Here is a 144,179-nt window from a genome sequence, read left to right as displayed (position 1 = left end):
CTGCTAATGCAGGGGACACGGGTTTGAGCCCTGGTCTGGGAAGATCCCACATGCTGCGGAGCATCTAGGCCCATGAGCCACAACTACTGAGCTTGCGCATCTGGAGCCTGTGCTCCGCAACAAGAGGCCACGACAGTGAAAGGCCCGCGCACTGCAATGAAGAGTGGCCCCCACTTGCCACAACTGGAGAAAGCCCTCGCACAGAAATGAAGATCCGACACAGCCATAAATAAATAAATTAAAAAAAAAAAAAAAAGCACTTAGATCTGACTTCTGATTTACAGGAATACAGAGGTGAAACAAGCTACCTAAACTACTAGGAAGCAATCAGACTAATCAGAATAGAGAACTTTCTACAGGGTAACTGGTTCCTTCAAGTCAATGACTGTTAAGAAGAGGTTAGGGGTGCATATAATCTGTTGCAGCTACTCAATTCAGTTCAACTAGGGATCTTCCTTATGATGGGGTTACGTCCCAATAAACTATCCTAAGTTGAAAAGATCCTAAGTCAAAATGAATTTAATACACCTAACCCTTTTATTTAATGTATTTTTTTAAGTCTTTATTGAATTTGTTACAATATTGCTTCTGTTTTATGTTTTGGCTTTTTGGCTGCGAGGTACGTGGGATCTTAGTTCCCTGACCAGGGATTGAACCAGCACTCCCTGCATTGGAAGGTGAAGCCTTAACCACTGGACCGCCAGGTAAGTCCCAATACACCTAACCTTCAATGTGCTCAGAACACTTACATTAACCTACAGTTGGGCAAAATCATCTAACACAGCCTATTTTATAATAAAGTGTTGAAAATGTCATGTAACTTATTGACTACTGTACTGAAAGTGAAAAACAAAATGATTGGGCTTCCCTGGTGGCGCAGTGGTTGAGAATCTGCCTGCCAATGCAGGGGACACGGGTTCGAGCCCTGGTCTGGTCTGGGAAGATCCCACATGCCGCAGAGCGGCTGGGCCCGTGAGCCGCAACTACTGAGCCTGCGCCTCTGGAGCCTGTGCTCCGCAACGGGAGAGGCCACGACAGTGAGAGGCCCGCACACCGCGATGAAGAGTGGCCCCTGCTCGCCGCAACTGGAGAAAGCCCTCGCACAGAAACGAAGACCCAACACAGACAAAAATAAATAAATAAATTTATTAAAAAAAAAAAAGATTCTAAGTATATTGGTTGTTTGCCTCTGTGACTGTGTGGCTGACAGATGTGGCTCGCTGCTGTGGCCCAGCATCATGAGAGTATTGTTAGCCCAGGTAAAGATCAAAATTCAAAATTCAAAGTATGGTTTCTACTAAATGCATATAGCTTTTGCACCATCACAGACCTGAAAAATCCTAAGCTGAACCATCATAAGCAGGGGACCAGCGTATGCTATTGTAGAGGGAAAGCAGCCATAGATAATATGTATACCTATGGGTGTGGTTTTGTTCCAATAAAACTTTATTTATAAAACCAGTCAGCTGGTAAATCATAGTTTGATATGACGAAACAACCAACCAAAACAACCATCACCACCACCACCATTTTAAAGAAAAATGTATTCGCAAAAGCACCACTAGCCTGGATTTTAAGACTGTGACTGTTTGAGATGTAAAAAGATATTTGGGTCCCCAACTAAGAAAGCTGTTCAGATAGGCATAATCTCTAATGCCCTCTTCAGATATGGCCAAAGTTAGTAATGGATAGGGAGAACCTCCCAAAGGGCAGAATGAAGAACCACAGATAAAGAACTGCTTCCAGAGAGCCAAATCCAACGGTGTTCCCTGTCCCCTAGGAAAGGGTACCTCCTATTACTGGCCAAGCAATATTTCAGAATTGCTACGGTCCTTCTCCACTATTGTTTGCTGGCTGTGTGAAGCAGTATAGCTTGTCTTTTCAGTTCATAGGTCTCCAGATCAGGAAGAGCTACATCTGAAATAATGTGAAGACTCTTTGAAACTGGTATGACTAGATGACATTGTTAGCTTACTTTCTTTGGGGAGAGGTGCATCTTTTACATGCAGAAGGGAAGTTAATATTTAAGACCAAGGTAGCAGGCTGTGGTAGACTATATTCTTTTCAGCAAATATCCATTTGCTTTCCCCAGCACTTCCCTGCTGTGGGAGTATACTTTCCTGCCCCAGTGATGTTGAGCTTGAGTGGAACCTGGGTGGAAATAATGTATACCTCTTCCAAGTAGAAACGAAATGTGCTTGTGTAATTTGACTTGGCCTCATAAGCCATGAGCATGTGTTTCAGATAGTGGCTGCTCCCTCAGCCTGGGTCCTAGAATGATCAGCCAAACCATGGATCCAACAGAGAATATGTTTGTTATAAGCCACTGAGATTTGAGGTTGTTTTTTAGCATGATTTCCAAGAAAGCTAACTAATACAATTTCTCCCTCAGAGCTGGGCTTTAAGAGGGAGCACACAACAGGACAATAAAATCTTAGGAAAATGCAGAAAGTTTTTCTGAGGATGGTGGTAACCCTTTGAGTTGGGATTCACTAATAAAGCGTGCATCTTTGATTTATTTAATGTTGTATCTTTGGATCAGGAAGGTATTTTCCAGGATGTTTTTCTATGAGAAAAATATAACTTGTTTTATAATTCATGTGGACCATTTCCAAGAATACACTGTGGCAAAAAGAGTAACTACACATAAAATTAAAAAACTACACATAAATTATGATTTGTCAAAACAAATGAAGCAAAACTATAAATATTCCAAAGAAAAGTTTTTAGAATTCAAGTCTCTTTTTTTGTTATTGATCTAAAGAACAGATTTCAAATGCTATTATCCACTGCAGTGCATCTTTTCCAGTTTAAAGTCCTCCTTTTTTTTTTAACGTCATTATGTCTTTTTCAACTAGAGCAATTTTTTAAAAATATTTATTTATTTATTTATTTGGTTGTGCCAGGTCTTAGTTGAGGCAGGCGGGCTCCTTAGTTGCAGCTCACCGGCTCCTTAGTTGTGGCATGCAAATTCTTAGTTGCGGCATGCAAACTGTTAGTTGCGGCATGCATGTGGGATCTAGTTTCCTAAGCAGGGATCCCTTAAAGTCCATCTTAAAAGAATGTTGAAAACACTACATTGTCTATAAAAATTATCAACAGCTCCAAATTAATAAAGAGCTCAAATTAGTTTTCCAAAAATGGAATTGGATTCTATAAAAGGTGGCAAGTTCTATTTTTTAATAAGATAGAATAATATTTATTCTTTTTATTTTTTAACTTATAAAAGTAATGCACGATAAACATAAAAATACAAAAGAAAAAAGTCACAATTTTTCTATAATAACCACAACTGTTAACATTTTGAATATGTTTTTCTTTTTCTTTCTTTTTCATGATTGAGGTGCTTTATTTGGGTGTCTGTCTAAAAATGCAGATGGGGGAGTGAGAGAACTGGGGAAATGGTGGTCAAAGGGTACAAACTTGCAGTTAGAAGATGAATAAATTTTGGAGATATAATGTACAGCACTGTGATTCTAGTTAAAAATACTATATTACAAAAAAAAAAAAAAAAAAAAAAAAAAAAAAAAAATACTATATTACATACTTCAAAGTTACTAAGAGGGTAATCTTAAATATTCTCACCATGATAAAGAAATGATAATTATGTAACATGATGGAGGTGTTAGCTAATGCCATAGTGGTCAAATCAACATGTTGTACATCTTAAACTTACACAATGTTATATATCAATTATATTGCAAATTTTTTTTAAAAAGGCAAAAGAAAATCTCTAGTGAGATAGAACTAAAATGAGATTTATTTGAATAAAATACAATTGACAGTTGAAAAAAATAAAGATGTGGATATGCTTTTCTAACTTTCCAATATTTTGGTTGACAAACAAATACAGAGAAGTATTCCAAATGAGAGTTGGGACTTCCAGGAATGTTGTAAAAAAAAAAAAGTCCACATTCAGTGGAAAGCTGGACTAGATATCTTTTGGGACCCTTCCAAGGCTAAGATTTTCAGATTCTTTTAGATTATGCCAGTCACTTTATCATATTTAAAGCATTAAATTCCATGTAACACTGTTAAGCTAAAAAAAAATTGCAGTATTAGAACAGTTCCAAAAACACTGAAAAGCATTTCACTTGAAATTTGCAATTTAAATGACATTAAAGACAGAAACAAAAAAAATGTCAAAATAGAATTCTTATTGGATCGTGGTGAGATTCTTCTCAAGCTGCAGAACAGTTTCCTTAAGGGCAGGATCCTCTGCCCAGTTGGTTTTACTCCCCAGAATGAGGTTCTGTAATTAAGAAAAAAATTTTTTTAATTAAAGTTCTAAGTACTCTTAAAAATTTAACAAGATTTAAAAAAAATCCTCGGGACTTCCCGAGGCGCAGTGGTTAAGAATCAATGCAGGGGACATGGGTTCGAGCCCTGGTCCGGTAAGATCCCACATGCCACGGAGCGGCTAAGCCCGTGCACCTTAACTACTGAGCCTGTGCTCTAGAACCCGCGAGCCACAACTACTGAGCCCATGTGCCACAACTACTGAAGCCCGCGCACCTAGAACCGGTGCTCTGCAACGAGAAGCCTCCGCAATGAGAAGCCTGCGCACCTCAATGAAGAGTAGGCCCTGCTTGGTCTTCCCTGGTGGCGCAGTGGTTGGGAGTCCGCCTGCCAATGCAGGGGACGCGGGTTCGTGCCCCAGTCCGGGAGGATCCCGCATGCCGCGGGGCGGCTGGGCCCGTGAGCCACGGCTGCTGGGCCTGCGCGTCTGGAGCCTGTGCTCCGCAGCGGGAGGGGCCGCGGCGGTGAGAGGCCCGCGCGCCGCGGCGGGGAGTGGCCCCCGCTTGCCGCAATTGGAGAGGGCCCTCGCACAGAAACGAGGACCCAACGCAGCCAAAAAATAAATAAATTTATAAAAAAAAGAGTAGGCCCTGCTTGCCGCAACTAGAGAAAGCCTGCACACAGCAATGAAGACCCAACACAACCAAAAGATAAATAATAAAACAAATAAATAAAATTTTTAAAAAAGAAGGTAGCTTTAAAATAAATAAATAAATAAATAAAATAAAATAAATCCTTTCACTGATCTTATCAAATATTTACAGAACTAGGTGTGAACATTTACTCTGTGATGATGAGAAAAAATAGTAATGCATTCTTGTATCCCCATTTCTACTTTCAGTAAGACTTCAACCTTGATCTCCATAATGCTAGGGAATATTCACAATGTTTACAACAATTTTTATGCTTTGCCAGTTTTTGTGGATAGTTTTTACCTATTAAGAATACTGGCAGTGTGTCCTAAAGGAAAAAGATTGCAGCTGTGGTTCAGAGTTCATTTTGCACTTCTATGATGAAAAACAATTGAATTGTAAGTAACACGCATTATTTTCACAAGAGGTAAAAGAAGAGCTTAGTTTTTAGCCCTTGTAAAGCTTTAAGACCCTGACAAAGGTGAAGAATATTTTTGCAGTAGACAATGGAGTAATGATTAGAGTTATAATTAATGAAAACTCTGGTCATTATTCTTTTAAAAACTGCAGCTCAATGATACTGAATTACTAAATTACTAATTGAAATACTGTTAAAAGAGATTTTAGAAAATAAGTGTTAAATTGTTATATATAAAAATATGAAAAACCTTGGCCTATATAAGGCACATTTTTGCTATAAGTGAATGAAAGGGATAGTGTATATAAATCCAGTCAAATTTACAAAGGCAGGTGGAGGTAAGCATTCAAACATGACTGAACCACTAAGGGCTCTTTTTCTTTTAGGAACAAAGAGAGCTCCTAAGATTGGGCAAAGCTATATACCGTTCAACACAGCAATAGGTTCATTAAATCAAAATTAACACTAATTTAGAGGATATGAATAAAAACTAAGAAACACAGAATAACAGAAATTTCAAAGCAGTAGTAAGGAACATGTGCCAAAGAAAATTAAAATGATTCTGTACTTATTATGCAATCTTCCACTTGACGTTAGCCTAGGGGATCTGGTTATTCCTAATCAAATCACCCGTTGCTACTAAAAAATAGGAGTAAGACCTGGGAAAGAATTTCTTATGGTGAGATACAAGACCTCATGTTCTATAAGGATATGCTTTACATATGATTGGCAGTTTTAACTGGGTATCTTCATAATTGAAAACTGGTAGTTTTAAGTATTTCATCTCAACAGTTCCAGAGACATTTTATAATTCAAAAAGTAAAGAAAAAAAAAAAAGTAAAGAGGGGGCTTCCCTGGTGGCGCAGTGGTTAGGAATCCGCCTGCCAGTGCATGGGACACAGGTTCGAGCCCTGGTCCGGGAAGATCCCACATGCCGCGGAGCAACTAAGCCCGTGAGCCACAACTACTGTGCCTGTGCTCTACAGCCCGTGAGCCACAACTACTGAGCCTGCAAGCCACAACTACTGAGCCTGTGTGCTGCAACTACGGAGCCCGCAGGCCTAGAGCCCGTGCTCCGCAACAAGAGAAACCCCTGCAATGAGAAGCCTGCGCACCACAACGAAGAGTAGCCCCCATGCACCCCAACTAGAGAAAGGCCCGCGCACAGCAATGAAGACCCAATGTAGCCAAAAATAATAAATAAATAAAATATATAAATTTATTAAAAAAAAAAAAAAGTAAAGAGGGGCTTCCCTGGTGGTCCAGTGGCTAAGACTCCGCGCTCCCAATACAGGGGGCCCGGGATTGATCCCTGGTCAGGGAACTAGATCCCACATGCCACAACTGAGAGTTCGCAGGCCACAACTAAAGATCCCACACGCAGCAATGAAGATCCCAGCACAGCCAAATAAATAAATAAATATATATAAAAAAAAAAAGTAAAGAAAAACCTCCAGGCTAAATGAACACATAAAATTTAAAAACTGACATGATGGGGACTTCCCTGGTGGCGCAGTGGTTAAGAATCCGTCTGCCAATGCACAGGACAAAGGTTCGATCCCTGGTCCGGTAAGATCCCACATGCTGTGGAGGAACTAAGCCTGTGCACCACAACTACTGAGCCTGCACTCTAGAGCTTGCGAGCCACAACTACTGAGCCTGCGTGCCACAACTACTGAAGCTCCTGCGCCTAGAGCCCGTGCTCTGCAACAAGAGAAGACATCGCAATGAGAAGCCCGAGCACCACAACAAAGAGTAGCCTCTGCTCGCCAGAACTAGAGAAAGCCCATGTGCACCAAAGAAGACCCAACACAGCCAAAAAATAAATAAATAAATTTAAAAAATAAAAATAAAAAAAACCCGTGACATGACAATAACTACCAACATTCATTGAGAATTTGCTTCGACCAGACACTATGCTAAACAGATTAACATAAATTATCACCTTTAGTTCTAATAACCACTCTTTCTACACAAGGAAACTAATGCTTAGAAAAGTTAAATAATTTCCTCAAGGTCAGCAACTTTTTTTAAAAAATTAATTTATTTTATTTATTTGTGCGTGGGCTTTTTCTAGTTGCAGCGAGCGGGGGCCACTCTTTGTAGCGGTGCGTGGGCTTCTCATTGTGGTGGCTTCTCTTGTTGCAGAGCATGGGCTCTAGGCGCGTGGGCTTCAGTAGTTGTGGCATGCAGGCTCAGTAGTTGTAGTGCACAGGCTTATTTGCTCCGTGGCATGTGGGATCTTCCCAGACCAGGGATCGAACCGTGTCCCCTGCATTGGCAGGCGGATTCTTAACCACTGTGCCACCAGGGAAGTCCCTCAGCAACTATTAAGTAGCTGGCAGGATCTTAACTCTAGATTCCCATCACCTGCATCCATGTTTTCCCCATTTCCCAACTTGGAGTCTAATGTTCTCCACCGTTATACCATTCTCCCTCCACAGAGCTGCTGAAATCATTTCCATTTATAAATGCCTAAGGTCTAACTATAACAAAAAACCAAAGCCTTAAATGCTAAATAGACATAAATTCAAGATATATGTAAACAGATCGATATTCAGTACTGAATTATTTAGTAAGATCAAAAACTAAATGAAAATAAGCCTGAAAGTAATAGAACCAATCATTTTTTAAAAGTTCTTTACCCCCTTCCTATTTTATAAAAATATTACCTGGAACACATGTTGAATAACTGTAGTAATCTGTATCTCCATCTCCAGGTTTTGTTGTATGGTCTTTATCTTGCCCGAATTTTCCATACTAGCCAAATCATCTTTCTGTTTGTTCTTTTCAGACTGTATTTCTAAAAGCTTCCTTTCTGAAGCTTGTTTTAACTCTATTGGGTTAAAAATAAAACGATATATATGATAACTCCTATAAACAAGAATCTTGAAAACTTATGAAGCAGAACAGTTACTGATTATTTCAGTCAAGAGAAAATTTTTAATAAGCAGCATTTTAGGCTGCAGTTCCATTTTGATCTGAAAATGATTTATCTGGTGCAAAACACCAATATTTTAATTTCATACTTAGTAATGTCCTCTGTGAGATGTTCAAGGTATGTATGTATGACAAAGATACTGTCTACAAATGTTTGCTGTGGCATCATGTCAAAGAGGACTTACTCTGGGTTGCCAAAAAAATAGCAGGAGATATATGTAAGGAAATACTTTCCCCCTCTTTATTTACAAAAATTACAATATCAACAAGATGAATTTTCAAGGAAAGGTAAGATTCCCTTCTCCAGGGATAAATACCATCAACCATTTTTTTTGTTGTTCCCGAAATGCTCTGAGAACTAAACTAGAGATCTTCCTGATAAACCCATCTTAAGTTGAAAATATCCTAAGTCAAAAACGCATTTAGTACACCTAATCTATCAAACATCACAGCTTAGCCTAGCCTACCTTAAACATGCTCAGAACACTTACATTAGCCTGCAAATGGGCAAAATCATCTAACACAAAGCCTGTTTTATAACAATGTGTTAAATATCTCATGTAATTTACTGAATATGGTACTGAAGGTGAAAAACATAATAGTTGTAAGTGTATTGGTTGTTTACCCTTGTGATCACGTGGCTGATAGGAGCTGGGGCTCGATGTTGCTGCCCAGCATCACATGGGAGTATGTTACTAGCCCAGGAAAAGAGCAAAATTCAAAATCTGAATTCAGTTTCTACTAAATGCATATCATCATAAAGTCAAAAAATCATTAAGTCGAAACACCATAAGTTGGGGACAGATAGTATTTGAAAACATAAATGGGTGTATCTCAGGAGCTTGATTCCTTGACAGGAATGCAATGGAGAAAAAGCCAAAGGGTGATTAGATCAGATGACCAGGACTACTTCTAACCCTGAGATTACTTACAAAAAGGCAAATCTACATAATATTTTAAAATAATAAATCATGCCTATACTGTTAAATGAAAAAAGCAGTTTACAACACAGAATAAAATTATACCAATTTTATTTTATAAATAAGAAGCATTGAAGATCGATTATCTCTTGATAAAATTAAAAATTTAACTTTTCCTATGTACGTTTTTCTGTTTCTAAATTCTTTATAGAGAATATGTGTTACTTCTGAAATACATTTCAATAAAACATTTCAATGCAAAAAGCCATCTCATGTTCATTAAGTTAAAAAGCTGTAGAACCATATGTATCAAGTGATCATTTAAAAATTATGTTTAGGGGGTTTCCCTGGTGGCACAGTGGTTAAGAATCCGCCTGCCAATGCAGGGGACACGGGTTCGAGCCCTGTTCTGGGAAGATTCCACATGCCACGGAGCAGCTAAGCCCATGTGCCACAACTACTGAGCCTGCGCTCTAGAACCCGTGAGCCACAACTACTGAGCCCACATGCTGCAACCACTGAAGCCCGCGCGCCTAGAGCCCATGCTTCGCAACAAGAGAAGCCACCGCAATGAGAAGCCGGTGCCCCGCAACTAGAGAAAGCCCGCGCACAGCAACGAAGACCCAACGCAGCCAAAAATAAAATAAAAGAAATAAATTTTAAAAAAAATTATGTTTATATAAATACATTCATATGGGTGTGGAAAAAGGCCTGGAATGATGTACTTCTAACTGCGGTCACATAGGATGGAGGTATGGCTTTCGCATTATACTTTTTTGTATTATTTGATATTCTTTCCCCCACTGAGAATGTCTTAATTTTTGTGATTTAAAGTTCTAAAACAACAAATCAAGCAAAATCCATTTTATATACTACTTTTTAAATTGCTATGTCCAAAGTTTTAAGAAAATTAAAATATTTTTCAGTGATTGAGAGATCTGGCCTTATCAATCTTCATATTAAGTGAAAATGTGTTCTCCAAAAAAAAAAAAAAAGTGTTCTACATACGTAATCTCTTCTTTCTAACATCAAGCAATTTTTCTTCCACGTCCCGAGTTTCCTGTTAATAGAAATAAAAAGATTAAGGCACATAACCTAAGAACACATCGATAATATTTAAATCACTGAATTTTATCTATTCATATTTTCTAGAGCTCCAGTTTTCAATTCCTCTGTTTCCACACAACAAAAGGGAAAGGAAAAGTAGCTTAAATGATAAGTAGATAATTAGTCAGAAATAATGGAATTATGGAAAAGAGAGAAAACTTAAGAACAGTGAATTCCAACCATATCAGTCTCTTTGGGCAATCCTATTTAGTCACATACAGTTACCAGCAAGAATGTTACTGAAATCATGAGAATGCATAAGCAGCTTTATATTCAAAGTTACCTGCTGTGATTTCATTACTAATTTATTTAGACTTAGTATTTGTTTCATGTTATCCATGAGCACACTGAAAAGGAATAAAAAATATGATTTATTAACAGTTAAAAAAACTCAATTAAGAAATCAGTTAACATGTATTTACTTTCATTGTATTCACTGTACACTTCAATAGAAAGTCATTGTTTAACAAAATAAGTCTGGAAAAGTTTGATGTAAACTAAATTTCTGTTTAGAATTAGAGATGCATTTCCCTAGAAAAATTTTTGCTCACAGACAACAAAGAATATCAAATAACATTTCTTTTGTTTTTTTTCTTGGCCGCACTGCATGGCATGTGGGATCTTAGTTCCCCGACCAGGGATCAAACCGGTGCCCCCTGCAGTGGAAGGTCGGAGTCTTAACCACTGGACCGCCAGGGAATTCCCCAGGAACATTTCTAAAAATCTCATATTTAGGGAGAAAAAACCCTAACAGCTTGCTAATGCATAGCTTTTTTTTTGGAAATAGACTTTAGTTTTTAGACAAGTTTTAGTTTTGCAGCAGAACCAAGTGGAAGGGGAGCCCGTGTACACGCTGCCCCCACGCTTGCACAGCCTCCCCCAGCAGAGCGGTCCATTTGTTACAAATGATGAACCTACACTGACGCATCATTATCACCCAGAGGCCATGGTTTACATTAGGGTTAGGGTTCACTCTTGGTTTTGTACATCCTATGAGTTGACAAATGTATAATGACATGTATCTACCATTATCATATCATACAGAATAGTTTCACTGAATAAACTGCTTTTATCCTAATTTCTCCAACAAGTACTTTTTTTTCTTTTTAAATTAGTTAATTTATTTATTTTTGGCTGCATTGGGTCTTTGTTGCTGCGCACGGGCTTTCTCTCTAGTTGCGGTGAGCGGGGGCTTCTCTTGTTGCGGAGCGCGGGCTCCAGGCGTGCGGGCTCAGTAGTTGTGGCTCGCGGGCTCTAGAGTGCAGGCTCAGTAGTTGTGGTGCATGGGCTTAGTTGCTCTGCAGCATGTGGCATCTTCCTGGACCAGGGCTCGAACCCGTGTCCCCTGCATTGGCAGGCGGATTCTCAACCACTGCACCATCAGGTAAGCCCCTCCAACAAGCATTTCTGACTGACTATTACATGGCAAGACTGTGCCAGGCACCAGGAATATAAAATAGAATAAAACATAGTACGTGTTTTCAAAGAGGAAAGAATCTTATGGGGGAAAAAATAAATCCACAACCATCATATGGTTTCATTACAACCAGTAATGGATATGAACCCTTGTAAGAGTTGTGCAAAGGGTGGAACAAGGGAAATCCTTGAGTCTTAAAGGATGTAAAGTACAGTTGAACCTTGAACAATGCGGGTGGGGTGAGTGGTTAGGGACACCAACCATCCCACACAGTCAAGAGCACTGCTATCTCTGCCTCAAAAACAAAGGAATTAAATGACTCACCCAAGGGCAGAAAGCTGAAACAGTTTGGATCAAACCCTAGTTCTTCTGATTCCACATATTGTGACCTCTAACTAAACACAATCTTCCCCCATATTTAGTTAATTTAAAGATCTGTAAAATGAAAATACAGGTACCATATTTATTGAAAAAAAACCCAAACAACCTGCATATAAGTGGACTTGGGCAGTTGAAACCCAGGTTGTTCAAGGGTCAAGTGTAATTATGAAGATTACCTAGATCAAGCAGTTTAGTACGGCTGGAGTAAAAGGGTGGAAAAAAGACTGGACGAGAATAGTGGTTCTCATATTACAGAGTGCCACAATCTCTTGGGAGGCTTGTTAAATGTGGATTGCCAGCTCCCCATCTTCAGAGATTCTGAGTCAGCAGGTTTGGGATGGGACCAGCAATGTGACCATTGTGAAAATACTAATTATCCTGATAATCAGCCAGGCGTGAGAAACACTGTAGAAGGAGTTTACCTGGGAGGCTGAAAAAGGGGACTATTTGCACAGACCTGTGAGAGCTTAACTCATTTTCTGCTAGTTACAGCTATACGTGGTTGTAAACTTTAAGACAGGCTAAAGGCGCTGCCTTAGCCTACCTGGCTTTGTGCTGTCTTTGGTGTCAATGCGATGAATCTATCCTGCACTCCTTTAACTCAAGAATGTTTTAAGCTCTCCTTTCATGGGGGAGCAATATTTAGAGAGCTCAAATTCAGATTTTAGGATTTATGTAATCCTGGAGTTAAATGGAATATGGGAGGAATGGGTATCAGTCTGGGCTAAGACGTCCAGATAGAAAAAGTGCCAGATCCATCTTGGTACTTTTCCGGTGCCAACAGTGGGGGGGTGGTGGTGGTGGTATTTTATCACAAGATTAGAGCTTTGGGAGATAAAATCACAGGTAAGGCCCCGGTGGCCAGGCACTTAGGATCAGATTAGAGATGACCTTGATTGCCAGGCAAATTACTGAACCTATGCAAGCTCATTTCTGCCAATAAAAAAATGAGGAGTATATTTCCTATCTCACTGACTTGTTGTTGGCTTAAATGAGATAGCATTGCTCCTGTTTTACAGTAAATTCCAAATGAAAGTTAACTTTCAAAACCTTCCTTCAGGGGTTTCCCTGGTGGCACAGTGGTTGAGAATCTGCCTGCCAATGCAGGGGACATGGGTTCGAGCCCTGGTCCGGGAGGATCCCACATGCCGCGGAGCAACTAAGCCCGTGTGCCACAACTACTGAGCCTGCGCTCTAGAGCCTGCGAGCCACAACTACTGAGCCCGCGTGTCACAACTACTGAAGCCCATGCGCCTAGAGCATGTGCTCCGCAACAAGAGAAGCCACTGCAATGAGAAGCCCGCATACCGCAACGAAGAGCAGCCCCCTCTCACTGCAACTAGAGAAAGCCCGCGCACAGCAACAAAGACCCAATGCAGACAAAAATAAATAAATAAAACAAATAAATTTATTAAAAACAAAAACAAAAACAACCTTCCTTCAAAATTCTCAGATTGGGGACTTCGCTGGTGGTCCAGTGGTTAAGACTCCACGTTCCCAATGCAGGGGGCCCGGGTTTGATCCCTGGTCAGGGAACTAGATCCCACATGCTGCAACTAAGACCTGGTGCAGCCAAATAAATAAATAAATATTAAAAAAAAAAATCCCAGATTGTATAGGTAAAACCTCCATTGCTTCTTAGGGTCCCGATCTATATGAAACAAGATGTCAACAGGACTATAAAAGTTGTAATGATGAGAAGGGCCCACAGAAATTCTGTCATGTTTCTTATTCCCCAGATAAAGGTGGTCGGCAGTGACAGGTAATTAAAAAAAAAAAAATTCATAGAACTAGTCATTATGCAGATCTCCCTTATTCCCATCCTTACCAAATCCAGAAAAAATAAAATAAAACAAACAAAAAAACATACCTAGTCTTGGTGTTAATTTTCTCCAGGTGTTTTTTAAGTGCACTTGAAAGCTGCATCCTATAGAGGAAAAAAGCTTCCATTATAAAACATGGATAACATTTAGGGTACACTGAAAAAGAAAATTTAAAAATACGACAAGGTAAAGATTGATTTCTCTTTAAATATAACATAAAACAAAAGTAGGTTTTTAAACAGTATCATATGGGAAATACTTTGATAAGTAAGTTACAGAAATATGAAGGAACACCAATATGGATGGGGCTGTTGCATGCGGTTGTGCATATGGCCAGAGAGGGGGGCTGAGCAGACCTGACACCCAGCCTGAACTTGCTCTCCAAGCCGTCCACCTTGGTGCGGGGCTGCGAGGAAGCATTAAGGCACTACAAAATATGATGTACAACACGAGAAACATGTTTAACACTGCTGTAAGTTATATATGCAAGTTGTAAGAGAATAAATCCTAAGAGTTCTCATCACAAGAAAAATTTTTTTTTTGCTATTTCTTTAATTTTGTATCTATATGAGATGATGGATGTTCATTAAACCTACTGTGATAATCATTTCAGGATGCATGTAAGTCAAAACATTATGCTGCACACCTTAAACTTATACAGTGCTGTATGTCAATTATATCTCAATAAAACTGGAAGAAAAAAAAAGGTACTACAGAGATCAACACGGGCCCAAAATGCATAGAGTTAGGGAATACAAAACCATACTTGATGGTGAACTTTAAAATGTGTCTATGTACAAGCAAGCACTGTAATTTATTTTTAAATTCAAATAGTTAATAAATAATAATAAAAAGGCAATCAGTGGCTTCCCTGGTGACGCAGTGGTTAAGAATCCACCTGCCAATGCAGGGGACACAGGTTCGAGCCCTGGTCCGGGAAGATCCCACATGCCACGGAGCAACTAAGCCTGCACGCCACAACTACTGACCCTGCGCTCTAGAGCCCGAGAGCCACAACCACTGAGCCTGCGAGCCACAACTACTGAAGCCCACACACCTAGAGCCTGTGCTCCGCAACAAGAGAAGCCACGGCAATGAGAAACCCATGCACTGCAAAGAAGAGTAGCCCCTGCTCACCACAGCTAGAGAAAGCCTGTGCATGGCAATGAAGACCCAAAGCAGCCAAAAATAAATTTTAAAAAAAAAAAAAAAAAAGGCAATCAGCTCAGCAATATTAGTCATTTCATTAAAGGGGGATATCTTAATAGCTCTGAAGTCACCTTAGTTAAACAATATGATCTATATAATGAGCCAGCATATGAAATGAGGGAAAAAAGTTCACTGCTAGAAGCAATTAAAAGGGCTTTAACTACTTTTCAATTAAATGTAAATAAATTCATCTGGGACGGCCAGAAATACAAGGAAAAAACTGTTAGAGTCATTCACTTAATTGAGATTATTAATTCAGATCGTAAGTCTAGAATAGAGACCACCGTTTGTCTTATTAACAACTGTATGCCAGCTCCAGCACAAAGCTTACAACACAGTAAACACTCAAATATTTGTTGAATGAATTTTAAAATATATATGCAAAGCCTAAAATTAAAAATATATTTAAACTCAATGACAATTCTTTCACTCCATTAAGAGTTACTGGAATAGGGGACTTCCCTGGTGGTCCAGTGGTTAAGAATCCACCTTCCAATGCAGGGGACACGGGTTCGATCCCTGGTCGGGGAACTAAGATCCCATATGCCACGGGACAACTAAGCCCTTGAGCCACAACTACTGAGCACACAAGCCACAACTAGAGAGCCTGCATGCCGCAACTGTTGAGCTCGAGAGCCAAAACTAGAGAAGCCCACGCACCGCAACAAAGATCCCGCGTGCCCCAACTAAGACCCGATGCAGCCGAAAAATAAAATAAAATAAATAAATATATTTTTTAAAAAGTTATTGGAGTAAATGAATCCATATAATCCTTTCAAACACAGAATGAGATTTAACCTCACACTTTTATTGTCTCGATTGACATTTCCTTATTAACGCTATCTTCTGTAACTTCTTCAAATGAAGACATTAACAAATGATGTAACTTTTCTCTCAGGGTTCAAAATTTGTGGGACCGTTATCTAAACATCATTTTGATTGATTACTTCAGACTAGTCAAAATATCCCCTCCACCTTCAGCCATACCCATTTTGCATACTTAAAAGGTAATAATTACCTGTCTAACGCAAGCTTTTTCATTTCAAAAGCAATTTTTGCCTCTTCAATTTCCTTTTCCAGTTCTTCAATTTTACTGCCAAAGAAGCATGAACAAAAGAATCTCAGCAATATCAGAAAAAGTAACTACTGGAATAAAGGTATAAAGTAAATCTTTGAAGAAAGTAAAATTCCTGTTCTCTAAATAAAAGTATTCTACGAGCTCCCCACACCTATGCATTTATAGATTTGGTAAACTGATTCCTGCTATGATACTTTGCTAAGTATCTTGTTAAGGTGTGGAGGATGCCAAAAGTGCTAATACGATCCCTCATGTGCATGTAAGTCTACAGCCCACATCAACAACTTCTCAATACGTGCATGACAAATTACTTGGGAAAAAAAAGGAAAGGAAAAAGAAAGACAATATTGTAAGATGGATAATATTAAATCTGTAAAAACCACAACTAAAATTTTAAAATATGACCTACGCTTCAATTTGCTTTTCCTGCATGATTTGTTCTGGAGTTTTTTCTTCATCTACAAATAAATAAATTTTTGACGTTAGTAGTATTTTATAAGAGCATTCTCCAACAGAAATATAATGTAAGGCACAATTGCAAACCAAATATGCAATTTTTAATGTCATTTCCACACTACAAAAGAAACAAGTAAAATTTATTTTAATATAGCTTATTAAACCCAGTAGATCCAAAATATTATCATTTCAACATGTAATCAATTTCTAATTACTAGTGAAATATTTCACAATCTTTTCTTCTGTGCATATTTTACATTTACAGTCCTTCTCAATGAGGACTAACCACATTTCAAGTGTTCAACAGTCACATGGAGCTAATGGCTAACACGTCGGACAGCACAGTTTTAGAATGATAGAAAAAGAGTAAAAAATGAACAAGATCAATGTAAAAAAAAAAACCCTGTATGTCTATATATTAGCAACAAACAATAGGAAATTAAAATTTTAAAATACAGGGGCTTCCCTGGTGGCGCAATGGTTGAGAATCTGCCTGCCAATGCAGGGGACACGGGTTCGAGCCCTGGTCTGGGAAGATCCCACATGCCGCGGAGCAACTAGGCCCCTGAGCCACAACTACTGAGCCTGCGCGTCTGGAGCCTGTGCTCCACAACAAGAGAGGCCGCCATAGTGAGAGGCCTGCGCACCGCGATGAAGAATGGCCCCCCACTTGCCACAACTAGAGAAAGCCCTCGCACAGAAACGAAGACCCAATACAGCCATAAATAAATAAATAAATAAAATTTAAAAAAAAATACCACATGAGATACCACTATATACTTACTAGAATGGCTAAAATTTAAAAAGACTGACAGGGGACTTCCCTGGTGGTGCAGTGGTTAAGAATCCACCTGCCAATGCAGGGGACACGGGTTTGATCCCTGGTCTGGGAAGATCCCACATGCCACGGAGCAACTAAGCCCGTGAGCCACAACTACTGAGCCCACGTGCCACATCTACTGAAGCCTGCACACCCTAGAGCCTGTGCACTGCAACTACTGAGCCCACACGCTGCAACTACTGAGCCTGTGCTCCACAGTAAGAGAAGCCACTGCAGTGAGAAGCCCACACAGTGCAGTGAAGAGTAGCCCCCGCTCGCTGCAACTAGAGAAACCCACGCACAGCAACGAAGACCCAACACAGCCAAAAAATAAATAAACTAAAAAAAAATGGTGAATTTTGTTACACGAATTAAGTCACAAAAGGAAGATGTCAGAAACAAAAAAAATACATACCATATAAATCCATTTACATCAAATTCTAGAACAGTGCTGTCCAAAGCACTGTTCTCTTCTGTGATAAATGAAATGCTTAATATCTGCACTGTCCAATATGGTAGCCACCAGTCACATTGTGGCTTAAGCATTTGATATGTGATTAATGCAACAAAGAATTTTAAATTTTATTTGATTTTAATTAACTTAACTTTAAAAGGCCACCTGTAGCTAGTGGCGACTGTATTGGACAGCACAACTCTAGAAGACAAATCTATAGCAACAGAAATCAAATTGATGGTTGCTGGGGTCAGGGTGGGGACTGAGTGTCAAGTGGCACGGGGAGGTGTGACAGAAATGTTCTACGTCTTGATTGTGGTGGTAGTTACAGAGATATATACATTTGTCAGAACTCAACAAATTGTACCCTTAAAATAGATGCACTTATTGTAAAAAAAATTTCTTCACGCAATAAAGTCTCAGTAATATATTTTTTAATGGTAAAACACTAATCAATTTTAGACAAATATCTCCTCTCAAAGACTACAACCTAACTACTTATGGTCTGCTTCAAATCTGTCCTCTCCTTTAGTTGTAGAAATTCTAGAGTGTGGACTATTAAATCTACTCAAGTTTTCAGATGTCACAACCCTTTAAAAATATAATTATCTATACAGGGAAAACAAGAACTGCATGAGGAGGCAGGCTCTTTTATCGCTTGGATTTTAGCTCTAAGGTCATCTTCTCGAAGAAGCCATCTCTGATTCCTCTATCTAAAGTAGACACTCCCTCTTATCACACCATTATTTCCTTCATCACATTTACTTCACCTCATGATTATCTCGCATGTTTCTTTGCTTACCTGTTTTGCTACATAGAATTTAAGCTCCATGAGGGTAAAGTCTGCCTTGTTCAACACCATATCTCCATCCCTAGCATCAATTCATTCAACTATGAGTGCAGGAATACTCATAGAGATAATTCTTCAATGGTCCAAATTTTGAATAGCTTTTCCCCTATACCTCATCGTCTAAGATCAAATATACTTTTTTATTATGTGGGCTCTCATGCCAGAAAAAGCATTAGGCATGTCCTACTTCTCATCTCTAAGGTAAACATAATTGGTTTAATACAAGGAACATGGGCTTTGGAAACAAGAACACCATTAATTCCTCCAGGGGAAGGGCAGTGACCTACTAACCATCTTTGAGGTAAGCATTTTTTAAATTGAAGTATAGTTGATTTACAGTGTTGTATCAGTTTCAGGTATACAGCAAAGTGATTCATTATATAAATATATATATATATATATTTTAATATGTAATAGATATTCTTTTTCAGGAGGTAAGCATTATTGACGTAACAAAAGGGACATGGCTTTGGAGGCAAGAAGGCCTGGTTCATATCCTAGTTCCTATAGTTACTAGCTACAGTAAGCAGAAAAGAGGCTGGGGGGCCCATTTTTTTAGGGTTGGGTTTGGTTTGGTTTTTTGCATAATATGACTTTAGAAACCCTGGAATGGAGATGGAAAACACACCAGAAATGCCTTCAGATCTATGGCCTTAAAGATAGCTTGAGCAGAGCTCAAAAATTACCTAAGTTCAAACACGGATTCAGGGAAGTGATTAAGACATCTATGAGGTGCCTTGGCTTTTCCACAATTTTTTTTTAAAAAAAGATTGATTGATTTATTTATTTTGGATGCGCCAGGGCTTAGTTGCGGCACACGGGATCTTTGTTGTGGCACGTGGGTTCTTTCAGTTGTGGCATGCAGGCTTCTTAGTTGCGGCATGCATGTGGGATCTAGTTCCCTGACCAGGGATTGAACCTGGGCCCCCTGCGCTGGGAGCGCAGAGTCTCATCCACTGGACCACCAGGGAAGTCCCTCCACAATTCTTGACTCCACCTAGTGTACTATTTGATTTTACTCTTTAAGCTTATTTCATAGAGAAAGAAAGAGTAGCCAAAATCTATCTTTGTGACCCAAGGGCTTACAATAAATCAGGTGGCTATTAGGTGGTTATTACTTCAGGATGACTAAACCATCATTTTACTACTCTCTTGGTCCCTGAGATTTCTGGATTAATAATTTTAAAAGATAAATTTATAATTTTTCTGTGTTTAGAATTGAAAATTTTCACTTACGTCTTTATGCCTCTTCTGCTTTCATGCCAATAATCCAGTGTTTCTCAAAGTATAGGTGTCAGATCACTTGCTTAACAATCATCTAATCTGCTAATTTAATGTTCAGGTTGTTGATGGTGGTAGCAAGTTGTGTGATTCCCTAAGCCCACAGGGATTTCCCAATTCTCTGATCAACAGAACTTAATTGTCTTGTATTCTTATTTACTTGTTTTATATATATTTCTTGAATTCCTAACTAGTTCCTTAGGGCCAGGGCAAGCCTGCTTTTGCCTTCTTAAAGGGTATAGTACTGCATTATGCTGGCCCTCCCATTCCCTAAATAAATAAATTTTTGTAAAATTGGTGTTTGCCCTGGAGTACTGTTCATCAACAAACTCACAAAACCTTATTTGAAAATGAAAATACTTACTTGCATCAACCATTGATTTATATTCCAAGAGTTGTTGTTTGGTCTGTGCTCTTAGCCTGAAAACAGATAAAGAGAAGAAAGTTATATATTTATTGAGGTTTTACTCATTACTATATGATAAATCAACTCATCTTTTTTGCAAGCTGATGCAACAAAATGAGTATAAATAAATAGCATTAAGGTCTTCCAGTTTGGCCTATTTTATTTAAAAAGGGCATAAAGAATTTAAGGCCTCAGAAAAATACTCAAAATGAAATACAGCAGGAAAACAGCATCTGTGAGGAAAAGTTTAAAATTTGATTTTTAAATTTATTCTTAATGGGTCACACTGAAATGAGGCTTAAAGAAAAGGGCTACACAAAGAAATAGGTCAAAATGAGTCAGGTGGACCTTTGTGAGAGAATAGTGTTTGGTAGCCAGGACCTCTTTTGGGCATTTCTTCCTAAGTGGAATACACAACAGATAAGGGAATAGGGGAAGGTAATACAGGGAAGCTATTCTTTCCAGGAGTTGACGAAGCCCATATATGCATTCAAGAAAGCCATGGGATACTCTAGCTGTGGACAGTGGCTAATATGGCTGTCCAGAATTGACACTGGACTGCAGCAGCATTTTCCTGTATGGCTCCAAGAACTCTGGACAGGGACTGACCAGATCCAATGGCTCATAGATAAAACGAATGGGAATAGTTAAAGGCAAGAGCTCCCACCCGGTGTCTTCTAAACTTCTTCCTCTGATGGATAGATATATTATAAAAGACTGTCGATAACTAAGTTCCCATCACTGTTGCCTATCCCTGTCTACAGGTCCCACAACTCACTCTCAGAGGGTCGGGTACATGGCCCAAAGACTGGGGTGAGACCTTAAGAGAATACAAAGAAGTTCATCAATCACGTGAGGATGGGTGAAAGCATGCTTCCATCTTTGAGAAACCTTTGAAGGAGAGGATGGTGAGTCTTGGGAAATACAACTTTGTTTGACAGAGACTCTTTATAGTAAGCCGACCAGATCAAATCTGCTTGAACCTACAGAGCAGCTCCTGGGCAACGACATCTACAAAATCATGAGACAAAACGTTGATCGTGAGGTTCTGGAGCCCCAGATGCTGCCAAAGTGCCTCCATTAGGCTGGCCTGCTTAAATATGGAATAGTGTGATCTCAGGTTGTCACTGACACCAACGCCAAAGAAATCAAGGGCGATCACTGAATGAAACTGGACGGTCTGACCTTCTTGTACCAATCATAACTGGATGTTGGAAAGCCACAGAGAAACATGACTATCTCGACTTCCAACCATACCCACAGAATCCTAGTAGAAGACGTGCAGTTCCTTGTAGGTGAAAAATTTCCCTGACAATTTCCATGAGTGAAGAGCAGGAGAAAGTGGGGGTGGGAGGGGAGGCAGAATGTGCAGATAAGCCACAAGCAGAGGCATGGCCAATAGCCCCACCTGGACCCACAATTCCCTCATCCTGATTCAGGTAAGACCTGGGCTACAAGATTCCATGTTTGGGGGAAGCTGTTGTGCATTGGTAGGAGGGAATTTTTAAAGTGAGGCTGTGAGGTTTATTATTAGGCAAGGCCTTTCAAAGCAGTGGTAAAGCCGAAATACTTTTACAAAGTTTTTTTTTTTTTTTAAATCACCTAGTTTTGGTTTAGAACAGAAATCTGCAAATTTTTTTCTGTAAAGGATCAGATAGTAAATATTTTAAGCTTTGTGAGTCATATAGTATCTGCTGTAACTACTCAACTCAGCCCCTGAAGCAGGAAAGTTGTGTTCCAATAAAACTTTACTTAAGGGGACTGAAATTTAATTTCATATAATTTTCATCTGTTATTAAATATTCTTGTGATCCCCCCCCCCCCCGCACCAAGCATTTAAACACATGAAAACTATTCTTAGCTTGAGGGGGGCGGGTCACACAAAAACAGAGTAGGATGGATAAGGCCAGGGCCACAGTTGCCCACTGGTGTAAAGACTGATGTCCTTTCTCATCAAATCTTGCCCTAGTAACGTAGAGACGTTGCTTCCTGGTAGAAAATATAACAAATGAAGCTTCTGGATTGAAAAGGGCCATAGCTGTAACAGAAAAGGGCGGAGTCACCTCCCTCCAGTGTATCAGGGCTTCGATGCAACCCACAAAAGGGCTTGAAAATCGGGGCCCCAGGGCATGAGTGGGTAAGAATGGAGGCGTTAATTACAGCTCTGCAGGCTCTAAGGGCCCTCTGCTAAACGCTGACTCCAGAGTATCTCGTTTAATGCCCACAGCAACTCTGCTAGGAAGCTGTCATTTTTCTCTCCTTTGCCAAGATGAAGAAAGGGGCTTAAAGAGCTTAAGTGAATGATGCAGTCACGCAGCCATTAAGCGACCGACGCTGAATTCGAACCCTGGACATTCTAAGCAAAGCGGAGAGCTCTTGGCCACGACGCCCACTTGGTTCCCGCCCAGCCGGCCAGAGGGAACAACCTGAGCAGCAGGGTCATGCGGTCCTCGGGACGCGCCGCCTGGGCGCCGGCGACCTGCGGCGGCTCGCCTTCCCCTCTGGAGTCCGCGGTCTCGGCAGCGGCCTGCTCCTCGGACTGCGTCTCCATCCGCGGCGCGAAGAGCTACCACTTAGGACTGGCACACTCTGCCCTAGAAGGGGCCGCTTTTCCCGCCACTAAATTGACACCGGAAGGGGCCGCAGGGTCATCGCGCGCCGCCCCGCCCCTTCCGGCGCAGGGCCCCTGCCCTTTCCGCCCCGGTCTCTGGTGGCTGCTCTCCCGGCTGCCCTCCCCAGCTCCTGGCACCGCGGCCTAGAGGGGAGAACCCCGACATCACAGGTCTTTCAGCCTTGGAGCTGGGATAGCCGTTTTTGACCCATCTTAGCACTCCCCTTCCATCCGCGGCCTTGGAAGATGGGTGTGCCGGGCAGGCGGGCAGAGATAAACATTGGAGGGTTAGGTAGACTTTTGCTCTGAGCTCATTAGGTCCACGCCCCTCATTTGGCGGAGAAGAGAGTGGCCCAAGTTCAGAGATACCCACTTCCTCCCCACGAGGCAGTGCAGACTTCCAGTTTGAAATTCAGCTGTCAGTAAGATTCGAACTCGTAACAGAGTTGGGTGCCCCCAAGTGTCAGTTTGATGATCCGGCAGATTACAACTGAGCTTTCTTAGCTGAGCAGTGACCGGGCAATGCAGGACATAAATGCCTGACTGGTTTGTAGTTTTTCACTATGGTCAGTCATGTAAGGGGGACAATCTTTGCCGCACAAGCACAAGCAGCTCGGGCCTCTGAACAACAGAGCCGAGCATTCCCTTCTATAGCGAGTTTCCCCGGAGTTATACTTATTCACACAATTCTCCCCTTTCTTCCTATTATCAAAGTAATTCAGCTCCTGGTAAAAGATTCAAAGGCACGGTAGGATGTAAAATGTTAGGTTCACCACTCCTACTGCCAAATTCCTGGAAGAACATTTTGCTTCATCTTTTCTTTACAAAAAAGTGACCCTATTCTTTTTTCACTTAACTGCTTTTATCGGGATGTCTTCCGATATCTCACATCAATCTCATCCTTTTAAGCAGTTGCCTAACAGGTGTCCACTGGCCAAATTTGGGATGAAGACTATGCAGTGGTTCTCCAATCTGAGCATGCATCAGAATCAATGTCCAATAATACAGAATGGATGATAAATTAGATAATTACCATCATCCCCCTCCCAGTGAGATAAGATTACTCAAAGCAAGTATCGTTAATGAACGTTAAAACTAAAAAGAGAACAGCACCTTTGCATCAAAACTCATCTGGTGGTTACCACCTTACCCAGATGATCAAATGTGGTATCACCAGTAGTGTTTAACAATCTGATACGTGACTCCAATGATGCATAAGTTGTGCAAATCACCAATATTCTTGCCAAAATGCATAACCTGAACTTAACTATGAAGAAACAATCAGACAAGAAATCTGGAATAAAGGACATTCTACAAGAAAAATGGCCTAGACAATTCATGTTAAAAAGCAGGGCAATTGGGACTTCCCTGGTGGCACAGTGGTTGAGAATCTTCCTGCCTGCCAGTGCAGGGGACACGGGTTCGAGCCCTGGTCTGGGAAGGATCCCACATGCCGCGGAGCAACTAAGCCCATGCGCCACAACTACTGAGCCTGTGCTCTAGAGCCTGCGAGCCACAACTACTGAGCCCACGCGCCACAACTACCAAAGCCTGCACACCTAGAGCCCGTGCTCTGCAACAAGAGAAGCCACCGCAAAAAGCCCACGCGCAGCAACAAAGACCCAATGCAGCCAAAAATAAATAAATAAATAAATTAAAAAAAAAAAAAAAGCAGGGCAATTGTTCTGTATGGAAAAACAAATGAAACTTGGAGCTCTGGATTGGAAAAATGTAAGACATTTTTGGAATGATTGTGGAAATTTTATTATGTACTGTATATTACATATGGAGTTGTTAACTTTCTTAGTGTGATAAAAAGATTGTGGGGACTTCCGTGGTGGTCCAGTGGTTAAGACTTCACCTCCAATGCAGGGGGTGCAGGTTCGATCCCTGGTCGGGGAGCTAAGATCCGACATGCCTCGTGGCCAAAAAAACCAAAACGTAAAACAGAAGCAATATTGTAACAAATTCAATAAAGACTTTAAAAATGGTCCAAATCAAAATTAAGGGTCTTAATTCTTAGGACATAGATTTATGATGGAAGTATTTTAAGGGGACATTATATTGACACCTGAAATTTACTTTCAAGTGGCTCTCAAAAATAGGAATTTATGTGCACAAGTGCACACACGTGTGTATATGACCGCCATACATTTTTTTTTCTCTGTAGCCTTAATATTTGCCTACGTAAATCACTAAAATTTTGTTTCCTATTAGGAAATAAAATCCATGGAATATTTACATAAGTCAATCAAGTACTTATCCACATAGAAAAGTTTCGAAAGGCTTTTTACAGACCTTATTTCCAATGAAATAAAAAATCACCAACATATAGATGTCTGACAAAAAAAATAAACTACTGGGACTTCCCTGGTGGCGCAGTGGTTAAGAATCCGCCTGCCAATGCAGGGGACACGGGTTCGATCCCTGGTCCGGGAAGATCCCACATGCCGTGGAGGAACTGAGCCCGAGTGCCACAACTACTGAGCCCACGTGCCGCAACTACTGAAGCCCGTGCACCTAGAGCCTGTGCTCTGCAATGAGAAGCCCCCGCTGTCCACAACTAGAGCAAGTCCGTGCACAGCAACAAAGACCCAACGCAGCAAAAATAAATAAACTACTTAGAAAATAAGCAGTAAAATAATCTCCAGATCAAAAAGGATCACAAAAGAAATAACCAGATATTGACGAAAGAGGACTTTAGAAACCAGCTATCACAGAGGAAAATGTATATACAAAGGGTCTTATTACTAAAAATATATTAAGTATTTAACCTGAACTAGAAAATAACCAAAAGAAAAACAGATGGTGAGAATTAACATAAAAGCTAAAACTACCAAATAAAGGTAGTAGAAATGATACCTTTTTATCATTGTTTCAAAACACCAGTAAAAGACCCCCTAGACAAGCCTGATTAGAAAACACAAGTATTCAACATCAGGAATGAGAAGATATAAGTATAATACAAAAGAGATTGAATAAGATCATATACCTCTACAGCTATAATTTAGAAAATCCAGAATGGATGATTTTCTAAGGTGGTGGTGGTGGGGAATTCCTAAAAAACACCAAAAAAACATGGAAAGCTACCATTATAAGCAGCAATAGGCCAGGTGACTTTACAGATTAATTTCGCTAGTTTTCAATAAATGAATAGATTTTAAATTTCTCTTCCTGCTGAGAGTTTTTAATAGTCAAGGCTGGGGAATTTTATTTACTCTTTCAGCTTATGACATCATTGGGGTGTTTCTGGTGTTTTTTTAAAGACTAACAGCTAAAAATACTGAAGAGATGTCCAATCCAGGAATAAGATGGGGATCTACCAATTATCAATGTTATTTTGGAGATTCTAAAACAATAACCTAAAAATCATATAGTTGAAAAAATAAAATTTGGGGATTTAAGGCCTAGAAAAGCACTAAAATCAAGTAAGAACACTGATGTCAACTGGGTAACAAAAATAGAACTAGCAATAAAAAACAGAAGTGGGAAATAGGGCCTATTCACAATAGTGACAAAAAAAGCATAAACCCAGCAATAAACTTGGCAAGAAAAGTACAGCAATTACGTAATTAAATTCTAACATTGCAATGAAAGGCATGCAACAAGTCTTTGATGGAGAAAAATGTTTCTGGATGGGAAGACAATGTCAGTCCATCCAGAGCTAGTACATAACATTCTATATATATGTATATAATATACAGTCAAAATCTCAAAGGAGCTTTTCAGTTACTGGACATAATTTTAAGGTTCATGTGTTTGAAATTGCCCCCACATATTTGGGAAACAGTGGTAGCCTCATCATACCAGATAAACTTAATGTAAAACTATATTAATCACAGGAAAAAAACAAGTAGATCAGGGAACAATAAAAACTGATGTTTCAATTGTACAAGGAAGATTTTAAATATATAGTACTGGCTGGCACAAATGGGCATCCATCTGGAAGTTAAGAATCCTATCTTGGGCTTCCCTGGTGGCGCAGTGGTTGAGAATCTGCCTGCCAATGCAGGGGACACGGGTTCGAGCCCTGGTCTGGGAAGATCCCACATGCCACGGAGCAACTGGGCCTGTGAACCACAACTACTGAGCCTGCGCCTCTGGAGCCTGTGCTCCGCAACAAGAGAGGCCGCGATAGTGAGAGGCCCGCACACCGCGATGAAGAGTGGCCCCCGCTTGCCACAACTAGAGAAAGCCCTCGCACAGAAACGAAGACCCAACTCAGCCAAAAATAAATATAAAAATAAATAAATAAATTTAAAAAATAAAAGAAATAAAAGGCTTCCAATTGGAAAGGAAGAATACTGAGGGCTTGTAGACCTAAACAGGAAAAATTCAGAAATTTAAGAGATGGTAATGGTTTGGGGATGGAGTTGACCTTAACACCAAAAATCCAAAAGCAACTACAGAAAAAATAGTTTTGATAATATAAAAATTTAAAGTGTCTGCATGGCAAAAGATATAGCATAAACAGATTTAGGGCAAACGACAAAACTGGGAAAGCCTTACAAATTGATAAATAAGCGGACAACAAAAATTGATTCAACCACTCATGAGAAGTATAAATTAAAACAGCAAACAAAATAGGATATTTTTTGCCAAACTCACAGAAATTAAAGAGAATGATTACCTTCAGTTCTGGCAAGGATGCAGAGAAAGCCAGAACTTTTGTACATTTATTGCTGATGACATTGAGAAAGTCAGCTGGCTGTACCTGCCAGAACTTAGAACACACTCTTTGGAGAACCCAGTGTACATAAAGAAAAGCATGGGATATAATGACATTTAAACAGCATTGTCTGTAGGAGGAAAGACAAAAAGCAATCTGAACATAAACAGGGGAATGGTTAATCACATTATAGTATATCCATACTATGGACTATAATGCCCAAATACAGGTAAGGCTTGTCCATGTTGAAAGAATTGCTAAGTATATAGAATAATCTCATTTTTTTAATACCCCCCCCATAACAATTTACATGCAGGTCTACATTCATAGAAGGCATGAATGGATACATCCCAAACTCCATCCTTCGGGTAGGTGGGATTGAGGCGTAGGAGAGTAAGAGGGGATGGGTAAATAAACGTTTTTAGATACTTTCTTATTTGTTTTGAGGATTGTTTTATTTTCTTAACCAATAAAGAAAAAGCAAACTAGGTTTTGAATATAAATTAAAATTCTTATTTTTCCAAGTGAAAAAGTTGATACTAGTTTAAATTGTTAATTTAAGAAAGTGGTACGAGTAGATTACTTAGAATTATAGCAGCAACCACCAGAGGAAATAGAAATCTGGGGAACTGGGAATGAGGTGGTACTTTTCCTTACATAGAACTAGGCAGCCAATTCTCTTAAGATGACTGGGCTTACATACAGTATGACATAAAGTAAGTAAGGATTGTAAATGCCTTCAAGAGCTTAGTAATTTATCTGAAGTAAAGCCAGGTACATAAAACAAGAACCAATTGTGTATATTAATTGGGTCCCCAGGTAACTGAAAGCAGTTTTTTTACTATTCCCCCACTGTACCTTTAAAACAACTTTTATCCTCAAGTGGGAAGTAGCCACATTCAAATGAGTTAAGGTTTAAGTAAAAAGGACTACAACTTTATTAAAAGTAAATAAATGTAACATATAATATGTACAGATGGCACATGGTGCCAATTTTATTTGCAGATTTTATAGTATTCCAAAGTTCACAAGTTACACCTTTGCCACAGCCTTGGCTAAATCTTGAACTAGTGCAGAATTCAGCTGTGCTAGAGTGCTGATCTTAGCATGCTTAGACGTAGCATACTTGTTCTTGATAGTCTGGAAGAGAAAAGCATAGTAATTAATGAAGGAAAAGAGGAAAACATCATAAGAACCAACGATACACATATACACTTAAAAATCAACTCCTTAAAAGCAAGCTATGAATTTACAGGCATAAAATCTTAATGACTGAAAAAAAAAAAAAATCTTAATGACTGGACTTCCCTGGTGGCACAGTGGTTAGGAGTCCGCCTGCCAATGCAGGGGACAAGGGTTCGAGCCCTGGTCCGAGAAGATCCCACATGCCGCGGAGCAACTAAGCCCCTGAGCCACAACTACTGAGCCTGAGCTCTAGACCCCGAGAGCCACAACTACTGAGCCTGAGTGCCACAACTACTGAAGCCTGTGCACCTAAAGCCTGTGTTCCATGACAAAAGAAGCCACCTCAATAAGAAGCCCGCGCACCGCAATGAAGAGAAAGCCCAAGCTCAGCAACGAAGACCCAACGCAGCTAAAAATAAATAAATAAATAAATTTATATATATATATATATATATATATATATAAAACACAAAATCTTAATGATTTTTCACTTTTCCCAACATCCTACAGTACCATTGACTCACCATATGCTTTGTAAGCCCACGATTCACCATGATTATATTCTTAGCCAGGTGTTGCATAACAAGAAGAAGGGATTCTTCAGTGTATGACAGGTAATGCTGTAGAGTTGGTGTCTAAGACAACAAAAGTTAATGTTGAAAATGCTCATCACCAATGATTTTCATAAAATTTCTAGATGTTATTCAAAACTAGGGTAGGGAAGTAGATACTGTACGACTGATTATAATCAAACTTTAAGACAAGCTTAAGACCCCTTCTTCCCCAAATACCCTTCTTTCATGGCTTCTAGGATCCTGTGCTCCAACCTAATTACACTTTTGTAATTGCTGACTTGCCCACCCCAAAGCTAGACTCCCAGTTCTTTGGAGCTGACTTTCTCATTCATAATTCTATTTCTAGGGTCTAGAGTACCACACGGCATATAGGAGAAATACTTGTTGAATCAACGAATACGAATGAACTTCTAGTATGTCATTTGGCCTGCTTGAGCTTCTCCATCTATAAGGAGTAGCAGCTGCTCTGCCTTTCTCAAAGGGGTATAGATAGATGAGATTAGGCAATGAAATGGAAGCATTCTATGGAGATATCACAAACAAGATATTTTAAATCATTCCCTCAGTAGATGCCATATTTAAGAACCATTTGAACTGTCCTTTAATGACAGCAGTTCTGTATGCAGTAAATATTATAATTTAAAAGCTCAGGGTAACCTCAATTTGTGGGACAGTGCTTACCCATTCACCATTATCAAGAATTTTCAGTGCTAAACAAAAAGCTCCCACTGCAATCTGAGAAGGAGGAAAGTGCACCATATCGTAGTCCAACATAGTTAGTTCCATCAGATATTTGGCCAAAGTATGTAGCTCAACATCAACCTGGAATAAAACCCACAGGTTCTGTCAGAGAATTCTGCATTGGCAGTAACTGGTATGCCCATAACTAACTACAGATATTTGCCTACAAACTCTCAAATGCAATTGCCCATGAAAGGCTTTAATAATAATATTAACATACAGACTGATTGGAAATAAATAACATCTTTATCCCTTCCTCACGTAGTTAGGTATAAATACAAGGCACTTGAATTAGATCTCACTGGCCAGCAGTATTCCCTAATGTACCATACCAAAGGTTTCAAGAAATCTGTACCTCTCCAATCTTAGATGCTCTCCGAAGGAAATGCAGGGGTAGAGGGCGACCCAGACTGAAATTTAAAGCTCTTAGAATCTTCATTTCCATCTGTCTGATTTGGTACTTAGTGTAAGTGTTGTCAGTCACAAAGGCAAAGTCACCAATTTCTGGAGGGTACATTTCCTCATATTTGCTTGCAATAAACATGGCAGTGACACCAACCAGCTGCAGCATCTTCTTGGGCACACAATTATCCTGCAATGGGAATTTCAACTGGATCAATAAATAATAGGTATTTGAAAAAGGAGGCACAGAATTGTGAAGGAGTGGTGGGAAAGACACACACTCTCACAACGGAATCTCAATTAATGACACCCCATGCCTCAAGACAGATTTTAGCTGAAAAAGTCTGTTTCTTATGACTCAGCTAGGACCCTGGAAGGGAGAACCCTCAGTTGGTGAATTATGCTCACCTGCATGAACCGATCAATAATGGAAACAGTCATGTACATGGTCTCCTGGAGTAACCTGAATTTCATTTGAACCTGCACTAGCCAGTCAATGAGGATGGCTCTCATGTTTCCAGTGACTTCACGACCCAGTAGGTATTTTGGTCTGACTGCTTGCTCTTCCTGCAAAAGAAACGCTGATTATCCTAAGAAGCAAGACTCCACATGACATTTCCGACCAGAAATAGTCACCTCAAAATAGCTCTGGAACATTTAGAATCTCTAATGGTTCTTAACTCAGTTATTCATTTGGTCACTGCAAACAGCTCTATCACTGAGAAACAAAGAAAGCAAACATTAAACAGGACAGTGTGACAGGTTTTCATATTGGCAAATCTTACTATGTCCAATTCACCATCACTACTACTGGCCCACACCCTTTCCCCACTTCTTCCCAAATAAGGATACCATACTATCTATCACCTCAGATCTTTTCACTTAAGACTCTAAACCCACAACCTGAGCTTTATGAAGTAGAAAAAATAGCAGCAGCTCCCAGATCAGCTGGAACCAATATGCTACCACTCCTACTCCAGGGTTTAAACCCCCAAAACACCATAGGTAACAAAAGTCGACCATCAAAATCCAGCACACACATCTGCTAAACCCACTCCTCCAAAGTTAGAACACAAACTTTAAAGACAAGGGAGAAAAGAAATCCACAGCAGAAGGCTGGTCCTGGCAAGGAAGTCTTCTTACAGGACAATCCTGTAGAAAATGGAGATGCCCAAAAGAACCAGGCAAGAGCCTGAAGATGTTAATGATGCCACTAGAACACAATGCATTATAAACAAGCAACTGGGTAAATTTGGTAACTGTATAGCTTATGTTGTTAACATACAGAATGCTTCCTTGTCTGGGGGGGAAAAGGGCAAAGGACACTAATAGAAAGTTTCAGAAATGGGATGAAATGGAAGAAAACCAAAACCTTTAGTTTTTGAGTATACTCCTCTGGGACACAAAGAACAATTTCCCTGATATCACATGCTCATAAGCAACATTGACCCAAAATGCCTTTTTTTGGCTATAGTTCTTCAGCATCTTCTCCATTACCATGTACCTCCTGCCTGTTACACTCCTTAAACCCAGAATTTAGGACTCACTCACTCCTAACTGTAATGAATATAAAATACCTTTCAATCTGTGGACTTTCCTTTAGGAAAAGCCATGGTAGTATCCACTCTCACTTTGAATTTTCCCTGTTCAAAATAGCAAATAGAGACTTCATTGGGAATTTCCTGGCGGTCCAGTGGTTAGGACTTTCACTGCCAGGCCCGGGGTTCAATCCCTGGTCAGGGAAATAAGATCCCACAAGCCATGCATGCAACCCAAAAAAAAAAAAAAAAAGATTTCATTGGCTTACTTTGGGCCTTTTTATTTTTGGTATTCCACGAAGAATTTCAAAGTGGAAACTACTGTTAAGAAATGCTGCTCATACCTTGCTTAAATAGTTGTGAACTGTTAATGGAAAATCTCTTTAATAAAGCTAGATGCAGTTTAGAAAAAACAAAGGTTTAATATTACTGACCTCAAGTTGTCTCAGATAAGCATAGATATCTTTTACATATTCACTACAAAGGTTTGGATCTGCTCCATCTTCTGCATCCACATCATTCACTGCAAGAATTACATCAGAGAAAGCCTGGCACAGATATTCTTCTGCAGGGGCACAGCCAGATGTTTCCATGGGGCTTGGAGAGGGAGTATCAACCTTGAAACAGAATAGACTTTTTGAAATAATAGCAAAGAGGAGCATACAATCTGGAAATGAAGGTCAGATTATTGGTACCAATTCAAGAGACTATGTGCTGAATAGACATACAATTCATTTACCTTTTCAAATTTATTCAATTTGGGGCTTCCCTGGTGGCGCAGTGGTTGGGAATCTGCCTGCCAATGCAGGGGACACGGGTTCGAGCCCTGGCCTGGGAGGATCCCACATGCCGCGAAACAACTAAGCCCGTGCACCACAACTACTGAGCCTGCGCGTCTGGAGCCTGTGCTCCGCAATGAGAGGCCACGATAGTGAGAGGCCTGCGCACGGCGATGAAGAGTGGCCCCCACTCGCCGCAACTGGAGAAAGCCCTCACACAGAAACGAAGACCCAACACAGCCAAAAATAAATAAATAAATTTATTTAAAAAAAAATTTATTCAATTTGTCTTCAGGAAGTGAATAATATGAAAGGTGAAATGCCAACTTAGACTGAATCAATTTAGAGTCAGTAGAATGCTAACAGGTAAAACAGAGAGGAAGCAAGTTCACATCTAGACTTTCCTCCAAAGGAAACTGATAAGTAACGCATTTGCTTAGCAATGTCATGTAAAGTTAATCCAAGTGAATGACAAGTTAGTCTTTAGTAACATGGCCTGCTTCCCACTGCACAGGAGAGCACAAGTTCTGTCCCGACTACTAAGGATTTTATTTATTTATTTTTGGCTGTGTTGGGTCTTTGTTGCTGCACGCGGGCTTTCTCTAGTTGCGGCGAGTGGGGTCTCCTCTTCATTGAGGTGCGCAGGCTTCTCATTGCGGTGGCTTCTCTTGTTGTGGAGCATGGGCTCTAGGCACACGGGCTTCAGTAGCTGTCGCACGCAGGTTCAGTAGTTGTGGCTCGCGGGCTCTAGAGCGCAGGCTCAGTATTTGTGGCACACAGGCCTAGTCGCTCTGTGGCATGTGGGATCTTCCCGGACCAGGGCTCGAACCCGTGTCCCCTGCATTGGCAGGCGGATTCTTAACCACTGCACCACCAGGGAAGCCCCCAAACTACTAAAGATTAACTGACTTTGTTATCATGAACCATTTTCTTCAAGCTCCAGTTACCCCGTTGTCCAAACATTTATTGAGCACTTTCTTAAGTCAAGCTCTATGCTAGGCACTGGCTTTATGGTGTCCTCAAGGGGTTTTGAATTTAGAAGAAATAAGTAAATGAAGTAAAGAGATTGATTCTAGGAACAAATCCTAGAGGTGTGGGAAGTTAGGGTAGGGTTGGGAAAGTTAGGGAAAGCTTTAGGTGTTGATGATTTGAGCTGTTTTGAAGGATGAGAAGGTTATCAGTTAAAAGAAAGGGTGGGAAAGTGAAGGCAAGAATCAGTATGGGACTTTGACAGAAAGCTCAGGTCTTTTGGTATGGCCATTTAAAGACTGCACATGCTACAGGTTTCTGTGGTATGTCCAGAAGGACAATACTAAAGCCATAGCCTCACATCCCCTTCCCTTACATATAGAGAGCTAGGCTGAATGACTTTAACCGATCATTTTCCCAACCAGCTTTAATGAAGTTTTAAAAATTAGAACTTAAGAATGCAGTTCATTGCTGGTCAGGCAACTAGATCCCACATGCATGCTGCAACTAAGAGTTCGCATGCCACAACTAAGGAGCCCAAGTGCCGCAACTAAGGAGCCAGCAAGCCACAACTAAGACCTGGCACAACCAAATAAATAAATATTGAAGAAAAAAAAAAGAATGCAGTTCATTGCAGTTTCAGAAAAGCAGCCTCTTCTAGATGGTGTATTTTTTCTTCAAAAGAGTAGATACATTTACATACCTGATATTTAATAAAATGTTCTTGGTTTTTGAGGCTAAGTGTTAACTCATCTTCTTACCTTCTCTGAAGAGCTCCATTTTCTGCATTACATCCTTATATAAATTCCAATGTTACAGACTTATTATTAATTATTTGGTGGCCACATTATGGAGTAAAAAAAAAAAAAAAAAAAAGGACTCAAGAGAACAATCTGTGTTTCAGTCAATAAATTCTGGCCAGAGATGGCTTGTACCCAAAGACAGCAAAATCTTTAGTCCAGGCAGCTACTACTCAGTATGGTAAACAAAGGAGGGGTAGTATAACAAAGCAATTAAAAGCATAGATTCTGAAGCCAGATAGCCTGGGTTTGAATCCAATTATGTGCCACTGATGAGATATGACTCTAGAAAAGATACTTAATACTTCTCTATGCCATTATCTAAAAGTAGAGGTAATAATACCAGCGCACTAAGAGAGGATAAGATTATGTGAGCTAATCCATGTAAAGTGCTTAGCAGAGCCTACCTCCTGCTAAGCACTCTATAAATGTTACTATTTTTCTTATTTAGTCAAATGCTATGCCATGCATTAGTAAAATGAAGGGAAAAGAAACAATCAACAGGCTCTAAAATATTACAGTTAAGTTTACCAAAATAGGCTCAGGGGGAAGTTTCTCTTCTTTAACAGGCTCGGTTTCCGGCTCTGGCTCCGGCTCCGGCACAGGAGCTTTTTCCAGAGGTTTTGGTAGTTTTTTAGCAATAACTTTTCCAGCAGCTAAAGTTTTTGCTTCCTGTGGATGAAAAGGAGAGAATGGAATGTTTCTCCATCACGGGTCACAGTTGGAAGGCAGACTCTTACAGAGTAGTTGAATCAGGAAGACAGTTACCTTTTTCAGGGGCAATTTGGCCTGTGGCTGTTCACTGACTTTGTTACCGATGTCTCCAAGAGCTGTTCTTGGCCTCAGCCCGGGCTTAGAGGCTGCAACAGCGGCCACAGGCACGCGCTTTGCGCCTGCCATACTGACCTTCGCCTTATTTTCAGCATTAATTTTCGTGTTCTGTAAAAAGCAAGACCACTTTGAGAGCTGGCTCAGCCAAGTTAGAGTAAATCAAGGGTTAAAGCGGGGGCAAAACAGAGGCTCTCAGGAGGAATGCCGACTGTAAATGGGTTCCCAGGGGAAACCTGCGTTCCAGGGTCTACGCTAAAGCTGTAACAAGCCAGATTCCTCCCAGAACCTCTTCCTTCACCTATTGAGGGATTGCCTGCTCAGTCCCCGCCTGACCTAAAATACCATGAATTTACATTTGAAAGGAAATCCAAAAAGCCTTCAATTGCAGGCACCTTTCCGGTGGGGAGGGGGTTATGCAGTCGGTGGGAGCTCGCTCAGGGGTCCTCCGTCACCTTTTACAAAAGGTTTCGCGTCTACCCTCCATCTGTCCCCTCCCCCAGCCACTTTATCCAAGCCCCATCCACTTCTTTCTCACCTTCCTCTCTCCGTCTGTCCGCACCCCAAACTCTCCCACCATTTTAGGGGCCCAGCGACCGCCATTCTCCCCCCAAATCTGTCCCGGTCCACTCTTGCCAGAGGAACTCCAGCAGGCGAAGATAGGGAGAGGAGACGCAGCGAGCCAGGAGAGCCGCGTTTGTTCACCGTCCCTAGCAGCTCACCCTGGTGATCCGGAGCGCCATGGCTTCCTCTGCACCAGGCAGCAGCTCAGTGGGGAGAAGCAGAGCACGGGAGCCCCAGACCAGCCGGGGACCTTGAACCCACCGCAGGCCAGCAGCCGTTCCTCCGCAGCACGCCGGGAGGAATCGGGCCCCGCTTGAGGTTTAAACCCCGCACCGCTCCCTCCCTATTGGCTTGTTCGTGGCACTCGCTCGCTTCCCATTGGCGGCGGCCGGTTCCTCCTAGAATGCGTTTCCAGGGCGATCCCGCGAAGAAGTTCGGGCGGGGGTGGGGCCAGACAGTCACGTGGTCTGGCTCGGCGCCTGCGCCCTCGAGCAGCTACTGTTGCCACCTGGAGAGGGGTGATCACCGCCCACCTGGAGAGGCGTGATCACCGCCCACCTGGAGAGGCGAACCTGTGCGCCGTCATAGTTAGCAGCGGGGCCTTGGAAAAGAGAGTGGAGCCGCTGGTTTGACGTGAGAGGAAGTTATGGCTTTAGTCCTACTTATTGTTAAACACACTTTCCTCTTCTGCAGTGGCATGTAGCAGGAAAGGCTTTTGTATATACATTCTTTCATTTGATCATTCTGGCAGCACTCTGGGTTGGAGAAACTGAAGCTCAGAGAGGCTTTGGGTGACTTTCTCAGGATCACAAATTTGTAACAGGGGACTAAACTTAGATTTCTTTAGATCCATGACGTTTCCACAACGCTAATTGTCTCTTAAGAATATTGCCAGCCTCTTAACGTGCCAGATTACTTCAATCAAATTTTTTCCCAAAGCCAATCTTTTTGTTTTACTTTTAATTTGAAAATAATTTCAAACTTAGAAAAGTTGCAAACAAAAATATTACAAGGAACACACGTATACCCTTTACCCAGATTCAAATATCCTTAACCTTTTACCCCATTTGCTTTATCATTTACTTAATCTCTTTCTTATATACAGATCTATCCATGTATAACTGTATTTTTTTCATGAAATATTGGAGGGTAAGTTACGTTATCATGGCCCCTTATCCCTCAATTCTTCAGTGTGTATTTCCTAAGTAAAAGGGATGTTCTTTTAACATAATCACACTACAGTTATCAACTTCATAAATTTACTTTATCACAACATTGTATTCAACCTAGTTTGTATTCCAGTTTTGTCAGTTGACCTAATAATGTCCTTCCTATCATTTTCTTTTCTCCAGTACAGGATCCACCTAGAGTCAATGTTGCATGTAGCCTCCTTTAGTCTGGAACAGTTCCTGCAACTTTTCTTTGTCTTTTATAACACTGATGGTTTTGAAGAATACAGTACTCCATGCCACTTTTTAGAAAATAGAACTTTCTTATTTTTGCGTTTGTCTAATTGTTCCTTGTGATTTACATCGAGGTTATGCACTCTTGGCTGTTATGCCATGTAGGTAACATCATATTCTTCTTAGGGGATCAACTCTGCAGACACATGGTGTTCACCTGTTCCCCATAAGTGAGATTAATTTTGATAACTTGGCCAAGCTGCTACCTGCTTTCTCCACTGAACATTTAGTTGTTTGTTTCTGACAACGAATAAAGTGTCCGTGGGGAGACACTTTAAGACTGTGCTTCTCATCAAATTTCCCCCTGGATTTCACCTCTCCTCACAGCAGCACTTGCTTAGGAACTGTTGACACTGTTGTCCCAATGCCATGGGCTCTCTCTAACTAGCTGAAGCTGATAAAAAGCCATACACTTTGAATGACCCTAGGATGCCAGGCCTTTAGCAGACCTAAGTGAAGACCACTTCCTGACCATTGCTCAGTGGAACTTCTTTTAACATAGTAGTTCTCAACTGGGGAACATTTTGTCCCAAGGGTGGGGAGGCATTTGGCATTTCTGGTTGTCACAACTGGGAAGGTGCTACTGGCATCTAGTGGGTAGAGACCAGAGATGTTTCTAAACATCCTACAGTTCACAAGACAGCCCCTACACCCCCTAAACACACACACACACACATACACACATCATTATCCAGCCCCAAATGTCAATACTCTGGTAGTGCTAAGCTTGAGAAATCTTGCCAACTATGTACATACCTATAACTCATTTCTTCTTCTTTTTTTTTAATATTTATTTATTTGGCTGTGCCAGGTCTTAGTTGTGGCATGTGGGATTTAGTTCCCTGACCAGGGATTGAACCTGGGCCCCCTGCATTGGGAGCATGGAGTCTTAGCCACTGGACCACCAGGGAAGTCCCCCTATGACTTTCCCCCTATGATTTCTATTCAGAATGTTAACTTTTGATGCGTAATTAACACAAGTTTCGTGGCTCATCTCCTTTCTTTATAACACTTAGAAACTTGACTTCTCTTCTCGCTGAACTACTCAATGTTCTCAACCCTGGCCTGGTTAGTAGTGCCAACTACATACCAGGTGATGTTCTAGGTGCTAGGAATACAGCTCTGAACAAAACAGATGCGATCCCTGCTCTCATTAAGCATATATTCCAATAGGACAGAGACTAAATAAGTAAATAAGTAAGTAAAGTAGGAAAAATATCAGATAGTACTAAGTGCTAGGCAGAGAATAAAAAGAAAGTGATGCAAATAGAGTGATTTGGTAGCTGACTTATACTTGGTGGTCAGGGACAGTCTGAGAAGTTGACATTTAAGCTGAGGTTTAAATGACAAGAAGGAAAGCATTCCAGATAAAGGAAATAGTCTGTGACAACCCAATGATAGTGTTGACCTAAAATAAATAGACTTCCAGTTATTTCTCCAGCAAAAATGGGTTTATTCAGGATCAACAAAGAATTGCAATTTGAGATCTTTACCCTGGGCAAGCCATGCAAGTCCCATGCCACAAGGAGAGGACTCTTATAGAGAGGGGAAAAAGCAGTTGGGAGGGCTATAGTAAACAGAGTCCTTTGGAGGAATTGAGAATTTGAAATATGGTGGCTTTTTATTGGCTGAGCTCTTGCCAGGTAAGAAGAGGAAGTCTCTCTTTTTCTTGCTGGGCTCTGCCAAAGTCACAGGGCATGAAAGCTCCCTTTTCTGACCCCCCATTCTATTTTAATTGAGCTTTCTGTTTATTAATTTTTGTAATAGGAATGAGCTTGTCATGTTCAGAAAAGCTGGTGTGGCTAGAGTATGGGGGGAGGAGGAGAGTAGAGATGAGATTAAAGAAATTGGAAAGGGTAAAATTACACAAGGCCTTGTAAACCAAGCTATGATAAGTACAGTGGAAGGCTTTGGAGGGTTTTAAGTCAAGGTGTGGCATAATCTATCTTTCTGAAAGATTACTGTAGTCACTGTGGAGAGAATACACGTAGGTGGGGAGGAGACAGAGGGGGAAGCAGGAGGAGAAGAGAAGCAGGGGAGCCATTAAGAAGCTACTGTAGCAGGTCAGGCAAAAGATGATGGCTTTGATGGTACTAGTAGTGGTAGACAGAATGGGATAGATTCTGGATATATTTTGGAGGTAGACTTGCTGGGTCTTAATGGTTTACATGCTTGGAGTGAGAGAAAAGGGGTCAAGGATGACTCAGGTTTTGACTTGAGTAAATGAAACAGAACACTAATAGATGAGCAGCTTTTAGGGAGTAGCAGGACATTTGGAATGCCTAGAGATATACAAGAGGAGAGGTCTACTAGGCTGAGGCCAGGGTGGGAGCTAAAGCCTCCTTTGCTGAGATAGTATTTAAACTCTGATGCAGATGAGGTCATCTAGAGAAGGAATGTAAAGAAGAGTAGATGCCCAGGAGCAAGCCCCAGGGCCCTCCATTTTAAAGACTGAACAGAGAGGGAGAGGCCCTCTCTGTTAGGAAGTTAGGAAAATTGGACAAGAACACCAAAGAGGTAGGAGACCAAACAGTGGTGTCTCAGAAAAGAGAAGGCAGTGTTTCTCAGAGGGAGTAGTGGTTTAACATGGCAGATTAAATAGACATACTTATCTTTGTTTCTTCTTGAAGGCAGTAAAGGGATTTTTTTTTAATGCATAAACTCTCAAAGATGGGTGAGGAGACAATAATGACACCATTTTAGAAGTAGGAAACACATTGAAGAGTATTAATGGAAATACCAGACCAAGAAAGTTGGAATCTAAGCTGGCAATGGAAAGTAAAGGAGAAAACTGATTCATGCTGTAGACACCAGCAGTCTTGGGTATTGGAGGCACCAGGAGTCTATGAAACTGGTGGTGTAGGTAGAGCTGAAAACAGGATTGCTTGATTTCCTCCTGCACTTAGGAGTGCAGTGAGAGTGCAGCATCTTCTTGGTCCTGGCAGATGATTCGAGGTTTATGTTCCTGAGAGGCTGAACTAATGGAACTCTGGATTTCAGACACCAGGCAAGCTGAGCGGGGATGAAGTGAAATTCTTCATCCCAATGGTGAGACCCAGTTCCCTCTTCCACTCAGTCCCCTAAAATGCAGGCAGCTGGACTTATAACCTCCTAAGTGAGATAAAAGCATGCCTCTCTGAGAAATGGACCAGCCCAAGAGAAAAGTCTTAAAAATACAGACAGTTAGGAAGGGTTACCAATGAAATGGATGGGTCCATGTTTAAAGTGACACTCACCGCCAAAACAATCTTGAGGGAAAAAAAACGGAACTGGAGGAATCAGACTCGCTGACTTCAGACTATAGGACAAAGCTACAGTAATCAAGACAATACGGTACTGGCACAAAAACAGAAATATAGATCAATGGTACAGGATAGAAATCACAGAGATAAACCCATGCACCTATGGTCAACTAATCTATGACAAAAGAGGCAAGGATATACAATGGAGAAAAGACAGTCTCTTCAATAAGTGGTGCTGGGGAAACTGGGCAGCTACATGCAAAAGAATGAAATTAGAACACTCCCTAACACCATACACAAAAATAAAATGGATTAAAGACCTAAATGTAAGACCGGACACTATAAAACTCTTAGAGGAAAACATAGGAAGAACACTCTTTGACATAAATCACAGCAAGATCTTTTTTGACCCACCTCCTAGAGTAATGGAAATAAAAACAAAAATAAACAAATGGGACCTAATGAAACTTAAAAGCTTTTGCACAGCAAAGGAAACCATAAAGAAGACAAAAAGACAACCCTCAGAATGGGAGAAAATATTTGCAACGAAGCAACGGACAAAGGATTAATCTCCAAAATATATAAACAGCTCATGCAGCTCAATATTAAAAAAACAAACAACCCAATCCAAAAATGGGCAGAAGACCTAAATAGACATTTCTCCAAAGAAGACATACAGATGGCCAAGAAGCACATGAAAAGCTGCTCAACATCACTAATTATTAGAGAAATGCAAATCAAAACTACAATGTGGTATCAACTCACATCAGTCAGAATGACCATCATCAGAAAATCTACAAACAACAAATGCTGGAGAGGGTGCGGAGAAAAGGGAAACCTCTTGCACTGTTGATGGGAATGTAAATTGATATAGCCACCATGGAGAGCAGTAAGGAGGTTCCTTAAAAAACTAAAAGTAGAATTACCATATGACCCAGCAATCCCACTACTGGGCATATACCCAGAGAAAACCATAGTTCAAAAAGACACATGCACCCCAATGTTCATTGCAACACTATTTACAATAGCCAGGTCATGGAAGCAACCTAGATGCCCATTAACAGATGAATGGATAAAGAAGATGTGGTACATATATACAGTGGAATATTACTCAGCCATAAAAAGGAACGAAATTGGGTCATTTGTAGAGATGTGGACCTAGATACTAACACAGATAACCACTGTGGTGGCACAGTGGTTAAGAATCTGCCTGCCAATGCAGGGGACATGGTTTCGAGCCCTTGCCTGGGAAGATCCCACATGGTTCGGAGCAACTAAGCCCATGTTCCTCAACAAGAGAAGACACCGCAATGAGAAGCCCGCGTACCACAACGAAGATTAGCCCCTGCTCACTGCAGGTAGAGAAAGCCCTCACGAAGCAACAAAGAACAGACAATTCAAGGAGAAGAAAGCTAAAAAATAAACATAAAAGTTATTTATATCATCAGAGAAAGAAAAGGTAATAAAGCATCCACAAGCAAGTTTTAGAAAGAGATCTGGGAAATTAAAAATATGATAACAAACATTAAATATGCAATAGCAGGTTTGTAAAAGAAAATCAAGAAAATTTCCCAGAAAAAAAGGACAAAAAAGACAAAGAGATGAACTATAGAAAAGAAGAAATTTAGAGGATTATTCCACAAGGTCTGACATACAACAAATAGCAGAGTTCTAGAAAAAAAGACAAGAGAAAATGCAAAGAGAAAATTATTAAAGAAATAATACAAGAAAACTTCCCAGGACTAAAGGACATGAGTTTTATAAATCCATGTCTGAGTGCCTTACACAATAAGTGAACCAAGGACTCATCTCATGGCACACTGTGCTGGCATATAACATTTAGAATAAAGGGAAGACCCTAAAAGGAAACAAAATCAGATAGCATACAAAGGATCCAGAATCAGAATGGAATGAGACTTTCAACAACAATGTTGAAAGCTACAAGATTCTGTGGAAAAATGATTTTCAATCCATAATTCTGTACCCAGCCAAACCATGAAACAATCATGAGGTAGAATAAAGGCATTTTTAGATTTGAAAATTCTAAAATTATCTCCCATGTACCCTTCCTTAGGAAGTTATTGGAGTGTGTATTCTCCTAACAAAGACGGAAATTTAAAAAGAGGAAGGGGAATTCCCTAGCGTCCAGTGGTTAGGACTCTGTGCTTCCACTGCAAGGGGCATAGATTCGATCCCTGGATTCCTGGTTGGGGAAGTAAGATCCCACATGCTGTGCTGTGCAGCCAAAAAAAAAAAAAAAAAGGAAGATTTGGGATCAAAAAAACAGTAGTTCCAACACAGGAGAAAGGCAAAAGGAATTCCCAAGACTTTAGGTGACCCTAGGCTGGCACTTTTTAGTTGGCCTGAGGAGCAGCCACGTTGGAATAGAATGATAAGGAAGGTGGGTTCTAAGTGGGACATCTCCAAGCAAAAAAATGAAATTGATAACTTACTTGAGGTATTTGAATGTACTGAGAAGAGATTTACACTTCTGGTGGAGTTGGAGATTAATGAGCGATAGGTACAGAAAAACTACGCAAATCAAAATAAGCAAGGCACTATTAAATCTGGAACAAACTAGCTGTTAAAAGAAAAATTGGAAATCTAATCATAATATGGTACTTAGGGCACTTTGGTAAATCATATGGTCATAAAATAATTAAAACACTGAATACTGATTTAACCCCAAATTAGGGTTCAGTTATATTGGAACGGTGGGGAGAGAGAGGGGGGTTGTGTTTGAGTGTGCATATGTGCTGATGGTATAAAAGAGCTAAACCCTCATCTTCCATTGTTAGAAGTTAGTGGGTAATGTTTAAAACTGTATAACAGCTACCAAAAAAATAGCAATAGAAGAACTTTATTGAGAATTATGACTGTAAACAGCAAATCACACAGTTAAAAGAATAGAAAATGATTCTTTTTAGAGAGCAGGAATGGGAGACAGGGGTGTGTTGATTTTGTTATAAGTTTAAAAGAACCATTTGACTTTTTAAAACAATACACGTGTGTAACTGAAAAAAAAATTAAGTTTAAAGACAGAGAGTGGTTGATTATATTGACTGAAAATCAGGGACATTCACACTAAAATGTTGATAGAAACAGGAGTTGAAAAAGATGACAGTATACATAAGAACACCATAAAATAACTTCCTCAGTTGCATACATTGACTGTATACATTTATAGAGCTGATGTATATTTTAACCCCTTACCACTGTCCCTTAAATTGTTGATAGCACTGGGGGAGTTTTGCCGTTTCTTTTTATTTAATTTTATTTTTTTTTAGGTTTTAGGTTTTAGATGCTATATTTAATAGTCAAGGAGGTTATACAATAAAGAGTTAGTCCACCTCCACAAAGGAAAATATATTAAAAGGTTCTTGGGTTTCTTTCAAAAATATTCTATGCACATATAAGAGTACATACTCTTTTTTTTTTTTGGCCATGCCACGTGGCACGTGGGATATTAGTTCCCTGACCAGGGACCGAACCCGTGCCCCCTGAAGTGGAAGCACGGAGTCCTAACCACTGGACTGCCAGGGACTTCCCATATAAGAGTACGTAGATTTTAAAGCTTCAAGATGCTTCTGCTCCTACTCCTACCCCACAGTGGGTGTGTGGGCATGGAGAACACAAAAATTGGTTTACAGAGGTAAGGGTATTAAAGAATTGGTATTTGAGGGCTTCCCTGGTGGCACAGTGGTTAAGAATCCACCTGCCAATGCAGGGGACACAGGTTCGAGCCTTGGTCTGGGAAGATCCCACATGCCGCAGAGCAATTAAGTCTGTGGACCACAACTACTGAGCCTGCGCTCTAGAGCCCGCGAGCGACAACTACTGAGCCTGTGTGCCACAACTACTGAAGCCCGCCTGCCTAGAGTCCATGCTTCGTAACAAGTGAAGCCACCGCAATGAGAAGCCTGCACACCGCAACGAAGAGTAGCCCCCACTCGCCGCAACTAGAGAAAGCCCGCGCACAGCAACAAAGACCCAACGCAGCCAAAAAAAAAAAAAAAAAAAAAAGGAATTGGTATTTGAGAAGGTAGTGAAAAATTGTTTTTATTATATTTAGAATGTGATCTGTATATATTTATTTATTTTTAAAATTTATTTATTTTTGGCTGCATTGGGTCTTTGTTGCTGTGTACGGGCTTTCTCTCTAGTTGTGGCGAGCAGGGGCTACTCTGTTGTGGTGCACGGGCTTCTGATTGTGGTGGCTTCTCTTTGTTGCGGAGCACGGACTCTAGGCGCACGGGCTCAGTAGTTGTGGCTCGCGGGCTCTAGAACGCAGGCTCAGTAGTTGTGGTGCACGGGCTTAGCTGCTCTGGAGCATGTGGGATCTTCCCGGACCAGGGATCGAACCCGTGTCCCCTGCAATGGCAGGTGGCTTCTCAACCATTGTGCCACTAGAGAAGTCTGTCTGTATATATTTAAACTTTTCTTGAATTGGCCCTCATGCAAAAACATCTTATCGCTGAGGCTCTATTTATTGTGATGAAACAAAATTTACATTTTAAGGGCTTCCCTGGTGGCGCAGTGGTTGAGAATCTGCCTGCTAATGCAGGGGACACGGGTTCGAGCCCTGGTCTGGGAAGATCCCACATGCCGCGGAGCAGCTGGGCCCGTGAGCCACGGCTACTGAGCCTGCGCGTCTGGAGCCTGTGCCCAGCAACGGGAGGGGCCGCGATAGTGAAAGGCCCGCGCACCGCGATGAAGAGCGGTCCCCGCACCGCGATGAAGAGTGGCCCCCACTTGCCGTAACCAGAGAAAGCCCTCGCACGAACTGAAGACCCAACACAGCCAAAAATAAATAAATAAATAAATAAAGTAACTATAAAATTAAAAAAAAAAAAAAAAAAAAAAAATTTACATTTTAAGGCAGGGCAAGAAAATTTAAACATAAAATTCTCCCTTCCTGTCTGTTTGGGTCTCCTCCCTCCCTCCCAAATGTGCAGTGTACATATGCATTACACATTAACTAGAACTTCTTAAAGATAGGAGTGTCTGCTCAACTGTAAAGATCAATTTTCTTCCTTTCTTCTGACCCTAGCAGTGTACTTTCAAAAAAGAACAGTGTTCTTTCCCAACTCTGTAGGGGGTCATGGTGACTTGCTGCTCACTTTGTAGGAGCTTACCTGGACTATGTATCTTTGGTGAACTTTATGTAGAATATCAGTATGTCATTTTGATGTATGATCTTTTGTCTCGAAAATATATATGATTGTGGCTTCGACTTCTAACTGCAGAACAGTTCTCAGAGCTTTCTGAGAGTCTGTCTCCCAGGTTATGATCCTTAGTTTAGCTCGAATAAAATTCCCTTTTTTCTTCTTGACTGTTAATTGAATTTTTGTTGACAATTGTGATTAATTATAGCAGTCCAGCAAGGGAAATATGTTTGGTTTTTTTTTTCCTACAGACACTACTCTGGGAATAAGTTATGCCCCATGAGGTGAAGTATTTCACAACTAGATGTCTTACACATTTGAGAAATCTACTGTAAAGCCTAACTTCAGACCTCCTAGGACCTTCAGTTTGCTGAGTTAAGTGATAGTAAGAAGATGGAGACAAATAAAAGGGAATGAAGAAGAAGGGCAAGTAATAAAAGAGGTCCAAGAAAAAAGTGATGGAGGATGAGAGGGCCATATACTGGTCCTAGAAATTGAAGAAAGGATTCTCTTCCACAAATCACTCCTGCTGTATCTGTCCTTACTTGGTTTGCAGAGTAATTAGTCTTTGCACAGTGAGTAGTCTTTCTAGAAGGCTGAGTAGCCTGAGATTCTAAGACTGGGGCTGAGTAACATGGGGTACAGTACAGAGCAAAATTAAAAGCACAGTTTAATAGTCTTTTGTTGGTGCCCAGCTGTACTTTACAGTTGTCTGTTTGGTGGGGTCAGAAGTGGAAGCAGATGAAAGGTGCTGCTGACCCCCCCAGAACTCCCTGGTGCTCCTAGCTGATAAGCCTGAAGTTCAGAGTTTAAGCAGATTTAATTTTTCATGTAGCCAAGATATGGACAAGTCAAACTTCAAAATCATAGCGAAGTGCACTGATTTTTCCCGATTATTGAAAATGTATGTCCCCTCCTCTGTAAAGGTTTTTGTAATCTTCCAAGAGAAAGAGTTCTCTTCTTCCTCGGAACTCAGAGGAATATTACATTTACCTTTCTCTCAGCGTGTCTCTCTTTCCTGCTTGTACATATTTTTATATGCTCAGTAGCTATTGCCTTCTTGTGAGGGCAGAGACCATATCAGACCTCTTTGTATCATCCACCCGGCTTCGTACACTTTAGGCATTTAATGCATCTGTTGCCTTTAACAAAAATGGTTCCCACAGATTAATTTAGGACTATTGCCTTGGGACAGTGATTAGGACGCTGCACTTTCACTGCAGGGGGCGCAGAACTAAGATCCCGCAGGCCACGCGTTGCGGCCAAAAAAAAAAAAAAAAAGGACTATTGCCTTGATTGCATAGGACTGCAAGGGCTTGGTCACCTTATATTCACTGGATCTAAACCCTATCATTTTAAGTCAGAGAATAAGCGACTGGCCTTTAGACCACAGCTATGGGGGAGAGTCTGACTCCTAGGCCAGCCAGTGTCCAGCCCACTATATCAATTGCAGTCTTTCATATTAGGCATTCCTATCCTGCTCCTATGGAAAATCAAGGCAACCAACAATAGGAAACTCTACTTGAAATAAGGCATTTGAAGAGTATAAGTCACTGTAACTTACCTGATGACTTTTACAGAGCTAGACGATGAACCCCCATATGATTACCTAACAGGTCTGTGGTTAACTTTTCCTTCCTTCCCCCCTCCCTTCCTTCCTTCCCCCCTCCCTTCCTTCCTTCCTTCCTCCTTCTCTCCCTCCCTCCTTCCCTCCCTCCCTCCTTCCCTCCCTCCCTCCTTCCCTCCCTCTCTTTATTTTGGTTGTGCCGGGTCTTAGTGTGGCAGGCAGGCTCCTTAGTTGAGGCTCCAGGGCTCCTTTGTTGTGGCATGCAAACTCTTAGTTGCGGCATGCATGTGGGATCTAGTTCCCTCACCAGGGATGGAACCTGGGCCCCCTCCATTGGGAGCGCGGAGTCTTAAGCACTGCGCCACCAGGGAAGCCCCATGTGGTTAACCTGTAACCTGGTATTCAAATATCCTCAATGCCCTGCTCCTAACCTTCGTAATCATAGGCCTACTAACTCCACACCCATACCCGAAAGCCATGATTGTGCAAAACTGTGAACTACTGATGGGTATACACACTTTACTCCAGAGGAAATTAATCCCCTTGCCTTCTATTTCCAACCCCACTGGTCTCTTCGATCTATCAAATGCCACCTCCTTTGTGAAGCCTCACCCTCTTCCCGTCAACTAAAAGTAACTTCTCCATTTTCTGAACTTTGCCACTCCCTTACGGCACCAAATCTCTCTAATCTTGAATTATAGTTACATACATCTTACCTTCCCTACTGTAATAAGCATAGTGAAGGCAGAGTTTGTGTCTGATTTTTTTACCTTAAACAGCGAGCTTATGGGTAAGAGGCAATGAACATGCTGCTTAGTCTACCCAAGTCCCCATCCTCTCTCATGTAGGCTTGCGCAAAAGCCTTCTAACTCTTCCTTGGATTCCACTAGGCTCTTCAGTCCCTTACTCAAAGCCCTTCACAGACTTTCCATGTCCTCACTACACCATCTGCCTAATTTTGCTGCTATCACACTGGCCTTCTCGCTTTTCTTCTATCATGCTAACCACCTCCTGCCTCAAATGCCTTACATTTGATGTTCTTTCAGGATAGAATGGTGGCTATTAATAGAATACGGGACTTCCCTGGTGGCTCAGTGGTTAAGAATCCTCCTGCCGACGCAGGAGACACGGGTTCGAGCCCTGGTCCAGGAAGATCCCACTTGCCGCAGAGCAACTAAGCCCGTGTGCCACAACTACTGAGCTTGCGCTCTAGAGCCCGCGAGCCACAACTACTGAGCCCACGTGCCACAACTACTGAGCCCACGTGCCACAACTACTGAAGCCCACGTGCCTAGTGCCCATGCTCCGCAACAAGAGAAGCCACCGCAGTGAGAAGCCCACGCACCGCAACGAAGAGTAGCCCCTGCTCGCCACAACTAGAGAAAGCCCGCGTGCAGCAACAAAGGCCCAACGCAGCCAAAAATAAAATAAATAAATAAATTAAAAAAAATAAATTTATAAAAAAAAATAGAATACAGTCTAAGATACTATGTACCATTTGCTTCCTTACTCAAATCAGGTTGTCTTCCCCCATAGAGATCCTTTTTGGCCACTCTCTAGCACCCCTGTTAAGGGTGAAACCAGAGTGCCTGGTTTGGACAGTTGGCTTTACCACTTACTGGGTGTATGATCTGGGGGCAAGTTAGCCTTTTTCTTCCTCAGTTTCCTCATCAGTAAAATGGGGATAATAATTACACATATTGATTGCTTAGAACACTGCCCACCTGGTACATAGCAAGGGTTCAATAAGTTATTGCTTTTTCCTCATAGTGCTCAAAATTATCTGACATTTTTACATATTAGTCTGTCTCCTACACTTGAAAGTAAGCTCCTTTAGGGCAGGACTGTTTTATCGGTGATTTTATCCCTAGCTCCTAGAGCAGTGTCTTGCTATAAAGAACTTCAATGAATTTTGTTGAGAATGAATGGATTTATTCAATGTTTAAAAAACCATAAATAAACTACTGAATTGTATTATTTTCTTAAACAGGCTTTCCATAACTATGTGAATATTAACATTGACAGATCTATGTACTGTACTTTGTTGCAGAGGAAACCTCCTTGGCCTTTAAATTCAAGTGGAAAATAGCCACAAAGAGGAATAATGTATCTGAAAAAAATCTAGTCCACTATACTGTGTTATTGAACTAGATCAGTTATAGCTAACTTATTATGTGATAACACCAGAGTACTAGGCGAAAAAAGTGGATAATTGTGTGCCTACCACACAGTAGCTTCGAATAATTACTAGCAAATTATAAAAGCACTTGAAAAAGAAAATGCAGAAATTATACTTAAGATTTTGGCAATTGTATACACCTGTGTAACCACCACTGTGCTCTAGATATAGAACACTTCCATCACTCCAAACAGATCTCCCTGCCCTTCTTTTTCCCTAACAAACTCCCAGTCTTTGCAAGGCAAACATGTGGCAGGCAAAAAACGACCCCCTAGAAAGATGTCCTTGTCCTAATGCCCAGAACCTGTGACTATGAACATACCTGTGACTATGTTACACGGCAAAAGGGACTTTGAGATAGGGGATTATCTGGTACCTGGGTGGGCCCAATGTAACCACAAGAGTCCAGAAGACAGAAGAGTGAGTCAGAGAAAGGTGCTACAGTGGAAGAAGAGGCAGGAGAGATTTGAAGTATAAGAAGCACATGACCTACTCTTGTTGGCTTTGAGGATGGAGGAAAGGGGCCATAAGCCAAAAAATGCAGGTGGTCTCTAGAAGCTGGGAATACCAGCAAAGAAACAGGGACCTCAGTCACAACCATTAGGACTGAATTCAGCCAACAACTTGAATGAGCAAGGAAATGGATTCTGAGAGCCTCCAGAAAGAAATGCAGCCCGGTGGCAACTTGATTTTAGCCCAGTGAGTCCCATACTGGACTTCTGACCTACAGAACTGTAAGATAATAAGTTTGTGTTAAGCCCTAAGTTTATGGTAATTTGTTATGACAGCAATTGAAAATTAATGCTCTACTGAAAATTTCTATGCTCTATGACTATAGAGTAGTCTTCTCTGTTTTTGTACTTTATATACATGGAACCATATAGTAGACCTCTTTTGTGGCTGTCTTCTTTCAATTATATGTATACACACACACACACACACACACACACACACACACACACACACACACATTTTTTTTGTCGCACCCTGCGGCATGTAGGATCTTAGTTCCCCGACCAGGGATCGAATCCGTGCCCCCTGCATTGGGAGCGCAGAATGTTCACCACTGGACTGTCAGGGAAGCCCCTCACTTATAATGTTTTTGAGATTCATTTATATTGCTTGTAACAGTAATTTTTAAAAAACTGCTGAGTAAGTAGTCCATTGTAAATACACCATAACTTACTTATCCATTCTCTTGATGATGGACATTTGGATTCTTTCCGGTTTTGGGGTCTCATGAAGATGTACATTCTTGTACCACTTTTCTTATAGACATGTTTCCATTTCTCTTGGGTAAATACCCAGGAGTAGAACTGCTGGGTCACAGGAGAGCTGTAAGCTTAATGTTAAAAGAAATTGCCAAACGGTTCTCCAAATTGGCTGCGTCATTTCATATTCCTACTGGCAGTGTGTGGGTTCCAGTTGTTCCGTATCCGTGAATTTGAGCAGATTGTATTCTCATTTTATGTATGAGGAAAAAAAAGATACCCAGAGAGGCTGATTTGCCTAAAGTCATATGGTTTGTATGAGCCAGAACCAGTACCCTGGTGCTCTCCATACTGGAGTTTCCCTACTTTCCATCTGCACTCCCTCACCCTTCAGTGTTGCGTTCTCTCTCATCTTGAGAGCTGTCCATCACATTAGTTTAATTTTCTTGCTATTTTTATGCCTTCCAAGGGAAATGACGATTAAAAAAATGATGTAATATTTATTGTACCTATCTACTTAAAATTTTTTAATGTATAAAAATTACATTAAAACATCAATATGCAATTATTTTCCCACCACTCAAAAATTTTAATATGTATTGAAGATTCTGGACCAGAAAATGTGTAAAGAGAAGACAAGGAATATCAAAATAACTTATAACAAATTTCTAAATCCTCTCACATTTTAAAATTTGTAAGACAAAAATATGATTTACAATACATGTTTGCCATTATGGTATAGATAAGAAAATAGTATCCATAGTAAAATTAATTCATCCTACTTATCAAAATTCCTAGTATAAGAGTGAAAATACTCAGATGCTTATAAATAGGTATTCAAAAGTTTCTCTTGGTCAACATTCTTTGGTGTTCATAAAACTGCATATATTATGATGTATCTATTTATCATATAGTCTTTTCAGACTATACATTCAGTTTAAATTGGAAATGAAAAAATATAGGTATTACTATAGAAAGTAGTTATAGAGTAAGTATTGTGATTTCATAGTGCCCAAGGGTTTATGAACAAGATTTACTTATTAAACTTTAAAATAACCACCTAATTCTTTGATATTTCTTCTATATCTGCATGTTCCAGAAATTAAAAAAAAAGAAAAAGTTACATCTATAGGCAGAAAATTAACTCTGAGTTCACAATTATTTATGACTCTCTCCACTGGCTGTTCCACAACATATGAAAAGATGAAAAGCCTAGCACTGCTTGGATACCAGCTTAATAAGCAACTTGGAATGCCAGATGCATAACAAGAAATGGAATATTCTACTTTAGAGGAAGAAGACAGAGTGAATAACATGAACACAACTTAGTCTAAGTTCTTTACCCTAATAAAGTAATTATGCATTTGCAAATATTACCAAAAGTAAAAAAATTTATTTTACAGAGTGGTTGGCTTTTGTAATACATCAAAAACTGTCATGTTATCCTTCACTATTCTCACTGCTGCCTCATATCAGTGGTTGAAGTTTCTCCCAAATAATTTAGTTTAAAGTGGCAATACAGGTTTTACTTAATGGATTTAAGTTATAATTAGAAACCAGTTTTATATACAGAAAATCCATAAATATAGAACTTTTATTCCTATTTTATCCTAGGGCTATGCAAAAAATTGACTAAAAATTTTTCATTTGGGTCTTTGTAATAAACATGTAAATACATTATTTACAATGGAGATGCTTTCTTACAGAAAGTAAACACACAGAAGTTATTTTGGTCTTCACTAGAATCCATCATTATATGTTCACTTTTGAAGATGATATGATACATCATGTTCACTTAAATTTTAAGTTTCCTGTTTTACACATAACTTAAACAATTATTTTACTTGTATAATTAACGCTTCATTCTGTATTTAAATTTCCTTTAAGAAAGATTCCTTGATCCAGCTGTAGGGAGCTTTAAAATTTTTTTCAAATACCACAAAATTTTTCTGTACAATTATGTGCAATTTTCTTCCTTCTGGCGATATTATAAATACCCGGTCATTTCATCTTCATTGTTCATACCCCAGGGGTAATTCCCAAGTTATCTCACATGATGTAAGTACCATCTTTGTAGTATTTCATGGACTCCATTTGTTTTGTCATAGCCAGAACATCATGAAATCCAGTACTTAGGCCAGACATATGTTGAAAGTATGCTTCTTTTTCCACTTGAATTGTTAAATTGTTTACTCCAGCATCTTTAAGTATTCCTGTAACCTGTTATAAAAATCCATACATTTAAAAGCATTTAGATTAATGCATTTAGTGCACTTGGATTAAATAATAGATATCACATTTTTTTAAATAGCCACAGATAGTCAATGATAAGTCCTTAAAGTAATGTTTATTATTTAGCTGGTCAAATATTACATAGGATCTTTTAGAAGGCCAGTAAATCACTGACCTGACATTCAAAGTAGAAAAGGAAAAAGCTACTGTTTCTAATTCGGTAGGTCTAGAATAGGGATACAGGAACTGTTTTGATCCTTATCTCCAACCATGACACATACCTGCCAACTTTATTATTATTATTATTATTATTAACTTAGGACTATATTTATAATAACTTATTTCTTGACCATCTATTGGGAACCAAGGTGGATTACAAATGAATTTTTTTTTTTACATTAACTTAAGCTTGTCCTCCACATACTAAAACTTGACTTTATTTTTTACCATTTTTGGATATAAAACAAATCTAGATGTAAAAAAATAACTTATCCTTGGACAGCTGTAAGAATGATATTTTTAAACAATTAAATGACTACTGAGCTGTATAACTTACAATGTGTGCAATTACCTCAACTGAAATTATTTTAAAAACTTAAGATTATTACCTGCTGTACTATTCTTTGTTCCAGCACATCAGATGTCACCTGTATATGAATTGTTCCTGCCACAATACTGGCAGAATGACGCCAAAAATGTGGGTCTCGGTATGATATTAATCCTTCAATTTTCTGTAGCTGTCAAATAAAAGGAGAGGTGATATAAATGGATTTGAAGGCTAATTTACTGAACATAAAGCAGTCTTTTTAGTCCAGAAACCATTATTAAGCTGATTAAAAAAAAAAAGTAATAAGCAGACCCCAGAAATGAGAAAGGAATGGGAGGGACAACTAACTTCAAGTAAAGGTGTCTAAAATATTTTGACCTGGCAGTGATACCAGGGAAGGAAGTTTGGAATAGGAAGTGAACAGGGTTACACAGGTGCCTTTACACCCATTTTCACCGATATAAGATGTACTTTGCCTAGTCTAAACATTGGATATGTTCAATAAACCATGTTGTTTCCTTTATATTGATACAAACATTCCAGTATTGTTATATTTGAGATAACACATGAAAAAGATATCCTTCATGTTCAACAATGGAGGGCTAGTTAAATAAATTATAGACTATCCACACAATGTAACACTACCCTGTCATTAAAAATGTATTAGAATATTTATCAACATGACATAATTAAGTGGGGAAAAATTTACAAAGCAGTACAAAACATTTTTTTGGCCATTTTTATTTTAAAAATATTTTCATACAGAAAAATGACTCTTGAAAGTGTTTCTGGGCTTCCCTGGTGGGGCAGTGGTTAGGAATCCGCCTGCCAATGCAGGGGACATGGGTTCAAGCCCTGGTCCAGGAAGATGCCACATGCCACGGAGCAACTGGGCCTGTGCGCCACAACTACTGAGCCTGCACTCTAGAGCCTGTGAGCCACAACTACTGAGCCCACATGCCACAACTACTGAGGCCCACATGCCTAGAGCCCGTGCTCCACAACAAGAGAAGCCACCGCAATGAGAAGCCCACGCACCGCAATGAGGAGTAGCCCCTGCTCACCACAACTAGAGAAAGCCCGTGCGCAGCAAATAAGACCCAATGCAGCCAAACAAACAAACAAAACAATAAATAAATAAATAGATAAATTTAAAAAAAAAAGTGTTTCTTTCCAAGTGGTGAAATTATGTGATTATTATTTTTTTATTTTTTTCTACTTTGAAGCTTTCTGTAATGGATATGTATTATTTTTGAAATAAAAAACTTTCTTTTTTAGTAGGATGTATTAGTCGCCAATTATGAGAAAGTGAGAAAACTTTACTAATTTTATTTATGAAACCAGTGGGTTAAGATGCTATACCTTAAGTATTCAAGATGCCAACTGTTCATCAGCAGATCCTAATTATTTAATATGATATGTCAGGGACTTCCCTGATGGCGCAGTGGTTAAGAATACGCCTGCCAATGCAGGGGACAGAGGTTCAAGCCCTGGTCTGGGAAGATCCTACATGCTGTGGAGCAACTAAGTCTATGTGCCACAACTACTGAGCCCACGTGCCACAACTACTGAAGCCCGTGTGCCTAGAGCCCGTGCTCTGCAACCAGAGAAGCCACCGTAATGAAAAGCCCGCGCACCGCAACGAAGAGTAGCCCCCACTCACCGCAACTAGAGAAAGCCCGCGCACAGCAACGAAGACCCAATGCAGCCAATAAATAAATAAACAAATAAACAAACAAACAAACAAATAAATAAGATATGGCAAACCACAAGCTGAAATACATTCTATTTTGTGTTTGGTTTTTCTATGAATTGCCTGTTTATATTATCAGTCCATTTTTCTACAAGACTGTCATTTTCATTTCTTATTAGGTCAACTTATTTAATTTCAAATGCTATTTTAAAAGGAAGAAGACTAGTAAAGAAATTATACACAGTACCTTTTCTAAGGCAATATGTAGTTCTTTTTCATATTCTGGTGGCAGTCTCAGAAGGAGAACCTGACAGGCATCTTTAATCAGTGGGACAACACTGAGAAATATTAATATAGCGATAAAAAGAGAACAGAGGGGATCAGCAATGAACCATCCAAACTGCTCTATAAGAATGGTGGATACGATCACACCAATACTGCCAAGTGTGTCTGCCAAAACATGTAGAAATACACCTACAAGTAAGATACATAAAATATTAAAAATTAAAGCACATTTAATTTAGTTCTTTTATTCATTCTACAAATATTACGAGGTACCTATTATTCACCAGGTACTCTGCTAGGGGCTGGTACTTCAAAATGACTAAACATGGTCACTTCCATCAAGGAATTCATGGCATAGTGGTGAAGTAAGGATGTGGGCAACTATTACCAGTGTGGTGAATTTTATGATGGTGTCTGAGAAAGCTTCCTAGAAATCATATACATGAGCCAAGTTTTGACATTACCTAAATTATTTCTACTGAAATATCAGAATAGGGAATTCTCTGGCGGTCCAGAGGTTAGGACTCCGCACTTTCACTGCTGAGGGTGAGGGTTCAATCCCTGGTTGGGGAACTAAGATCCCACAAGCCGTGCGGCGTGGCCAAAAAAATAAATAAAAAAATAAAACATCAGAATAAATATCTCAACATAAATGATACTTCCCCATATTTTTTTTCAGTACAATAAAACTTCTCAGTTCTTTTATAGTGAAAGTGCGTAATGCACAGTTTCCCTTGCAACTAATATTTACTCAAGTGTCACTATGAAAAAGACTCTATAATTACAATAATTTATTTAAAAAAATTGACATTTATGAACAGTTGTGAGCATTTTCTGTAACAGATGATTTTAGATCTCTTTTTAGTTACAGGTTGGTTTTTTAAAATAAAATTGTACCAAGAACCCAATACTAAATACAAATAACCAATGACAATTCAGAACACAGTTGAAAGGTAGGACAGTATCTGGCAAGGACTCACCCCTCATGTTAGCATTCATGCCTCTGCCTGCAGATCCGTGGCTGTGACCGTGCCCATGGTCACTGTGTCCATGCACATGGTGTGAATGGCTGTGATCAGATGAGTGACAGCTTCCTTGAGAAGCTCCATGGGTATGGTTATGGGCATGGCTAAAGGCACAGATACCAATAAGGTTTACTATCAGCCCTCCAACTGAGACTGGCTAGCAAAAAAGAAAAAAGAAAACCTTTAAATTTGTAATTAAAAAAATAAACTTGTTATTTAAAAGTTATTATGTAGCTATATATGTTTTTTGGTTTATAGTTTTGAAAATATTCATAGTAAAACCTCATTAAATTCAATAAGAAAATTTTAAAAGTGTGAATTTTAGAATATTTTAGAAGATGCATTTAACTTTCAAATACCAAAGTGTTGACAAGTAAAAGGATTTAGATTTGCTTTAACTAAATGATTAAGAATAAAAATGTACTTGATTCAGGGTTTATTAATAAATGATGCTAAAGTTTTGTTTTGTTTATTTAAATAAAGAGTTTGAAAGTACTGCTTACTAGAGCAAGTATACACTGTACCTGAAATCTCATTTATATTACTAGGTAAATATCAATACTTTAAAAGGCAATGATTGTAATTTACTAATGAGTGGATTCCAAATAAACACACTCTTACTGTTTCTTAACTACAGTAAAATTTCCCAAAGTAAAAAAAGTACAGTGGAAAAGCATTTTTTAAAAAACAAAGTAAATGAGATTATCTTGATTTAATGGTGCCACAATAACACCCCAAAGGATCCTTACCCTTGATTATCCCCTCTTACAAAATGATTTTGAATAGTAGCTCTAGTTCAGGGCACTACTTAATTTACATACATCTACAATTTCTCCTTTAGAGAAATCCATTTGTTTTATTTTTAATTATTTTTAATTAAAAAAATTTTTAAACATCTTTACTGGAGTATAATTGCTTTACAATGGTGTGTTTGTTTCTGCTTTATAACAAAGTGAATCAGCTATACGTATACATATATCCCCATATCTCCTCCCTCTTGCGTCTCCCTCCCACCCTCCCTATCCCACCCCTCTAGGTGGTCACAAAGCACCAAACTGATCTCCCTGTGCTCTGTGGCTGCTTCCCACTAGCTATCTATTTTACATTTGGTAGTGTATATATGTCCATGCCACTCTCTCACTTTGTCTCAGCTTACCCTTCCCCCTCCCCGTGTCCTCAAGTCCATTCTCTACGTCTGCGTCTTTATTCCTGTCCTGCCCCTAGGTTCATCGGAACCATTTTTTTTGTTTGTTTGTTTTTAAGATTCCATATATATGTGTTAGCATACGGTATTTGTTTTTCTCTTTCTAACTTACTTCACTCTGTATGACAGACTCTAGGTCCATCCACCTCACTACAAAAAACTCAATTTCATTTCTTTTTATGGCTGAGTAATATCCCATTGTATATATGTGCCACATCTTCTTTATCCATTCATCTGTTGATGGACACTTAGGTTGCTTCCATGTCCTGGCTATTGTAAATAGAGCTGCAATGAACACTGTGGTACATGAGTCTTTTTGAATTATGGTTTTCTCAGGGTATATGCCCAGTAGTGGGATTGCTGGGTCATATGGTAGTTCTATTTTTAGTTTTTTAAGGAACATCTATACTGTTCTCCATAGTGGCTGTATCAATTTACATTCCCACCAACAGTGCAAGAGGGTTCCCTTTTCTCCACACCCACTCCAGCATTTATTGTTCGTAGATTTTTTGATGATGGCCATTCTGACCCGTGCGAGGTGATACCTCATTGCACTTCTGATTTGCATTTCTCTAATGATTAGTGATGTTGAGCATCCTTTCATGTGTTTGTTGGCAATCTGTATGTCTTCTTTGGAGAAATGTCTAGTTAGGTCTTCTGCCCATTTTTGGATTGGGTTGTTTGTGTTTTTGATATTGAGCGACATATCTTAATTGTGGAAGAATGACAAACTAAACAACAGTTATAAGTCAATGTTGCTAAAAGAAGGTTGCACAAGATACAATGGGAATATTCAGAAAGGGAAATCTAACACACTTTAAGGTGGGAAGAGAGGGACTAAGGGAAAGTATCCCACCAAAGGCAACTTTAGAAGCAAAGCCTAAAAGGGCAGAAGTGAGGGAAGGGCGTGAGAACTATAAGAAACAGCACATGTAAAGATCTGGAGGTACAGGGAAAACATTTAAAGTTGCCATAGCAGTAATTTAATCTAGAGTAAAGCCTCTGAACATTTCCTCAGGTATTCAAAAACACATCTTCAAACAAAAACGTTTAATTAGGCAGAAAAAAAACTGTTCTAGAATGTTATCTAATATTTGACTACTAGCGTGTTAGAGAAAAGTGTATTAATTAATTTTGAAGAGTCAGCAGTGTACATGTAAATAGCAAGATAGGAAGTTATGTTGATTTAAATTAAAAAATAAATAAATAAAACCTTCCTAGGTCAATAACTACAAGTAGTTAAACTTTAGCAGGGAAAAAGCTGTATGAGTTTGAGTAGAAATTCAAATAGGAAAATGAAAAGACTTACTGTTAACATGTGTGTGTCTAATTCCGGAGGATCAATTAATCTAGCCACTGATTCCATAAACACAAAAAAAGCTATTACCACTAGAAAAAGCCCATTAATAAATCCAGAGAGAATTTCTATTCGGCCATACCTAAAAATGTAGAATATATTTTTAGAAAAGGGAAATGACAAATATTTTTAAAGTATAAACATTATTATGTTACAAATGAGGAAATGATTTTCAATGACAGATTTTCAATTACACAAATAGTAAGACTAGAAAATTACCAAGATTTTAAATATCATACTAATGCTGGAAGGTTTTTTCCATACATATATGTTTGTTGAAATTTTATATATTTATCAAAGTCCTTCTTCAACGTCCCTTCTTACACAAAGCCTGTCCTAATTTCTTAGCAAGAAGTTATTTCTCTCTTCTTTAAGCCTTTGGCGTTCTCTGTATCTCCGTCACAGCACATAGATTCGGCTTTGTATCAAAAGTTTTTGTAATTTTGGCTCATCCATCTTTCAAAATATAAACAGCTGAAAGTAAGAGCTGAATTTATTAACCTATTTACAATAGTTCTTATCAAAATATCTTGCACAAATCAGGGATTCTAATATTCGCTGAACTGAATGATGACTTAGTGAAAGGATACTGCATGCAGAGCCACTTCAAATTTTGAATTCTCTTTCTAACTGCAAAGATGTGAATGCCCATGAACATTCCATTACCTCAAAGAAACACCGTTGGCCAAATAGCTCACTATTTAACTGATTTTTTGCTATCTACCTATGAGAGGGATTTGTCAGGGAGTATATAGTCTTAAGCTTACTGCCATTCAGTATTTATCAAATGCTTGGTTTAGTTTCTCTTATCTACTTTAAATTAAAGAAAAATGAAGCTCTGAAAAATTAAATTTGTATTAAAAGTAGTAAAACTTTATTCTATAAGATGGAATTTGCTACAAGCCTTGACAGTTAGTGTACCTACCCATAGGAGAAAATCCGAGTTGCTTTCCACCTACTCATCAGGGCTGCAAAAAGTCCCATGACCAAAGCAGAGCAGTCAAAGAGCATGTGAAATCCATCTGAGATCAGACCCAGACTATTGGTCAACACGCCATAGAATAATTCCACAAAGGTAAAAAGCTAAAACATGTTTAAAAAAACAATAGGAGTATGTTGGGAAATACTGTTTCAAGAGAGATTTATCAGAATTTAATCATAAGGATTTTAACCCTTAGTTATTACCCAAACCTTACTTGAAGATATTATACACTTGTCTCTTTCATTATTTAACTGGTTCTCATACAAGAAACCTCATTTCATATAAACTATAAGAAATCAAGCTAAATCAGATATGTCTATCTTATAAACTATTTAAAAGGAGATAGTTTTATTTATATGTCTGTAGAACTAAATAAACTAGACTATAAAATGTTAGCAATCTGGTGGGTAGTGAGATCTTATAAGGAGTAGATAAAAATCTTTTTTTCTTTTTGGCTGTGCCGTGTGGCTTGTGGGATCTTAGTTCCCCGACCAGGGACTGAACCTGGGCCCCTGGCAGCGAGAGCAAGGAGTTCTAACCACTGGACCGCCAGGGAATTCCTGATAAAAATCTTTATAAACTACTATATCTACTAATTTGAAATAGCACACTAAACCAACGTTTCTAAAATACTTCAAAAAATTGTTTAAGTAGTGTGAATATGATCCTGTAATCTTTCTAATACTTAGAGAAAATATAATTTTAGCCCATATCTAATTACTAAAATTATTTGGGAATTACTAAAATTATACCAGAACTGTCAAAATTAAAAGATTAAGCTTTTAAGATATGCCACTAATATTTAAAACTCTTACCAGATTCAAGCACAAGAAGTAAAAGATCTGCCTAGAGTCATTCTCCTCAAGAATTTGTTTTAGTGATTCCTTAATAAACCTAGGGATTGACTGGGAGCTATGCTGAAAAGCGTCACCCATGAAGTTATAAAGAGGTGTTCCTTCAGGAGAATATCCAATTAGGGTACCTTTCTGTCCTCTCTTAGAAGGAGATGATAAGATGTTGGCAGCTAAAAATGGAAGAAAAAAAAAAAAGGAACATTACAGAAGTTAAAAAAATTTAAGCCACCAAAACCTAGCACAGTATCTATCAGCATTAAATGTATGAAGCATTGAACAAATTCCCAAATTTAGTAAATGACTGAACATCAGAATCCATAAGATGAAATTTGCTAAGGGGAAAAATGCTTACACAAAATGAAGAATATAGCGCTCACTACCACTCCTCCAGAAAGGACGTGTTCTGTGCTCTCCTGGTGTGCTGCTTTGTTCATGGCCCGAAGCTGGTCTGTTATTGGATGCGTCCAAAAATTTCCAAAAAGTAGAGCACTAATAAAAATGGGAAAGGATCCATATCGGGCACATTTGGAAACTTCCATTTTGACTGAACAAATGGAATCGACATAGAAATCCAGGATCATGACAAAAAAAATAACTGTTGTGAAAGGCATAATGAGAGAAAACCAAGACTCGACTTTACTCTAGAAATTAAAAAAAAAAATTTGTTAATACCATATGGGTATAAAGTTCACATCTTATATTTTAGTTAATTGCTTTATGTATAAACAAATATTCCCATGATTCAATATGATTTGTAAAATGCCAAAATATAAGAGTTATAAGATATTGGCACATTTTCCTAGTATTCCCCAAAGTATTAAAAAAAGAAGCATTATTGTTTAATAATTTTATAAATACTTGGTGATACACAATCCTTGGGTTTGTGGGTAGGTATTAAATTATTATTAATATTATTAGTAGTATTTAACTGATTCCTATGGGCCACAGGAATGGGAGGGATATATAAATGTAATAGTACTTGAAAATTTAAAGCTACTTGCAACATCAAATTGAAATAAAATACAATGTACTGAACTAAAATCTATAAATAACAGCAATTTATTTTACTTATTACCAGTAAATTCCTGCTCTTACCTCAGTTGTCACAGAAAGAACAATGACCCATGGGCATAAGAGAAGCACAGAAACAAGATGGGATAAAGCTTGAAGACGTTTGGTTCCACCAACATCTATAGAGAGTTTTCTGGAAGCTGTATGAAAACCAACTTTACAACACAAAGCCAGTACTAGCAATAATACTCCACCCTATGAGTAAAAGTAGATAAGTCTCATTAGAAACACACAGTTCAACACTCAAGCCTTAAATACATAATATTTAAAGAAACGGAGCTAGCATGTTTTTTCCATAACCCAAATTACTGAACTACTTAAATGGCTGGCAGTACTGTAAATTACTGATAACTTATTTTAAATGTACTTTTAAAGTCACAGTTGCTGTAACTTTTCAGAATCTCTTGATCACCTTAGGAACAAAGAAAAGAACATACCTTGTGATCTGCCACACCTAAGAAGGCAATGGCTGTGTAAAGCATGTGAGTTAGAGCACTGTCATGATGTCCTTCAGCTAAGTGAGTTGGAGTGAAGGAAAAAAATTCCAAATATTAACTCTTTGAATCCTGAAGTCCTCCTGGAATTTTAGCTACATTATTTTGGGTTGACTATACACTAATCTGAGGGCAAACCTGACTATCCTCAACAATATGTTTCCCTTAAAAACAAAAGAAAATAATTAAAAATTTAATTTTGGGACATGATTTATAAATTAGAAATGGCCTATATATATTTCTTTTGTTGTCTCCAAAACAATTATAATAGTGCTTAAGGCACAGTTGTTAAATTTTAGTACTTAACCTCCAAAAGACATATGCATGCATACTCTAAAGAGGACAAAGGGACAAGAGCAAGGAACCTCCTTAGATAACTCCTATCCAATGGAATTGGATATGACATGTAAAAATCAGTCCTAAATCTGTTTCTAAGCCATTGACCACATAAGCCTCGCAAAGCAAGCAGCAAGCAAAAGAGGGTACAGTGGGCAACAATTGTCTAACAATCAACCTGAAGTTTTGCAAAGTCATGCTGTCCTCTTTCACTGTAACAAAGTAAACTGACATTAGTTAACTAATAGGTTTTACAGCAGTATCAGTAACCAAAGAATCAAAACTGGTGTTCTGAGTCCTGCTAAATGGAGTGGGCAACGGTATGTAGATAGGAAAGAACAGTGCATGACTGCAGAGGAAAATGAGTAGATATATTTGATTGGAAAGTTGGGTTTATATAAGAGACGAGTGGGGGCTGAGTTGGAAATAATAATTTAGAGCAAGAGAGCGAATACCAGGTTAAGGAATTTGAACTTCTTCTTTCAGGCAAGATGCCAAAGGTTTTTCATTTAATCTCAAAAAAGTTTATATTTAATAATTGCCACTGACTTCTAAAAGGAGCATTTAAATTGTTAAATTACAAGAGAGCAAATAGATTGATTTTGTTGAGTGGTAAATCACCTATTTTTTTTTAATAGCATCAGGACATTCTAAAATATTCTTTCATTGTCCCTAAATTTCTGAAAACTTAGGGTGCTGTAAAAGATATTGAGATGCTATAAAACATTTAATCTAGAATGAATTTATTCGTTATTTGAATACTGATTTAGAATACCTACATCAATCTATGAAAGTTTCATTCATGATTGATCAGTATAATTCAGTCACTCCTTCATTTCCCATTGTGCCAGACTAAAAAACTCCGATCTTTTGCAAAAGGATACGGTGTTCAGCCATTTTAGCCATGAGATCATCATTGTCGAAAAGCAATAGGCAGATCACAGCAATAATGAAAAAAGCAGCCCCTCTTGTCTGAAAATGAAGAGAATAACAGCAAGAATAGCTTTCTCAAGTGTTGATTTTTAAGACCATGACTATACAAATGCTAAAGAAAATATTTTTCAGATAAATATTTAAAGAAAAAATAACATCTGACATTAAAGTCCTTATACTGTACAATATAAATTTACAGTATTAACAGTAAAATACAAAAGTAAAGAGCTCTAACAAATTCTGTAGGATATTTTTAGGGCACTTGACAATTTGACAATTTCAATTGTCTCCTTGCTAGTACCGATAGGCATGTTACCATGTACAAACCATTAAATGTTCACAGAACTAATCTTCCTAAATGTTACTTTGCTTCTGTTTGAAAAGCCCAAGTAACTAAGGAATAATTAGTAGTGACCTAATTTATTCTACAACGTGCAAGTAATAGAGAAGACAGCTGATTTACAATAATGTCAGTAACCTAGTTACCACTCTTCTAGGGAAAAAGAACTAAGAGGGCATGTTAAGAAAATTAGCAAAGTCATCTCTAATAGCTAGGAAACGTATTAAAAGCTGAATACACTTCTTATGTTCTCATTCCAGGGAAAGGATTTTGACAAGAGAAAATTATAGAAAGGACATACTATCCAGGTTTATGCAAATACTTCAGAATTTTTGGTAAAGAAGCAATCTAAATAGCATTATTATACATTCTCTATTTACAAATTTACAGGTGTAATACCAGATACTTCGATAAAATAACAATTTTAAATGAAAAATGAGGATCCTATTTTATTCATTATATGACTACCACTACATTTGATAAATGCTCTATTAGTGTGGTAGGTATTTTGACAAAAGTTAGTATACATAAACCACACAATTTAAAATTTCATAATTTTCATTGAATCAGAACGTGGTAACATTAACAATACCCAAATATGGAGAATATAACTTAATCTTTTCTTAGCAAAGAGGGCAACTGAGAATTTTGTTATGCTTCAGAGTCAGACTAAGAAAAAAAAAAAATCACAGTCCTGGTGAGATGCCCAGATTCATTATTGACACTAACGACAGGATATGTAAGATCCATACTCTCATTTCTGATTAGTGCAGTAAAATGTTTGTTTAATGTTTTAAAGTCATTTGTATTTCTTTTGTGAGTTGTCTTTTCCTCTCCTTTGCTCATTTCTATTGAGGATCTTCAGCATTTTTTTAAACTATTTGAGTGATTATATTTAAAAAAAAAAAAGTAAAACTTCTATCTGTGACAATTTGTTATTGTTGTTAGTTTGTTGTTTGCACAATGATTTCTGTTACAACACAGATGCTTGTAATCATTATGCAGTCAAACGTACTTGGTTTCCCCTTTGTGATTTTTTTCTACTGGTTTTATGCCCAGAAAGTTCTTCTCTGTCCGTAGATTAATTATCCATCTATATTTTATTCTATGCTTTTACAAATATCTTTTTTTTTTAACCATAAAAATCTTCAATCCACTTGACATTTATTTTGGAGTACTCTGTGAGTGAGGGGAAAAGATTAAATAGTGGCATATACTTTAATACCCAAGGATCCAATTTGAAATCTACAGGCTGGGTAGACTCTGCTCTACTTGGCATGTTACTTTGTTCACTTTATTTTATTCATCTGCCTCCATTATTTAGCCTGAAAGCCAGAACAGGAACTATTAAACCTTATTTGCCTTTATTTCTCCTTTCCTCTGTAACGGGCACAATGCGTCATGCATAGGAAGCATTTAATTTGGTAAATAAAAGTATTGTAGCTGTAAGTTATAACTGCACATTGGTGATGCATTTACTAAAAAGAGATTAATACTTAAATTATGGAAGATGAATAGGGTCGCCTAGTTGGCAAAACATTCATCAGACTTTAAATATAACAAGTTCTTAGGGACATATTTTCCAAAAATGATGTATAGGAGTTAAGAATGAGATAGGGGAGGGATCAGGTATAGCATGAAGGAGATGTCTGTGGTGATCAATCAGTCCTGCATCTTGACTGTGGTGATGGTTACACAAATCTACACACACACACATATACACACGAGTGTATGTAAAACTGGTGAAATCTGAATAAGGTCTATGGATTGTACCAATGTCAATTTCCTGGTTTTGATAGTATAAGAGCTGGGTAAGAAGTTACTATTGAAACTGAGTGAAGGGCACAAGCACCTCTCTGTACTATATGTGCAGCTTCCTAGGAATATATAATGATTTCAAAATAAAAAGTAAAAAACGTTTGTGAGAAAAATTTATAATTAGCAGAAAAAGCCTCTGCATTCTTTTAAATGGTAAAGGATACTATTTTACTGCCTTAGATAGTATTTTACACGTACACGTTCAATTTTCAAGTAACGAATAATGGAAAATTCTACCTTTGCTGGTCCTCCTCCAGAACTAGTGAACAAAACACTGAGCAGTGAGATGACAACAATATCACTGTGCTCGAATAGCAGCAAAGTCCTACAAAAATAAAACATTATCATTCATGGATTATATCTGATCTTTATCAGGAAGCATGAATTCAACTAGAGTAAGGGAGAAGAAAATAAATCTTTCCCCTTGATTTTCATAAAACATTATGGGAAAAATAAACATGTACAGCTGTTTTGGAAACTATTCTGGCATTATCTGCCTCAGGAAGGCTGAAGCTACAAATATCTAATAATACCATTTGTAGGATTATATCATACAGGTTTCTTGTACATGTACCAGGAAACACTTATAAGACACCAGCATTGTTTGCAATAGCCCCAAACTAGAAACAACCTAAATTCCCACTGATGAGAGAATGGATAATATAATTTAGAGTATATCCATTCAAAGGACTATTATACAGTGGTAAAAATGAATGAAATTCTATGAATATATTAAGAAATACAGAATTGTATACTTTAAAAATGCTACAAACTGAATGTATGTGTCTCCTTCTCTCCCCCATTCATATGTTAAACTCAATCACCAACTTGACGGTATCAGGAGGTAAAGAACACCTTTGAGAGGTGCTTAGGTTATGAGGGTGAAACCCTCATGAATGGGATTATTGCCTTTATAAAAGAGACCACAGAGAGCTCCCTCGCCCTTCTGCTATGTGAGGTTACAGTGAAGAGACAAGACGGCTGTCTATGAACCAGGAAGCAGTCTCTCACCACACACTGAATCTGCTTGGCCTTGATCTTGGCCTTCCTAGCCTCCAGAACCATGAGAAACAAATTTGTATTTTTTAAAAGTCCCCCAGCCCATGGTGTTTTTATTATAGCAGTCCCAATGGACTAAGACAAAAAGAGTGAATTTTATGGTATGTGAATTACATTTCAAAAAACTAACACAAAAGTGAATTAACTATATATATATATGTGTATATATATATATATGTGTATATATATATATACACACACACACACACACACACACTCACACACACACATACATACATACACACACATAGCTCTACATGCATCAAAATGGGCAAATCTCAAACATAACACTGAATGGAAAAAGTATGCTGCACAAAAATACATGCAATGTAATTCTATTCATATAAAGTAAAAAACTTGCAAAAAAGAAATGTGTACATATATGGTAAAACTATAAAGAAAACCAAGAGAATGAAAATCAAAATTTAAGATGCTGGTTACATCCAATCGTAGGGGGAGAGGGGGATACACAGGGCAACAAAGGAACTGGTAAGGTTTTATTTGGGGGATACATGAATGTTCATATTTATTTATATTTATTCTTTTATATGTATGAATATTAAAAAAATTAAAAACATTATTGCCAGCTAAAGGGAGCTTATAGGATCTACATGGGAACAGATTTTCAGCTGCTCATTAGAAAAATTTTCATTTTTCCTCCTTATTCAAAAATCTGTAATGAGAACACAGCAGTGATTATTTTAGTTCTGTTAATATTTGGGAGATTACAATTAAAAAAAATATATATCAGCAGAATGATACTAACTTAAAATAAGACAGGCTATGAAACACCAAAGGAGTCTTTCTAATCAAGAAACTGAATGACAATTTTAGTAAAAGAATGAGAAGGGAAGTGTTGGCAGAGGAGCTGGTGGTAGTGAGTGGTTGTAAGGGCAGAAGTAGATGACTAAATAAGGAGCCAAGGAAGAATTTAACAACTTTCCCCCTTCCTTCCCTAGCCTAACACACAGGGACAGTGATTTAGTAACAAACAGACCAAAAGATCACTTCATGAATAAGAAATTACCACTCAATCATATTCAAGCATAAACTGAAAAGGTTTTCCCCAAGCTGAGAAATCCCAGCCAGCTTTCCCACCATGCCAGGAAGCTGCTGCTGTCACGGACAGGGATATGACACTGGAATTATATACACCCCTCCTTTGACAAAGCACAGGGTAAACAAGCCAAAGGGAGCCAAACCCAGAGCTATTCTGCTGTCTGGGAGAGGAGAAAAGACTTTTCACAAAGCATTTCCCACTGATCACTTTCTACTGTCCACTCCATCATCCTCAGTGAGATTCTTCAGAACACCCTTCATCTTATTCCTTACTTCTTGTCCCATATTCCGCCCCCCCCCATCAATGGCAAGGCACTTTTGCTTATAATTTTGAGATAGAGAAATATTAAAAGAAGACTTATGCACGGTTGCACCTGTTATAATTCCTATTAAATTAAGTGGCCCTAAAGAATTTTCCCCCCCGAACCGACCAATTTACATAAAAAGATCTATAGAGACTTAAGGGAATATGAAATGAGAGTTAAACTTATCTTTAATGATTGGCACACTATTCCCAAGACATCTGTTTATAACCATATCTTTCAAGCATCTTCTGTGGGTAGTAAAGGACTTTCAGAGTTGGGGGGAGGGGGAAGCATTTTTTAAAGATTTTGCTTTCCTCCTTATTGGTTGATTTTATTTACTATTTCAGACTTTTCATTTCTAAAACCAGCTGCTAAAAGGGATCACCAATGAATAAAAAGTCACGTATGCTAAAAGTTTTCTGAAACTGTTTGGACTCTAACTAGTAAAATATCTATGACAGATCATGAACAATACGTTAATGGCATCCACCAAAGAACGAGTCCACCAACTAAACAGGTCCTCAATATATATATACTCAGTGAGCTGTAACCAATGCTATAGAAGTGAAAGAAGCATTTGTACATAACTGACAAACATCTGACATAAAACATAATGGCACAAAACTAATATTCAAAATGAAGAAACATAAACATTCAAAATATGCATTTCTATTTACCTTAGTGGTCCACAAAGAGTGAGGCCAAAAAACCACAAAAGTGAAATGATACACCCAGCAACTGCATGTTTAAATATTTTGATCCACTAAAAATGGAAACAAAAAATTAAAAATTTCAGTCATATGTTTTGCCAAATATCTCAAAATCTTAAAAACACATAGGGAAAGATAATGGTAACACAAATATTTTAAAGGCCAAATAGTTACATATTTTAAAATTAAATAGAAATTATTAAGATCCCTTGACTAAATCTAGATTTGCAAGATAGTATGCTGTTTTTCATTTTCCATATTCTTGTCTGTTGCTAGATCCTGAAATCTTTTTCTATAGCGTACAATTTTTTCTGTTTTTTACACTAGTTCTCACTAGTTTGCTAGGAACACTTAATGTTGTAGTTTTTAAATTCTTCTCCAGCAGGGATATTCAGCCCTTCAATTATTTGAAAAGAGAGGGAAAAAAGTTAAGATGGGGTTTAAAATATTAATCCTGTTTTAAAAAATGTTCTTGGTCTCTAAAACAGAGGTACTTAAATTCGTCTAATAAAAAATCATGGCACAGGTTTCTAAGTTGTGGCATAAAGCAAATATGTAGTAGGGTGTAACTACTGTCCAAAGAGGTGATAATATGAGATGATGCAGAATGAAGGACATTTCTGGTATGCATCCTGAACCTCAGATGCTTAAAGGCAATAATAACGATGAAGAGGGTGACAGCTGATATGTACTGCATACTCACTATAGGCCACACACTATTTTAAGAACTTCACATGTATTAATTCATTTATTCCTTATAGCTCCTTTAGGAAGGCATTATTATCTCCATTTTACAGGTCGGAAAATGAAGGTAGAGAAATTAAGTAACTTGCTTAAAGTAAGGTTTGTAATTACAACAGCCATGAATTTGTCTGACTCCAGAGGCCTTGTTTGTAACCCCTATGCTTTATCTGCTTCCCAGTGACATTTATCCTAGGCTTGTGGGCATGTCTACATGTCTGATTTGTAAATCTTTTCAGCATATGGATCCTGTATTAAAAAAATAATTATATGCATGCTTGAAACATTTTCTACCCTCGTTTACATTTTTAAACACTTCATTATCTTAGCACTTTAGCATTTACTCTTGAAGCCTCGGTTCTGAAATGATAAGTCAAGGGCAAGTTAACTCTGGAAATGTTCTGCTGAGCACTTAAAATCATTCAGTAAGTAACCCCGATCAAGGAAAGAACACTGCCTCCTGGTCCACTGCTAGGACAAAAGGATTCTGCAAAAGACTTACCTGGCGTTTGGTAATACTTTTCCCAGAAGAAAAAGGCTTTTGAAACAAAACCATAAAAAATGCAGTCCTGTGAATATTGAAACATTAATATATTAGTATTAATTAATCTTATATACAAGGTGTGGTTTTAAGTAAAGACACTTAAACAAATATACTAGAATTTGAAGGGTATGTTAACCTCTAAAGAATATACTAGAGAACAATACTTATTTTAATAAGGCTTCCACTACAATATTTTGGGAACTCTTCTTTCTTCTGTATCTGCCTTCAGAACCAGTTTACAAGCCACAAAAGAAGTCTCAATTTTTTTTTGTACTTTACCAAAGAAAATAATTCCTATCTTCTCTAAAATTTAGTAATAACAAATCTTGAAATAGAAATGAAGAAAGTACTAATCATATATCCCTACCTTTCATATTCCCAAAATAGTTATATAAAAATATATTCAAGTGGTGCTAAAAATTTCCTAGTCAAGAATCACTTTCCATAATTACTAAAATTGCCAGGAGTCTAACAGATTCTTTTCTTTTTTTTTTTTGTCTGAGTTGGGTCTTTGTTGCTGTGCATGAGTTTTCTCTAGCTGCGGCGAGTGGGGGCTACTCTTCATTGCAGTGCACGGGTTCTCATTGCAGTGGCTTCTCTTGTTGCAGCAAGTGGGCTTCAGCAGTTGTAGCGTGCAGGCTCTAGAGCACAGGCTCAGTAGTTGTGGCGCATGGGCTTAGTTGCTCGCAGCATGTGGGATCTTCCATGGACCAGGGATCGAACCCGTGTCCCCTGCATTGGCAGGCGGATTCTTAACCACTGCGCCACCAGGGAAGTCCCTAACGGATACTTATTAATACAGAGGTTGGTCACTATCAATCTCAAGATCCAGAGAATCTTTACTTAGAGAGAATTTCTTACTAGATGCAGAATAGTGTAAAATTTATATTGTAAGAGGACCCTATACCATGAAGGGACATGTAGTGAACACAGCCCAGCAAGGTTTAACTTGGAAAATAAGGAACATCTGTGCCAAGACAAGTCTCAGGAGATATTTTATGCCTGCTGGCAGGTTAGACTATGCCAGTACGATGGTCTGGGAATCCCTAGGGCCCCTGAGGCCCTTTTAGGGAGCTGTGAGATCAAACTATTTTTTTCTTAAACATTTTAAAAAATTATTTAAAAAATATTTATTTTTATTTGGTTGCGCTGGGTCTTAGTTGTGGCTCATGGGCTCCTTAGTTGTGGCATGCATACTCTTAGTTGTGGCATGCATGTGGGATCTAGTTCCCTGACCAGGGATCGAACCCGGGCACCCTGCATTGGGAGCTCGGAGTCTTAACCACTGTACCACCGAGAAGTCCTGAGGTCAAACTATTTTTACAGAAGTATTAGGATATTATTTGCCCTTTTCACTCTTATTCTCTCAGGGGTGTATATTAGAGCTTTTCAGAGGCTAGTTCATGTGAGATACTGCAACAGACTGAATACTGACTCAGATATGGGGATCCAGCTGGATTCTATTAAGCCAGACATTAAATTTGCAAAAACCTCATTAACACAAGCTAAAGCAAAAGCTGATGTCTTGGCAAGCTAATAGAGTATGACAATCCTTTTTTTTTTAAAATCCAGTCTCTTGGTACCTCTAACCTTAGGTATTCTATCTTTAAAAAACAATTATCAAGTACTTGTCAGGAGGAATAAAATGCACAAAATATTCTATGTAAAATATCCTAAAGATACTTAGTTAAAACAGGATTTTCAAAGAAATTAAAACACATTAAGGAAAAAAAGAACCAGACACACTCACCCAAGTTTTAATATAAAAATAAACTGAACAATGTGAACTACTTTTAGGAGGTCATATGATTCAAAAAGCCCCACAGCCTTCAAAAATTTAGTGACACATAGTAATACGATATATTTCGTTAACCTGAAAAATAAAAACAGAAACAAGTTTCAGTATCACTGAAATCACAAGGAACTCTGTAATCCTTTTTTTTCTTATTATACAAGTAATAGGGGTCATTATGAAAACCATAAATATAAACAAAAAATGAAACAAACAAAAACTCAACTCACCCCTCCACGTGATAACTATAAACACTTTAGTATATATACTTTCAGATTTTTTGCAATATACATGGACGTATTATGCATAGATACAGTCTATTAAAGAAAAAAAGGCCGAACTAAAAATAAAAATGTTCTTGATTGAGTTGCCTCAACTATTTTCTAATGTGCTTTTTAAACAATTACTCCAAACAAATAAAGAGAATAAAAACAGAAACCAAACTATCTGTCATGAAACGAGACCATAATATAGGAAGGGAGGGGGGAATGGTGAATGCCTTCGGTTTACCTCTCCTCTGCTTCGCTAAGTGACTGCAGTGAGTCATAGTTGAAGTGACCTGACCTACAGAGTCCTGAGAAGGCTCAGGACTCTGAAGCACCTCAGAAGGGGTGTGGAGAGCTGCAAAGAGGAGGATCATGAGGAAGTCTGCCAGGTAGTTAGGTCCCCAGAATCCCACCCAGCACAGCCAGGCAACCATCCCTCCTAAATCATGACAGGACAAGAGCTTAGCCTTTGGAGAGGTCTAGACATAAGGCAAAGGGGAAAGGAGGGATGAAGTGTTGGACTAAAATCATGGAGGTTAAAAGGAAGTTTCCCTTCTTAACCCCACCCCACCTGCCTTCCCTCATTTAACTCTAACATCCTAACTGCCAGGCTTCAATCTCCCAGCAGGAGAGCCCTTCTTTGGAGAAGTCCACCAGGGGACAAGGCCCATACAGGTCTTCTAACTAGCTTTTTAGGCCTTACTCCAATAAGAATGGCCAAATATGGATAATCAATCCTTTACGATAAGCCTATAATGAGAGACCAAACAAACTAAAACAGCAAAGAAATTTAAAAGATACAGAGATCATAGGGAATAGCAGAAAACAACAAAGAACTATAAATAATATTCTTGGATAAGAAACAAAAGTTCATACATGAAAAAATGAGGCTGCCATAAAAAGAAACAAAAAAGAAGCTCCTGAAAGAGCAGTCAGAAAACAGTGAAGAAATTATCTCAGTTTTCTAGCTTAGTAGTCTTCTTTGGTCATATACCTCTAATAGTAAAAAAAAATTTTGCACCTGAAACCGATTATTTGTACATTACAAACATGTACTACTCTCCTGATATTATGTTATAAAACATACACAAATTAGAAATGAAAAAGAATGAGATAAAAAGGTGAGAACTTCTAATATCCCCCCCCAACAGATCATCTTTGCAAGTCATTCAGGAGACTACTTTCTAAGTTTATATCTAACAGGTGTTAATACATTAAAAAGGAGATATAAGGGATGTCCAAAGCCAGCACACCAGCAGGAATGAGAAGTCTCTATGGGAGAAAAATACAAAAAAGCAAACACAGAAGTTTAAGGGAAACCTAAGTCATTCAAATAGCAGAGTTAAAACAATTTGATATGCAATGATATCAATGTATGTAGGATGGTATAAAAATCAATGAGTGTGAATCATTAAGTCCCATGGCACTGAATCAACAAACAGCAATCTGCTTAAGAAGGCATGAAAATATATATTTTTGGAAGATTTTGATGCAACTATGAAAATAAATTTCAGTCCTTGGATGAATCTCAGCAATTCCAACATCTTCACTGTCCGATGGCTCATTTTCTGTTTTAGTCCAAATAATATCATAGTATATTAAAGAAAATCAGATTTGGAACAAAGTGGTTTTTCTTTTCATGAACATAATCTGGGGGGCTTTTTAACAGTGCAATCTGGGAGTTTTAACAATGTGACAATTAATCACCAAGAAGCTAATAAAAATGTTATTGTGGAATAAAGTAAGTCAAATCCTAAAGCACAGAAGTTCCTACTTACTCCACCTGTAGAATAGTATAAACACTGAAATTTCTGTTTAAAAGATCAAGCAGATTTTCTGGGGTGATAAAAACCGTCCTACAGCTTGATTATGCTGAAAGTTACATGGGTATGCATTTGTGAAAAATGAAAACTGGTACCTTTAAAATCTATGCATTTTACGGTAGGTAATTTTATCTCAATGAAAAAAGGAGTATTGGAAAAAATAAATAAAATTAAAATTATGGCTATGATAAAAAAAAAATCGAGTGTATTTTGTTTCTGGGTTGTTTGCAGACTGGCTGAAAACACACAGTACAACATGAAAAATCTACCAAATTTCTAGTAATTGTCTAGGTATTTACTAGAAAGTAAATGTATATATGCTAGAAGAAACAGAACACTAATATTTAAAAGCTGAAAAACACCTTAGAGATTCTCTAGTCCAATTCCTCTCATGTCACAGATTGGGAAGTTGAAGTCCACAGAGTTAGCTAGGGTCAAGTCCACGTCTCTTAAGTATGCTCTTTTAATATGTCACACAGAAAACCAAAGTTCGTCCAAAAGGCTTTGAGGATTCCCATCTTCTAAACTGTTCCCAATTATACATTCACAGTGGCCCACATATAGGGTAAAATCATCTTTAAATATGAAAAACAAAATGCATATTAAAACCTAAGATTAATGTCGATTTTGGCCCATTTAAGCTAGAGAATAAAGTCAGATAAACTTAAGTAAATTAACTATATTAATGTTAATTAAATACTCCAGTCATGGTAGCAATTTATAATTAGCAAATAAAAATACTACTCTTGAGCTAGAAATCTTTTGTTTATTCAGTTCTTAACCCAGGGACTTGCATAATACGTGCTCAGCAAATGTTTACTAAATGAAAGAATGTGAATTCTACAATTACACTTGTGTGATACAGTAATATCTACCACAATAATGTAGATAGTGCAGTAGTACAGTACATAACTGGCAGTCAAGCTTCTGGCAATTTAAACTATCATCAACCCAGTTATGAATTCAGAATGAAAGATATCAAGTAGAGAGAGGAAAGCTCAAAACCTCAAGTGCTTCACTCCTTAAGTTCTTAACTAGGTGTAAAACTAAGGCAGCAGGATAGAAGCAAGGACACAAAAAACAACACTGTCAACAAGACAGGGAGGGAGAAAACAAAGACCAGGAAAAACTGACAAAGGGACATTAAAAATCACAGCAATCTGGGAATTCTTGAGGTCAGCAAAGAGCCTTGTATACCCTCATGGGGCTATTAAGCCATTCTTCAATATTCCCTGCTCACTTACTATGTGCCAGATGTCATCTGTGGCTAATGAGACCTGTCTGTCAGGGTGGTTTCAGGTACTACAGTCTTCTCTCTTCCTGATAAAAGGGCCTGATGCAGCTGGAACTAGTTCTGCATTCTTTCTGACTTCAAAGGAGGACTTTTATCTAAAATTTATCTTAAAAATGTTATCAACATGTTAACATTCTCTAAAAAATGTCATCCATTTTATAATAAGCCTGAATATGAGAGCCACACTTGGGATGGCAGAGAGCAAAGACCAAGAATCTGGTCCCAGATGGTACTGCTGAGGGGCTGAACAAATACCAGCAAACTCTGGTTTCTTTTATGTGAGAAGAATATATCCGTATGTGCTTAAAGCTCTCTTACTTTGGTTTCTCACAACTAAATGCATTTCTAGGTGTTATCCAAGAAACTAAATGTGTATTAGAGGCCCTGCCCTCAAGGAGTTTGAGGTCTAAGGAAGACAGGCAAGAAACAAGTATTTATGTGACCCAAGTAAGTAGCAGAGATCTAAAGGAATAGATGTGGAAGTAACTAATTGTAACTAGGGAAGCAAAAGTCATCTTCAGAGTCTGAGATGTCTCAGTGTATATTAAAGACTAAGTAGAAAAAACAAACAACCCAATCAAAAAACGGGCAGAAGACCTAAATAGACATTTCTCCAAAGAAGACATACAGATGGCCAAGAGGCACATGTTATTGCTAATTATCAGAGAAATGCAAATCAAAACTACATGAGGTATCACCTCACACCAGTCAGAATGGCCATCATCAAAAAGTCTACAAATAATAAATGCTGGAGAGGGTATGGTGGGGACGTAAATTGGTGCAGCCACTACGGAGAACAGTAGGGAGGTTCCTTAAAAAACTAGAGTTGCTGGGGAATTCCCTGGTGGTCCATTGGTTAAGATTCCAGGCTTTCACTGCTGGGGGACCAGGTTCGATCCCTGGTCAGGGAACTAAGATCCTGCAGGCCACACAGTGTGGCCAAGTAAATAAATAAATTAAAATGTAAAAAACAAACAAAGTTGCCATATGATCCAGCAATCCCATTCCTGGGTATATATCCAGAAAAGACGAAAACTCTGATTGAAAAGATATGTCCACCCCAATGTCCACAGCAGCACTATTTACAATAGCCAAGACAAGGAAGCAAGCTGTGTCCATCGACAGATGAATGGATAAAGAAGATGTGGTACACACACACACACACACATATACACACAATGGAGTATTACTCAGCCATAAAAAAGAATGAAGTAATGCCATTTGCAGCAACATGGATGGACCTAGAGATTATCATACTAAGTGAAGTAAGTCAGACAAAGACAAATACCATATGATATCACCTATACATGGAATCTAAAAAAAGATACAAATGAACTTATTTACAAAGCAGAAACAGACTCACAGACATAGAAAACAAACTTATGGTTACCAAAGGGGAAAGGGGGGGGTGGGAGGGATAAATTAGGAGTTTGGGATTAATAGATACATGCTACTATATACAAAATAGATAATCAACAGGGACCTACTGTATAGCACAGGGAACTGTATTCAATATCTTATAATAATCTATAATGGAAAAGAATCTGAAAAGAATATATATATATATATATATATATATATATATACATATATACATATAACTGAATCACTTTGCTGTACACCTGAAACTAACACAACATTGTAAACCAACTATACTTCAATTTAAAAAAAAGAAAAAGACTAAATAGAATTATGAAGCAAGGAAAGGGAGGGGGAATTTCAAAGTACGGAGAGCAGCAATATGCAGAACGCTAGTACTGGGAAGGACCTTTGAAGAAAAGCTCAGTTCACCAGATTACGCTCATAATGATGAGAAGTCATCAAGAAAACGGTAAACTATATTTAATATACTTGTTTTAAAAAGATGGGGCAATATGTAAAATTATTTCTAAATAATTTTTGTTTAAAGTATTAACAAAACTTAAAAATTTGGCACTTTAATGGCAAGATTCAGTCATACGGAACATTAAGTATAATACTTCTTGACAATATTACTATTATGAAATTTCTGACACTTTATTCCCTTTTTAATTTTTAAAAAACAGATTACGAAAGTAATTCCTGAGTAGTTGGTTGTTATCAAAGTTTTAAAGAAAACCATTCCCAATTTCCTCCTCATAGGTGACCAACTGGGGACATCCTTCCACACCTTTTCCTTTGCAACTCCATGTATGGACAAGCACTTATTTTAGATACACTCACGTATTCACCATTGTACATATATATTTTGAAATTGTTATGTGACTTTTCATGTAATATATAGTGAAGATCTTTTATCATTATTAATTAGGAAAATTATTTTAACATTTAGCTAAAAGGTGAATACTTTGATTTTTAAAGTGTCAATTAATGAAGTCTTCCTGTTGGGCTAAAGACAAAACACTAGCTAAGGCCAAATAACCATATACTAATAAGTACACAATCCTAGTTCATGTTGTGGAGGAAAACATACTAAGGGGGAAAGCTCAGGTGTGAGGAAGGGAGGCTCTTAAATGGGGGCAGTGGCCCCTGAGCCACTCACTGACCCTTTGGGCAACTTAGCGGGATCCAATCCACTTCCCCTTAGTACCTGAGATGGCTTATATATCATTATCTGCCATTAACTAGTCTCATCAAAAGTATCACTGGTATTTTCTGTGAAGGGTTAGAAAAATCTCTGGTTCTTTAAATCTGAAATTACTGAAATTTGAGTTTGGGTTCAAACCTGTTTCTTGGGCTTTGCCCACTGTAGCAGCTCACAGTTCTCCAGTTAAAAAAAAACAAATTCAGTGTATGTAATTCAAGCTTGATACATTCAATAAATATTTAAGTGTCAACTGTGTAGAAGGCGCTATAAATGAAGTTTGAGGTAACTGACTCCCAGATTAGTTACTAGGTGTGTGACCTTGGGAAAATTACTTTTCTATGTCCCAGTTACCTGATCTGAGACAAGGATGCAACTAATGAGTCTGTAGTGCTGTTGTAAGGATTAAGTGAGATGCTGCATGCAAAGTACCTGGAACATAGGAAGTACGTAATAAATGCTGGCTGTCACCCTCTGCCCTTTCCTGCAAAGAGGACTTATTGAAGCCAACATAGAAACATTTACAACAATTCATATTTGTGAATTCAGGAATAAAAATATCCACAATTAAAGGATCTGTTAATTAGCTTTTGTTGCAGATTATAACCATACTTTGATTTTTAGTCTACATAAAGGAAAACTCTTGCAACCTGGAATCTATTCAAAATTCAACCAGTCCTGAGTTGAATTTGACTCTGCAATTAACTACAATAGGAGCGCAGCTCTGCTAAGCAAATAATGAAAATAAGATGGCAAAGGACTGTTGACCACATCTAAGATAATGAGCTCTTGAGTAAATAAAAATTTTGTATTACTTATTTAAAAATAATTTCAAGTTACAGAAAAGGTGCAAGAATAGTACACTCTTCACCTAGATTTTCTAATTGTTACATACTACCTTATTTGCCTTATTATCTCTCTCTAAAGACAAACTTTTTTTTATCTGAACTATTAAAGAGTAAGTTACATACATCATGCTCCTTGACCCCTAACTACTTGTATTCCTAAGCCCATTTCCTTTTATGAAATCAGTAGAGTTATCAACTACAGGAAATTTAAAATGGATATACTTTTATCTAATCTATGGTCCACATACCAGTTTTGTCAACTGACCTAGTACTATCCTTTACAGCATTTTCCTCACTATTAAATCTACACCAGAATCACCTATTGCATTTAGTTGTCACGTCTCAGTAAATAATACCTGACAGGCATTGTTTTTTACAAAATGAGTTGCTCAAAACAGACTAGAAAATTAAACTTGTAACTACAAAAAATGCAGCTGATTTAACTTCTGTTCCAGCATTTCACACAAAAATAGTTATGTTAGAAATGCTATTTCTACAGTTCCAAAGAATTTACCGAAACAACCATGTCTCAAAGGAGGTATCCAAGAACAAAAAACACTGAACTAATCTCATTAACCTTATTAAATATAAAGGCAATGAAAACCAGTTCCAACCAAACTGTTGCGCCGTATTTTATACATCTTGCGACACTACCTCAGAAATTAGGACAGGTCATGAAGGACACAATGGAAAGTGATCACTGTAGTTACTTACCTCTTGGGGGTTCGTGGGAACATTGCGGGGAGGGGGGTAATGGGGACTGTTTCCTTTTTATTCTACGAATTTCTGTACTGTTTGAATTTTTTGACAATGAGCACACATTTCTTACTTAATAAATAAAACAAAATAAGCGAAGAAAGGAAAAGAAAAACTAGATGGCGGGCTGGATTCTTGTTTTGCGGGGTTAACCTGAACATCAAAGTTCATCTGTTTGTACTTTGGTTTCTTCGCCTGAAGAGATGATGGTGACCCTTCCTCTAACTTACGCAGGCAGACATCAGAAAGGTTAAGCATCACCAAACTACTATTTCAGGGAGAAAGAGCTAACAGAAATGCTTCTCATAGGTCAGAAAAACCTCTCACGTGAACTGGCCGGCAGTTCTAAGCTTAACGGTCTGCCCTGAAAACCAGAAACTCAAGCAGAACCTTCCCGGATCTTAGAGCATTCATTCTGCAGCGGGGAACGGCGGAGCCAATGAAAGCTGTAGCGGGAGGGAGTACGGAACCGAGGAGGGCGTTCCGGGCTGTCAGCCGGACGGGAGGGACGCCGGGCCCCGCGCGCACCCGGGAGGGTCCGGGCAGCGGACGGGGAACGTGTGTCCGGAGCGGCCGGGCAGGCGTGGGGAGAGAGCGGCTCCGGAGGCGGGAGCCCGATCGGTCCCTTACCGAGCGCTGGGCACGTCCACCGGCCCGAGGCCGCCGCTGCCGCCGCCGGGGCCGGCTAGCACGTCCCCGCCGTATTTCTCCTCCATCCCGGGGATCAGGAGCCGCCGCCGCTGCCCCCGCTGCGGGGTCTCCTCATGTCTCGCCGCTGCCGCGGAACACCGGGCGCAGGCGCGTCACTCCCCCATGCCAGCGGCCCCGTCGGGTCCCCGAGACCGGCCCGCTGCCGCTGTCCCCAGCTCCGGCTCACAAGCACACGCGCGTCGGTACTAGGCCGCGGACAGTTCCGGCGCCGCCGGGTTTCCCGGAGGCTCACCGGATCGGACGGGGCCAGGCCACGTCATCGGGCCCAGCAGCCCTCACTCTCGTGGGAGTGCCCGGCCCTGCGCCTGCGCACAGTGCAACACTCGCCGTCCCCTTCCCTTCCTAAGGCTCTTCCTACCGCTGGGCTACGGATGGAATCCTCGCCCCCTATCAGCTCCTCCCATTGACGAGGCCTGAGCACATACCTGTCCCTGCAGCGCCACCTATGGGCTGTCAGGAATACAGCGGGTTCTTCTGGAGCGGAGGTAGGGGACATAGAAAATGCACAACTTGTGATTAAGTAGAATAGAATTTCTTTTAAATTCTGGCTCCTAAACTGTGCTACTTAATCCTTGCACATCAGTAAACCTAGGCAGGTAGGACCAGGCTTTATTAGAGTTATTTGTCTGTTGCTAGAAAGTTAAGAAGGTGGGCTCCTGTGTCTGTGTTGGTTTGAATCCCAAATCTGCCATTTACTAATTGTGTCACTTGGCCTTTCTGTACCTCAGTTTTCTTATCTGCAAAGTAAGAATAGTAATATCTATATCATAGGGTTGTTGGGAGGATTGTATGTGTTAATATGTGGAAAGTGTCTATAACAGTGAATGATACATAGTAATCAATAAATGTTAGCTATTATTATTATTTATAGGGAAATTTGAGGACTGGGATATGGAGATGAAAATGGGGTTTTGAACAGTGTAAATTATGATGAGTTTACAATACTCCACTTAATTCGAATGTACATAAAGACTCTTGGTAACATATAAGAGAATGAGGAGTCATAGTCTCTTCCTGCTGGGACTTCATAATCTACTGTGGAAAATATTTAGCAATTTGAGAGCAAGACCTAGTTGGCAACATTACACGTTAAAGGCACAAATGCTAAGGTTTCCCAAATAAGGTGTGATATGGGTATAACCAGAAAAGACTCACTGATAGAAGCTGATCTGGAACTTGGATACGGTTTTGGATATGGGAGAAAAGCATTGTGGGAAGATGTATCCTATGTGTAGAACACAGAGGAAGGCATGAACTTTAAAAGCTAAAGATACGTATTCTCCCGTTTGAGGCAAAGAAGAGAGCAAAGATACAATACTCCATCAGTATGTTGGGGTTTTAAATTCAGGTTGTTTGTTTATTGAATTTGTACAGAAATGTCCATATCTTTTGCCTGCATTCGGTGATAATCATTGACTTAGAGTGGAGTAGATCAGGTAAAGCCTAACAAAAAGTGACATTCTTGCTTCACTTTCTTGAAGTGACTTTTTTGTAGCATTTTTTTTTTTTTGGTAGCAATTTCTTTGCAGAATTGCTATTTTCTAACCCAAATGGCAGTGGTAACAACTAACTATTATGTTTTTCTAGAGCTAATTCCATTCCTTTGGAGTTCAGAGAACTAGGTAAAATGACATGTATACATTGAGATTAATTTTTATCCCCAGTGGAGCTTGAATTCAGTTGATATTTGATTTGGTTAGAATTAGGACATTTTTCTTTTAGGCTAATATGTTTCCTGTTTTTCTGCAGTGGAAGGAAAAGTGTCTCTGTTTTCTTTCTTCCTACTCACTTCTCAACCCAGTCCAACCTGGCTTCTACTTTCTTATTTATTTATTTATTTATTTATTTATTTATTTATTTATTTATGGCTGTGTTGGGTCTTCGTTTCTGTGCGAGGGCTTTCTCTAGTTGCGGCAAGCGGGGGCCACTCTTCATTGTGGTGCGCGGGCCCCTCACTATCGCGACCTCTCTTGTTGGGAGCACAGGCTCCAGACACGCAGGCTCAGTAGTTGTGGCTCACGGGCCTAGTTGCTCCGCGGCATGTGGGATCTTCCCAGACCAGGGCTCGAACCCGTGTCCCCTGCATTGGCAGGCAGATTCTCAACCACTGCGCCACCAGGGAAACCCCTGGCTTCTACTTTCATCATTCTTCTGAAGCAGCTCTCTTGTGGATATTTTTTTTTTTTTTTTTTTTTTTATTTATTTATTTATTTATTTATTTATTTATTTATTTATTTATTTATTTTTGGCTGTGCTGGGTCTTTGGTTCGTGCGAGGGCTTTCTCCAGTTGCGGCAAGTGGGGGCCACTCTTCATCGCGGTGCGGGGACCGCTCTTCATCGCGGTGCACGGGCCTTTCACTATCGCGGCCCCTCCCGTCGCGGGGCACAGGCTCCAGAAGCGCAGGCTCAGCAGCCGTGGCTCACGGGCCCAGCCGCTCCGCGGCATGTGGGATCCTCCCAGACCAGGGCTCGAACCCGTGTCCCCTGCACTAGCAGGCAGATTCTCAACCACTGCGCCACCAGGGAAGCCCTCTTGTGGATATTTTTGAGCTACATATTACCTTTTCTCTCTATAGCTTTCAACATAGTTGATCTCTCCCTCCTTCTTGAAACATTCTCTTTCCTTGGTTTCCAGAACCCCACATTTGGTTGTCAGAGGAAGCTCAAGTTCTTTATGTCCAAAACTCATGATCTTTCCGCTAAACCTGATCCTCTTTTAATGTTTCTTACTTCATTGGATGACACCATTTATTCAGTTTAGCAAACCAAAACGCAGGTGTCAACCTTAACACCTCCCCTTCCTTATGGTCTATATCCAGTCCATCACCAAGTTGTGTCATTTTTTACCTTCTCAATATTTCTTGAATCAATCCAAAATTTTCCATCCTCATCTCCACTATCTAGTTTAGATGACCATCATGTTTTGTTTAGACAACTACAGTAACCTCCTTACTAGTCTTTCCAAGTTCTCTCTTTCCCTTCTCTACAATCTGTTTTCCACATTCTGCCACAGTAACAGTAGTCTATTCCAGTTGCCAATCTTATCGTGCACTGCCTGCCCCACCCCACTCTACTCTCCAGCCTTCCAGTGGCTTTCCATTACTCTTACAACAAACGCAAATCATTAACATGGCCAACAGCATCCTGTATGGGCTTGCCCTAACCTATCTTTTCAGCTTCATCTCATATCAAACTGCCTCCTGCTCTCTGGATTCCAGTCATCCTTTTCTCCCTTCAATTACGCTGTTTCTCTTCTAATACAAGACTTTTCTCAGGCTAGTTTTCATGTGTAGAATGCATACCATCTCAACCTTTGCTTGTTAAGATCCTACTCACTCTTTTTGTTTCAGGTTGAGTTCTCTAGGAAGCAGACTCTGAGATGGAGTTTAATGTGCAAGATATTTATCAAGGAGTGCTTTGGGGACTAACAACTGTAAAAGGGAGGGAAAGGAAACATAACTGGGCAGAAGGAGAAGTCGAGAAATGGTGCAGTCCAACAAAAGCCGCAGTAAACCTCATGGAGACATTGGGAGCTAAAATGGTCCTCGAGGAATATCTTACATTTTTCTTCCCTAATACAATCTTTTATAGGTCCAGGATTCATCCAAGATCATGTATTGCATTTAATTGCCATGTCTCATTAGTTTTCTTTTATCTGGAACAGCTCATGGTCTCTCCTTTTTTTCATGACCTTGACGTTTTTGAAGTGAATGGGACAATTACTTTGCAGAATGTCTGTCAGTTTGTGTTTGTCTGATGTTTCCTCATGATTGGATTTTAGGTATGCATTTTCGGCAAGAATAACACAGAAGTGATTCTATATTCCTCTCAGTGCATCACATCAGAAGGCACGTGATGCTGACTGCTCTCATTAACTGGTAAAGTGAACTTCTATCATTTGATAAGAAGACATCTGCCAGATTTTTCAATGTAATGTTAATGAATAAGTATTTTGTCTGGAGATACTTTGAGACCATGTCAAGATTCTGTTTCTGATCACACTTTCACTCATTTGTATTAGTATCCATTTTTGCTCCTTGACCAAAACAATTATTACTATAAAGTTTTTCAAATGCTAATCATCCCTTCCATCATCTCTTCTACATTTATTAGTTGACCCTCTACTGTCAGGTAAAACTTTCCTGTCCCCCCCCCCCCACCCTACCATTTATCTATCTATCTATCTATCTATCTATCTATCTATCTATCTATCTATCTATCTATCTATCTTAGTATGAGCTCATGGGTTCCTATTTTATTAAACGGATTATAATCAACTGCTGTCACTCTTTTGATGCTAAAATTGTCCCATATTTAGCCAGTGGGAACCATTTGGCTGGTTCCTGTGCCATTTTGACATATTCCTATCATTCTTTCAGAATTTCCATACTTTCTGGTATGTTCCGGGTTTATTATATACTTTCCCTGCCTTAGCTCTGGAATTAGCCATTTCTCCAAGGAGCTCTGGTTCCTTTTGAGGAGAATGGTATTTAGAAACCAAGGTCTATAGATGCAACTAGAGATTATCATACTAAGTGAAGTAAGTCAGAAAGAGAAAGACAAATGTCATATGATATCACTTATATGTGGAATCTAAAATATGATACAAATGAACTTCTCTATGAAATAGAAACAGAATCACAGACATAGAGAATAGACTGGTAGTTGCCAAGGGGGAGGGGGGAGGGAGAGGGATGGTTTGGGAGTTTAGGATTAGCAGATGCAAACTGGTATATACAGAATGGATAAACAACAAGGTCCTACTGTACAGCACAAGAAACTTACGATGATAAACCATAATGGAAAAGAATATGAAAAAGAATGCATATATGTATACATGTATAACTGAGTCACTTTGCTGTGCAGCAGTAATTAACACAACATTGTAAATTAACTATACTTAAATAAAACAAAAACAAAAACCAAGATCTAGGTGTTGGATATCACATTGCTGCTGGTGTACTCATTGCTTCTTTGACTTCTCAGTGGACAGAGTTAGGAATTATATATGCTCAGCTAGGTGTGTGTGTGTGTGTGTGTGTGTATACATAGGTATATCTTTCTATTTATTATCTATCAGAAACCAAAAGTTCATACTGATACCTTCAAGTACAATCCAATCTTAGATGTTTTATCCTAGACTTTGCCCTTTCTATGTTTGTATCTCTCTTCCCTGGGGTGAAAAATCTGGCTCCCAAAAAAGGTTAGGTAAATTGTCCAAAATTATATAATTTGTAAGGCAAGGCTCCCCACTAACTGGGCAAAGTGCACCTCAGTGTCAGCTGTTTTGCTCCTCTCTTCCTGATTGGGTGAGTGATGCCTGTTCCAATGATGTAAGAGAACCCGATGGGGAGGGCCTGTTTTGTAAGCCACCTCCAGGAATCTGGATCAGAGAATATGGTGGAAATTGTCATGAGTAGCAACTTAGTGCCTTCTTCCTTCCTTGTAATGAATACTTGTTGAGTGCTTACCATGAGCTAGGTCCAATTCTAGGTAATTGCTGGGTTTCCCAGAAGCAAACTCTGAGATGAGGATCTGTGTGAAAGTAAGTGTTCCCAGGAAAAACTGGTAGGAGTGTGGGAAAGTGGGACAGGAAAGAAAGGTGAGCAGGGATGTGATATCAGGTTCACTCCCACTGGGGAGCTTGGATTCTGTGAAAGTCCCACCTCAGAGGGTCCTGATCCGGGGTAAGGTGTCTTAGTTCATCTGGGCTGCTACAACAAAAATACTGTAAACTCAGTGACTTATAAACAACAGATATTTATTTCTCACAGTTCTGGAGGCTGGGAAGTCCAAGGTCAAGTGCTGGCAGATTTGGTGTCTGGTGAGAGCCTACTTCCTAGTTTTTAGACAGTGCCTTTTCGCTGTGTCCTCACATGGTGGAAGGGGTGAATAGCTCTCTGGGGTCGTTTTTTTTAAGGGTATTAATCCATATCATGACCTAATAATCTCCCTAAGGCCCACCTCTTAATACCAACACATTGGGGTTTAGGATTTCAACGTGTGAATTTTGAGGGAGTCACAAATATTCAGACCATAGTATAAGGCTATTTTGGGAGCAGTTCTTCAACAAAGAGACGAAAGTGCTGGCTGGCTACTAGGAGTGCTCCTGGCATGTGTAAAAATGCGAAAAGGGTCAAGGGGATATGGGCAAAGGACTTACTGATGATAATGTCCACTACAAGACTACATATATTTTGATCATTTCCTACATTATATGTTCTACCTTCCCAAGGTTGAAACCAAAAAGCTCACATTCCCAGACTTCCTTGCAGCTGGGCATGCAGCCTGAGGCATGTGACCTGGGTTTCACTAGTCAGACATATCCAGGTGTGACATGACTTCAGCTGAGGAGCAGGAAGTTGGGACATTGATTTTTCTACTCTGGAAAAGGATCCAGTACTTTGGAAATAGCAGTGGCAGAGCTTCAGTGGTCCATTTCTGGGGGTCATTGGTGATAAGTGGCACTGGCAGTGGTGTTTTGGGCAGAGTGGCCTTCATGGCATGGTTGGACCTTGTTTTTGGCTGCCTAGCTTCAGAGCCTGGCTCTGTGGTCCTCTAAGAGATTCTTTGATGTACCCAATGCCCCTTAATAAATTCCTGCCTGGGCTTCCCTGGTGGCGCAGGGGTTGAGAATCTGCCTGCCAATGCAGGGCACACGGGTTCGAGCCCTCATCTGGGAAGATCCCACATGCTGTGGAGCGGCTGGGCCCGTGAGCCACAATTACTGAGCCTGAGCATCTGCAGCCTGTGCTCCGCAACAGGAGAGCCTGCGATAGTGAGAGGCCCGCGCACCGCGATGAAGAGTGGCCCCCACTTGCCACAACTAGAGAAAGCCCTCGCACAGAAACAAAGACCCAACACAGCCATAAAGAAATAAATAAATAAATAAATTAATTAATTAAAAAAAAATTCCTGCCTGAACTAGTCAGAGTGGAGGTTGCTGTTTGTAATTAAATCACTGAATGGTACAGGTGATATGGCAGCAAACCTTCAGTAGCAATAAGCAGCTAAAAGATTTTGTAATTGCATATTTTTTCAGACCGAGGGGCAGTATGATGCTCATGAAAATCAACTCTTAAAATGTTGCACCATAGTGGAGAAAGCTACCCCAACCTCATCAGATGACTTCACTTGATGCCAAACATATTCTTATCCTCTATTTGAAAGTAGAAAAAGAAAACAAGACAATGTTCAGTAACTCCTTATCCATCCTGACCAAGTAGGAAGCAAAATGGAGGTGTGTATACCCTGGAATTCTCAGGGAGATACTGGGCTTCACAATACAACTGCAAAGCTATAAAGGGAGATGAATAGTTTTAAAGGTTTGAGCTCTTAGCAGTTAGAGACTCTAATGTGTGTAATTTCTTTAGCAGACATTAAACGTGGGCAGTTAAAAATGCAAAACACTAATTACCTACAGGATGATCAGGAGAATGCAAATGAGGAGATGGAGGGAAATAATTGATAGACATTTTCAACTAGCAGATCAGAATTTTGCAGTGGATCTTGAAGTTTCATTATAATTGCGCCCCAAGTTTTTCAAGAATTTATCTTGCCATTCATCCATTCATATACCCAGTAATCAAAAAGGAAATATTCACTGAAAGCCTACTATGTGCCACTACCAATTATATCCCAGAGTGGAGGAAAACACGTTGTTACCCTTCTTCTCAAACTGATTAGAAATTTAACTGGTAGCAACACACTGTGGAAAACAAAAAAAGAAACTTGTTGGAAGACAATTCTTTATGGGTCTCTTGTGTTTCTCCATGTCTTCTGAGCAGAAGCATTGATAGCTTTTGCTCTAGACTGTGTTTTCAAAGATGTTTGTACAGCAAACAGCCTTGGAAGATAGAGATAATACCTCCCTCTGGAACAGAGGGAAGATTTGTTTGCTGTTCAGGATAATAAAGATAATGCCTCCCTCTAGGACAAAGGTTGGGCAGGTTTGCTAGCAGCTTCTTTAAAAGATTGGGGTTTCCTAAACCCTCAGCTGCATGCTTAGTATCCACCTAGGCTGCCATGCCTCACCCCCATGGGATTTGGGGGTGGAAGAGGCAAGGCAAAGTGATGCAAACTTGAGGTTCATGCTGCCTGCATTTTTGCATACCCCCAAAGAAAAATAAAAGGGCAGAGATTTCAGACAACTTTATGAGTTAAAAATTATATATCATTGCTATTTAATTAATTTATTTTTTAAAAATATTTATTTATTTATTTGTTTAGTTGCACCGGGTCTTAGTTGCGGTAGGCGGACTCCTTAGTTGCAGCACGTGGGCTCCTTAGTTGTGGCATGTGAGCTCTTAGTTGTGGTGTGCACGTGGGATCTAGTTCCCTGACCAGGGATGGAACCCGGGCCCCCTGCATTGGGAGCATGGAGTCTTATCCACTGTGCCACCAGGGAAGTCCCTCATTGCTATTTTAGTTAAAACAAAAAAATTTTTTCACCGTTGAGTTTGAACATCTGTTGACATATTTCTTGGTTTTTCTGCCTCATTTTCAAGTGTGTGGAAATTGTTTTTCGATCTTTCTAATTTTTCTCTTAAGGGAATTGTCTTTTGCTGATATTAAAAAATAAATTTATAAACAGGATATTAAGGAAATTCCTTTGACTCTAATTCCAGCTTTGCGTTCCTTGCCTGGATCATGTTCAGGTATAGTTTCTACACTGTTCTCTGTATTCTCTGAACCACCACTTGTTGCCGCCCACATTAGTCTTTCACCTTAACTTATTCATGATGGCTGGGTGGTTGGCCAGTGAAAACTAGACAGGGAAGAAGTCAGAAAGGTCAAACTCCTGCAAGATTGGCTGGAGAAGGGTCATCTGTTGTCAGGTAGGGCTGGATTGTTGTGCTGACATATTCTGGTAGAATCACTGTGATAGATCACCATCTTGTCACACCATCCCCCTATTCAGGGACCTTCAGTGACTCCCGTGTTCCCAGACTACATAAAGTTTCGACCTCTCTCCTCTCTCCTTAATTTGGTTCTATCCTTCCCTTCCTATCCAGCCTCATCACTGTCTGTTCTGTAGCACTGCACCCGGGCTTAAAGGCACTTCAAGATGCCAAATCCTTCAGTGGCTCCTTATGTGGAGTCAGGGTTGCACATTAGATTGGAAATGTGTTAAAGTATGGTTAGATTTGTACTTTAATCCATTTTTAGGACTTCACTAATAGTGAAAGAAATGCAAATTAAAACAGAAAATATGCTGTGGTGGGCACAGACGTGTGTGTCCCAGATCCCACTTCAAGGTGGGACTTGTCCAGCTGTCAGCTCACAATCCTCAGCTCTCAACTCCTCCTGGACATGCCTCAGCTTCCTAGGGTGGCCTGCAACGGATGGCTGATTGAGGCGAGGTTACAGCGCCTGGCTCTTTTGTCTCAGTGCTCTGCAACTCTGATAGATCATATATAATCCAGAGCACATCCTGGGGTTGAGGCTCCGTGGAGCCTGGATTGAAGTTCCACTTTTCTCTCTGCCTAGTCCTGCTTCCCTCCCACTCCCGTAGGTGTTGATTCCTCATAAGTATCTTGCATGCAAATTCCAAATCAGTGTCTGCACCTGGAGAACCCAACCTGCATAATCAGATCCTTTTTAAAATGTTCAAATCATTAAACATTAAAAAAATGGACAAATCTGATTTAGAAGGAGACACACTGGAATGTTGACAATAATCTCTGGGCAGAAGGAATTTGATTTTAATTTTTTTGTTTGAACTTTTAAACATTTTCTTAATTTTTCATAATGAATTGCATTTCATTCGTTCAATATTAATTACTTTTATAACTTGAAAAGTAGTACTCTAAAATTATATTCATAATGGTATTATTCATAGTAAAGGAAAAACTAGGTACCACTCTTATCAAAGCACAAAGTGCACAGCAGGCAGGGGCTGTTGAGTTCTTTTAGTCTCAGTACCTCAGTTAACATATGAGAAGATTGAGGACACGTGAGACAGGTAACCTGCCCAGACAGGGTCATATAAAGAGTAACCGGCAGAATAAAAATAACGCTATTTGCAGCAACGTGGATGGACCTAGAGATTATCATACTAAGTGAAGTAAGCCAGACAGAGGAAGACAAAAATCATATGATATCGCTTATATGTGGAATTAAAAAAAAAAAGATATCAATGAACTTATATACAAAACAGAAATAGACCCACAGACACAGAAAACAAACTTATGGTTACCAAAGGGGAGAGTGTGGGAGGGATAAATTAGGAGTTTGGGATTAACATATACACACTACTATATATAAAATAGATAACCAACAGGACCTACTGTATAGCACAGGGAACTATACTCAATATTTTGTAATAACCTATAAGGAAAAAGAATCTGAAAAAGAATATATATATGTATGTATGTGTATATATATATATATATATATATATATATATATATATAACTGAATCACTTTGCTGTACACCTGAAACTAACACAACATTGTAAATCAACTATACTTCAATAAAAAAATAAAATAAAATTCTATACACACACACACAAAAAAGTAACCGGCAGAGATGGGAAGAGAAGGATTGGGATGACTGGCCTTCATTCTAGGGTCTTTTCCTATGGCCTCTTCTATCATGAATGCCTATCATAAGGGAAGAGTTAAGTTGATTTTGGCGTAGTAATTTTGGTGCGTTATTACACAGTCATTTAAAAAGATAAATATGCAGACAGTGAAGAAATATGGACCAGTATGAAATAATGACAGGTTTTTTAAAGGTAGACTATGATGATACCAATCCTGACTACAATTGTCTTTTTAAAATATTTACGTAGGGACTTCCCTGGTGATGCAGTGGTTGAGAATCTGCTTGCCAATGTAGGGGACACGGGTTTGAGCCCTGGTCCGGGAAGATCCCACATGCCGCAGAGCAACTAAGCCTGTGCGCCACAACTATTGAGCCTGCACTCTAGAGCCCGTGAGCCACAACTACTGAGCCCACGTGCCACAACTTCTGAAGCCCACGCACCTAGAGCCCAAGTTCTGCGACAAGAGAAGCCACCGCAATGAGAAGCCCGCGCACTGCAATGAAGAGTAGCCCCCGCTTGCTGCAACTAGAGAAAACCCTCGTGCAATAACTAAGACCCAACAACAAAGACCCAATGCAGCCAAAAATAAATAAATAAATAAATAAATTTATTTTAAAAAATTTACATAGATATACTTATTTCATGTGTTTATTATAATCAATGTTTATACCATAATGTTCTACTTTTAAAAAGTATTTAAAATTATTTTTGTCCTTTCCAACTTTTTATTATAAAAATTTACATACAGACAGCAAAGTTGAAAGAATTTTACAACGAATACCCACATGTCTGAGACCTAGGTTCTGCTATTAACTTACACTATGCTTGTTTTGTCACGTGTTTGTTCACCTACCCATTTGCTCTATTATATTTTTAGCTGCATTTCAAGGTCAATTGCAGACATCAACACACTTCTCCTAAATACTTCAGCATGTATATTATTAACTTAAGTTCAATATTTGCTTACCAATTTTGTCTTTTGATATAAAATTTATGAACAATGAAATGCACACGTATTAATGGTACATTTGCTAAGTTTTGACAAATACGTATGTGTTTGTAACCCAAACCGCTATCAAGATACGGCCTATTACCATCACCCCACAAAGTTCCTTCATGTCCCTTCTCAAACAGTCTGCACCGCCACCTAACAGAGGAAACAACTACTTTCTTTTTTTTCCACCATAGAGTAGATTAGTAGCTCTATTCTAGAACTTCACATAAATGGAATCCTGCAACGTGTTCTCTTTTGAGTAAGGCTTCTTCACTCAGCATAATGTTTTTAAGATTCATCATGGTTGCCACATATATCGGTAGCCTATTATTTTTTCTTGTTGTGTGTTTTGGTACTTTTCAGTGTATGAATTAACAAAGTTTATTCATTCTCTTATTGATGGATATCTGGGTTGTTCCAGTATTGGTACATTATGAATAAAACTGCTTGGAACATTCTTGTACAAGTCTTTGTGTAGACAGGTGTCTTCTTTTTTCTCGGGAGTAGAATTGCTGAGTCACAGAGTAGGTGTATGTTCCGGTTTACTAAGAACATTCCGCACTTTATTCCAAAGTAGCTGTATCGTTTTACAGGCCTACCAGCAATGTATGAGTTCTGGTTGCTCCACATCCTCACCGTGTTTGGTGGTATTAATCATTCAATTTTAAGCCTTTCTGATAGGTGTATAGTGATATCTCATTTAATTTACATTTCCCTGAAGACTAATAAGAAGTTGAGCACTTTTTCATATGCTTATTGGCCATTTCTCTGTCTTCTTTTGAGAAGTGTCTGAGTATTTCACCCAATTTTTTTTTTAAAATTATTTATTTATTTATTTATTTATTTATTTATTTATTTATTTATTTATTTTTGGCTGTGCTGGGTCTTCGGTTCGTGCGAGGGCTTTCTCTAGTTGCGGCAAGTGGGGGCCACTCTTCATCGCGGTGCGGGGACCGCTCTTCATCGCGGTGCGCGGGCCTTTCACTATCGCGGCCCCTCCCGTTGCGGGGCACAGGCTCCAGACGCGCAGGCTCAGCAGCTGTGGCTCACGGGCCCAGCTGCTCCGTGGCATGTGGGATCTTCCCAGACCAGGGCTCGAACCCGTGTCTCCTGCATTAGCAGGCAGATTCTCAACCACTGCGCCACCAGGGAAGCCCTTCACCCAATTTTTGATTGGGCAATTTGTATTTTTAAACTGAGTTGTAGGATTTGTTTTATTCTGTACATACCATTCCTTTGTCAACAAATGTTTTGCAGTATTTTCTTCCAGCGAAGAAGATAAGACTTAAAAAAAAAAACCCAATCCCAATACTAACACCCGGATGTTTATAAATTATTATTATTATTATTTTAATTTTTATTTATTTTATTTTATTTTATTTATTATTTATGGCTGTGTTGGGTCTTTGTTTCTTTGTGAGGGCTTTCTCTAGTTGTGGCAAGCGGGGGCCACTCTTCATCGCGGTGCGTGGGCCTCTCACTATCGCGGCCTCTCCTGTTGCGGAGCACAGGCTCCAGACGTGCAAGCTCAGTAATTGTGGCTGATGGGCCCCGCTGCTCCGCGGCATGTGGGATCTTCCCAGACCAGGGGTCGAACCCGTGTCTCCTGCATTGCCAGGCAGATTCTCAACCACTGCGCCACCAGGGAAACCCTATAAATTATTTTGATAGAAAAACAAAAAAAAATAGCTGAGCTTTAAGTGGAGAGTCATTCAGAGGATCTCAGCTCTGATACCTCGTGGGATTGCTAATCCTAAGCAGGTTTCCCCACTATGTGATAAATTCTCTCAGGGCAGAGTCAATATCTTAGCTATTTTTTTTTTTTTTTCCATTGGTACCTGGTAAGGTAATTTAAAGCCAGAAATTTCTGAGTGAATACTTTTTCGTGGGTTGAAATCCAGTGGTGTTTTTGTTATCTGAAGAACAGGAATGGGATCTTTTGTCTTTAGTCACAGTTTCAATATAGACGATGGTATCAGCTCTTGGTCATTATTGATTTGCTGTGGTTTGTTTGCTGTTGAGCCGTCTTCAATCAGGAGTGAAAGACAGGTGCCATACATTTAAAAAGAATTATTTCAGAAGAGACTTGTCCTTTCTTGAACTCCTTAAACTCCCTTTCTCTCACTCTCTGTGTGTATTCTGCTTTCTCTCTACAGGGTAAGCAGTTTGAAAGCAAGGGTGTATCTCATTTGCATCTCCAGCTCCTCCCCAAACTGACATCAGGGTGCCTTGCACATAGCAGAACAATAAGCACCTACTGAATGGTGAATAGATACATAAAGAAAAAAGAAAAATCAAAACCAGACTTCCCTGGTGACGCAGTGGTTAAGAATCCACCTGCCAATGCAGGGGACCCGGGTTTGAGCCCTGGTCTGGGAAGATCCCACATGCTGCTGAGCAACTAGGCCCGTGAGCCACAACTACTGAGCCTGTGCTCTAGAGCCGCGTGCCACAACTACTGAAGCCTGCGCGCCTAGAGCCCGTGCTCTGCAACAAGAGAAGCCACCGCAACGAGAAGCCCGAGCACTACAATGAAGAGAAGCCCCCGCTCAGCAACAAAGACCCAACACAGCCATAAATAAATAAATAAATAAATAATAAATACATAAATAAATAAATAGAAAAATCAAAACCCAAACACACAATGTATCAAGCTGACACAAAAGAAAGATTAAGGAGGGACTTGCCTATGGTTTGCACATCACAAATTGCAATTCCTCTGCTATTTCCAAACAAATTCATTTTGCTGGGTAAAAAAAAAAAAACTATTAATGAGCTATAAACTTACATAGTTTCCTTATTCAGTGAGGTGTTATTCGAACACGACTGAGAGGTGAAGGCTCACTCCGAAGTGCCTTTTGGTCACAATATTCTGCAGTAGAGACCAGCTTCAAACACTTGTTGTAGTTGTTCTTTTTTTTTAAAACTTTATTTATTTTTTATTTATGGCTGTGTTGGGTCTTCTCTGCTGCGCGCGGGCTTTCTCCAGTTGTGGCGAGCGGGGCCTACTCTTCTTTGAGGTGCTTGGGCTTTTCACTGTGGTGGCTTCTCTTGTTGCGGAGCACGGGCTCTAGGCGCACAGGCTTCAGTAGCTGTGGCACATGGGCTTAGTTGCTCCACGGCATGTGGGATCTTCCCGGACCAGGGCTCAAACCTGTGTCCCCTGCATTGGCAGACGGATTCTTAACCACTGCGCCACCAGGGAAGACCCTGTATTTGTTCTAAAACTGTCCTATAAATATTTGTGAGTGGACTTTTTTTTTTTTTTTAATTATTTATTTATTTATTTATTTATGGCTGTGTTGGGTCTTTGTTTCTGTGCGAGGGCTTTCTCTAGTTGTGGCAAGCGGGGGCCACTCTTCATCGCGGTGCGCGGGCCTCTCACTATCGCGGCCTCTCTTGTTGCGGAGCACAGGCTCCAGACGCGCAGGCTCAGTAATTGTGGCTCACGGGCCCAGCTGCTCCGCGGCATGTGGGATCCTCCCAGACCAGGGCTCGAACCCATGCCCCTGCATCGGCAGGCAGACTCTCAACCACTGCGCCACCAGGGAAGCCCCTGTATTTGTTCTTATCAATAGAAAACTTGTAGTTATCATTTTTGGAATTTTTGCGCTCTCAGGCTATCGTACTTTCCAAAGTTACATTGGATTTTCTTGAAACTGTACAAGAGGCAGTGGCAAACTGTACTGCATTATCTACTTTATTATTTATTTATTTTTTAAAAACATATTTTTATTGATTTTGGTTATGCTGGGTCTTAGTTGCAGTAGGCAGGCTCCTTCGTTGTGGAATGTGAACTCTTAGTTGCGGCATGCATGTGAGATCTAGTTCCCTGACCGGGGATTAAACCCCGGCCCCCTGCATTGGGAGAGCCGTGCCTTAACCACTGCACCACCAGAAAAGTCCCTGTATCATCTATTTTAAAGGAAAGTCAGTGATGGCATAAGTAACCTGAGCCTGAAATACTTCTGCCTGGGAGAGTACTCATTCTCCCCGGGAAGCTGAGATAGGTCATCTTATCTGGTTGCAATTGTTTTGTAGGATCTCTGTCACTCATTTTAGTCCATTTAATAGACATTTGTTAAGCACCGTGTGTTTGTGTGGCCCTGTGATAAATACTACCCTTAAAAAAGGGAGATGAGAAATTTTTGAAACCGCTAGAGGACGATATAACACAACACAATCCACGGTTAATTTAGGCAGTGAGTGCTGCAAAAAAGCTAGAAAAAGGAAGGGAGGTCCCTGCAACCTGGAATGACTAGGGAAAGAGGTAGGTTTGTTGCCTTATCTTCTGGGGTTCTCCTGTCAAGGAAAAACAGTACAAACTATTCTTCACAGCACCCACTTTACAGGTTGGTTAAATGTGACCTTTTCTAAAACTTGTATATATCTGGCTTTTTCCTGCCTCTAGCAGATCTGCTGAACACCTCCTCTTCAGATGTACTTACCTGACTGCGTGCAGCTGGGTTTTGAGAACACAGAGCCTAGTTTGTTTTTATCATAATATACTTTGGTTTTACTGTGAGTCATTTGTAACTAATTCTTTCAACTTAATTATTTTTTTGAATGTGCTTTTCTGCTTTTGCACCTTTTACTCTTTTGTTTCTATCACAGTATGATTGGAATGGAGACGCTGGAATTTCTGTAGTTTTCTTTTTTTATTAATTTTTATTGGAGTATAGTCGATTTACAATGTTGTGTTAGTTTCAGGTGTACAGCAAAGTGAATCAGTTATACATTTACACATCTCCACTCTTTTTTTAGATTCTTTTCCCATATAGGCCATTACAGAGTACCGAGTAGAGTTCTTTGCGCTATTGTAGTTTTCTTTTGATGTGTCTTTATATTCAAAAGGGAACCCAAACATTTATCTTGGTTTTTACGTTATTAAAATGATTTAGCTGAGTCCTTGGTTATTATAAGTTAAAATGACCTGGTTTTGTATCTCCAGGGTAAAACATTGAAGGTGTGGCACATAGGAGGCATTCAATGAATGCGGTAGAACCTCACTTAGAAAAAGAGTGGACCCTCCACCCGTGCGCCCTTTCCCAATAAAGTCTCTTGCTTTGTCAGAAAAAAAAGAAAAAAAGAAAAAGGAGTGGACAGGGAAAATGTCAGAGAGTGTGCTTGCCTATCCACAAGCCATATTAAAAGTTTTCTGTCCAAAGTCTATTGCTGAGGAAACTGGCAGTGGTAAGGCCCTTATTTATAGGTGGCCATGTTCTAAATCATATCACTTATCTCCCTACCTACAGCTGAAGGGCATCTTTTTCCAGGACCATCAACCTATAGCTACAGCAGGGACTTTCAAAGTGTTATCTCTAGATCAGAAGCATCAGAATCACCTGGGGATCTGTTAGAAATGCAAATTATTGGATCCCACTAGAGATTTAGAGATCTACTGAATCAGAAAACTCTGGGGGTGGTGCTGAGCAATCTGTGTTTTAATAAACCTTCTTGGTGATTTCATACCCACATTTGAGAACCACTGGGCTAGAGACCTATAAGGTGGCCTATAGTTGTTAGCTAAACCAAGCAAGTTTTGTCTCTCAAGAATCTGTGCTGGCAATAAAGGGAAGGAGACAAGCAATTGGTAACAGAAGCAGACCTGGGTTCCCCCCAGCCATGGAGGGCAGTACATAGATGCCAAGAGGACGTAGAACCGTGAACTAGCAGAAGTCATGAGTAATGTAAGCCACGAGGTAGAGGAAAGATATTCAGAGTGAGGTGGTTGGATGACAGCAGTTAAGCTGGACAAACGGAGAAAGAGAGTTGCTGAGTCACCGTAAGGTTGGAGAGTCAGTGAACACAGCTGCCCAGGAGTCAGCCTGGCAACCTGGGGCCCTCGTCACTGCTGCTGCATTGGTGCCTTTTAGTTCTGAGAACTGCCTCCCATGCCCTGTAGCACCTGCTGTCCTGCTCGACTGGGCCCCACGATGCCTGGCCATTGTAGCCCAGATTCCTGTTTTTCTTAATCCCGTGTGTAACATGCAGTAAATCCCCTAGCACTCGAAGTTGCCTTGACACCAAAAAACCTAACACACACAGGCATTCTGGCACTCTTTGTATGTTTTAACTTTATGCACAATTCATAAGTCAAGTCCTTCTTTTTTTTTTTTTAAATAAATTTATTTATTTATTTTTGGCTGTGTTGGGTCTTTGTTGCTGCGCGGGGGCTTCCTCTAGTTGCAGCTAGAGGGGGCTACTCTTCTTTGTGGTGCAGGCTTCTCACTGCGGTGGCTTCTCTCATTGTGGAGCATGGGCTCTAGGTGCGTGGGCTTCAGTAGTTGTGGCACGTGGGCTCAGTAGTTGTGGCTCACGGGCTGTAGAGCACAGGCTCAGTAGTTGTGGCACATGGGCTTAGTTGCTCTGCGGCATGTGGGATCTTCCCAGACCAGGGATCGAACCCGTGTCCCCTGCATTGGCAGGCGGATTCTCAACCACTGGGCCACCAGAGAAGCCCAGTCAAATCCTTCCTGTGATGGGTGTGAACATGGAAATGTTTCTGTAAATGGAAGTGAAGCAAGCTGAATCTTGGCTTCTCATAGAAACAAAAGTAAAATAGGGAGGTGATACTCTTACTTTGGGGCTTGATTTCTTTTTAGAGAAGTGACCCAAAGAAATGTATTTGTACAGTATTAAGCTTTCCAAATTGTTTATAAATTGACCAAGGAGGCCAACACAATAAAATACTATATAAAATTACACTTCACATGATATAATCTCATAGAACCCTAGTCAAAGTTCTTATCTTCATACTTCTAGCCTTATTTTTACTATAAACCTCAGAGGCAAACACCAGAACAGTCACAAGTTGGGGAAATCTTTGTAGGCCTTTTTGAGTAGACTTTTAGAGAGACCTAACAACCCTCCATGTGCCCTAATGAAAAACTAATTCTGGAGCATCTGTTAAGCTGTTGTTTGTTTTAATTTTCACTGCAGATTTTCTTGAAGCAAGTATAGGCTCAAGTTGTTGATTTTTTTTTTTTTTGGCCTTTGAAACTGAGACATTTTATGTTTCCTTGAGCAGCTCTTTCATCAGCTTTAGAAGCTTCTCCCTCATCCTGGTGTGACGCAAGCCACAGCTATATTTATTTATTTATTTATTTAACCAAAAAAATGGATTTATTCAGAAGCAGAAAAGAATTGCAATTCAGGACACACAGCTATGGTGAACCACGTGCAAGTCCCCTAAAGCAAAGGAGAGGGAACTCTCTTATAGAGGAGAGGGAAAGTTGGGAGGGGCTGTTATAAACAAAAAGCCCAAACTGGGAGTTTGAAGTATAGTGGCTTTTCCTTGGCTGAGTTGTGACAGACTCTCATTGGCTCAGCACCACAGCTATATTTAAAATGCCTGAATTACGCAAGGAGACGCTGGTTTGTTTCATCCTTAGGGTCTCCCAGCACACAGTTTTAACACAGCATTAATGAATTTGGCTCAAATGGGGGCTCAAAGTCTGAATTTGAATCTGAATCCACAAAGTTTAAATTCTTCGCTTTTCAACACACTCTGTAATTTGCCTCATAGCAGTAGATTACAAGGATCACTAGAGCACTCCTCTTTTGTAAGCCACTTAAGGGTTTAAGTATGTACTATGAACATAGTAAGAAATTTAAAACAAACGTGTATGCCCCAATGCATAGTACTCCTTTGAAAGTTTTCCATTTTGTGATATGGAGGTGGAATGGGTACTCACTTGCACAAATGATGTTGGCAACGCTAAGAATATTTTTGAAACCATAGAAATGATTTAGTTGGAGGACTAACTAGCCAGGTGCTACCCTTCCTTTTGTGAGACAAGCAATTCAACGATGTTTCTGTAAGTGCTTACTAATTGCTCTAAATAGGAAATAAATTATTTCTGTTCTCTCTAGAGAAGGAGAGAAAGATCAAGTCTAAAAAGTTGGTATAAGAATTAGGGCACTTGGAAAATGTTGTGAGCTACTACATCATATTCTTTGGTTCAGATCAAATTAGTAGAAAGGACACTTGAGAAAACAAACAAAACAACCGAAGTCAATCAGATATTGAGGGCCTGAGCCTATAAAGGACCAAGGCAGTTAGGACACATACTTGGAATAAGGGGCAAGGATGCCATTACCATTGAAAAGTTAGTCACTAAAAGAATGAGTATGTGTGTTTTTTTTTTTTTTTTTTGCATTTGGTGATCACATATCTTTTTTATTAATTGAAATATATTTGGTGTACAATATTATATAATTTACAGGTATACAATATAGTGATTATTTTTAAAGGTTATACTACATTTATAGTTATTATAAAATATTGGGTATATTTCTCGTGTTGTAGCTTATTTTATACATAATAGTTTGTACCTCTTAATCCCCTACCCCATCCCTTATATGTGGAATCTAAAAAATACAACAAACTAGTGAAGATAACAAAAAATAAGTATGGATTTTTTTTTTTCCCACTCAACTCACAATTTTTTATCAGCTAGACTAGACCCAACATTAAAAAAGGCAGTCTGGGTTTTTGGTTGGACTAACAGCATTTAACCTTCCCCCTCCCCCATCAGTGGGTTGGAAGAGGCCAGTTATGCCAAAAGTTAGTGGATTTGACAGTTTTATAGATTCCAAATGTTAAGTTTCCTGGAATTGAGATGTGAATGTAGGAGCAGAGTTTTCTGAATCTATGGAGTTGATGGAGATATTCCTTGGTGAGGAGCAGAAATTACCCATGGACTTTATAAATCTGAAGCAGATAAAAGAAATAAAGAAACCAAACTTTATAGTTTTGATGAGTGACAAAATTTGTCAGGAAGAGCTAGATGTTAAGTAATTAGCTTTTAAGAAGCAGAGCATAAATCTTTAGCTGTGGAAATGGGAAGAGGATCAGAGACAATCATACTGCGATACTGGCCTAAACTTGTACTGAAAAAATAAGGTTTTTGTTTTGTTTTTCTCATTTTTTAAATCAAGGGAGATAAAACTTGTAGAGCCCCACACTCCCAGGAGCCCTGAGGTAAAGGGTACACATAATGAGGCAGGACACTTGGGATGAGAAGGAGCAGTTGCTTTGGTGTATGACTTGTTTTGCTGTCCTAGAATGACGAATATGGTGAAGAGAAGTGTCACAGCTGAGATACGAATAAGGCAGAAGGCCGGAGCTAAGAAGGGTGACAAACTAATGCACACAAAGGCTCATGCGTCACTAGAACTATTGTACCTAGGTGTTCTGAACCTATGAGTTCAGGTTTCTGATTTTTTAAAATTCAGAAACATTCTAGTTATTACTTGTTACCATATACAATAGTATAAGCCCAGGAGAATCGGGTAGTAGCCATTGCTGAGTCTCATCTTATGCCACAGTGCCACCTCTAGGACTCTTATGGGAACTACATGCAGAAGTTACCAAAATCTGTTGGAATCCTGTCTACACAGGATTAGAATCACAGGATTTCAGAGGTGATGGGACTTAAAGGTCATTGGAGGCAAGTTCTACCCAAAGCTTGAATCAAAAAAAAAAAAAAGAAAGAATATATATATTTTTTGGCCACACAGTGCAGCTTGGGGGATCTTAGTTCCCCAACCAGGGATTGAACCCAGGCCCTTGACAGTGAGAGCACAGAGTCCTAACCACTGGACTGCCAGGGAGTTCCCACTTTTACAATATATTTGATTAGCGGTTGTCTAAATTCTGCTTGAACCTCTTCAGAGAATGGAAACACACTCTCATGAAGCAGCTCATTCTATTCATGTGTTCACATACTTCTACTTCCCACTCTGGGCTTCACCACTCCCTTCTGCAGTACTGGGCCTCCTGGTCCTAGGCCTTTCCAGGGCTCTTAGAGCTGAACTGGCTTCATTCTCATCGGCATCCCTCTTTGCAAGCACTTTGGTGGTGGGTTTTGCCAAACCAGTTACTATTGGCTTTCCATCTTTCAAATTATTGCTTACATCTCCTCTTCTCTATTTCTCCTCTCTAATTCTCTTTGTTTTTGTGATTTTTAATTTTATTATAAATTATCTGTTGTCATTTTGGTAGCTTCTGGAAGAGAGAAGAAATAAAAGCAAGAAGTAAAACCCACTGTGTTTAATTGGAAGCCTAGTCATGTTTTTCTGATTCTGTTCTTATGCATCCAAAAATGTAAGTGTAGGGTTTTGCATTTATTCCAATTAGGATTTTTATTGTTAAATTTGGTTTGTTATAGGCTTTGGGTCCACGCTCTTCCATTCAAGATATTTGGCTACCTCTCCAGCTGTCGAAGAAGAAGAAAAGCAAGTCAGCTGTACACTCAGCTATTACTCAATGAGCAGGTCCAGGCTGAAGACAGAATTCCGTGGCAACACAGACTCTGGGCTGATACTGATTCATAATTAGCATCTGTCTTTGTGATCTCTGGGCCACATTCCTCCATCTTGTTCACAAGGTGAGGGTCTCTGTCAAATGCTGAGCTCAAATGATGAAGCAGAGTGTCGACAGCTTTCTCTGATCTACTAATCTGGCAGAGTATGGATAAGAAAGGAAGTGCTGTGAACTTATTAAATCTTGACTTGCCCTTCCTGACTCCTAGGCATGTTTAAGTGCTCTCCGTCCCTCTTTCTGTGTTCAGAATTGTGTTTGATAACCTGTCTGAGAATTGTGTCATCCATCCCTGACCCAGTTTCTAAGATTCTTTTGAGATAACAAACAGTAGCTCATTTTATCGCCAAGTTCTTCCAGTAGTAGGCTGGGATGTAGTTTGTCAGGACCAGAAGGTTTACACTGAGGCAGTGAATCCAGGTGCTGTCTTAGACTCTCCTTACCAGTTTGGATTTTTAGGTCTCTCAACTGAATGCTTGTTCTACTATTTTTTGTCCGATAATCTTTCTCCTTGTCAGAGATGGAAGATGGAAAATAGAAGAAATGTTCCATGAACTATGTATCTGCCCCTATTATCATTCCTTTACTTGCCTTGTTCTTACAACTCCTGTATAATCTCAAAAGGTCACCTGTAACACTTGAAAGTTTATAGTAGGGCACTCGGGTTTACAAAGAACTGAGTTATTCAACATTTCTGATCTTTATTAAATGGCTTTTTATTGGGTTGGCATTATTGTAATCTATGCTTTGTAGGGTTTAGAGTGGAGATTTTAGCTTAGCAACTCGTGATTTAAACTCACATTCAGGAAGAAAGAAAAATGTTTCAAAATTCCTTATAGCTTTTTCTTAAATTATCTGCCTTTCCTACACATGGGATAGAATCTGAAGTTGTTTGGCTGGGCAAAGGGGGGTTGAATTTCTTCATTGTGCCCCTTTAGATCTATTTTCCACCTTTCTCCATACTGGTCCCTGCCCTGTGAGGTTGTCCTGCATGGATTACATCAAAGACTATGTTTTCTGGCTTTCTTCAGGAGATGGGAGGGAGGGAGAGAGGTACATGGGGTCAGGGCATTCATTTCCTTCCCGTGAGGTTGCCAGAGGCCACTGTGTCCCTCAGCAGAATGTCGTTGCTCTTGTCTAGGTGGCCCGCTCTGTACAACTCTCTCTCTTTCTGAAATGGAGCAGGACCCTGTGGGGCCCTCCTGGTACAAATCCTTTCCAAGTCCTCCTGTTTCTTCTTTGTAGGAAATAGGCTTCATTCAACTTTCTTGACCTTCCTTGAGTTCCAAAGGGCGGATTCAAACTTGCTTATCAGGGAAGGGAATGCAGAAACAAAGAAGGAACAATCAAGAAACAATAGTGCAGCCTTGGGGCAGCATTCTAGTTCCTCCTCAAAGAAGATACATAAACAATACCTTTGAGGTCTGCAGGAACTAAGGCTGCCACTCAGGTGGAGGATGGCAACTTCACGCTAAGCACAAGATTCCTGGAACACCGCCCTATTACCTCACCACCAACCAATCAGAAGAAAGTCTGCACACAGTGGAAGACTCTGACCCCTCCCCAAATGATTGACTTCTCTTTCTCCCTTTACAAAATTTCTTGGTCAAGCAGAATCTTCTGAGTTGGTTTTTGGACGTGAATCCACCTTCTCTGCAGGTTGCTGGCCTCCTGAATAAAGTGACCTTTCCTTTTCTTTCCAACCAACACTTGGCTTTCAAGTGTTGAGCAGCTGAACCTGAGTTTGGTAACATTTCTAGCTTCAGGCAAGCTCTCCTTCCTGTTATCCCTTTGGGGATTGTGGCAGCTCTACTGCTACTGTCTCTTATGGCTCCCCTATGAGACAGGAAAGAAGAGGGCAGGGCATAACCATTAAAAGAATGACACAGCTGTTGAGGATATTATAAAAACTGGTTAGAACCAACTAGGCCCAAGAGAGTGGAAAATTCCACTTCCCATAGACCTTGAGCCTCATTATACGCTCATTGTAATACATCAGCTAAATGACAAATCCACAGCCACCTGTTCTCCTTGCTTGGCCTTTGCAACAAACCTTTCTCTGCTCCAAACTCTGATTTCTTTTCTCTTTTCCATCCTATTTCTTTCTTCCTTTCTTTTTTTTTGAGCTCCATGAAAACTACTTAAAGTACTTGTAAATATACTTGGTTCACCAGAAATAACTAGTTCTCATTTGCATGATATCATTACCTACAAGTGAATAGAAACTAATGTATAGTCATTGTAAAAAACACAGATAATCCATAAGTAGAAAAAATCTCCCATAGTTTCACTCCCTGTTATTAATACATTGATATATTTCTACCTAGTACATTTTCTGAGCATAGGTATATATCTATCTTCTTCTTTCCTTCCATCCTTCCCTCCCACCCTTCCTTCTCTCTTTTTAATTTAATTTAATTTAATTTATTTATTTTTGGCTCTGTTGGGTCTCCCTTGCTGCGCTTGGGATTTCTCTAGTTGCGGTGAGCGGGGGCTACTCTTCGTTGCAGTGCGTGGGCTTTTCATTGCAGTGGCTTCCCTTGTTGTGGAGCACGGGCTCTAGGCGCACGGGCTTCAGTAGCTGTAGCACGCGGGCTCAGTAGTTGTGGCTCGTGGGCCCTAGAGCACAGGCTCAGTAGTTGTGGCACATGGGCTTAGTTGCTCCGCAGCATGTGGTATCTTCCCAGACCAGGGCTCGAACCTGTGTCCCCTGCATTGGCAGGTGGATTCTTAACCACTGTGCCACCAGGAAAGCCCCCCTTCCTCCTCCCTTGCTGATCTTTTTTTTTTAATTTTTATTTATTTATTTATTTATTTATGGCTGTGTTGGGTCTTCGTTTCTGCGCGAGGGCCCTCCCCAGCTGCGGCAAGCGGGGGCCACTCTTCATCGCGGTGCGCGGGCCCCTCACTATCGTGGCCTCTCTTGTTGTGGAGCATAGGCTCCAGACGCGCAGGCTCAGCAATTGTGGCTCACGGGCCCAGTTGCTCCACGGCATGTGGGATCCTCCCAGACCAGGGCTCGAACCCGTGTCCCCCGCACCGGCAGGCAGACTCTCAACCACTGCGCCACCAGGGAAGCCCCTGATCTCTTTTTAAAAAATTTTTTAGAAAATTATTTAATTATTTTTTATTGAAGTATAGTTTTTTGGTTTTTTTTAAAATTTGGTCGTGCAGTGTAGCTTGTGGGATCCCGACCGGGGATCGAACCTGGGCTGCAGCAGTGAGAGTGCTGAGTCCTAACCACTGGACCACCAGGGAATTCTCAGAAGTATAGTTGATTTACAATATTGTGTTAATATCTGCTGTACACCAAAGTGACTCAGTTATACACACATATACATTCTTTTATATATTCTTTTCCATGATGGTTTATCACAGGATATTGAATAGAGTTCCCTGTGCTATACAGTAGGACCTAGCTGTTTATCCATTCTATATGTAAGAGTTTTTGCATCTACTAACCTAAACTCTCAGTCCATCCCTCCCCCACCCCCTCCCCCTTGGCAACCACAAGTCCATTCTCTGTGTCTGTGAGTCTGTTTCTGTTTCATAGATAGGTTCATTTGTTCCATCCTATTTCTGCTTGTCCCATAGTCTACCAAAATTTTTTAACAAACCCTTATGTCCTGCATCATTTAGGTAATAACTATTTCCTCCCACCTCTCATAGAGAAAGTGTAATCCTTTAATTCACATTTGAAATCCCACCCTCTTTTTCCTCTGCAGCTTTAAGGCCCACATCCCTTCTCTCTTGTCTCAGCCCATCATTTTTGGATGTGTATCCCCACCATGCTCTCTGCATGTCCAGGGAGAGTCTGTGATTTGTTAAAATGTCTTAGATTGGATTGGCTGCCTTCGTTCTAAGATTGAGAGGACAAACATGGTTTATTCAAGAGTAAAACGTTCTTTGAAGCCAGGGACATGAAGAGCCTTTGCAACATTCTTTTCAGAGTGGCTGGGTGGTTATCCCAAGCCCACGGAAATGAAGAAGGAAAGGAAAAGAGTCTTCCACCAGCTGAGATGGTGTTGGGAGCTCTGCTCCTTATCACATCAGCACACTCTCGTCCAGCTGAACTTTTCTGAAGACAGATTTCACAACATTTGCCACCTTATAACTCAACACGTGTGTTATTTCCTGTCAGTTTAACTTCTCCAAACTTTTGTTTAACAATAACCAGAAATTCTCAGAAATAGGAGGATACTGCAATGCTGCTCTTCCTTATCACCACCCTGTCATCTCCCTGGAGTTCCTGAAACAATACAAATGATAGCTCTTAGCAAAGGCCAGAAGTCAGGATGGGGCAGGGGGCCCTCCCTGCATGGCCCCTCCATTTCTTTGTCAGCCCTCATGAGTCTATTATTTGACATTGTTAATGTATCCATCCCTCTTTGTGAGTGACATTTCCTAATTTTTTTTTTTTTCCAACAGAGCTTGTTCTGTACCCAGTGACAGCTAAAAAAAAAAATGAAGTTGCCTGGCTGACAACCGCTGGGTTAGCTGGGCCAAGGAAAGAAGAGGTGGTATCCTTGGAAGAAGGCAGCCCTTTCCCACCTCCTGGATCTCTAAGTGTAAACATATATCTTATTTTCTTTTTGAACTTGGAGGTCACTCTCTTGAGATAAGCAAAAAGAGATCCTCATTTGTTTGCCAAGCTCATGACTCTGCCTGAATTCTTGTAAATGACAACTTTGTTTATTAACAGAATAATGTATTTGAGAGTTAAAGTCTCATTTTATCCAACTTTCTGATTTTGTAGATTAGGAAAGAGACCCAGAGACATTAATAGATTTCCCCAATAACAATAACATTATTTTATATCACATAGCTCAAAAGTACTATTGCCTCCATTTTACCAAAGAGGAAAGGGATGATCAGAGAGATGAGGTGACTGGTCCAGGGCAGCACAGAGGGTTGGTAACAGAGGCTGGACTTGAAGCCGAGTCTCCTGATTCCCTCTGTGATGCTCTTTGATGGACACCATGCAGCCTCTGGGCACGGGAGGGGACTTTGGAAATAGCTAGGTCTGCTGTCCAGAGCCCTGCTTTATTTTCCTGTTTATACTTGGTGATCCAGAACACTACTAAAAAAGTATATGCATTAAAAAAAGTTAAATTGCATTTATTTGTTCTTTATTGGTAAAGCACATGGTATAAAATTCAAAGGGCACAAAAGGGCATACGGTGAGAAAAGGTCTCCCTCATGCTCCTGTCCCCCAGCCATCTAGTTTCCCTCCCCAATCTCATTTGTGTCCATCAGATATGTGCTACGCCTGGATAAGCAAATATATATGTGTGTAAATATTAATTATATATATAATTTTTACAAAAAATGGAATTATATTCTACCCTGCTCTCCACCTTGCATTTTAAAAAATTTGAAGGGGAAGGGCAACATGGGGGTAGGGGAGTAAGAGGTACAAACTATTAGGTATAAAATAAGTGACAAGGATATATTGTACAACATGGGGAATATAGCCAATATTTTATAATAACTATAAATGGAGTATAACCTTTAAAAATTGTGAATCACTATATTGTACACCTGTGACTTGTATAATATTGTACAGCAACTATATTTCCATTAAAAAAAAAGAATAAGCAGATTCTGGGATTAAAGATATTCAATATGGTGTTATCCAATAAACCCAATGCAAAGAATTGTAAAAAAAATTTTGTTTTAATTTATTAAAAAATCTGATAAATTTTGGATATTAATCCTTATCAGTGCACATAGAGCTGCCTCCTTCTTTTTAGTGGCTGCAAGTATTCTGTTGAATGGCTATGCTATAATTTACTTATCTAGTCCTCTCTTGATGGACATCAAGGTGGTTTCCATTCTTAGGCTATTGCTATGAAGAATACAGTATATATGTTTTTTAAAAAAAATTAATTAATTAATTAATTTATTTTTGGCTGTGTTGGGTCTTCGTTTCTGTGCAAGGGCTTTCTGTAGTTGCAGCAAGCGGGGGCCACTCTTCATCGGGGTGCGTGGGCCTCTCACTGTCGCGGCCTCTCTTGTTGCGGAGCACAGGCTCCAGATGTGCAGGCTCAGTAGTTGTGGCTCACAGGCCTAGTTGCTCCGCGGCATGTGGGATCTTCCCAGACCAGGGCTCGAACCCGTGTGCCCTGCACTGGCAGGCAGATTCTCAACCACTGCGCCACCAGGGAAGCCCCAGTATATATGTTTTTGTTTTTTGTTCAAGGGTACCTATAAGGGCTTGGCAATCTATAACCTGCGGGCCAAATTCAATGTGCCATTTGTTTTTTTAAATAAAGTTTTATTGCAACACAGCCATGCCCACTTGTTTACATAATGTCTGTTGGCTGCTTTCAAACTACAGCAGCAGAGCTGAGTAATTGCAGCAGTGATACCTGGCCTGGAGGCCTAAACTACTTACTACTTGTTCCTGTAAAGAAAAAGTTTGCTTGCCTCTATTAGATAAATTCCTGTTGGTGACATTGCTGGGTCAAGGGTTTTGCATTCACACTTGATAGCTCATAGCCCAGTTCTCTTTGTAAAGGTTGTACTGGTTTATTCTCCCACTGGCAGCACGTTTTCCCATGTTCACACCAAGGTATCGATAGGTCATTGAACTTTTTCATCTTTGTCAATCTGGTAGGTAGAAAACAATATTCCCTTGATTTGTTTTGCATTTCTCTGATTTTGAGTGAAACCAAGCATCTTTTCACGGTTGGAGGTGAGGGGAGCCTCTGAGGGAAAGAAAAACAAACGTGAATTAAATTATCAGTCTTAATTCTTAGATGTGAGCAACAGAACTTACCCCATTGAACGAACCCAGCAGAGACCCTACTGCCACTGCCCACCTGGGGATCTTCAGGGCTCTCTTCCATTCTGATCAGAACTAGCATTTTGAGCAGCGCCTGCTTCCTTGCGTTGCTCTATTCTGGGTTTACCATCCTGCACACTATGAGCAGCTGCTGGGCGGGAAGAGTGAGTTCTGGTTTCTGTCCTGGGGAAGGGGAATTTACCTTGGGGGAAATTCCTACGCCTGGGAAGGCTGTTTGAAAGGTGAGGGTCAGCCTCAAATAAACGCCCCCAAGTGCTACCCTGGGAAGGGGGAGGGGAACCACCTTTCAATGGGAGGGCAGAGAGGAACCGCTTCTCTTCCCCCTGGGGGATTAGGCTGTGCTGTCTTTGGGAACAGGTTCCTTGGTGGGGTGGTGTGTGAGAGCACGGGGATCCAGCAGTTTCTTACCAGATTCCAGAGAAGCATCTACTCCTCTTGCTGGTGGGGAGGTAAGCACTGAGGTCCAAAGATTCGCGGGTCCAAGTGACGCATTTGCGGGGCCTGTTTTTTCTCCTGTTTAGAACGGAGAGTGTTCCTTGATCTGGTGCTAGAGGCTGGTGCTGTGGGGGTGGGGGTGGGGTTGAGAGATGCAAGGGTTAGGAGCTAACGGAGTCTCTACAGTTTGTCAAATTGAAATATAAATTGCTTTGAGAATAAAGCTTTCTTCCAAAAAGATAGCAAGGTTCTAAAGTTTTGTGGCTAATGAAGTCGAAGAAAGACTCCTCAGCAACTAATTAGATACGGCTCTTCCTCAACTTACAATGGGGTTATGTTGAAAATATCGTTTGTTGAAAATGCATTTTCAACAGCACAGCTTAGCCTAGCCTACCTCAAAGGTGCTCAGAACACTTAACATTAGCCTGTAGTCGGGCAAAATCTTCTAATCTGTCTTATAATAAAGTGTTAAATATCTCATGTAATTTATTGAATACTGCACTGAAAGTGAAGAACAGAATGGGCTTATGGGTACAGCATGGTTGTAAGTGTACTGATCGTGATCAGGGGCTGACTGGGCACTGAGCTTGCTGCCGCTGCCCAGCATCACTAGAGAGCATCGGGCCGTATATCTCTAGCCCCGGAAAAGATCAAAATTCAAAACTTCCAATACAGTTTCTACTGAATGGTGTATCTCTTGCTCACCATGGTAAAGTTGAAAAATCCTAAGTCGTGGACCGTTTGTGCTTAAAAATGTGGTAAGTCAGTAACTACATTTAAACATGTAAAAATTAGATTTTTAAGTTCTCAGAGAGGAACTATTGGAAATGACTGTGCTAGAAGTATGCTAAATTAATTATGGTAAATCCATTGAATGGATTAGTATGTGGCTGTTAAAAGAATCCATGTATACAGATCCATGTATACAGGTATGGAATGTCTTTCAAAAAAATCGATATGGAAAAAAAAATCCATATGAGACTTCCCTGGTGGTCCAGTGGTTAACACTCCATGCTCCCAATGCAGGGGGACCGGGTTTGATCCCTGGTCAGGGAACTAGATCCCACACACTGCAACGAAGATCCTGAGTGCGCAGCCAAATAAACAAACAAACAAATAAATATATATATATATTTTTTAAAAAAGCAAAAAATCGATAAATATAAAAGTCAAGGTAAGGGATGGTGAATGAGTGCTTTGAGTCAGGATTTCTGAAAGCAGAGACAGACAGGGATTCCTGGGCTTTTAGGGGGGATTGCTCCCAGGGGCACGAGGGGTGGGGTAGTGCAGGGGAAAAAGCTAAGGGGATGGTCTTTTTTTTAAAAAAAATAAACAAACAAACAAATAAATAAATTTATTTTTGGCTGCATTGGGTCTTTGTTGCTGTGCACGGGTTTTCTCTAGTTGCAGCGAGCAGGGGCTACTCTTCGTTGCGGTGCGCAGGCTTCTCTGCTGAACTGAATGAATAAGCATTTTCAGAACTCTAATGAAAAACTGATGAACTCATAAAAGTGCTAACAAAAGATCAAGCTAAAAAATAATTAATTACATGGGACTGAGTGAACTGATGAGGATGAGTATAATTTTTGTGACTTTCTGTCTGAATTAAAAAAAAAATCCCACAAGGACTCAGAGGCAAAGAACATACAAATCAATTTTCACTGCAAAGTAAAGGAGCTGTTACAGTGGAGGATTACTGGACTGAATGTCAATATTATGACATAGTATGAGTGTGTTTCATGTTTGGTAATTGCAATCATTGTTGCTTTTGTTGTGGTCATCCATGTACAATGCTTGGTGTCAGTCTATTTATCTCTTGTAAAAATAAAATACAGTGTGTGTGTGTGTAAAAAAAATAAACAAACAAACAAATAAATAAATTTATTTTTGGCTGCATTGGGTCTTTGTTGCTGTGCACGGGTTTTCTCTAGTTGCGGCGAGCAGGGGCTACTCTTCGTTGCAGTGCGCAGGCTTCTCATTGTGGTGGCTTCTCTTGTTGCGGAGCATGGGCTCTAGGCAAGCGGGCTTCAGTAGTTGTGGCACATAGGCTCAGTAGTTGTGGCTCGTGGGCTCTAGAGCACAGGCTCAGTAGTTGTGGCGCACGGGCTTAGTTGCTCCGCGGCATGTGGGATCTTCCCGGACCAGGGCTCGAACCCATGTTCCCTGCATTGGCAGGTGGATTCTTAACCACTGCACCACCAGGGAAGCCCTAAGGGGATGGTCTTAATGGATATCATCTTTAGCCTGATCCCACGTGGAGCTCTGGAGCTTGGATTGCACTAGGAGTCAGCCAACCATTGGTACCCCGGTGTTGGCTGGGCATGCCACAGTGTGGGTGTGGGGAGGACGATTCCCTGTAGAAGGGGGCAGCTGTGAACCATTAACCGCCAACACTCACAGCAGCCGGAAAATGGATGCACTGGCTGTACAGGGGATCTGGGCAGAGCTCCAGCAGCACCCACTGCAGAAGGCCCAATGCCATTTGTGGGAAAGGATAGATACGGACATGTACATGATTGCACATGCACAAGAACCGTAAGAGCAGAGGCTCTTATCCTACAGCCCAGGGATCCCTAAGGCCTTCCTGGGTAGAATCATATTTCAATGTAATTGGTTTCCTTTGTAATCCTCTGTACTTCATTTTACCTACTTTCAAACATTATTCTGAGAAGGGCATCCATAGTCTTCAGCAGAGAGCTAAGGGGTCCATGGTACACACACAAATAAAGAGATTCAGGAAGGGGGCAACAGTATTTGCCTTCTTGAGGTGACAGAGAGGCAGATACTAGGGAGCTGGGGTCAGGAATGGAAGAGAGATTTCCCATTCCTTGTATCCCTTTTTGTATTGATACTATTGGAATTTTTGCTGTGTGTGTGTATTATATTTTAATAAGACAAGAGGAAACAGAAAATGTATTTTAAAAAGTTACCTACCACTCCAAAGAATTGGGGAAGAAAAGAGGAAGAGCAGATATGGGGGAAAGTATCCTTCAAATGAACCCAATTTATTCTGGGTTCTCTTTTTACTCTCATTTCCTGGGTTGTTTTTTCTGTTTTATACCATTTCTCTGATTGCTTGCTTTCCTCTTCAAAAAGTCCTTCCTTTATCTCTAATGCCTGCATTTGATCTTGAGCTGTTTTTGTGCACTTGATGGAAACTTGCATAGTTATCCTTTACTAATTTTTGCCCAACTCCTAATCAAATGACAACTAAAATGTAAAATCATTTCTTAGCATCTACGCATATATTTACAAAAGAGACTAGTCTGCACAATATTTTCATGGGTCAAAAGCATGCTTTTAGATGAAAATATTTCTGTAAGGAGAAAAAATTGGGGGATTGTTTCAAACTCAAGATTCTTTGAGGTTTTCAATCAGGACAGATTTAAGGCCATTAGATGTCTCCTTTTCACAATACATTTCCCAAATCTCAAGATTTACTAAATTCTGCCTCTCAGGATTTTAAAATGAATGTGCACTCTCCACCACTTTTGTTGCCGAGGGAGCTCACATCTGCCCTGGAAAACCTTCCCGTGGAGCATGTTGGCAGAGATAAATGACTGAGAGTATAAGGGATTCTGTAATAATAGTGCAATTTGGCTAAAGGGTGACATCATCTTTTTACTGTCATATCTGCCATTCTAAGTAGCAGTAAGATCAGCCTAGCTAGAGAATGAATTACAAGGAGAGAACACTGGCAAAGTGGGATAAAACATAAAAAGTGGAAAATAAAATTAAAAAGAAGGTAGCTTTGAATATATTCAGTCCATAGATATTTTCTTCTTATGTAAGGTTTTGATTTAATTACCACATCATAATTTGCCATCATTTTGGATTATGTGGAAAGATGCAAAGCTTCTTTCCTAATGGCTGGTTTGCTGTGTATACATGGGTACCACCAGAGTATAAAGAGGGACACTGGAATTGATTTTAGTCTTTAAAGGGCACATTTAAATCCTGGTAGATAAAATGCCTTTATCAGTTCAATCCGCTCACTGTGAGTCCACATGCCTCACTGGTAACACTTGAAGGAGGGTTTGCTGGGTTTTATTTGGATACCGAGAGAAGAATGTCACCATCCTTCATGCTGGTGAACCCCAGACACAGATTTCTTCTGGGGAGAAGCAGTATGTGATTGTGTATTGGTTCTTTGGGGGACAGGGTCAGTATTAACTCATTGCTTTTTTTTTCCTGTTTAATAAACAGCTTTATTGAGCTAGAATTCACATACCAAAATATTGTTTCTATTCGCTAATTTTTAAAATCTCCCTGTCATCTAATATCTTCTCGTCTTCTAATATCTCTCTGTCTTCTTATGTTCACAGGCATCAGATGAATTTCTGCAAAGGCATTTATGATGGCTTTGAGGAATAAATATTGCAGATGGATCAAATCAAAGAATCAAATTTCAAAGCTGGATTAAGAGTCATGGAAAAAAAGGAGAAGCAGAAATGAGGGAAAAAGAGAAGTACCAAAGTAAAATGAGCAGTTGATTATTGAAAAGAAAATCTTCTGCTGTTTGAATAAAGACCAAAGGGCTTTCATTGTCAGTTTCCCACATGGCTGTGTCTTTTTTGAGCAGCACGTCCCAAGATCAAGAAACCAGAAAGAACTTAGACTTTAACTAATTAGCAGTAATGAAAATTTACTAAACATCAGCAACAAATTTACTAGGCAATTTCATTTCCAAAGCGTGTTGGCATATATCACAGGTAAAATGTTTTCAGAAACATCATTTTTGACATAGGATCTTATTTGCAGAAGCTATTTTCATGGCCTAGGGAACAAACGGTTCATTGAAACAGAACTTTGCTGATCTGGTTTCAAAGAATTCTATGATATGAAAAATTCTGTGGAACAGATGGGATCAGAAGTCCCTGAACAGAGAACAGGCATATTTGGTAATGGAAATGTTCTTTTGGTATAGCATTATGTTTTATGTTCAAAAGTATTAGTATGCGAGGAACTCAGGCAGGAGCAGAAAAGAACAATTAGGAATAATACTTTATAGGTGAATAGGCTTTATGCTTCCCAAAATACTCAGACCCCACCAAAGCCCAGTAGCAGGTACTATCCTCCTTTTACTGGTGAAAAACATGCTTCTAAGAAAGATGTATTAGGGACTTCCCTGGTGGCGCAGTGGTTAAGAATCTGCCTGCCAACGCAGGGGACATGGGTTTGAGCCCTGGTCCAGGAAGATCCCACATGCCACGGAGCAACTAAGCCCGTGAGCCACAACTACTGAGCCTGAATGCCACAACTACTGAAGACCATGCTCCTAGAGCCCGTGCTCTGCAACAAGAGAAGCCACTGCAATGAGAAGCCCACACACCGCAACGAAGAGTAGCCCCCGCTCACCACAACTAGAGAAAGCCCGTGTGTAGCAATGAAGACCCAATGTAGCCAAAAATAAATAAATAAAGTTAAAAAAAAGAAGGATGTGTTATAAGTGACAGAAAATCCAACTTAAACTGGCTTAAACAGTAAAAGGTATGTCTTTTTGTGTGTGTGTGTGTGTGTGTGTGTGTGTGTGTGTGAGTGTGTTTTGGCTCACAGAATTGAAAAGTCCAGTAAAGCAACTATACTCCAATAAAAATTAATAAAAAAAAAGAAAGAGAAGTCCAGAACAGGAACTAGATTTTAGTGTGTCATGAAAGAGATGTTCAGTTGATACCATCCAATTTACCAACATTGGTATACCAACATACCAATGTTCAGTTGATGACATCCAATGTCAAGGGTCCAATTTCTCTCGACAGTTCCCAGTTCTTTTTCTCTAATATGCTGTTTTCTTCTCAGATGTGGTTTCCCTGTGAGGTGGCAAGATGGCTGTTAACAGCTCTAAGCTTATACTCTCAGCTCTCTAAATCCAGTTGGCCAAAAGAGAGTTTCTCTTTCTCACAGTCCCAGTAAAAGTCTAGACATTGTGTCTCACTGGCTCTGATTGCATCACATGTCCATTCCTTAGCCAGTCACTGTGGCCATGTAATAGGGAAGAACAGATCTGACTCCACATTGGTTCGGTTTCTTTTACTTTAACCTTTGTATTCTATTGCTTTTGCTACTAGTTAAGAATGTTGCCTATAGCCTAAAATATACAGGATAACCCATTCTCAAGGCTCTGACCTTTAAAGGTATAACTCTCTTCCATTCATACACAGATAAAAAGTTGCAGAACAGAGAATAATATTTGTCTTGTTGTCACTAATCATTAGAGAAATGCAAATCAAAACTACAATGAGGTATCACCTCACACTGGTAAGAATGGCCATCATGAAAAAGTCTGCAAACAATAAATGCTGGAGAGGGTGTGGAGAAAAGGGAACCCTCTTGCACTGTTGGTGGGAATGTAAATTGATACAGCCACTATGGAGAACAGTATGGAGGTTCCTTAAAAAACTAAAAATAGAACTACCGTATGACCCAGCAATCCCACTACTGGGCATATATCCTGAGAAAACCATAGTTCAAAAAGAGTCAGGTACCACAGTGTTCATTGCAGCACTATTTACAGTTGCCAGGACATGGAAGCAACCTAAGTGTCCATTGACAGACGAATGGATAAAGAAGATGTGGCACATATATACAATGGAATATTACTCAGCCATAAAAATAAACGAAATTGAGTTATTGGTAGTGAGGTGGATGGACCTAGAGTCTGTCATACAGAGTGAAGTAAGTCAGAAAGAGAAAAACAAATACCATATGCTAACACATATGTATGGAATCTAAAAAAAAAAAATGGTTCTGATGAACCTAGAGGCAGGACAGGAATAAAGATGGACTTGAGAATGGACTTGAGGACACGGGGAGGGGGAAGGGTAAGCTGGGACGAAGTGAGAGAGCAGCATTGACATATATACACTACCAAATGTAAAACAGATAGCTAGTGGGAAGCAGCCACATAGCACAGGGAGATCAGCTTGGTGTTTTGTGACCACCTAGAGTGGTGGGATAGGGAGGGTGGGAGGGAGACACAAGAGGGAGGAGATATGGGGATATATGTATACGTATAACTGATTCACTTTGTTATACAGCAGAAACTAACACACCATTGTAAAGCAACTATATAGTATAAAAGAAGCCTGAATTCTAACTCAGGTGTGATGGTTCTTTGGAACGCTACTCCACTGTGTTCTCGGTCTGCTGGCTTTCCAAACAAAGTGGCTATTCCTTGTCCCAACAACTCGTCTCTTGATTTATTGGCCTGTTGTGTGGCGAGCAGTATGGGCTTGGACTCAGTGACAGCCAGAAGGATATGGTCCTCGGATTAGCCAGCCTCGAGACAATAACTCATGGACTTAATTCATGGGGAGGGGGCAGAGATGGCTCTCCACAGGTGAAGGGGGGCATTCCCTTTCCTCTCCTCATTTTATTGAGATATAATTTATATGTAACAATTACCAAGTTTTGTGTCTCCTGTGCAGTCTGTTAAACAGCTTCAAAGAGACATCATTCACATCATTTTCTCTGAGAATGGTGCCCCTTAGAGTTGTGCAACTTAGAGAGCAGGCTGATTTAATGTTAATCTGATATTGACATGATTTTTTTTTGTTTTGCAACCAGAGTCTAGACTTTTTGAGGGTAAGGGTTATATTTTGATACATTTTGTGTCCTTATACACAGTGTTTAACGTGCTGATTTTCCCTTAATCAAAACTCAGGAAATACTTAATTGAGTTATTGAAATAGCTTTCCTGGTGAGATTATTAAATTAACTTGTACACTGTTATGGGAGCAGCTGGAAACTGTTTCCTTATCCATCACAACGAGGGACTGGAGAGGAGGATGGAGAATCCATTTTTAAAAAATAAATCTATTTATTTATTTTATTCTTGGAGGCATTGGGTCTTCGTTGCTGCGCGCGGGCTTTGTCTAGTTGTGATGAGCGGGGGCTACCCTTCGTTGCGGTGCGCGGGCTTCTCTTTGTGGTGGCTTCTCTTGTTGCGGAGCACGGGCTCTAGGCGTGTGGGTCTCAGTAGCTGTGGCTCGCGGGCTCCAGAGCGCAGGCTTAGCAGTTGTGGCGCACGGGCTTAGCTGCTCCGCGACATGTGCGATCCTCCCGGCCCAGGGCTCGAACCTGTGTCCCCTGCATTGGCAGGCGGATTCTTAACCACTGTGCCACCAGGGAAGCCCTGGAGAATCCATTTTTATAAAGCTCTCCAGGTGGTTCTCTTCAGAGCATTTAAAAATTTTTGTCTCAGTATTTCAGCATGTGAATATCAGGAAGCAGGTTGACTGACATAAAACTCTTCAATGTACCACAAATAGCCAGGAAGTGATATTAAAGTCAAGGCCCATTAGAAATCTCTGTAGAATACAATACAACTATACAAACTCAAAAAGAACAAAATCAATAAGAATTAAAATGGAAGAGAAAGACTTTGGTTAAATCATTATGTTTAGGTTAGGTAACCGAGATTCGCTGCATGAAAAATGGCTCCAGAACTGAGCGGCTTAAAATGACAATCATTTATTATCTCTACTTGTATGGGTTGCCTGGGCTAAGCTGGGTGTTTTCTCAGCTCCACATGATGTAACAGCAGTCATTCATGCAGCTGCATTCACCTGAGAGCTTGGCTGGGGCTGGAACATCTGAGATGGCCTCTTGTGGTTGAAAGCCTCTCTCCTTGTGCTGTCTCATCATTCAGTAGTCTAGCCCTAACTTCATTACAGCATGATGCCTGGCTTCTCAGAGAAGGAAGCAGAAGCTGCCAGTTCTCTTAACTGGGCTTAGATGTCCCAGAATGTTACTTCTGCTACATTTATTGGACAAGTGACAGGGCCAGCCCAGATTCTAGGGAGAGGAGGAGGGGAAACGGACTCCACCCCTCAATGTAAGGAGTGGGTACAGGGAGGGGAGACATTGTTGGTGGCTGTATTTGGGTACCGTCTACCATACATACTCATAGTCACGTCTGGCATACACAGTAAGGGGTGGATATACCTTTGGGACATCTAAACTTAAGTCTAAAAACAACTACAGGGAATTCCCTGGTGGTCCAGTGGTTAGGGCTCAGAGCTTTCCCTACCATGGGCCTGGGTTCGATCCCTGGTTGGGGAACTAAGATCCCGCAAGCCGCACAGCATGGCCAAAAATAAATAAATAAATAAATAAATAAATAAATAAAAATAGGGGCTTCCCTGGTGGCGCAGTGGTTGAGAGTCTGTCTGCCAATGCAGGGGACACGGGTTTGAGCCCTGGTCTGGGAAGATCCCACATGCCGCGGAGCAACTAAGCCCGTGAGCCACAATTACTGAGCCTGTGCGTCTGGAGCTTGTGCTCCGCAACGAGAGGCCGCGAATAGTGAGAGGTCCGCGCACCGCGATGAAGAGTGGCCCCTGCTTGCCGCAACTAGAGAAAGCCCTTGCACAGAAACGAAGACCCAACACAGCCAAAAATAAATAAATAAATAAATAAACAAATAAATAAATGGATCATCACGTTTAAAAAAAAAATAAAATGAATAAATTAAAAAAAAAATAAAAACAACTACAGGATCCATACAAGAGAATATTATTCAGCAATAAAGAGGAATGGAATACTGATACATGCTACAACATGGATAAAAACCTCAAAAACATCATGTTAAATGAAAGAAGCCAGACACAAAGACCACATATTGTATGATTATATACGTATGGATGATTCCATTTATATGAAATGTCCAGAAAAGGCAACTCTAAGGAGACAAAAAGTAGATCAGTGGTTGACTGGGGCTGGAGGTGAGAATGGGGATTAATTATCAATGGGCATGAGAAGTCTTACTGGGGTGATAAAAATGCTCTAAAACTAGATTATGATGAGGGTTACACAATTCAGTAACTTTACTAAAAATCATTGAATTGTACACTTAGGGGGAGTGAATCTCATGATATATAAATTATATTTCAATAAAATTGTTGAGGAAATCCAGGATGGTGGCCTTTAATTCAAGAGACATATTCCTGAAGGCTTTGCACAATTCAAATCTTCACAATTCAAGGCTAATTTTCCCACAGGAATAAGTATACAGTGGAGGGAATGTATTTTCAAAGTGTGAACCCTCACACATATTGAGGCCTAGTTTTGCTCTGAACTGCTTTTTGTTTTCTTGGTCTTCTCTCTTTTACACAATTCTCTCTTCTAAATTCACAATAGGGCATATTGAGGTTGGTATCTCGACTGCCTCCATAGCTTTTAAAAAAATTTTATTTATTTATTTTCGGCTGCATTGGGTCTTCGTTGTGGTGCGTGGGCTTCTCATTGCGGTGGCTTCTCTTGTTGTGGAGCACGGGCTCTAGGCACGCGGGCTTCAGTAGTTGTGGCTCGTGGGCTCTAGAGCGCAGGCTCAGTAGTTGTGGCGCACAGGCTGAGTTGCTCTGCGGCACGTGGGACCTTCCTGGACCAGGGCTCGAACCCGTGTCCCCTGCATTGGCAGGTGGATTCTTAACCACTGGGCCACCAGGGAAGCCCCCTCCATAGCTTTTTATCACATCTAACTTCTAGTCCCAAGCTACTGATTTTCCAGTGTGGTTTTCAGTAGTAGAGCAATCACTTAAATGAACCCCTGGATGACACTGTTATTCCAAAGATTTTAATCTTAACAACTGTCAAATTTAAAATGAGATCACAATGGCTACTGAAAACACTGGTGGAAGTTTAGATGTACATGCATAATAGTGCCAGGTGGTCAAAGAGGGCAGGTATTTCTGACAAGCAGTTAAAGTGACACCTTCCTATGGCATTAATAAAAGCACAGTGTGCAAGTCACCCAGCCTGCCCATCTTGAAATTTTGCACGTTTTGACAAATTTTTACATTTAAGGAGATTCATATTGTTTTTAATTTTGCTCACAAAGGAAGACTTTATTATTGTTTGTGTATCTGCACTATTTGAAATAATTCAAATCCACATGAGATGCAAATACACCGTTACAGAGCTGGTGACAGTGAGATCTTGCCAGCCTGGCCTTCCCCTTCCCCCCATTATTGGGATGGGAAAACCTCAACATTCAGCATGTGCATTCCAGGTGGCTCAAGAGCCCTTAGTATTTGCTTCTATTCAATTTGTAAGGAGTTTGTGTTCTATGAATGTGCCTTAAGTTTCAGGATAGACTCAATAATCCTAAATACCAAGTGAAATTCTGTCTGATCCATTCAGCCTCTGGAACTTGTTGGAAACTTCAAAATTGGCCTGGGTTTCCTACAAGGATTTATGAATCTGGGCTGAATTTGAGGTTCATAAAAACACCCAGCCAGAGTTGCTTTTGTCTGGGATTTCAAAAGAAGTGTTTTGCTCATTTCTTTATATACACATCAAGCAAACTGTCACTGTCTGCTGGATTTATGTCTTGCTCTTTTAAAATGAGTGAACTACCTATTTTAGGTCTTCATTTCTTCATTGATGTTATGGGTTGAATTGTGTCCCTCTCCCCCACTCCATAATTATATGTTGAAATTCTGACCCCCAGAACTTCAGAATGTGACCTTATTTGGAGATAGGGTTTTACAGGGATAATCAAGTTAAAATGAGGTCATTAGAGTGGGTCCTAATTCAATATGACTTGTGGCCTTATAAAAAGGGGAAATTTGGACACAGAGATATGCACACAAGGAGAACACCATGTGAACATCAAGGCAGAGGTCAGGGCAATATGTGTACAAGACAAGGAACGCCAAAGATTGCCTGCAAATTACCAGAAGCCAGGGAGAGGGCTAAGACAGGTTCTTCCTCATAGCTGGCAGGAGGAACCAACCCTGCTGACCCCCTTAATCTCTGTATGGTCAGGCCACTCAAGATGGCTGTTCTCTTGCTCTCTGTACATCCCCTGCCTGACCAGTGCCTGCTTCACCTATATCTTAAGCTCAGGACTGACTTTCCTATGTACTTGCCCCAGGCCCCAGCTGGTGATTGTTCTCATCAAAGGGGCCGTGAGGCGGAGCCCCTCTGCTGGTTTCCCTGGTAACTAATGAGCTCCACCTGACATCAATTCCCCTATAACTGGAAATCCCCCACCCCCAAGCAAAGCCTGCCGCCATGTCCGGCCTGCTGTCTGCTGCACACGGTGAGGTGTTGCTCCAGGACCTCGCTTCAGCCATGTAAGATTCCCTCTGTCAATTAAACCACTGATGTCTCTGTTGCTGACTCCGGGCTCTTTCTTCGGTCTTGAAGCTGGGCAAGCACAGGCCTCGTAGGATTGCGGGGTGCAGCCCAACAATGGGCGGAGCAACCTGGAGACCGAGGGAACTCCCGTGAGCGCCGAGATGTCGGGAAATACAGGGCGGAAAATAGAAAGGTGCAGGGGCCGTCCACTAGCCCTGGGCCCCGAAAGTTGCGCGGGAAATCCCTCGCTGGCTGTGTACTAGAATGCGGGGCTCTGTGGTGGCCGTCCTTGCTGAATGGGGGCTGCCAAGAGATCTGGAGACCAGTGGCCTCTAATGGCTCCTGTATCAAAGTGAGGCTTTTGTAATTGGTTCAGCTAGCTCTCTCGAAGGAATTGGTATTTCTCTTGTGCCTTTGATGAGGGTCTGTGGTAGCTGGGTTCCAAAACCAAGCATCTCGACAGAACCAGGCAGAAGTTGTGAACCATTTGTGAACTCGTCTTGGAAATACATAGTGTCACCTCCTCTGTTAGTCATAAGGCCTCCCAGATTCAAGGGAAGGAACCCAGACCCCCCCATATCTTGGTGTAAGGAGAGTTAAAAATCACATCGAAGATATGTAGGATGGGACTTACTGTTATGACTAAATAACACCTTTTTCCAAGGTCTTTGAAATAAAGCTCTCTATATGTGATTGCTCTCAGTTTGCTTTTATAGCCCTTTTGAAAAAATGTACTTAAAAAAATATAACTGCACCCCTCTTTTCTTTAATCTAGATTTAAAAGTGTAGCTTATTTGATGTATTTTACCCCTAGTGAATAGTTGCTGAAAGAATGAACTAATCCTGGTTTCACCACCAACTGTATGACTTTGGACAAGTGATCTTTCTTGATTTACGTTTCCTCATCTGTAATAACAGAGCCTACTTTTGTTGGGATGTTGTGAGAATTAAATACATTAATGCAAGTAAAACAATTAGTATGATGCCTGGTTCATGGTGAGCTCTCCATAAACAATAACTGCTACTGTTGTCATTATTGTGGTCAAGGCATAAGTGGCCTATATAATTTTTTTTCCACAGCAGATACAAGGGGTGTCTTGATCTAGGGCTTTGATGAAAAAAAAAAAAAAAAACAAAAACTCATTATCACATTATTTTAAAATTTCAAGTAACCTTAAAGGAGGATGTGGGAAAATAAAAAGCTGATTAAAAAAGGTGGTAGAATGAATTTAAATGGATTTGAAGAATAGTATGTTGAATTGGTGTCAATGAGGTTTTTGAAAAACCAAAATGGAAAGGAAGGCCAGTGAATCTTAAATTGAGAAAATGGGGCTTTGGAAGAGTTGATTTTATTTTGAAATCCCCAGTGGTATCACCTAGGACCCCCATTTCCATTCTTCTACCTCCTCTCTCTTGGAGATTCAGGTGAACTCAGCTCAGACACATCCAGCACCCTTCCTGTGACTCTTTCTTTGCATTTCCTGGTTCTTATAAGGCTGGGATCCCCAGTCTCCACTCGCATGTCTTTTCCAGGGCCATCTATATTTTATCTTCTATATTTTCTTGGAGCAAAACATTGCCTTTTCCAGGTTTTAAAAGAAATGGAATCCCACAGAAGACATTTATCACGATTCTTAGAGGTCTATTAGAGACTGTAACTGTGCGGGAAAGTTTCACATCGTGAAGCATTTAAGACCCTGTTCTTTTGCTTCCTCGTCAACCCCTCACTCTTTATTACCTGCAAGTCTGAACTCCAGCTTCCAGACCCTCCCAGACTTGATGAGCCCCCTAGGAGGCATGGTCCAATTTACCAGCTATAGAGAATAAGAAATATTAAAAAAAAATTAAACTGAGAGAGAATTTGGGAGAAACAAAGCAAGATCTTCACATGTATGAAATTTAATGCTGTTTTAACTGGGGAAATGCAGTTTGACTGGAGGATACGCTGTATATACACTAGTATTCCATTTCATCTTGAGACAAGCCTGCTGAAGTGAGTACTATTATTATGTCCCATTTTATAGATGAGGGGACTGAGGTACAAAGAAGTAAAGCAGCCAAAGTTATTTGAAGCTGTGGTGTCTAACTACAGAAACTTCACCTTTAACTATTATTCTGTTCTATGTTATTGATAACTCTATGGGGTCTTTCCCACTATTGGGCTAAGAGATTTTCAGACTTGAATTGTTTTAAGAAAGAGTTGTACGTATTCTATGATCTTCAGGAGTCTTTTTCACCTTTTGGGGGAGGTACCTATGAGCCCCTTTATTGAGAAATTAGTTCTCTCCCAATGTTGCCTTTTCAAAGTGCTTTTCAGATACTTACTTAAAAATATTTTAATAGAGAAATCACCAATGTGTAAGAGTTATAAATGAATCAGTATACCATAAAAGATGTTCATTAGGAAGATAAGACCTCCCTAGTTTTTTTGCAATTATTTTATCACATTTCTGATTAATGATTTCATTTGGGCCATTTCAGTGTTCATTGGTCTTCATTTGTTAGTGTTGATTATAGGATGCCATGCCTCATTGGAATCTGACTCTTTTTGACCAACAAATGCATATGAAAATCAATAGAAATGTCATTAGCATCCCAATATCAGGAGAGATAATATAACCATTTCTCATGCATTCAGTTTATTAAAATTTGATAAAGTGTGAAATATGTAGGACAAGTCATGATGTTTTAATCTTTCACCAAGGTAACAATTGAAAGCTGATTGATTCCATTCAGTAATTATAAAATCAGAATGATGGAAGATTGTAATCAAGTAGGATTCATTCTCCTACTTTGTCACTCCTCCATGCAAGACAAAATTCTCATTTGCATCATCTCTTTTATCTGAAAAGAAATCAAACTTCTATTTGCTTCACTAAATCCAGGAGATAGATAATAGCCTTTCCTGACTTTGAAGGGGATGGCGAGGTGGCTGCTGCGTACTAATAGCAGAGAAGAAGGGATGGTCCTTCTTTAAGACTAGATTGTCCCAATGAGAAGGGCCAACTCTGATGGGATCTAAATATTCAAACTATTGCATCCTTCCAACTTTTGCATGACCAACTGAGTGAGGTAGGGCCTTTTCTATTATGGTTCTGCTCTTCCTAGCTTCCTTAAGACAATCCTGGGGGAATGTAGCTGGCCAAACATGTTAGGATCTCAGTCAATTCACTTGGCTTATAGAGTGCCGGAGGTTGGAGAGTGGGGCCTTTCTTTGTTCTAAAAGGCCTGGCAAGAATCCTAATTTCCTTGTCTTTGAAGATATGGGAGGATTACCATTAGCCCATGGTTCTATAGTTGTTCGGCTGGGTGTAAAGAGTGGGGAAGAGAAGAACAGTGGGGAGGAAAAGGCAGGTAATTGGATCCACGCTGCTAGGACTGAAACCTAGAGAACATGACTGAGAGAATCAGCAGATACCTACAATTTTAATGGCTCACATCCATCATCTCTTGGGCTTGGTTGGTGGCTTTGAAGATGGAGTTTGCCAAGTAGAACATATCTAGCTGTCATTGATTCATAATCTAGAACATGCCATCAGCTAACCTGGGAACAGTAAACTCGTACTGGAAAAAGAATTCCTCAGTGAAGTCTTTCTTCACTGTATATGACTCCTCTCTGCCCCCAATTAGATCAGGTCCCTAATCTATATGTTGTTAAAGAACCCTGTGCTTTTCCTTCATAATACTTTTCACGTGATCATGATTGTGGGATTATTTGATTAATACGTGTTTCCCAGCGTTAGACTGAAAGCTTTGTCGGGGCAGGGACTAGTGAATGTGTGCTTTTTCTTTACGACTGTGCTTTGAATGTGGTTGACTAAGTGTTCCTGGTGTCTGCCCAAAGTTGCCTTTCTCTCTCAAGGAGCCCGACCTGTGTAAGAACTTGCATCCTTGTTAGAAAGTCTTTTTCCTAGTTGACTCAAACAGATGTCTGTCTCTTGGACCTTCTAGTTCCCACTCTACCAGCCACACTGATTAAACATCTGTAGGACCTGATTATACACAGTTTAGAAGTGACCTTATAATGCATCTCAAAAATTAATGAAGTATTTCCATTCTCAAAGGATTTGGAGGCTCTAAAGACTTTAATGTAGTTGAGGATGGGAAATTGGGGCATAAGAGTGCCTTTCTAGGGTTCAGAGAGTAAGGAGAGAACATTGGGCTAATTCCGCTCTTTGCTATACAAATATCTACTTTTATTGTTTTGTTACAACGACTGACCTTCCGACAGATTTTCTGTGGGCAGTAGAGCACTGTGAAAAGATTATTATTTTTGGAGCCAGACAGAACTGAATTTGACTCTCAGGTTTAACAGTTACCAGCCGTGAGGCCTCCTCATCTGTAAGCTTGGAAAAATAGTGCTTGTTTTTCAGAGTTGTCCTGTGAATTAGATATACTATATTTTAGTGCCTGATATGGTGCCTGATACACTGTAAGGGCTAAATACACGGTACATCATAGGGAGGATTACTATTGCCAACTTTCAAAAAGTAAAAATTGATGGCCACAGAAGCCAGATAATTTACTTTGAAATCCAGAACAAACTGAGGTAGTGCTCAAACTGTGGATATAACTTTTTTAAACTCCGTGGAGGGACAGACTTTTCAGCATACTGGACAAAGTTTAAGATTTAGGAACATATGGCCACTGACTCTACTTTCTTCAGTACCCAAGACATGGCTTTGATGATGAATATATTATAGAACCCGAATTGCTTGGCATTGGAACTCATTCCCTTAGATGGAGGTATATCAGTTGTTCCTGTAAGTTATGAAATGGTGATGTCAGCCCCAAATTTAGAAGGGCATTAATTTGGCAAAAATTCGGTGGTTTTCTTATCCTCGGTAGGACCCTTGCTTGCTTGCTTGGGGTATGTCTGTACTAGCTGCAAGCTCTATAGGGGAAAGAGAAAAGCCAGACCAAAACACACAGCATCTACAGCTGTTGTGGGTGGAACTTCCCTTCTGTTAAGAATTCTCGGCTAAAAAATTTGGAAATGTAAGCACGTGTGTCTGAGGGGCTCCCTGCTGCTCTGAACCCTCTGGAAACACTGCAGCCCCTCAGCCCAGTAGTTCTCATCCTGGCCTCACATTAGAATCACCTGGGGAGTGTTTAAAAAAAGACTGATGCCTGGATTCCTCCATTAGGCCAATTAAATGAAATTTTTTAGGAAAGGGGCCCAAAAACCCATGTTTGTAAACAATCTCTCTAGGTGATTTGAATGTCCTCAGGTTGAAGACCACTGCTGGCCCAGATCTCTCAGTACTAATCACACGGTCAAATCTCATCTGCTAACATGGAGGACAGCAGCAGCAGCAGCAGCAGCAAATAGAAGGGTGAATAAGACCTAAAAGATCGTGTATGTTTGCTTTGGTGTTTGGTTGAGGGCATTGATCCGAGAAATAGGTCTTTTGCTAACATCACCTGGAATAGAGAGCTTATTGTTTTTTCAACCATTAAAACCCCATAGGAGGTGAAGTGATAGGTTCTGGGAATGGGATGTCAAGATGTGTCATTTTAAATGGTGAGTTTTTAGGAAATGCTCTTCCCAGAGTGCCTCCCTTGGGCCTGATGGTTTGGCAGCTTTACATCCAGCACTTAGCTGCCCATCCCACTGGGATCCTCCCTCTGATCTCAGAATGCTGAAAACGGCTTTATTGACAAAGGCAGCATTTAAAACCAGTCCCTACAATGAGCTGCTTAATGGTCAACCCCACCCAGGTGAGGACTCTGCCAGGTAGACACCCATCACATGAGTGTTAACTGAGTGGGTGGTACCCATGGGGAAATCACAATTAGAGAGTGCTAGGACCGGAGGAACTCGAGATAGGTTGGGTTGCTCCTCTTAGTGGGGAGATGGGGGCCCCGAGAGGTAACCCCAGACAGGTGCACAGGACTAGGCAGTGAATTATGAAGAGCAGATCCTCATATCCAGGATAGGGCTTTCCCCATCTTACCATTTATCATCTTATATTCTTCTCTCCATTTTTTAAAAAAATAGATCTTTACTGGAGTATAATTGCTTCACAATACTGCATTAGTTTCTGTTCTACAGCAGAGTGAATCAACCATATGCATACATATGTCCCCATATCCCCTCCCTCTTGAGCCTCCCTCCTATCCTCCCTATCCCACCCCTCTAGGTCATCGCAAAGCACCAAGCTGATCTCCCTGTGCTATGCTGCTGCTTCCCACCAGCCACCTATTTTACGTTCGGTCATGTATATATGTTGATGCTACTCTCACTTCGCCCCAGCTTCCCCTTAACACCCCGTGACCTCAAGTCAATTCTCTATATCTACATCTTTATTCCTGCCCTGTGACTAGGTTCATCAGTACCTTTTTTTTTTTTTTTTTTAGATTCCATATATATGTGTTAGCATACGGTATTTGTATTTGTCTTTCTGACTTACTACACTCTGTATGACAGACTCTAGGTCCATTCACTTCACTAGAGATAGTTCAATTTTGTTTCTTTTTATGGCTAGTAATATTCCATTGTATACATGTGCCACATCTTCTTTATCCATTCATCTGTCGATGGACACTTAGGATGCTTCCATGTCCTGGCTATTGTAAATAGAGCTGCAATGAACATTGTGGTACATGACTTTTTGAATTATGGTTTTCTCAGGGTATATGCCCAGTAGTGGAATTGCTGGGTCATACGGTAGTTTTATTTTTGGTTTTTTAAGGAACCTCCATACTGTTCTCCATAGTAGTTGTATCAATTTACATTCCCACCAAGAGTGCAGGAGGGTTCCCTTTTCTCCACACCCTTTCCAGCATTTATTGTTTGTAGATTTTTTGATGATGACCTTTCTGACTGGTGTGAGGTGATACCTCACTGTAGTTTTGATTTGCAGTTCTCTAATAATTAGTGATGTTGAGCATCTTTTCATGTGCCTCTTGGCCATTTGTTTGTCTTCCTTGGTGAAATGTCTATTTAGGTCTTCTGCCCATTTTTTAACTGGATTGTTTGTTTTTTTGATATTGAGCTCCACGAGCTGTTTGTATATTTTGGAGATTAATCCTCTGTCTATTGTTTAATTTGCAAATATTTTCTCCCATTCTGAGGGTTGTCTTTTCGTCTTGTTTATGGTTTCCTTTGCTGTGCAAAAGCTTTTAAGTTTCATTAGGTCCCATTTGTTTATTTTTGTTTTTATTTCCATTACTCTAGGAGGTGGGTCAAAAAAGATCTTGCTGTGATTTATGTCAAAGAGTGTTCTTCCTATGTTTTCCTCTAAGAGTTTTATAGTGTCTGGTTTTAATCTAAGTTTTTAATCCCTTTTGAGTTTATTTTTTTGTATGGTGTTAGGTAGTGTTCTAATTTCATTCTTTTACATGTAGCTGTCCAGTTTTCCCAGCTCCACTTGTTGAAGAGGCTGTCTTTTCTCCAGTGTACGTTCTTGCCTCCTTTATCGTAAATTAGGTGCCCATATGTGCGTGGGTTTATCTCTGGGTATTCTATCCTGTACCATTGATCTATATTTCTGTTTTTGTGCCAGTACCATACTGTCATGATTACTGTAGCTTTGTGGTATAGTTTGAAGTCAGGGAGTCTGATTCCTCCAACTCCGTTTTTCTTTCTCAAGATTGCTTTGGCTATTCGAGGTCTTTTGTGTTTCCATACAAATTGTAAAAGTTTTTGTTCTAATTCTGTGAAGAATACCACTGGTAGTTTGATAGGGATTGCATTGATTCTGTAGATTGCTTTGGGTAGTATAGTCATTTTCACAGTGTTGACTCTTCCAATCCAAGAACATGGTCTATTTCTCCATCTGTTTGTGTCATCTTTGATTTCTTTCATCAGTGTTTTATAGTTTTCTGAGTACAAGTCTTTTGTCTTCTTAGGCAGGTTTATTCCTAGGTATTTTATTCTTTTTGTTGCAATGGTAAATGGGAGTGTTTCCTCAATTTCTCTTTCTGATTTTTCATTGTTGGTGTATAGGAATGCAAGAGATTTGTGTGCATTAATTTTGTATCCTGCAACCTTACCAAATTCATTGATTAGCTCTAGTAGTTTTCTGGTGGCATCTTTAGGATTTTCTGTGTATAGTAGTATCATGTCATCTGCAAACAGTGACAATTTTACTTCTTCTTTTCCAATTTGTATTCCTTTTATTTCTTTTTCTTCTCTGATTGCCATGGCTAGGACATCCAAAACTAAGTTGAATAAGAGTGGCGAGAGTGGACATCCTTGTCTTGTTCCTGATCTTAGTGGAAATGCTTTCAGTTTTTCACCATTGAGTATGATGCTTGCTGTGGGTTTGTCATATATGGCCTTTATTATGTTGAGGTAGGTTCCCTCTATACCCATTTTCTGGAGAGTTTTTACCATAAATTGGTGTTGAATTTTGTCAAAAGCTTTCTCTGCATCTATTGAGATGATCATATGGTTTTTATTCCTTAATTTGTTAATGTGGTGTATCACATTGATTGGTTTGCATATATTGAAGAATCCTTGCATCCCTGGGATAAATCCCACTTGATCATGGTGTATGATCCTTTTAATGTGCTGTTGGATTCTGTTTGCTAGTATTTTGTTCAGGATTTATTCATCTATGTTCATCAGTTATATTGGTCTATAATTTTCTTTTCTTGTGATATCTTTTTCTGGTTTTGGTATCAGGGTGATGGTGGCTTCATAGGATGAATTTGGGAGTGTTTCTCCCTCTGCAGTTTTTTGGAAGAGTTTGAGAAGGATCAGTGTTAGCTCTTCTCTGAATGTTTGATAGAATTCACCTGTGAAGCCATCTGGTCCTGGACTTTTGTTTCTTGGAAGATTTTTAATTACGGTTTCATTTTCATTACTTGTGATAGGTCTGTTTATGTTTTCTAATTCTTCCTGGTTCAGTTTTGGAAAATGTACCTTTCCAAGAATTTGTTGATTTCTTCATGGTTATCCATTTTATTGGCATATAGTTGTTTGTAGTAGTCTCTTATTATCCTTTGTATTTCTGCAGTGTCAGTTGTGATTTCTCCTTTTTCATTTCTAATTTTATTGATTTGTGTCATCTCCCTTTTTTCTTGATGAGTCTGGCTAAGGGTTTGTCAATTTTATTTAGCTTCTCAAAGAACCAGCTTTTAGTTTTATTGATCTTTGCTATTGTTTTCTTCATTTCTATTTCATTTATTTCTGCTCTGATCTTTATGATTTCTTTCCTTCTACTGCCTTTGGGTTTTCTTTGTTCTTCTTTCTCTTGTTGTTTTAAGTGTAGGGTTAGATTGTTTATTTGAGATTTTTCTTGTTTCTTGAGGTGAGATTGAATTGCTATAAACTTCCCTCTTAGAACTACTTTTGCTGCATCCCATAGGTTTTGGGTTGTCGTGTTTTCATTGTCACTTGTTTCTATGTATTTTTTAAATTTCTTCTTTGATTTCTTCAGTGATCTCTTGGTTATTTAGCAGTGTACTGTTTAGCCTCCATGTATTTGTGTTTTTTACAGTTTTTTTTCCTGTAATTGATTTCCAATCTCATAGTGTTGTGGTCAGAAAAGATGCTTGGTACAATTTCAATTTTCTTAAGTTTTCTGAGGCTTGATTTGTGACCCAAGATGTGATCTATCCTGGAGAATGTTCCATGTGCACTTGAGAAGAAAGTGTATTCTGCCACTTTCGAGTATAATGTTCTATAAATTTCAATTAAATCTATCTGGTCAATTGTGTCATTTAAAGCTTGTGTTTCCTTATTTATTTTCTGTTTGGATGATCTGTCCATTGGTGTAAGTGGGGTGTTAAAGTCCCGTACAGTTATCGTGTTACTGTCAATTTCTCCTTTCATGGTTGTTAGCATTTGCCTTATGTATTGAGATGCTCCTATGTTGGGTGCATAAACATTTATAATTGTTATGTCTTCTTCTTGGATTGATCCTTTGATCATTATGTAGTGTCCCTTCTTGTCTCTTGTAACAGTCTTTATTTTAAAGTCTATTTTACCTGATACGAGTACTGCTACTCTAGCTTTCTTTTGATTTCCATTTTCATGGAATATCTTTTTCCATCCCTTCACTTTCAGTCTGTATGTGCCCGTAGGTCTGAAGTGGGTCTTTTGTAGACAACATATATATGGGTCTTGTTTTTGTATCCATTCAGCCAGTCTGTGTCTTTTGGTTGGGGCATTTAATCCATTTACATTCAAGGTAATATTCGATATGTATGTTCCTATGACCATTTTCTTAATTGTTTTGGGTTTGTTTTTGTAGGTCTTTTTCTTCTTTTGTGTTTCCCACCTAGAGAAGTTTCTTTAGCATTTGTTGCAAAGCTGGTTTGGTGGTGATGAAGTCTCTTAGCTTTTGCTTGTCTGAAAAGCTTTTGATTTCTCCATAGAATCTGAATGAGATCCTTGCTGGGCAGAGTAATCTTGGTTGTAGGTTTTTCTCCTTCATCACTTTAAGTATATCCTGCCACTCCCTTCTGGCCTGCAGAATTTCTGCTGAAAAATCAGCTGATAACCTTATGGGAATTCCTTTATATGTTATTTTTTGTTTTTCCCTTGCTGCTTTTAATATTTTTTCTTTGAATTTAGTCTTTGTTAGTTTGATTAATATGTGTCTTGGTGTGTTTTTCCTAGGGTTTATCCTGTATGAGACTCTTTGTGCTTCCTGGACTTGGGTGACTACTTACTTTCCCATGTTAGGGAGGTTTTCAACTATAATCTCTTCAAATATTTTCTCAGACCCTTTTTTTTCTCTTCTTCTTCTGGGACTCTTATAATTTGAATGTTAGTGTGTTTAGTGTTGTCCCAGAGGGCTCTGAGATTGTCTTCAATTCTCTTCATTCTTTTTTCTGCTCCTTGGCAGTTATTTCCACCATTTTGTCTTCCAGCTCACTTATTCGTTCTTCTGCCTCAGTTATTCTGTTATTCCTTCTAGTGTATTTTTCATTTCAATTATTGTGTTGTTCCTCTCTGTTTATTTGTTCTTTAGTTCTTCTAGATCTTTGTTAAACATTTCTTGTATTTTCTTAATCTGTCCCTCCATGGTATTTCTGAGATTCTGGATCATCTTTACTATCATTACTCTGAATTCTTTTTCAGGTAGATTGCCTATTTCCTCTTCATTTATTTGGTCTTATAGGTTTTTACCTTGGTCCTTCATCTGTGACATATTTTTTTTGTCGTCTCTCTTTTTTTTTTTTTTTTTTATGAGTGGGATTGTGTTCCTGTCTTACTGGTTGTTTGGCCTGAGGCTTCCAACACTGGAGTTTGTAGGCTGTTGGGTAGAGCTGGGTCTTCGTGCTAAGATGAGGACCTCCGTGAGACCTCACTCTGATGAATAGTCCCTGGAGTTTGAGGTTCTCAGTTAGTCCAGTGGTTTTGACTCGGAGCTCCCACTGCAGGAGCTTTGGCCCAACCCCTGGCTCGTGAACCAATATCCCACAAGCTGTGGGGTGGCAGAAAAAAAGAAAGAACAATTACAGAGTAAAAAATAAAATTAGACTAGGAAACTAACAGATATGTTAGAATATAAAAATAAAAACATAGATGAATCAACAACCGGAAGGTACATCAGTACCACAGTAGTAAAAAGGAGGAGGAGGAAAAAAGAAAAAGAAAGAAAGAAAAAAAAAAAAAGAAAAAAAAGGGGGAAAAGTCCTTCGCTATGGAGGGCCTAAGCAAGGGTGTGGTTTGGATGGTGGGCGGGGCCTATGCTCAGGACCCACAGGGCTGGAAAAGGCCCTGGGGGCTGTAGGGGGTGGAGCTTAGGCTCAAGGAACAGAAGGGGCCCAGGCTTGCACCCAACCCCTGGTCTCAGAGGGTGGGGGACCTTACCTGGGAGCCCAGCAAGCTTCCTGGGCTTGAGTGGGTGGGGCAGATGCCCTCCTCTCCTCTCCTGCTCCTCTGGTCCCTGGAGAGCCTGCCTCTCCTGATCTCCCCGGCCTCCCTCCTATGCCCCCAGGACCCACGCAGCCTGGAGAGGGCTTTGGAGGGGGTGTGGCGGCCTGGAAACTCAGCAGGCTCCCCGGCCCAAGTGGGCCAGGTGATCGCCCTCTGCTCCTCTCCTGCTCTTCCGGGAGGATCCCTCCTGCCTGCCTCTCCTGATCTCCCTGGCCTCAGAGGTGCTGATCTTGTCTGGCCTCCACTTCTCCTCCCCCCTCAGTCCCCCCACATCCTACCGGTTCACTTGGGGCTTCCTCCCATCTCCTTGGTTGTCAGGGTCCCCCACCAGCGGCCAGCAGGTGCCCTAGTTGTGGGGAGACGCTAACTCGGTGTCTTCCCACACCATCATCTTGACTCTGCCCCCTTCCATTTTCTTTATTCTGTTCTTTTCCTGACCTTCTCTTTCTCTTTTCCTAGGTTTCCCCCCCCCCCCCCGACTCCATCTGTATTAGTTAAGGTTTTCCAGAGGAACAGAATCAATAAGATATATAAGATATCTCTCTATATATACCTGCTGTCTTTGACAGGGATTCATGCACTGCTTACCACTCTTTTGCTATCATGTGATGACTGCAGAAACCATCCTTAAACTGCAGCCCCACACAATTCTTGTACTTTCATTTGACCTAGCCGAAGGTGTCCTTTTTAAGTCTTATTTGTAATAATATTTATAATGACATATAATACGAAGTAAATGGAAGTGTTCATTGTGAGCATAAAAAAACTCTATCTACCTATCTATCTATCTATTTATGGATGCCTCACTTCAGGCATTCAGGCAGAGAGAGAATTCAACCTTCCTCTGCCTTTTTGTACTCTCTGTGCCCTCAGTGGACTGGATGGTGCTCACCCACATTGGGAACGACCACCTGCTTTACTCAGTCCACCAATGCAAATGCTAATCGCTTCCTGAAACACCCTCACAGACACACCCAGAAATAATGCCTAACCATACATCTGGGTATCCTGTGGCCCAGTCAAATAGACCCATAAAACTAACCATGACACCATCCTATTTCCTTCCTTTCCTTTCCTTTCCTTCCTTCCTTCCATCCATCTTCTCCTATTTCCTTCATTTTTCATTTTGTTTTTGTTGTCTTGGGTCTTATGACTTTAAGCCTGTGTTTTGCCTTGACTGAGGCTCTCAGGCTGGAAGAGATTGTTAATTCTTAGGCTTGAACAATCCGTGTTAGTGAATAAAGTGACTGTTAAAGTTTGTGATCTATAGTTCTAAAGTACAAAAAATTAGGTCAAAAGTAGGAAAAATTAATAGGGAAACCAATAAAAAGGAAACCCAAAGTTAAAAATTCTGAACTCCTTCACAGAGGCAGATGCTGTAAGACGGAGGGGAAGTGAGGCTGGTGTTCTCAGAACTCTTCATAGATGGGAACAGATGATTTTAGACAACTAGAGTGAAAACTCATTTGAAAAAAACTTCTTGTGGCATCTCAGTAGGAGAACATTTTTATCAACGGGATGGTTATTGCCTGCCTGGTTGGAATTTTTATGTTCTGCATCATTCTATTTGAAATCATGAGGATTTGACCAGAGGATATTTCTTTCCATTTGTAGGACATTTTGTATTTGGGATAATACCTTCTCCTCAAACATTTTAGGATGTCAAAATGTATTAAAGTGACATGTATTTTCCCCTTAGATCTTACCAAACCAATTCCTATAAAAGCAGAAAAAGGATAAAATGTAGATCTGAATTTATTTTTGTTCAATTTCTTTTCTGTTTTCTTAACCTTCCTGGAGTGAGTAGATTATCATAAAATTGTCTAGGGGGCCAAAGTCTGTGTTCTGGCTTAGGGAAAATGACACTTCTTAAAGGGCTTGTTAAGAGGCTATAGTGGATATTAGTTTTGTTGTTGTTGGTTTTTTTTTTGGTGCTCAGCATCTATTCACCCTTTGTCCCATATGCCTATCTCCCTTTTGTCTCATATTCAAATCCTACTGTTATAAAGGAATCACCTCTTTCCCATGCTCAGATCTTGTAGTTAAATGAAGCTGGTCCCACTCCCAGCTCTAGGGGTGGAACATATGACCCAGACTTAAGCCATTGCGTACATGGTACACTCCTGCCTATAACTGTTGGTTTGAGATTGGCATATGGCCCTGTACAGCCAATGAGACTGTTGAGAAAAGAAGATGAACTGTTTTTGCATTTGAACTTGAAGGGACATGGGCTGTAGCTATAGACAGGCATAAAGGGAAAGCCTATTTGAGTGTGAACCAACACACAAGGTGAAACCTGATAGGAAACAGAAAATGTTTGCATATACTCAGAGGAGATTTAGACAATTGGACAGAGTTTGGGGATAAATTCATGAAGATAAATGTGGGTAGAATAGTGACCCCCAAAAGATAGATTGAGGTCCCAACACTTGATACCTGAGAATGTGATCTTATTCAGAAATAAGGTCTTTGCAGATGTAATGAAGATGTAAGTTAAGGTGAAGTCATACGGTAACAGGGTAGGCCCTTAATCCAAGATGATTGGTGTCCTGATAACAAGAGGAGAAGTGATACAGAGAGACATACAAGGTGAGGAGTATGCCATATGAGGACACAGACATACACAGGGAAAAAGGCCACGTGACCATCAAGGTAGAGATGTTACTACAAGACAAGAAATGCCAGGGTTGCTGGCAAACAGTAGAAGGTTAGGAAGGGGCAAAGAAGGATCCTCCCCTAGAGGCCTCAGAGGGAGCATGGCCTTGCTGACACTTTGATTTCAGACTGTGAAACAATACATTTCCAGAACTGTGAGACAATAAATTTCTCTTGTTTAAAGCCACCGAGATTGTGGTACTTTGTTATGGCAGCCCTATGAAATGAATACAGTACGTGTACAGAAAACTTAGCATGTGAAAAAAGACTTTTTTTTTTTTAACTCCAAGGAAAATAAAAACTTGTTCTGGAAAAGGGAAAGTAACCACATGACTTAACTGTTAAGAATTTAATAGTGAGAGTACTATAAATATTGATTTTTAATCTTACCAAAATTATAATATACTGGAAAGTATATATGTGTGGTGGGGTCTGTGTGTGTGTGTGTGTGTGTATGAAATCATCTTTCACAGTGCAAAGTCAATATAAAATGCCTAAACTGAAGTGTCAGGAAGTAGCAACATACACACATTATTCAGAAACATGAAGGTAAAGAGTAAATGATTCAGTTAAACGAGCTGAAAGTAGCTGCCTCTTGGGAGCAGGAAACAGGAGGTGGGCACTGCTGGGACTGCTGTGTTTTTGGAATGAGACTTACAGAACTATTTGACTCTTTAAGCTATGTGTACGAATAACCTTCATATAAAGAAAAGCTACTTAAAAAAGGAAAGGAAAAATTGAATCCATGAAGCAAATTACTTGTAGAACTAAGGAATGTGCTGACCTTAGACAAAAGTAGAAAATAGAATACATTTATTTTGGGGGCTAGTTATCCATTGATCTACATCTGTTTCCTGAGCAGTGGGGGAGGAGGGCACAGGGGAGGGTCAGAGTTCTTTTGTAAAGACTTCACATCTCCCTTTGTCCCATATTCAAGTCCTGCTTTTATATAGAAATGAGAACCTCTGTTACCTTGAGTTTCTAATTACAGTCTAAAACCATAAAGTTCATTTTAACAGGGATCTTTCCTTAAAACTGAAGGAGGTTCTCAAGGTGAATGGCATACGTATATGTTTCCTGGGAGTGGGAGTTACAGGCACTTTAAAAAAAAAAAAAAAATTATTTATTTATTATTTATTTATGTCTGTGTTGGGTCTTCGTTGCGGTGCACGAGCTTCTCATTGTGGTGGCTTCTCTTGTTGTGGTGCACGGGCTTCAGTAGTTGTGGCATGTGGGCTCAGTAGCTGTGGCGCGCAGGCCCAGTTGCTCCGCGGCATGTGGGATCTTCCTGGACCAGGGCTTGAACCTGTGTCTCCTGCATTGTCAGGCGGATTCTTAACCACTGCGCCACTGGGGAAGTCCCTACAGGCACTTTCTTATCCCACTGGAATCCTGAGTCAGATTCATTTCTGACTAGTAGCTGAAAGCTGAGTGTACTTGGCCTCTTACAGTGATCTTAAGGCAGAGGCCCTCTCAGTCCTTGACCCCAGCCTGTCCTTAATCCTCCTGGAGGGAAGTGTCCAGCCTGCACTGCTGCCTTTTACCATCAGAGGGCAGTAGGGCCTCAAGTGCCCAGGGAAGGAGGGGGAAAGATGCTTAGCACCTGGAGAGTAGGAGGAAGTGTCTCACAGTGTTTGCACTTAAGGCATGTTGGTAGCTAGATATTGCATTGGCACAAATGGTGCGTTTTCTTCTAAATTTTGTGCCAATCGAAAAAGGCAGGAAGTTTGATCTTAATGCATTTGCCATGGCTATCTATTTCACTAGGAGCCAGGAATTTATTAGGAAAACGAAGAGAATTGAAAGAATAAGTTTAGACTGGCATTTCCCCATTTTCCTACTTGTAGAATAGATTCGGTACCTATTCTGAAAGAACACAGTGTCAGCTCGAATGATGCTCTGCTTTCTTCCCTATTATTCTAAAATAGATGTGCTTCTTACACGCATGGGTAGACCATTTACTTTTTATTTGTATCTCGGGGACAAATCTGGCTTATTAGCGCGGTTATTTGTAAGCGGCTAACCTGGTTCCCTGTGCTGTTGTAACACTATCTTGATGGGTTGCTGTGAAAATGTGAAGATGTCTGTCAGGCAGGAAAAATTATGTAAAAATGATGTGGGTATAGAAAATGGGATCGACAAAATGTAATAAACTCCTCCTGGGCTGAAGAGCAGAGCTGCATATGTAATGAAGTACTTTAGGATTACGTCACCTTTTATATAACATCTGGCAGTGACTTTTATTTCAGAGCTCATTTGAAGAAGCCAGGCTCTTTTCTTTTCTTCTCCCCAAGACTGCCTTTATCTGAAAGAAGAAAGAAAGAACTGTTAGATTTTGCATGCAAAGAAAGCCAGAGTGGCTAGATAACTCCCTTAGGGTAACGGAGAAAGGAAAAAGAAATTGAAAAAGGTCAGGTGAACACAGCAGAAGGAATGAAGAGGTTTGTGTGATTCTTAGTGAAATTGGACCAGTCTAAGCAACCAGACAGGTAATCTGGGTGGCTCTACCCTTCCCTCTTCCCTCCGCTGCCTCTATAAACCTGACCCAAGAATGCTTGGGAAAGAATTTTTCCTTAAATATTTTGTCTGAAGTAGGAGATTGAGAAAATTATTGAGATAATTTAGGTAAATCCTAAAATTTCTTCCTTTGGCTTTGGAGGAAAAAGAGCTTTCCTCTAAACCAACACCTTTCTCCCCTAGTTATATCCAGACTTTCTGATCTATCACAATAGATTATTCAGATGATCAGCTCACCATTTAAATTTGCCTAGACAGACAATGATGAAAGGTCTTCAGTGACATTGAATGGGACTTCATTCCTTTGAAGGCAGGAACCAGGAGGGGAGAAGACCCTCTTTTCACCTCCCCTTTCTCCTCTCTCATAGCTTCTCTGCGCATGCTCCCCTCTGTACAACCTGGACCCTGCTAAATCATGTTTGCCAGCCTCATTGTATTCCTTCATCATGTTTTCTAAAATCTTGCATTCTTGCTTTAACCTTAGGAATGCCCTTTCGTGTATTTCAAGGCCATGTCTACGATTCAGAAGAGGTGGTGTCTTCACTTTTCTACCTAATGCATTCCCAACAATGTGTTTGAAAGTCAGTTGGATGTTTGAAAGTTGAACAATAGATTTGCATGTTGTCAGGAAGAATTTGTTCTCAGGGAGCTAAAGTATATGATGAAATCCCTAATTATGGTTTCTGCCAGTGCCACCTCCCTCAGGTCTTGGCAACCCTGTGAGTGGGTAAGAACAGGCACATGGGCTGGAGTGGGTGGCAACTGCCAGTCATTGTGGGCTGAGGAAGTTGATCCAGGAATCTCTCCTTCCAAGACTTAGCTTTCCTTCTCTCAGCTCAGTTTGGAAGGGCAAGGGCTGCAGTAAGAGGATCTGGTTCTCACCCCACCTCCAAGGCTAAGCACATGTGACCCCCATGAGGTGGTGGGCAAGGATTTAGTGGAGCAGTGGCATGGATGGGGTTGGTCAAAGGATACCCTCAGGGATGGGGATCCTGTGTGAGCTGGCAAACTCCAGACTCTGTGGCCCGTGACCTCTGCAGTCCTCAGTGGCAGAGGATGGCCCTTCAACTTGGCCGTGTAGACTCATCTATAGCACTCTGGGGAAGACGTGCTAGGGGAGGAGATTCTTCTGTTGTCTCAACTTGGACCTGGCCCCTTCTCCCAGTAGCTGTGGCTGCCTGACATGAGATAGTTCTATCACTATTCTAAGGCAATTTAGGAAAGACCGAATTTTGAGTATGAAATGTTTGAAGATGTCAGTGTTGGGTAGTAGATAGTGTGGTAGCCTGGATACATAACATGCATACATAACGTGCAGCCCCAAAACTTAGCATCATAAAGCAACAACATTCAATTATATCTCATGATTTTGTGGGTCAGGAATTTGGGCAGTGCTTGGCTGGGTGGCTCTTCTGCGCCACCTGGCATTGACAGAGGTTACTTGGTGCTCTTCAGTTGGTGGCTTGTTTGGGCTGAGGGTTCAAGATGATTTTACCCACACGCTTGATGTCTTGATAGGAATGGCTTTGGCCCTTTTTCCTTCTCCATGCAGTTTTAGGGCATCTCACATGCTCTCCCTAGGAGGGCAGTTGAATCTTTACACAGTGCCTTGCTTAGGACTCTAGAAGAACAAGGAGGAAGCCACCAGTTCTCTTAAAGACTGGACTTGGAATTGACATAGCACCAATTCTGCCATACTCCACTGGTCAAAGCAGTCACAGGGCAACCCAGAATCTAGAAGAATGGAAACAGATCCAGCCTCCCAAGGAGAGGCGTGTCAAGAATTTGTGGCCATCTTTGATCTACCACGTGTGGGTTGCATAAATGTAGACCATGTGGAAGTGGAGGAACAGAGAATATGGGGATGAGGGGGGACTCTCCCTTGTCTTTGCTTCCTAACTAGGAATTATAGTTTTTCCAAGGGTATTGGGTTCATCGGGAAGACTAAGGTCACCTTTTCTGCTGCCACCTGAGGAAAATATACTTCTGCTGAATGAGGGCAGTACTGAGGTTTGTGTCCCCCTTTGTGCTTTTGGTTCAAAGCAAAGCTTTTGTTAAAGTGCTTAGCAACACTGATGGTAGGTGCACTGGAAAAACATAAGTGGGTAATGTCTGAAGGACACTTTGGAGATGATCTTGGCAAGTTTCCAAAGGAAGAGATGGAACATTTCTCATTTTCTCTGCCGTTTCACACAGCTGTGCCAAGGACTAAACAAGCAATGGATTAAGCAGGTTTTCAGATTTTTCTTTTTTATATAGAGTAGAGGAGGGGAAAAAGAGAGAATTTTTTTTTTCAGCCTAATGTAACTACTTATAATTTCCTTTGTCTATAAGTTTGATACAAGATCCTAGAAAAGCCTTAGTAAAAAAGACAACAATAGTATGTTTTTCACTATTATAGATATGATACAATACTGGCAGTGTCATGGGGTCCTCTTTCAGACACTCATTTAATTTAATTATTTTATTGAAGTATAGTTGATTTACAATGTCGTGTTAGTTTCAGGTGTACAGCACAGTGACTGAGTTATACATAATAACTGAATATATATATGTATATATATTCCTTTTCAGATTCTTTTCCCTTACAGGTTATTACAAAAAGTTGAGTATAGTTCCCTGTCCTATACAGTAGATCGTTGTTGGTTATCTGTTTTATATATAATAGTATGTATGGGTTAATCCCAACCTCCTAATTTATAACTGATTAGTTTTTGAAAAGATATGCACATAGTACAAATTTTTTTAAAAGTTTATTTATTTTGGCTGTGTTGGGTCTTCGTTGCCGTGTGCAGGCTTTCTCTAGTTGCAGCGAGCGGGGGCTACTCTTCATTGTGATGCATGGGCTTCTCATTGCAGTGGCTTCTCTTGTGGAGCATGGTCTCTACGCACACGGGCTTCAGTAGTTGTGGCTCGTGGGCCCTAGAGCACAGGTTCAGTAGTTGTGGCGCATGGGCTTAGTTGCTCCGTGGCATGTGGGATCTTCCTGCACCAGGGCTCGAACCCGTGTCCCCCGTATTTGCAGGTGGATTCTTAACCACTGCACCACCAGGGAAGTCCCAGTACAAATTGTAAGGGAACAAAAGGCATAGAATAAAAATCTCCCCCACATTGCTATCCCTGAGTCCCTCATGTCCCTTCCTCGGAGGCAGTCATTCTTTTTTGTATGTACTTCTAGACAAATTCTGTGCATGTGCAAATACCCCAACACATGTGTGTGTGTAATTATGGGGTATATAATTAAATACAGTGGTTCCTCCCTTATCCATGGTTTTGCTTTCTGCGGTTTCAGTTCCCTGCGGTCAACTGAGGTCCGAAAATATTAAATGGAAAATTTCAGAGATAAACAGTTCATAAGTTTTACATTGTGCACTGTTCTGAGTACCGTGATAAAATCTCGCCCTGTCCCCCTCTGTCCCGCCTGGGATGTGAATCATCGTATCCCGCTGTAGTGGCCATCTTGATTATCAGATGACTGTCGCTGGATTGCAATGCTCAAGTCGCCCTTATTTTACTTAATAATGGCCCCAAAGTGCAAGGGTAGTGATGGTGGCAATTCAGATATGCCATAAAGCGCTTCCTTTAAGTGAAAAGGTGAAAATTCTCGACTTAATAAGGAAAGGAAAAAAAAACTGGATGCTGAGTTTGCTAAGATCTAGGTAAGAACGAATCTTCTATTTTGAAATGTGAAGAGGGAGAAAGAAATTCATGCAAGTTTTACTGTCCTGCCTCAAACTGCAAAAGTTATGGTCACGTGTAACTAAGTGCTTAGTTAAGATGGAAAAGGCATTACACTTGTACAATAATATATTTTGAGAGAGAGAGAAAGAAGGGGGGGGACCACATTCACATAACTTATTTCAATATATTGTTATAATTATTCTATTTTATTATTAGTTATTGTTGTTAATCTCTTACTGTGCCTAATTTATAAATTAAACTTTATCATGGTTCCTATACATACATACCCATGGTATGCATGGTGTGAATGTATAAGAAAAAATGTAGTATATAAAGGGTTTTGTATTATCTGTGGTTTCAGGCATCACTGGGGGGTCTTGGAACTTATCTCCCACAGATATGGGGGAGACTCCTGTGTCCTTTCCCTCCACAAAGAGAAGCATGCTGTATAGTGTTTTGTACCTTGCTTTTTCATGAAACAATATGTTAGAAATTGTCCCATATTAGTAACTATAAATAAACTTCTTTTTTCCTAAGAGCTACATAATATTTTGTTGCATGAACATAGTATCATATCTATATCTATATCTATATATTACTTTAAACTACTCTCCTGTTGATGAATATTTAGGTTATGGCCAATCTTTTGCTATTATAAGCAATACCACAATGAATAGTCTTGGGCATGCAATAATATTTGTGCATATGTGAGACTATATGTAGAAATGGAATTGTGGAGTGAGGGGTGTGAACATTGTAATTTTTATATCTATTACCAAATAATCCTCCAGGTGTTTCTATTAGTTTATATTCCTCTACCCAGCTTTCATTTTAGATTCTGGGGATTGTCAGTGGAATCTGTTCTGAGGAGGTCATAGGTGAGGAAATAGGAGGTAAGATTGAACAAGGAAAGATCTACACTTGTGTTTTTATATCAGCCTCATAAAATGAGATTTCTAAGTAGCTTACCAAATATTTTGGCAAAACAGACCAAGTATCAGGCAGTCCTCTCTGCTAGGAGGCCTGCCACATGGAGTAATAAGATTGGCCTCTCTGATAAGAATCTGTTTCCAGTTCGACATTTCCAGTGCTCACTGTGGGATCTTGATTAAGCCAGTCAGCCTTTCTTTGACCTCAGTTTTCTTGTTTGTCAAATGAGTATTAATGAGTGAATGATCTGAAGAATCTTTGGATCCAAAATTATTTAGTTCTATGATACTCCCTTCACGTTTTATAACATATTAAAAACTCCTATAGAGGAATATAATATAGAGCTATATAATTTGCAAGACCCCATGCAAAATGAAAATGTAGGGCCCCCTATTCAAAAATTATTAAGAATATCAACACAGCCACAATGGAGCATTAAGCTAAGTGTGGGCTCTTGTAAGCGCAGGGACCCTGTGCACCTGTGCATAAGCCCATGAAGCTTGTCCTGCTCCTTTAAAGATCCTGCCATCAAATCAATGGTTTACTTAGGCTTAAGCTTTTGGTGGCAGTTTGACAAAGACATGTGCTTGATACATGCCCCTCCAGCCCCCAATTCTTTTCTGGAAAAAGGTGCTTTGGTCCATAGCCCCTGGCTAAAGAAGCTGCTCTAAACCCTATCTTGTGCAATGGGCACCTGATGATTGGACCGGATGTAGGCACCTGACCCAAGCGCAGCC

The 144,179-nt window shown here is 39.9% G+C and overlaps 3 protein-coding genes, 1 long non-coding RNA gene and 1 pseudogene across 6 annotated transcripts; 1 reads left to right on the top strand and 4 right to left on the bottom strand.

Moving 5' to 3' along the window:
• Positions 1-3,737: 3,737 nt before the first annotated feature.
• CENPH (centromere protein H) lies at positions 3,738-23,137 on the bottom strand. Its single transcript, XM_007175987.2, has 9 exons — positions 22,918-23,137; positions 20,450-20,505; positions 16,634-16,682; positions 16,165-16,239; positions 13,985-14,041; positions 10,600-10,663; positions 10,218-10,269; positions 8,022-8,185; positions 3,738-4,252 (listed from the first exon to the last, which is right to left on the bottom strand). The coding sequence occupies exons 1-9, from the start codon at positions 23,040-23,042 to the stop codon at positions 4,157-4,159; spliced, it is 738 nt and encodes a 245-aa protein (XP_007176049.1). The 5' UTR covers positions 23,043-23,137; the 3' UTR covers positions 3,738-4,156.
• LOC103011719 (mesoderm-specific transcript homolog protein-like) lies at positions 20,944-21,920 on the bottom strand (annotated as a pseudogene).
• Positions 23,138-28,679: 5,542 nt separating the features above from the next.
• CCNB1 (cyclin B1) lies at positions 28,680-36,488 on the bottom strand. Its single transcript, XM_007175988.3, has 9 exons — positions 36,311-36,488; positions 35,529-35,699; positions 35,292-35,432; positions 32,647-32,829; positions 31,083-31,241; positions 30,628-30,864; positions 30,213-30,353; positions 29,481-29,591; positions 28,680-28,911 (listed from the first exon to the last, which is right to left on the bottom strand). The coding sequence occupies exons 1-9, from the start codon at positions 36,329-36,331 to the stop codon at positions 28,804-28,806; spliced, it is 1,272 nt and encodes a 423-aa protein (XP_007176050.2). The 5' UTR covers positions 36,332-36,488; the 3' UTR covers positions 28,680-28,803.
• Positions 36,489-51,558: 15,070 nt separating this feature from the next.
• SLC30A5 (solute carrier family 30 member 5) lies at positions 51,559-80,674 on the bottom strand. 2 transcript variants are annotated; one of them, XM_007175989.3, is made up of 16 exons: positions 80,541-80,674; positions 72,319-72,441; positions 70,527-70,593; positions 69,251-69,336; positions 66,388-66,475; positions 63,944-64,031; positions 62,667-62,743; positions 62,254-62,424; positions 61,511-61,799; positions 61,120-61,328; positions 60,248-60,405; positions 59,275-59,404; positions 56,717-56,918; positions 55,699-55,925; positions 53,820-53,948; positions 51,559-53,199 (listed from the first exon to the last, which is right to left on the bottom strand). In XM_007175989.3, the coding sequence occupies exons 1-16, from the start codon at positions 80,624-80,626 to the stop codon at positions 53,029-53,031; spliced, it is 2,301 nt and encodes a 766-aa protein (XP_007176051.1). In that variant the 5' UTR covers positions 80,627-80,674; the 3' UTR covers positions 51,559-53,028. The 2 variants fall into 2 exon arrangements, with proteins under 2 accessions (XP_007176051.1, XP_057396804.1); XM_057540821.1 differs by having other exon boundaries at positions 60,248-60,344; positions 61,287-61,328.
• Positions 80,675-80,942: 268 nt separating this feature from the next.
• Positions 80,943-114,286, top strand: LOC103006566 (uncharacterized). Of its 2 annotated transcripts, XR_009007157.1 has the most exons (5): positions 80,943-81,106; positions 84,404-84,500; positions 102,342-102,560; positions 106,922-107,061; positions 114,062-114,286. It is a non-coding gene; the product is annotated as an uncharacterized LOC103006566 (long non-coding RNA). The 2 variants fall into 2 exon arrangements; XR_009007156.1 differs by lacking the exon at positions 84,404-84,500.
• The last annotated feature ends 29,893 nt before the right edge of the window (positions 114,287-144,179 follow it).

The sequence above is a fragment of the Balaenoptera acutorostrata genome, chromosome 2 (genome assembly GCF_949987535.1).
Source record: "Balaenoptera acutorostrata chromosome 2, mBalAcu1.1, whole genome shotgun sequence".
Taxonomy (NCBI): Eukaryota; Metazoa; Chordata; class Mammalia; order Artiodactyla; family Balaenopteridae; genus Balaenoptera; species Balaenoptera acutorostrata.
The sequence above is the reverse complement of the archived record's forward strand: the minus strand, read 5'-3'. Positions and strand labels throughout refer to the sequence as shown.

Coding starts and splice junctions, on each gene's coding strand:
- CENPH (XM_007175987.2), bottom strand. CDS start 23,042: ATGGAGACGCAGTCCGAGGAGCAGGCCGCTGCCGAGACCGCGGACTCC. Junction 14,042..16,164: donor AAAAAGCTTGCGTTAGACAG/GTAATTATTACC, acceptor TTTCCTCTATAG/GATGCAGCTTTCAAGTGCAC. Junction 10,664..13,984: donor AAAATTAACACCAAGACTAG/GTATGTTTTTTT, acceptor ATTCCTTTTCAG/TGTGCTCATGGATAACATGA.
- CCNB1 (XM_007175988.3), bottom strand. CDS start 36,331: ATGGCGCTCCGGATCACCAGG. Junction 32,830..35,291: donor TTCCCCCTGAGCCTATTTTG/GTAAACTTAACT, acceptor TTCTGTTTCAAG/GTTGATACTCCCTCTCCAAG. Junction 31,242..32,646: donor CTTATCTGAGACAACTTGAG/GTCAGTAATATT, acceptor TTTCTTTTGCAG/GAAGAGCAAGCAGTCAGACC.
- SLC30A5 (XM_007175989.3), bottom strand. CDS start 80,626: ATGGAGGAGAAATACGGCGGGGACGTGCTAGCCGGCCCCGGCGGCGGC. Junction 56,919..59,274: donor TAGACACACACATGTTAACA/GTAAGTCTTTTC, acceptor CTTTTTTGCTAG/CCAGTCTCAGTTGGAGGGCT. Junction 55,926..56,716: donor CATGAATGCTAACATGAGGG/GTGAGTCCTTGC, acceptor TCTTACTTGTAG/GTGTATTTCTACATGTTTTG.